Consider the following 116,465-nt stretch of genomic DNA (forward strand, 5'->3'; position numbering starts at 1 on the left):
TTAATAGAGCTATTAACTGAATACCAAAAGCGTACATCCAACAGAACTATTATCTACAACACATTTGAATAAACCAAAGTTAAACTGCACCATAACATGAACTAAAAAATTAAATTAAATTAAATTAGATTAAAGAAAAGAACTGCACAGATCACGGGCAAAGTGCTGGTTAACAGTACTAAAAAAATAATAAAAGAAAAAAATTTTTAAAAAAAGTATGTAGAAAATATTTATATAAACATAAGGTGCTCTCTTTAATACCACAAAGACTGGAACTTGTTAATGTTGATGGTTTTTAAGTAACATCATCAATAACGCCATACACCTCAGCAGCAATAACACCACACAATTATTGACACGTGAGCAGTAGAAATAGTAGCCGCAACCGGAAATGACAAGTAAATCTTCATTGCACAGGAGCAACTGTTGCAACATGCGATGACTGGCAGTCTGCAATATTTGTAATCAACAGCCGAGGCCATACCAATTAATGTCTGTTGTAGTTATTGCTGGCTGTGTGCATTGTTACTTTACTAGGTGCACGACTGCAAGGACGTCTACGAGTAAGTGCATCCGTTGGTTGACCAAACACAACAACCAATCACTCAGCAGTCAAAAGCAACAACTACTGCTACTCACGGCTATTAGAGTTGATCTGAATGTTGTTGCTGTTGCAAGAAGTGATGCTGCACGGACTAGTGCCACATTGGATGTTACATGCACCATATCCTTTTGTGTCTCTTTACATTCTATTTACCATTATAAAAATTAATTTAATTTTTTTAATATATTTTGTTGGTCCTTTGAAAGTGCTTCATCGCAATTATGCTTATTACTGCGTGTATCATTTATATTTGCTGGTGTTGTTGTCGCTTGCAACATTCGTCGTTCACAAAAGAATGTTTAATATTTTTTTTTTAATTTATAAAGAGATTTTTCTACAGAAATATTCAAATATAACAGGACTATCTCTATCAATTCTTATTTTACGCGTCTGCCGCGTTACTTCCTTGAGTATTTTTGTATTTTTTAATGTATATGGTTGTACGTGAGTAAATTAAGCACTAACTACTTGCAAACGTGGACTGCAGGGATTTTCTTCACATATATTCAATTTAATACTTGGAGTGATATCAGTCGAAAAGTGAAAAACAGAGCTCAATATGAAAGAAGGATAGAGGTCCTATGCTTCATTGGGAGTAAAGAATGACGGAAGATAAAGAAAAATATGAGCAATTCATATTCAGTGTGACATTTTTAATGAATGACTTAATTACTCGGATAAATGATGTTGAAGACTGTTATTTTTTAATTTCCCATCCCGCAACAATATTTTTCTTTAAATCCCGTTTGTTTTAAGATTTATTATTTTAAATTGGTTTTTTGTTTTTCTTTTGTTTTTTGCATATATGCAATGATAATCGTTATTCAAAGTTGAGAAGCAACATTTATGGACATATTGCCATCACATCCTCTTTCAATATTCATATATGTGCTTCTTTGACCAAGCTGATTACCAATTCTGTTGCCGATACATTCATGATGTCCTGCCATGACAGCTCATTAATTCAACAACCTCTGGCTGCCTACTGTCAACTACCGACTGCCCACTGTTTTCTGCTTGTAGAATTCGATTGTTGCAATGTCTTCGATGTGATGACCAATTCCGTTATTCCGTTTGGAATTTTGAATTTAATAATTGCTGCTTGCGGTCATGTTTGACAAGTGCTTCTCTTCATCTCCTACAATCGCATACAATGCATTCTCAGTTATCATCAGGCACCAGCATCATCAGCATCATCATCATCATCATCGGCATGCAGTTATGTTACGAGATGAAGTTCTGCGAATGCAGCACGGGCTTTTGCATTTAAGAGAAATTTTAAAAATTTTTCAATATAATTTTTTTAAAAAGAAAAGAAACCAAATATCAATTCACTACTATATATATTTTTAATCGTTTAAACTTGCCAAAATAGTATTTGAATATATAAAGTTGAAATTGACTTGCGAAGATCTCCATATACCATAATTGAATAAAATGTCTAAAAATGGAATAGAATAACATTGTATATAGCGATATTGGGTTCTTGAGTAGAAGAACAAAAAATATCCACTAAAAACAGTTTAAAGTTTAAAAATAAAAAAAAAAATACTTCTGACACTAAACAGAATTAATATAATTTATTAATATTGTGCAGCGACAAAGCGTTGAACTAATGTACTTGTAAAATTATCTTAAATTATTTTAAATTATCTTAAAAATAATAAATTTATTTCCGAACTTAATTTTTACTTACATTCATACTTGCACACACCGCATATATCATAAGGTAAAAGAGAACGATAATATCTTCCAAAAGTAATTAATCTACGAATAGCACAAAGTCGCCAAGGACGCTTGCTTTTCATCTAAAATATAACTGTTCACCTGTTCGTCTGCGTGTCACACTTCCGATTGCATAGTCGGACTATATAGCGGAGTCATACTGGGACAAAAATCAGTTTTAATAGTGATTTCATGGAAACGGTTGCTGTCTTAGATTACCGAGAAGATTGCCAACAATAAATTTAGAAGCTAATACTGGCGATGAGTCTATTTAAACACTAGATTTGTGGCTGTAATTATTGCAGTATATTTTACGCAAACTTATTTAAAATCAATGTGTAACATTTAGTGGCAAGAGGAGCGGGGTATACTACAAAATATTTTTTGTTCATATATTTTTTTTGTAATTCACTTATTTATTTCTAATAAGAGTAAGAAGTTATTTTATTTATAATCACATCTATATGTACATAAATATAGGTATGTAAGAACTAATGTTGTTATAGAAATTATAGTCAAGAGGTTTATTTGATCAAAATATCACTCTTCTGTTATTGCTTTCTCCATAGTTTCTATAATGTTTCTAACGATCCACTATGAATGTTGCAAATGTTAGTACTTAAGACAAATATATTATCTGACTATTACTATCTAAATAATATTATTTATGTTTAGATTATGTTTTCAAAGGTGAGGATCTGTCCTCTTCTGATCCTTTCTGAATTCACCACTAAAATCCACACTCTTTGGATTTAAAAGCTGTGACACAGATTTTGTAGTTTATACTTAACAGAAGATATTGCAGCTGTATTCCTTAAAAGAGATCCTTAAGTAGTAAATAGAAACTGATCTCGGCGTAGTGGAGAAGCGAAAGGAAACATAACAGTAGTGAGAAAAAGCGAAAGAAGAAGAGGAAAATGAAGTTATTGTAATTTACTTCTCGTTATTTATGTCAGCTAAAATTGCAAAATTGTTTCTAAGATATATACTGCACTACTCCTTTACTTCAGCGTCTATAATTTAAATCATATTAGATAAAATAATGTTTGAAGCTGTGTTTTTTCGATATATGTTTATTTTAGAAATTTCTTAATTAGCAAGTATGGGCAATTAATATATATTTCTATATACCTACTCGTATATAAATGTGAGCAGGACATACCATACCTAGTGGTACATCTACATCTATCCTCCTACACTATTTATATTCGGTTACACTATGCACACATGCAAACCACAACAAAAGCGCTTAGCCTTAAGACTCTTCCCTTGTTTGCCGTTATTTCTTCCTTCCGGTTTCGGTGTTTTGTTATACAACAACAAAAACGGAAGGAAACCAAAACAAACTTAACCAAAGCAACAATATCAAAGCGAAAGAAGAAAATTGACGAAGGCTGTTTTTCAATAAAAAACCAAAAAAAAGAAAATATGTATGCAAAAATATGTAATCAAAGATAAAAAATACTAAACGCTGGCATACATTGCCTTGGTTTTTTGCTGTTTTTCCACAATAACTCCTTTTCTTGTTCTTGTCCGTCGGTGCTTTTCCGTCAGGAAAATACGTTCTAACCTTGAAATAAATAAATTTGTATATTAGCTAAACACTTTGTGGATGTAATGACATCAGCTCCTTGTGTTTATGTTGTCCTTTCGTTATTCTCTATTTTTCTCTCTAATATTTCCAAAAAAAAACTATTGATTGCGTGCTTGCAGGAGGTCATAAAGTAGTCCTCCAAATTTTCTTTTTTTTTTCAATGTGGAAATATTTTAAAATACCTTCAAATCCTTGAAAGAGCCAATACTTTTGCGGGTTAATTAAAATTTAAAAAAATATGGATTGTAGCTTCTTTCTGATAAACACCGGTTTTTAATAATCTTTTGAACTCTATAAATATTAAACGTTTTAAATGTTTAATAGGATAATTTTCTTAGTATTTGTACGTGAGTAAATATAAGTAGGATATTAGTAAATCCATACTTTTCTGTGTGTAATAAATCTACACAACTAAAATATAAGTAAGTATAGACTTATACTTACTTCAATGAATGATATTAACTATAAAATTAAATAATATTAAAATATACTCTAATTTAAAATGAATTTTTATTAAATAAAAATATATAAAAAAAGAATAATGGTCTTTTTTATAACTTTAGCCCTAGATTTAAATGATTGTTGAAATTCAAATCAATCGTGTTTGACCTAAAAAACATAGCGTCAATACCCCCGCCATCAATTCTTTATATGTTATGGATTTTGAAACTTCATATTCTTTAGACCAAAGCCATATTGAAACACCTTCATAGTATATTTTTCACTTTTTATCACTTTCTGGGTTCATAATATCAAGGCGATCAAATGAACGCCAATTATCATATTTATTGTTGCTATCAATGTAAGTGAAAAAATTGGGTAAAATTGATACTATCAACTATTTTGTATCTGAGTCGTACTTGTAGAACCAAATTTCATTACTTGCCATAATTTTATTAAGGCTCCTATACTTATTATTTTCAAATTTTTGAAAAAACATTATGCAATACGCATATATACTTTTCACTGAGTCTTAATTATATATAGAGAAACCCATTGTGGTGGTTTCTCCATTTATTCAAGCTGACTGTTTAATATTCGCTATACAACGTTGATATTTACGTCCAGTTAATCATATTCTGGATGAATCTAGAAAATTTATCAATTTTGAACTTCATCAGAAGAAAACTTACATTAACAGTCGAGGATTTTGGATGACTTACGCGAGATTCGTCCACGATAGAAACATATTTCGTCTGTAATTTCCGAAACCACTTCGAAGTGGTCACAAATGATCGTCTACTCTTTTCTTATGCTATTTGCCAGTCATTTCATATTTTCGTAAGCTTAACGTTACACCGAAATCCGTTAACAATAGTAACCCGAACATCTGCTAGGATGGTGATGAAATTTACACCGTCTCTTTGTCATTATGTCGCATTAAGACTACTTACTGTGTGACTTCAAATAAAAGATCGCAATAATAGATCTGTTCCACGAGCTACTCGCAGTAACTTTGAGTGACTCTTTGTATACATAAGAGCTTTCCACCAGCAAATTTCGTGTTAAAGAGAACATCTGAAAGAGATTAACATCCCTGTTGGAATTTTAAAATGCTACATAGACTTTACACGAACATTTTCTTTCAAGTAAAATTTGTCTTGATGTGTGAATCAGCTATTTTGGTTTGAATTTAAATTTTCGAATTGTTTATTTGCGCGGCTTTGTAAGAAATTCGAAAACTTGCATTTAAGTGTTTATATGTATTTAGTTTATTTTTTAATTATTTATTTTATTAATATTAAAACAAAACTTAATTCTAACTTAAAGTACCCTTTGGACAATAATATGTAAATAAATATTTAATTCTAACTTAACATATTCTTAAGACAAAGCTGTGTAAAAAGCGAAATCTGACACCTTATTTGTGTTACGCTACGAACGCCCAGTTAGTCGGTACTTACCGTAAGAACTTAAGCGCACTTAAGCCAAAGTGAAATGCATAACCAACCATACCAGTGTATTTGATGGGAACGAAATAAACAAAGTTCGTCACATTTCACTTTGACCTAAGTTCTAACTGTATGTACTGACTACCATATTTGAGCCTTTAGTTTTTATTTTAAATGTATTTTACTCGAGTTTTACTATGAGTAGCTCGTGGAACAGACATAGTATGTCAAATCAGCTGGCGTTTATTGTTTTTGCGAATTTTTGTAAGTCCCTCCGTATTAGTGCTATTCATATTATTTAGATATCTTAAAAACCAAAGTTATTCCATTGATCAGATAGCAAGAGAAGTTCCAAAGTTAAAAAAGAAATCGGATTCATTGTAAATCCGAAGTCTTCGAATATCCGAAGACTCTGGACAATACTCGAAGAAGTAAAGCGAAAGTACAAAATGCAAACTTTTACTTTTGTTCGAAGGCTCCCGATTTACTAAATATCAAATTTATTATTTAACTCCGAAGACTTTGTTTGCGATCTGATTACTTGGATTCTCCGAATACCGAATATCACATATTTTGCGAAATCATATTTATCTTTACTTTATAATAAATTTCAACATTTAGAATTAATTTCCAAAAGTATTCATGAGTAATCAACAAACATGTCATCTATTAATTAAAGAGATTTATGTGGTGCAACTAAACAGTTTCTAGTTATTTAATTTCCACCAAGCAAATATAAAGATTCCCAACACTATTTGCCCCATCTAATAAATTAATAAACCGCTTAATACAATTTCTATATTTTTTGTGTAAAAGTACAAAAGCATATAACATTAAACCCTATATTTCTGCTGCAACTATTCTTAAAAAGAAATTATTTCTGAGTTCCTTTTACTTTTTCCAGGGTGAACTAATTTTTTTGCCATTCAGTTCCGACGATTGCTCGTTAAGTTGTGCATAAAAACATTTTTTAAAAATTTTAAAGTTCTTGTTTTCTGGTATTTTTACCTTAAAAGGACATGCTCATATCCGCTCTTCCCCCTTTCCCAACTTAACTTCCACCTGCATCTTAGTACAAAAAAGAAGAAAAAAATTTGGTATATAATCATATATTCTTGTCTTTCCCCATCATTTTATGATTTTAATTTTGCTGTTATTTATTTACATTTCACCCCCCTTTCATGGATTCATTTCTTTCGTGTGAGGTTTCGCCAGTCCTGGTGCATGTGACTCCGGCAAACACGAGCATCATCATCTGTCGGAATTACGTTCCTATCCTATTATGCGAACTAAAGTGTCCTTTAATTTTGATCTGTTTTCGTACTTTTTTATGTAAATTCACATTTAAGTGTCTGACGTATTTTGTCCAGATATACTTTATGAGATATAAAACACAGCAAACACAAAAAAATATCACAAATATTTTATCTTTAGTCGAAAGTTTTTAAATAGTTGACAGTAAAATGTTGAATTTTTTCATTTTAAAGAATTCGGAGATCCTTAATGCAGCAGGCGGAAGAGTGCAGTGAAAAAGTGAGCAATTTCAGAAGCTCACAATGATAAATTGTTTAAATTTATTTTGATTTAAAGTTGACTGCATACACCAAAACACCAAAACACAAAAAAAAATTAATAAATTTATTAAATTTATTTTTACTTTATTAAAACTTATCATTTTAAAATAAAAAACATATATATAGATTTATTTTTTTTTTTTGGAAAAGAACTTTTGTGTACTGTAGTGTGATTAATGCCTTGGAAAAGCTTTGCCCACACCTGACTAAGTGATTTTAAAATTAATTTATAATTATTTCATATTACATCATTAAGTGATTCAGATTAAATCACCGCTGAATGCTCCAAATAATGAACTTTAATGCAAAAGTTTACTTTACTTAAAGCTGCTTAGCGAAAAATGATGAAATTAAAGTTGGCAAACCAAAACTTAATCCTTGTCATATTGTGAAACTAAGCTGTGCCCAGCACTCATCCAAAAATAAACAAATGAAAAATAAAATAAATTTCGTTGAAAATAAAGTTGAAACCACAGCAATTTGTTCAAATTAGAGCTTGACCTGTAACTTCAGGGCATGTGACAACTAACCAGCAGGAAAAAACATCCTTGTGAAGAGGGTAATTCATTGGCAAAGGTGTCACTGAAATGTGTCTGTAGCGCAAATAAAACACACAAAAACTTTAGTCGTAATTTAACATTATTTTATGCCATCAGTTTGTTCACATTTAATTTTATTTTTTTAATTTTTTAATTCGCAAAGAAAATATCTTTAACTAAATTGCAGTTTGCAAAAATAATCGTCATGCGTTTAAACACTTAAATAGTAACAACATATATTGCAGCAACTTACATAGTAGCAACATTTATAGTAGCAACATTTATAGTAGCAACATTTATAGTAGCAACATTTATAGTAGCAACATTTATATTAGCAACATATATTGAAGGAACTTATATAGTAGCAACTTATATAGTAGCAACTTATTTAGTATCAACATATATAGTAGCAACTTATATAGTAGCAACATTTATAGTAAATATATATATAGCAACAACTTATGTAGTAGTAACTTATATAGCAGTAACTTATATAGTAGCAACATATATAGTAGCAATATATTTTGCAGCAACTTGTATAGTACCATATATATAATTACAACTTATATAGTAGCAATACAGATCTATGATTACTTAGAAAGTTATCAGGACATACCAACTTATATAGTAACCACATACATAACCACAACTTATATAGTAGCAATACAGATCCATGGTTTACTAGAAACTTTATCAGAACATTTTAAACTAGAACAGATTACTAATTAGTTCCAAAGAACTTGATTATAATTAAATTTATTTACTTTATCGTTGCAATGAAATATCGCTGCAATGTCACTACTATTCTATTCTCAAAACATAATTCCATGACATGTAACTTTGTTCCATATCTGAAACTCAAAAAGAAATTTGAAAAATAATATTTTCTAAGAATACGGATAGATATGATAATGATGAAATCATTTTGCGAGCTCAAGAGCACACCTCAAAATATGTACCAAGAGTGCCCCTCAAACTGCAAGATACGACGATGTCATATGTGCATAATACTCGTAAAAGGCAACTACTATGAAGTGGATCAATCAAGTAAACAGTTAAGGACATATATAGTTATATAGTTTATAGTTATAGTTATAGATAACTATAGGTTAGGTTAGGTTATAAAGTTTGATATAAAAAGTAATAGAATATTTAGATAACAAGTACATATATATGAAGAGTTGGCCTTAGTTATCGCAGTCACTACTTCAACACATAATAGGAAAAAGTTGAATGTACGCATAGTTAGTCATTCGCATAAATTCTGACTCAAAAGCACTTGCTTTTTTACTTAAACCAAAAATTTTTAAATGTTGAAGTGTAAAACAAACCGCATTGGTTGCCCTGTTGGTGTCATTTTCAACGCCATCAAGAGCCACCAAAACTTTTGACCACGTCGTTAAACGGAAGTAACTGAGTGGCTTAATGGTGGCACTTCTGCTTTCATTTGTTAAAAACTTTTACCAACATTTACATGCATTTAAAAATTTTAATTTTAATTTTAATCTTAATTGCCGACACATTTAAATCTCTGCCAGACAATAGGCAAAAATGCAGTTACGAGCCAAATAAACGCAAACAAAACGACGAAAACCTGACATCCGCTCACTAAAATGTCAAACTGCCACTTGAAGTCATTGCTGCAAGAAGTTCTCCTTTTTCATAAATTTCGGATTTTCATTTTATTTATTTTTGAAATATTCCTTTTCTACTACTTTGCACAATAGATAACGACTACTAATAGACACCGAGCGGGAAGGAGGAGAGGGGTACGTAACTTTAAGCTTTAACTTTTGCACTTATTCTGTGAGAGTGCTGTGCGGTGTCATAGAATACGACTCTGCATTGTCCTTAGTGCACAGGCGAAAGACTTACGAAAAAATTTGCGGTTTCATACAGTTTCATTAACTTTTTCCTTCCAAGCCGTCCTCGCCGTCCTCGCCATTCTCGCCATTTTCAAAAATAGTTTGACATTTGACCTATTTTTGTTGCAAAACTAAATTGTTTGTGAACTGAAAACATTTATGAAAATGGGGAAATACCAAATTATCCTAAGTGATGAAAAAAAATTCATAAAAAAAATAAACGAAATCTGAGTAACATAAAAAAAAAATAAATACTTTAAGAAAAGAAAATAGAATCTTCGAAATATAGAAATAAATTTAAATTATATCAATAACACTACTATTATTATTATAATATCGATTTTAGTAGATTAATACTTCACTTTTTATATTCAATAATTAACGGCAGAAATTATGAAGTGAATTTTAAAAATATATGTAGGATTCACATCATTCCATATTCTACTAATTCGTTACTTACATTGCAAGCGCCGTTCCAGCAACAACATCAGCAATATCAACAACATTACTGTCTGCGACAGCAATATACGCTAAAAACAACTTCTTACCAAGCCCTGAAATTATATGCGAAAACTGACACACATACCAACGCCGCGTTATCGCATCTCAGAATGGTTACAGGCTTCTCGGAGAGGTGTGCAGATCTAAGGTCAATTATTGCTTAGTCTGATAAAGTGATAAGCATTAATCCAGTCAAGACGTAAAGAGAGGTTTTGAAGATACCTTGAGTTAATAAAAAGTAAAAGTGCTCAACATAGTCTAGACTTGTTGCCGACATGGACGTAGCCAGTAAGTGGGCCAAGAAGGAATCATATATGAAGAAGTGTACTTGATATAAACTAACGCGCAAACAAGAAAGACTATTGTTCAGAAGTAATAAACATCAACTCATATCTCATTGATAGAACTTCACCGTCGAGATATCACATTTAGGTGGCGTAGAATGTACCAACGCCCTATAAGCTGTGTAGTGAAATTATAAAATGTATTTTATATAAATTATGAAGTAATATTTTAGTCAGACTTTAAGGAAGGGTCCACTATCTCTATGTTCGTTATTGACTATCCTCATGCTTGCAATGTAGTGCTTACAAAATGTACAATGGTCGGTTTTAAGCGCAGACCAGCAAATAGAATTAATAACGGATTGGAAAAATGCAACAATTAAAGTACAACTTGGGAGGAGTCCTATTAATATTCAAAAATATTGTTTATTGCTGATCAGACATTTGAACAAGGTTCACAGGTTATATGACACATGTGATGTCACACATATATCATATAGTACTCTAGTATTCAACCCCCACTAAAGTAGGTATGGAACCGTTCATACGAGTGTTTTTGTTCGTGTTGTTCAATGAAAAAATCCTCAATATTGTGTTGAATGATCCAAAAATCAAATTGCGTGAGATAACAGAGTTAACAACCAAATCATATGAAATTGTATCGAATATTTTACATGAATGGTTGGCTATGAAAAACAGTTCGGCAAGATGTATGCCTCGTTTGCTCAAAATTGATTAAAAACGACACCGACAGCCACTTCGTCATTCAAAACATTGTTAGAAAATGAAGTAAATACAACCGACAAGATTGACAGTTTATATTTAACTAAATTTTGTTTACATTTCATTACTTAAGATTGCTTAAACTAATGCAAAGCATACTAGATTATAACACTTTCTCCGCCCTTAATTTTTGACAAAGTTTAAGTTTTCCTGAAATCGTCGGATTCAAATCGAATTACATCCTTCCGAATACGACCACTTTTTCGAAGTTGAACTACTTCGGTAGAACGTTCTTCACTAGGCATTAATGTTGATTGGCTAGATGAAGGCGGTGTGGCATTGATGAAATTTGGAGCGAATTCAAAAATTGGTTGTGAAGAGAGGTCAGAGCTACTTCTAGTTTTAAGCTGATTAACATGACGTTTGATGTAACCAAAAGATGTGTTCACTCTGTAAACCATTTTACCAAGTTGTTTCACAATAACTCCTTTTATCCATTTTTCCCCTCTTGCGTAGTTTCGAGCGAAGACGGGTTGCTTTAGACTGAATTTCATTTTCCGTTTCGAAGCTTCAAGGTGCTTCCTAGGCGATTCAAACAGTTGACTCAACAAGGTACGAACAGGCCTTCCATGTAAAAGTTCTGCAGGTGATTTACCCTCAGCATTCGGCATTGCACGATATGTTGCAAGATATTTTGATACAGCGAATTTGAGAGACAATCCATCGTCAATGTTTTTCTGAACGGCAGTTTTAAAAGATCTGACGAATCGTTCGGCTAACCCGTTTGAGGCTGGATGAAACGGCGCTGTTGTTATATGTTTGATGCCAAGTTTTGAGCAAAACTGTTTGAATGCTTCAGCTGTAAATTGCGGACCATTGTCACTTACGATGGTTTCTGGTATACCTTCCAGAGAAAATATAGAAGACAATGCTGATACGGTGTCAACCGTTGTTGTTGTAGATAGTTGTACAACGAACGGAAATTGCGAGAAAGCGTCGACACAAATTAGCCACATTGAATTACAAAATGGACCAGCAAAGTCGATATGTACTCTCTCCCAAGGTCGATCAGCTTCAGGCCAGCTTAAGTATTCACGTGCGTGAACAGGATTTGCAATTTTGCACACATCACAATTTTCAGTTAATTGTGCGATGTCTTTGTCAATATTAGTCCACCAGACATGTTGTCGAGCTAACTGTTTCATTCTCGATACTCCCCAATGACCATCATGAAGAAGTTTAAGCACTTTCTGCTTAAGGGAGGCTGGAATGACAACCCGGTTGTACTCCGTCTGGAGGCAAAGTAAATTGTTGTTTAGTATTAAAGCAAAGCGATGATTGAAAAATGATCGAAGATCAGCATCTTGAGGCATTAGCTTTTCAGGCCAACCGTTTGTAACGAGAAAATAAACTCGGCGAAGAATTGGGTCATTTTTGGCATGCTGACGAATTATTTCAGCGTCGATAGGTGTGTTAAGTTCATTGATGTTGAAACAGGATTCTTCATGATCAAAAGTTTTATCTTCACCAACAGGTAAACGAGATAAAGCATCGGCATTTCCATGCTCAGTAGTTTTTACAATACCTGTTAAACTGTTAATTGTTTCAACAGTACCAATGTTGTGACTTTTACGACGGTAATCTTTCTTCTTGTTTTCATCACCTGAATTACGTTTGTTGTTCTTGTTTTGTTTTGACATGCACACTGGCGCAATATGTCCAATTTTGCTACATCTATTGCATACAGCATTTCTAAATTTACAGTTTTCTCTTGCATGAGAGTTTCCACAGCCAGAACATGATTTGAATTTTACTTTATTATTGTTATTGTTGAAAACACCCGGTTTTTTTATAATTGTACTAACTGAATTAACAGGCATTGAATTTTCAATCGTTTGTTCTTTAATTGTTGCCACCGTTTTAGTGGTTGTTTCGTACAATTCTGCAATCTGTAAAACATCAGCAAGTGTCGGCTGGGGCTTTTGGAACGCAGCCGTGCGCACTGCATCGTGCGGTGTACGTATAATAATTTGGTCACGAATCATATCATCCACGAAATTGTGCAAACAATTCTGGGCTGAGCACGAAAAGTTACACTCTCTTGCCAATCCGCGGAGATCTGCTACCCACTCTCTGTATGATTGATGTGGCTTCATTTCCCTTTTGAAAAAATCGTAACGTGCAGCGACCACATGTCGTTTCGACTGGAAATGATCCGTTAGTTTTTTCGTTAAATTTTCGAAAGATTGTTCTTGTACTTTCGTGTTACCGAAAAGATTTTTTAGCAGCTCAAAATTTTCTGTGCCAATCCAAGACAAGAAAAATGATTTTTGTTTTTCACTGCACTGAACTGAATATGCTAAAAAATGTTGGTTAAGTTGTTCTAAGTACGATTCCCAGGTTTGCTGTTCTTTCGAAAATTTGTGAAATACTGGAACAATGTTGTTATTTCTTTCAGATACACCGGCAGTACCTTGTTTTTGGAACATTGAGTCCATCCACTCACGTTGTTGTTTCAGTAAATTTTTTGAGAACTCTTGTTGTTCTTTAAGCAATTGCTTATAAATTTCACTTTCGCCCGGCATGATTGTATGTAAAATTGAACGGTACGAAATAAGCGTGAAAGCGATTGAATAATTGCAGATTTTTATCCTCGTCGCCAACTGAAGTAAATACAACCGACAAGATTGACAGTTTATATTTAACTAAATTTTGTTTACATTTCATTACTTAAGATTGCTTAAACTAATGCAAAGCATACTAGATTATAACAGAAAATGTTTTAGCTGACAAGTATAGTCGAGTAGTAACAATTGATGAAACATGGATACATTACTCCATACCTGAGGAAAAACAATAAGCCAGAGAATGGGTACAGCCCGGCGGTAATGCTTCCAAACGACCACAAACTCAACAATCAGCGGGAAAAATTTTGGCTTCAGTATTGCGGGATTCAAATGAAATATTTTTCATAGACCGTTTGGAAGAAGGAAAAACAATAACATCGAACTACTATTGCATATTATTGGATCGATTGAATGAGGAAATAAAAAAAAAGTTTCTCAGAAAATACTTTTATTTTAGCAAATATTGTGGTGAGTAGGGACCGGGTGGGTAAAATAGCAAGATCGGGTAAGGAAAATGATCATGCGCTATTGTGTAGCATTACACTTTTTGTTTCTGTACTGCGGTATATTTTCACCGCATTACACAAAACTTGGAATATGATTTGAATAAACCAGAAGATTTTATACACAATGTTCCGAGCACCTCTTAGTTTCTTTTCTTTATTTTCTTTGGTATGATGGTAAGATCACATATGTTCAATACATGTGCCAAAAATTCATAAAAAATAAATTTTCTTTAGCAACCCAGCAAGACACAGTTTGATCCATCATCGAAGATATCTCGAAGATATGGAAGCATGCGTGCAGACCGATCGATCCAAATGTGTGACGGAAGACATTTTCGAACAAATTAACCAAATGCCCTCGAAGACAATTTGCGTACGTGTCTCGAAGACTGGATGCGTCCATGTCTTGCATAATGGACGCATTTGATGGAAAATTGTACGCTTTAGCGCGCTACTCATTTAATATTATAACAGGTAATTTATTTTTTAAAATAATTTTTTATATTATATTTAGTTAATAATAAATTTTATTAAAAATTAAAATTATAAATTTAATTATAAAAACAAATAAATTTAAAATATGTGATTGGATCTATAGACAATGAATATAAACTTAAGAACCAATAAGTCTAATATAAATATAATATTTAAGAATTATAATTAAATGTTACTAAAATTAATTTAGTATAACTTAGCATATCCTAAATTAACTAAAACTAACTTATATATGAAAATAATTTATATATTAATTAATTGTATTTCGTATTCATCATTCATTAATTAATTTTCCTTTCCCTTCGCCCAAAAGTTTTGCTTGTGTAGACGATTTCTAGTCAATCTTAACGCATTTTGCAGATCTGTAACCATTTCGTGTAGCTTCTGTAAATTCAAAAGAATTGTAATATTTTAAATACAGCTATATTGAAGAAAAAATTCTGTAAGTACCAAAAATGGCATCTAGCAAAAATGGATACTCCCGCAAGGATAGTTTTTCTTTGGCACCATCGCAGTTATGGAGCAGAATTATTGTTTTGCTAAAGCTGGATTCAATATTTCTTACATTTTTGGACAAGATTTTTTTCATTGATTCTATCTAAATCAAAGTATAATATATAGATTATTATAAATATAATATGTGTATATATACACATATTTAAATTAAAAGAAAATTAGTTGTTGAATACTTACAATTTCCAATTTCCTATCTCCTTGTAATTCCTTATTAATATATATAATTTCCCCACATTATACATGTGGACGCAGTGTAAAAGAATATCTTCGAAGACAACATTTCCAACTGGGATTCTTTGCGATCAAACTTGGCAAACACCAAAATAAAAGGGTGGCAGCACTATCACCCGAATGTAAATGAGTGAGTGAGTGCGAAAATTCGAGGCGCGTTAAATGGTGAACTTTGCGTTGCAATTTTAGTTTGGAAATAAAAGAAAACTATTTTAAAGTGAGAATTCGGTTAAGTCAACATCTAACAAACTATACAAAGTGTTTCCAAAACACTAGAAAAGGTATACCAAATATTAATTTTATATTAAGTATTCCAAAAATAGGTTTAAAGACGAATAGCGCACGGTACACTTACAACTTGATTGATAAGAATCATATATTATTAATAATTTTAATACAAAATCAGTACAATTTAAAGAAATATATAATAAATCTCATTTAAATAGACTTCATCTCCTTGATAAGCCAGGTTTATGATTGTTTGTATATGAATAAGCAATCTAAGAACGCTATTTCATACAATATAAATGGTGAAACATTAAAACAAAAATATATTAGAAGTAATATATAACATAGTTTATGATAAATAGTTACTCAAACATGTGACCGATTGGTTTTTATGTTATGTTGAGTATTCTATTCTAACTTTTTTAATAAGTGCTTACATCTAAAATTTTTGGGACATTCTTTTATCCAAATTGAAGAATCGTTCCCATATGGACCATACACCTATACGCTATATAAAATAAGAATATTTTATATAGTGCTTTATTAAATGACAAATATTTGTCTTTATATATTTGATATATTTGGGAGATGACGTTTTGCATAAAATGGATACAATATAATTTTTTTTAAGTTGAACTAATATATACTTATAATTTATACAACCATACTGCATACATATGTGGTGTATATAGAATCCTTGTCAAGACACTGAGTTATGGCTAATAAGCAACGATCTGAAGAATTGTATATTGACAACAGTTAAAGGGGTATAACTCTCTATGAAAGTAGGTGCTTGTTTTTTAAATCCATCAATTTTTATGCAATTAAATCCTTTATTCAAACTATTTGCATAATTCTACTTCTGCTTAATCGGTTTTTATTTACTTATTTTAATCTTCTCAAGACTTAAGTTGGGAAAACTTCTCCACTAAAAACACTTTAATTATTTTCTTGTAAAATATTTACATTTTTGATAAATTTATGTGATAATTTTCTGTTAATTAAAATAATTAATAAAACGTAAGTGAATTATATTGTTTTTGTTATAATTGCAGTTGAACAAGATGTTGTTATACAAAATCAACTATTTTTTCTACTTCTACATAAAAGGTAATAATGGAATGTGCAATATTCCGACTTCGATTGCTGAGTCAGAGTCCGATAATGTAAATGGCAGTACAGTACCTCAACTTCTTGATATCAGTAAAGAGTTTTATAAAATTGTGAACGATATCATCGTAACAGGTCAGTCTAATGGCAATTGTCAAGATCCAGAAATCGAAACAACTCCTAGTGCCAACATATTTTTAACGGCCACCGAACAGAATATTGCTCTAAATATTTCTAGCAGTTTAATAAACGAACTTGGTCGATCGCTTTCACATAAACTTTATACGGCTGTGCATTTGGATGAACGCCTCAAACTTGAACGCGTTCAAAAATTGGTGTACTGTTTAAATTGTTTGGATGGCGTTGGTAATGTAATGAATGGCTTACGGCAAGTATTGAGACAGTTTGAAGCGTTCACTGAAACAACAACAAGTATTCCGCAGTTATTTGGTTATGCTAGCGAAGATATCAGTGTAGAGCTATTTCATCCATCTAGTAGTGAGAATTATGCTGATGAAGCAGATACATGTAAACATTTCAATACAGTGGAAGAAATCCACAGTCTAAGCGCATGCAGTACTCTTATACGGGCTATGATGTTATCTTTCCAAATTGCATGGAATATTGTTATAAAAATGCCACAATATCAATTCGAACATATCAAGCGGAATTTGTTGGCTTGTATGCAAAATTCAATAAATATTGTTGAAATTTATACTGCCTTGTTCCCAGCATTGATGCAGTTAAACCATGAATATTAAATGTATATATTATCCTTGCTTTGTCTGTTAATCTCGATCCATTTCATTTATAGTCTAGCACATAAAAAAAAAATGTTTGGTAAATAACAATATTTGATTTTTCTATACAATGGTGCTTATCTCAAGTGTTTTCTAGGAACATTAAATATACACATTAGACATTAAACTTGCAAGTAAAATCATAATAATTTCTCAGTCAAAAGTAAACCGTAGCGAAGAACTATCAATTTTTAACAAAGGATCTTTGAGAAACTTATGAGGTATGTACAAAAATGCAGTTCAACTGGATAAGAAACAAATAATTGTAGAACAAAGGAAATGTGAACATAAACATATAATCGATAGATATATATCACAAGCTGAGAACTTTTAATGTTGTATACTAAATATTTCTTGTGACAAGTTTTTGTTCTGTTTTGTCAAATAAAAGTTTTATAATTTTAAAAATCATTTCTGTTTTCGCATGCCGCATCTAATGGCCAATAAAGCCTAGTACAGTTGTTCGTCTGATCCATAGCCCTTAGGGATCACCTTATATTAATGCTGTTGTGCCAACATTAATATGACGTGAGTATCGTTGTTTATATTTTTATATTCTGATATTCTTTTGTGAATAATTTCGCTTCATTGGAATAATATGCATGTTAAATTACGATGGAGGTCACAATATTTAATAATATGGAGTATTTACTTAATATGATTTAAAGCACTTTGTTTCGGAAGCTTTGAATTATTGCTTTAATACAGTTTTCACTACCACAACGCCACAGTTGTATGGCATATGTCCAGATCAGATTTAGGATTTGTTTAAGTAACATGAGTTTGTTTTACATTGACATGGTCGAGTACCAGTCGATCAGATAATACATTTTGTTCAACCTTAAGTCTAGTTTTCCTCGTTTCGCATTCACATTCACCTTTCAAAGAAGCTTCGTATCAAGTTAATGTGGATTATTATAGCTTTATTTAGCAAAGTTTTAGTTCAGCGTACAATTAGATCCGTTTGGATTGCGGCAAAGTTAGGATTAAAGGAAAGTACGTATCCATATAAATACCGCTGATCGTAGAATTTTATCCATTGTTAGAGTTGTTAAGTCAGCATTTAAACCAGTTTTATTGAAATGTTGGTAAAATATAGTTTATTCAGCGCTCCCATATCCATGTCTTTGTGACGTATTTTGAAAGAGATGGAGAGTTCCTTATTAGAGATTAAGACCAATAAAGATTGCCGACCAATAATGTTTTCCACAACTCTTTTCCATGCCTCAGAAATTGTTCCCATGAAAATTGGGAACTGGCATCGGATAATATGGTTTACAGTAAAATGATGAAATCAGACTTCTTTGTGGGTCTATTAAACTTGTCAACATCAAATTTGCATGTACGTAACTTTAAGAATGCAATGACTGTAGTCGCAAGGGTATTTGTGCTACTAATTACTTGTGAAAAAATATATATCTGTATTTCTGTGAAAACGACAAAAAATATTGTTGCAAATCATATTGCCTTATTCTAAATATTGGAACAGACAAACACGACATAAAATTTGAAATATGTATATTTACAAATAAGATTATAATCATCTGACAATCAAAATTAAACCATTGCGGATTCTCAATTTTCAACAAATGATCTTTAACAAATGTAGTTAAAAGCCAAGAAGAAAGCTTTTCTGGATAGAAAGGAAAGGACTGCAGTACACAAAAAGACTGTAGAAAATTGTTTAGCCGATAGTTATATTGAATTATGTATAATTTAAAAACATTTAATGTTAAGTATTGAGTCAAGTGTTATGAAAAGACAAATATTTAGTTTACACATGAAATGCAATTAAAAGTATGGTATGTATATAATACACTACACTAATGGGTTTAAAAATATTTTTGACTTGATTCCGAAATTTAATACAAAATCAGTTTAATTTTGAGTAATTCACAATAACTCGATACTAAGCCAGATTAATGATTACCTTACATTATTTGAAACACTTGCATCATCGACTGTTAGTTACATCGACTATATTTTACAACAATTTATATATAATGTGATTTACGCATTTTTTGCCATACTTGCGAGCCACCGAAAAGGCCTAGTATTGTTTTGCGTACATTTCGGCTAGCCACCGAAAAGGCCTTATATATAAATATATAAATACATATTTATATAAGTATATATATTTTTTATGTATTTAAAACTTTATTTTTAATAATATTACTTTAACAGTATTTATTTACATATATATTTTTAAGCTATAATTTTAAAACTAATTTTTTTTCTACTGCTGTTGTTAATGCAGCAATAGCCATCATTATTTCTTTCATGACATGAATTAAATTCCGTAAATAATTAGTTATGTATAAATAATAATAATAATAAAACATACATCTGGCAGCTTTCCACCACATTCGTATTAAAATTCAATTGTTCACATGTATGCGGAAATTTTTAGCAGCTGTTTTTAAATTCACCACGAAAGAAATGAAACAAAACAGTTTTCTACCACGAATTAGATATTATAAAACTTTTTTAAAAGACTTTTGAGTCAGAATAGCTAAAATCTTACTTTTAACGATCTTTGCCATAATTGCCCTGTTATGATATGCCTTGCTTGATTTTAATTCATATAAAATAATAATTTGTTTTCACAAACTCGATTAACTCAACATATGTATGTGCATCTATGCGCTACGATGATTCGATTATATTAAAGTCAAAAAGCAATATAGCCTTTATTTCTGTAATCACGCCATTAACTAAAAATTTATTCCAAGGGGCTATCAAATAATTTCAGTAATTTAAAAAAAACGTTATCTTATAAGAAATAATATAAAGATTGTCCTTTAATTGATTTCTAAAAAAACTGTTGAATTTCCATTAATTTGTTTCCAAAATGTGCACTTACAATGCTTTTAAAAACTTGTTTAAATTTATGTTCATTAACCTATAAGAGACTATTAGGCCTTTTCTTTTGTAAGCATAACGCAAAAGAACAACCGCTTAATTTAAAAATAACATATGAAACAACAACACTGCTAGCTTATTTAGTCAAATCGCATGATTGCCAAGACTTAAAACTCGTCTGTATATTTTTATATATAAATCTATTAGACATCAAAATAAACATGTTCGGTTTTTCGAGAGTTGCCATCGAAAGTAATGCTTATTTTAAGTTGTTCTTTTCCGACATGATTACCTATTTTAATTTTTTTAATTACTTCTGTTGTTTTTCAACTCAGTATCTAAATAATTATTAATGGAATATGTAACAAAAAATATTGTTCACCCTATTGTGCAAAACTATGAAAAAGAAAAGCATGACACTTTTGTTTCAAAATACAACTCTGAAAAATTGAGAGTATTACGACAGAAATAAAGCAGAAGCATTTATGTAGTACAAAGCAAACGGTCGAGCGAAAAGGTTTGATTTTTCAAGATGTCGCAAAACATCAACGATGAAAATGACGCAAATGAGCAACGTGATATTGAAAACATGGTACCTGAAGGATTGGTTCCAATTCGCATGAACTCTATACAACTTCCTGGAACTTCCCATCTAGAAGACATTCCAAATCAATTTTGGTCACCACTACTTCGCCATATTCAACCTCCGGGTTTTGCACAGAATCCTTTTCCATCATTGTATCGGCCTGTATTCCCCGTTTTAAATTATTTTCCGGCAGGGCATACTACAGCAGTTCCTGGTCCAAGCTCTTTTCCAGCAGTGCGTCCAAGTGTGCCCACGGATTTTGTTAACGTACTTCCTTCTGTGAACTTAAACGATGTACGTGAAAATGAGGCTCCAGAACAGGCACCCGGTAGTCATGGATCTGCTTTAGAAGATGACCATGAAAATGATATGGACTTTGTGTATGTTTTTCAGATAACACATAGAAGATTTAATTATTACTTATAGAGAGTCAAAATATTAACGCAGAACAATAAAGCCACTTTCCAATTTCACGCAAAGCAAAAAGTCAAATTTTTACTATCTTATCGGTTTGGAACCTCAATGTAGAGAATCAGTTCAGTAATAATAAAAACACTGGTTGGAGAACTATTATTCGATAAACAAAACAGAGAGCAAGAACAGATCTTTTTATATTTGTACAAATTAAATAATTTAATGAAACTAGTAACTTCGTGACAGACAATAAGTTAACAAAAACAATCGAATAAGTTCTGTATCAAAAATATTAATGTAAGATTACAAGAATAATAAAAATAACATAATATATATTTGAAATATTTTATTTTGTGTTTGGTAAGTATCGAGTGGTACAGTGGTACTAGCTATTCCGATTTTAATAACCAAGCCATAGAATCTCAAGTTCAATGGTCTTTAGGAATATCTGTTCTGATGTACAATAAATTACCAACAGCTAGAAATGTGGAACGAACCCTTCACAGGAAATCGTCTATTTTTTCCATACATTGGTTTCCGAAAAGCTGATATTTGATTCCAACAACTAACACTACGTATTTGGCTTTGAAACAGATTGCACTAGAATCGTTACATTGATTCTTCCCGCTAAACTGGCAGGTATGTGCTCTGTTTATGGGATTATCGACATCGTCGTCACTGCTTTACGAAGATACTGTTTAATATGTATGTTTTACTTTATTTATGTGACGGTTAAGTGAATTATAATTTGTTTTTACAAGAATTTATATTTGTGAAAATGCTTCACACTCTTAACAATTTCACAGTCAATTTTAAATATATAATTCCCTTCCACAATTACTCATTCTACTGTGTACGAACAAGGAGAAGACTAACTATACTATATAAAAGTGTGAATATGTCAGCTATTTTACGAGATTATCGTGAATCTTAGTTAATTTTTTCTTCAGACTTCAGATTTTCTTCAGAACTGAATATTCAATCCAGTCCTCTGGACGTAAGCAGCGGCTTCCGACTGCCAATGGCTTCATCAATAGTATCGAACGACAACAGTTGAAACAGTAAAGTTGCAGTGCAAATGTCACCTATGTTGCATCAGTATTTAGGTAGGGATGTACATATTGTACCATATATCATTCAGTTAGATATGTGCAAATGTCCTTATTTGAACATTTCCATCTCAAACATACACAATTAAAAGTAAGACACGCTTAAAGGATGAAGCGAAGCGTTCATCGGTGGTTTTTTCGCGGAAGGTTTTAATTAAAAGCGGAGCAGAATTCGAGTGTGTAGAGACAATTTAATTGACCCAAACCCGCGAAAGCAGGATATGTGAAAATGATTGCAAGGATGTTTATATTGTCTGTTTGTTTGTGCAATTTGAAGTAAATCTAAAGTGAAAGTGTGAAGAGCAGTAGCAATTATCGCACTTAAAGATTGATACGAAGGAGGTACCGTACTTTATTAATTTCAAAATAGTTTTTAGGATATTTAATTGTTTTAATACGTTGGTCATATAAATTTCTTTTTAAATATAATTAATATTTTTGTAATTTATACTGTTGCAAAGTTTCTTCTTGCATAAAGTTACATTCCTGGCATATTAAAATTTATAAATAAATTTCTGATTAATTTTTATTTGTAAGAAAGGAAATCCAATTCAGGCAAATAAATTTATCTTAACACTTTATTTTTAAAATATAAACAATATATGGCTTCAGTTTTTTCTAACGTATTTAAGTCAACACCTATTAACACACATTATCCACATACATTATCCGAAAATTATGACACAAGTTATAAAGTTGTAAAAAAAATGAATGACTGTCGGTAAGCATTTGCGTTTTTGAGAATAATAACATAATAACATATATGTACTCTGACAGTACTTGTTCATATCTGATATCCTTCGAAAGGGTTTAATTCTTACACTTTAAAAATAAAGTAATTCTTTAAAAGTAGTAGGTTTCCAGATAAGAACCTTTTGCAAATAGTATTTCATCTTATGTGTGGCTATTTTTAAGTTCTCAGATAAGGTTATTTACTCGAACTCAATTAAATTCTAACTACTTCCAATATTCACTTTCAGATAATAACAGTACTGGATCTAATTTTAAGAAGAAGTACATTCGAGGAACACGTAATATCTTTTGTGACGATGACTCTGCGTAACGAAATCAACACCTTTCCAGGTGTAAAAAATGACATTTACCATTACGACAATTTGACGGACTTGTCGTATATATTATAAATATTTGAGAGTATCTGAAAATATTTTACGGTTGAAGAAACATTCACGAACATGTTTATGTTGTATAAAAAAAATCTTAAATCAACCAACTCGTCCAACATATTTCCTAATGTAATTCCTGGACTAAGAAGTGAAGGAAATTTCATGGGCCAGGTCGTTCTACACGTTTGCTGATATATTTTTTCTACCAAATTATCTGCAAGGATAATTAAAAATTGAAAAAGTATGAGAAATTAAAATCTATAAAAATGATCTGTGGACTTTCTCTACAACAAAGGCAAATGAGGTGTACTAAATTTTTGATTACTAAACAGAGAAACATAAATAATTTTAAGATAATAACAATTATAATATAATAAGACTGTGACAAAAAAAATTTGTTTGATTGATGTGATTTGTTGGTTTATTAATAATAGTATAATAATTCTTTAATTAATAATCACATAAAATTATTTGGAATCTATTAGGTGGTATACAACCATTATACTATTTAAAAATAATCGTTTAATGAATTATTTACGTATGACACCTGAATAGTCTATATTTACTTGCTTAAAACCTACTTTTTACCGATTTTATCATTCATCATACAGATATAGCTTTGAATGAACTTATGGGAAATTGACAAAGAACTTTTTATTTGATAGCAGTTTTCAAAAAGTTAACATGTTTTTTAAATGCCAAATTTGCATTCTGACTGTTTTAAATTGAATAAACATAAATATAATTTTCAAATACAGTAGATTTAAACACAATATCGTAAGAAGTTACCTTAAACGTAATCAATTTTTATAAGGTATATTATTGTGTTACTTGTGACTTGGAGCCTCACGATTGCAGGTGATATTAAATTCGTTCGTTAGTTATCTGTAAGTTACTTTCTTTAGAAATTCGTTAATGTTAATGATCTCAGCTTTTAAAACCAATTCTCTATCATTGTATTAGAAATTGTAGAACTTATTTCTTGATTTAACTCTTAACTCTTGGAAGTATATCACCGTGGAACTATTCAGATCAGTGTTCATACAAGTTTAGCCAAGTACTGTTGGAAGTACTGCTGTGACCTTTAAGAAAATTGCTATCTGCATTGATCAGTGGTTAAGTCCTTATGGTTTGGTAAGTTAAACATCACGATTCTTCGAGATATATGACACAGTCCCTTATAGTAGAAATTTTTATTATAACATATATAAGCTCAAGTCTTGAAAGAAACTAAAATGAATTTTTTTTAATATTATCTCTTGTGCCTGGTCGTTGCAGCTTTAAGTAACCAATAAAAATTTGAACTATATTTTTTTAATTTACTAATACTTAATATCAATTGAAAATTGAAAATTAAAAACTGAAAATCACAATTAATACGTGAATAATATTTGAAATCCTTATTGTTTTAGTTCATCATACAGAGCAGCGTACCTTAAGGATTTATTTGGTGGAAACTTTTATTATCGTGAACTAAAACTTAAGTAATTATAAAAATATATATAAAAAACAGTAGCTTTAATATATTTTTTTAGACAAAATGACCATTCTTGATTTAGAAATTGAAGAATCCGACTTTAATGAAACAGAGCTTTCATTGATAATGGAAGACCTTCGGGAGGCCATCAGAACTCATAACTCTATAGATGACATAATGATCTGTATTCAAAACTGTTGGAATGATAAGGGAATAACGGACTATAATATTGCTTATAACCAAGAATTTATTCACCTATTTCGTGAATTTTATAGTCATTATGCAAGAATTAGATATATGCAGTACAAAATTCAAATAACCAAACCCAAGGGCAAATAGCTCTTGAAAACAATCTTATATAATTATAATTTTAAAAATATGATTAAAATTTCTTAACAATATTTGATATTTTTGATTAATATTTGATTATAAGACATAAATATGTTAAGCATATATCATATATTCCTATATATTAAAAAATATATATATTAAATCAATATACCATATATGGAGAAGTGTGATGTTGATATGGGAGGTTATTTGCACTAAAACTGGCGAAACACAAAAAGATATTATCAAATTGGTTGGTTACGGACTTCAATTATGAAATTTATTTGATGAAATGGCTATGACTTCGCGTTTTATAAAAAGAGTGTTCAAGGCAAGACTAGCATTCGGAAAAAATCATGAAAAATGGGAAGCGACAGTAAACGATAACGTTAATCTGACTCTATTTATTACATCAATTAGGTGCGATGCAAAGAGTTTTAAAAGTTTATTATATTGTTAAAACTAGTATAATTATGGGGACCCAATATCACAAATTATGCAGAAGCCATGCTTAAATACCTATGATTAGATTAGTCGCGAGTTGCGCGAGACCCGAGGGCTGTGGGCCGTGTCTTGGACAGCTCAAATTTAAATGATATTTATTCTTAAAATTCCGATATCAAGAATTTTTTTATTCTCCACAAGTTTCCAGGATATACTGAAAAGGCTTTTTAATTTGTTTTCTGTGGAAAAATAAAAAAAAACTTCCCACAGAATATGGAACCATATTTTGATATGAATGTTCATTGCACTTTATATAAAAAAATTTAAATAATTTGAATATAAAATAATGTATTAAATTTGAATTAACTTTATATCGGAGAAATACCATTTTTTCACTAGTATTACTTCAGAACTCAAAACTATACATTATTGTTAGAACTAAAGTATTGTTTGAACCATAAGATTTTTTTAGTGATCAATTTTATTCTTTATCTAAGTTTTTGATTGAAAATTTCTTTAAAAATTTGCGAATTCTGTTGTCTCACCAAATTGCTTCCATCATTCATTCTAATGGTTTATGGAAAGTGAATCCCCATCGTGTTAAGACTGGTGTTTCTATAGTTTTGAAGTTAAGAACTTCTCAAAAAAATTGTTGTGGACTCCGTTGGTTATTTTCGGTAAGTTCTCTTAACAAATGTTTGTTTTATTGATAATGGAATCTAAGTTTATTTTAATTTTATTGCGTTTAGTTTGAAGGACTTTTAAGCTAAAGTGTTTATTTAGTTAAATAAAATGACGGTCCTTGACCTAGAAATCGAAGAGTGCAATTTGAACCAAATAGAAATAAATCACATTCTGGAATTTCTACGCGATGGCATAAAGGCGCTGAAAACAGTCGATGAAATCGTTAAATATGTTAAAAGTTGTCTGGATCAGATATGGTGTGCTGGGTTTCACATAACATGCCATCCAGATCATTCTGTACTTCTTGTACTTCTTCATTGAATTGAAATCATTAAATTTAAATTCAAATTAATTTATTGTAAATCAAATCAAAAGTTAATTATGACGCTAGGAATACTTCTGAATGGAAGCAGTTTTAAATAAAATCTTGAACTAAGTAATACTTAAAACAGTAAAGCATTTGAAATTGTTAAGAGTATATATGTATTGTACAGGGTTATCCATTTTGTGGTTTCGTGAACAAGTGTGTATATTTAAGGTTGGGAGATTTCGATCAATTAATTGTTTGAATGTTAACAAACCTTCTTATTCAAATCCTGCAAAACTGAATTTCTTTGAGATAGTTTTCAATTACGCCATTGTATTATAACCAGCTCAGATATAGTAGTTTATTGCTCAAACTCCTTGAAAGTAGTAGGTTTTCATTGTCTTATTATCTTATCTGTGATTTTTATTTTTTCAGTTCTCTTATATGTCTCCAAACTGTCCTAACATAAAAATTATTGATCCACATTTCAAGATCAATCACTTACTTAATTTAATAAAGTAAATGTTAAAGTAAGTTAGTATAACATTATTAATTTTAAATTTAGAATGTTTAGATGAAATTGATTCGATATTATCTTTGAGTCATTGTCTTTGATTTAATTGATTCCATGTTATCATGTTATTCTATCTTGATTTCATGTTAAGTGAGTCCATTTTTCCCAATAACGGTTATTTGCCTTAGAATAGTTTATAGATTTTGCATAAACAGAGGACTAAAAATAATGGGAGTAGGAGTTTATCAGTCTACAGTTTAATTTGTTATTAGAACTTCTTTTATAATATGTAGTCATATTTTGTGAATAATATATATATTTACATGTATATTTACTTTTTTACAACACATTTCTAAGCAGTATTTGTAAATATGGAATATAACTTCACTGATATTTGGGTGGATAAACCTTTTAAGAATATATCACATATTTAATGAACAATAGATGTTTCACAGGTATTTAAGCATGGCTTCTGCATAATTTGTGATATTGGGTCCCCATAATTATACTAGTTTTAACAATATAATAAACTTTTAAAACTCTTTGCATCGCACCTAATTGATGTAATAAATAGAGTCAGATTAACGTTATCGTTTACTGTCGCTTCCCATTTTTCATGATTTTTTCCGAATGCTAGTCTTGCCTTGAACACTCTTTTTATAAAACGCGAAGTCATAGCCATTTCATCAAATAAATTTCATAATTGAAGTCCGTAACCAACCAATTTGATAATATCTTTTTGTGTTTCGCCAGTTTTAGTGCAAATAACCTCCCATATCAACATTACACTTCTCCATATATGGTATATTGATTTAATATATATATTTTTTAATATATAGGAATATATGATATATGCTTAACATATTTATGTCTTATAATCAAATATTAATCAAAAATATCAAATATTGTTAAGAAATTTTAATCATATTTTTAAAATTATAATTATATAAGATTGTTTTCAAGAGCTATTTGCCCTTGGGTTTGGTTATTTGAATTTTGTACTGCATATATCTAATTCTTGCATAATGACTATAAAATTCACGAAATAGGTGAATAAATTCTTGGTTATAAGCAATATTATAGTCCGTTATTCCCTTATCATTCCAACAGTTTTGAATACAGATCATTATGTCATCTATAGAGTTATGAGTTCTGATGGCCTCCCGAAGGTCTTCCATTATCAATGAAAGCTCTGTTTCATTAAAGTCGGATTCTTCAATTTCTAAATCAAGAATGGTCATTTTGTCTAAAAAAATATATTAAAGCTACTGTTTTTTATATATATTTTTATAATTACTTAAGTTTTAGTTCACGATAATAAAAGTTTCCACCAAATAAATCCTTAAGGTACGCTGCTCTGTATGATGAACTAAAACAATAAGGATTTCAAATATTATTCACGTATTAATTGTGATTTTCAGTTTTTAATTTTCAATTTTCAATTGATATTAAGTATTAGTAAATTAAAAAAATATAGTTCAAATTTTTATTGGTTACTTAAAGCTGCAACGACCAGGCACAAGAGATAATATTAAAAAAAATTCATTTTAGTTTCTTTCAAGACTTGAGCTTATATATGTTATAATAAAAATTTCTACTATAAGGGACTGTGTCATATATCTCGAAGAATCGTGATGTTTAACTTACCAAACCATAAGGACTTAACCACTGATCAATGCAGATAGCAATTTTCTTAAAGATCACACCAGTACTTCCAACAGTACTTGGCTAAACTTGTATGAACACTGATCTGAATAGTTCCACGGTGATATACTTCCAAGAGTTAAGAGTTAAATCAAGAAATAAGTTCTACAATTTCTAATACAATGATAGAGAATTGGTTTTAAAAGCTGAGATCATTAACATTAACGAATTTCTAAAGAAAGTAACTTACAGATAACTAACGAACGAATTTAATATCACCTGCAATCGTGAGGCTCCAAGTCACAAGTAACACAATAATATACCTTATAAAAATTGATTACGTTTAAGGTAACTTCTTTTCGATATTGTGTTTAAATCTACTGTATTTGAAAATTATATATATGTTTATTCAATTTAAAACAGTCGGAATGCAAATTTGGCATTTAAAAAACATGTTAACTTTTTGAAAACTGCTATCAAATAAAAAGTTCTTTGTCAATTTCCCATAAGTTCATTCAAAGCTATATCTTTTTGTTGAATGATAAATTCAATCAAATCAGAGATTTTTTGTTATAAGAAAAAAAATTATCAGACAAACAGAATTTATTTTTTCACCTTAAAATCACTCAGCCATAATGAAGTGCGCATTCGAGTACAGCGACTAAAGCACAATATGGAGGCATGCGCAGATGCCGAATTGTTGAAGATAGTCGTTAATGTGTTAGTAGTGAGCGTCTAGCACCATATCTGCAATATATGGTTCAACTTTCTTCCAGCATGCCAAATGATTGAAATCTCAGTTCCAACTAACCCGTTTTAAAGAACGGTAATCCGCCGAACTGTGTCAACTGTTCAGGGATTAATCTCGTGCAAGGTCGAGGTAAATATTTGGTTTATCAACAATAATTAAAGCAAAACTTAGACACACTATACTGATTATTAACTTTCTATATACATTTAGTATTAGCAGCAGAAAGTGGTATCTGTAGACTTATCAATCTTCACTCTAAGTAGTCAAAAATTGGTTTAAGAAAGTTAAATTAAATCACATACGTATGTTCTCATTCTTGATCCCGATATCTATCTTCGAGGTATGGAATTATAGATGCAAAATAATAATTTCCCGCTTGTTTCTATGTTTGTGCGCATCTCAGGCTGTGGTTCCACTGCATGCGAATTTTGTCTTGCGTGTTCGTACATATTTTTTCTCGTGCGAACATTGTATGTTGCGGTTATATTGCTTGCGAATTGAGAGTTCTATTTTGAAAACAAAATGCATAGTGAAGTTCCAATGTATTAGTGTTGCTGATATAGTTACGCTTTCTTTATAGTGACAAAGAAGCTATATTTCAAATTTAGAAGGTTTTCGAATAGCAAGGAAAGAAAGGACAAACACAAAAATTTATTTTAATTTTATTGCAATTTCGAGTATTGCCAAGTACTTATCATCAGTGGTCTTAGGAAATAATCGATTTTTAATTAGTTTATAGTCCGTATATAATTTGTTTGGACTGTAAGTACTTTCTTTGTTTTTTGAAAACCCTTTAAATTATTTATTAATTTCAAACAACAGAAGAAAAATATGAGTGCAGGATTTTTATTCAACAAGGCATAATGAAGAGTTTGCCAGATTTTTTCGGCAAATTAGAGAAATGTCAGCAATAGTTTTTTAAATCCGCCAAAATTAAAAGGGCAACATTCCATTATATTGTGAATGGTATTTCATTTAAAATTATTAAGTATTTTAACTTTCGATAGTGCATTAATTTATCCATAGGATATTTACGTACGTACATTTGATTTATTCGTACGAACAGGTAAGGCAAATTTGCAACCAATGTGACCGTAGCCTTATGCTGACGCTAGCAGTTTTCGATACTCAAAAATTTTTCTTGTTATTTTGATAACCAGGATTATGATTATGAAAGTTGGCAGCACTGTCAACCTTACCATACGTCATAAAAGCGAACGAAAAATTTAAAGGTGGTGGGTGAATGCGAACTGCTTTAAATTTTTTAATCAGAAAAAAAATCAGAATACAAAGAATCAATACTCCTTCTAGCAGTAAGTATTAAGGATGCATGTTTCAAATGTATAACAAATATATATGTAATATATTGATTATTATATATTATGAAAAAATGTTTGAAGCTGAGCATGTCAATCAATCTATAATTAAATTTAAATTTGCAAACATTTGCTTTAAAGCTTTTATTTTAGGCTGTATTTGTTTTAATACATCTTCAAACATATCCAATCTACGGACAGTATTAAGTTTCTGTTAAATAAAATATTGATAGTAAAGGTAATGTTAGTAGAAATAATAATGCGTTAAATAAGTGAATACTAAATTTAATTCTACAGATTTACAAAAATGCCTGTTCTTGATTTAGATATTGAAGAATCCACTTTGCCTGACGAGCCACTTTTTTTAATAATAAAATTGCTTCGTCAAGGTATTGCAACACTAAGCAACATGGATAAAATTATCGCCTTTATTTTGAGGGAATTAAAGAATTTGGGGATAACCAGATATTACTTAACATATAATGAGGATGATTCTATCTTGCTTGGTGCACATCAGCTTCAGTACGCAAAAATTAGATATGCGAAGAACATATTTCAAGTAATTAAAATGTATTGATTAATTTTGTTGTGAAATGCTGAGATTCGTGCGAATGATTCGTGCTAAAATATAAACTTCCAATAAAATATAAATCTTTAATATACATGTGTTTGATTAATATGATTTATATGCAAATATATATATTTATGTATGATACGTCTGAATTTGTGTTCGATAACCTTTAAAAGTTATATATAAACAGCGTGTATGCTTGTAATAAATAGTTCTACACATTGACTTCACACACTTCAAAATTCTCTCTCATCTTTAGATAAATAATCCATTGCTGCTAGAGGAAGATACTAGCAAAGAAACTAGAATACCATAATACCATTATAAGTGCCACATTTATATAAAAGAAATTTCCATCTTACTTTATTAGCGGACCTCATTCAAGACTATTCGATAGTAGTTAGGATAGGAGAGTTCTGGGCCAAGAAATATGTAAGAAAAAGTGATTTATGAATTGATTTATTTTGGTGTAAGGAAAAAATCGGAAAATGTTGTTGCTACGTTCGTGTTGTCTGGCCGGCTGGCTGTTGCTAGGGGTGCTGGTGGGGCTGGGTGGGGGACTGGCTAGTGGGGCTGGGTGGAGGACTAGCTGGTGGCTGTATATATACATTTTTTTTAAGATAGTAACATTCGAACAAACTAAAAAGATATCAACAAACAAGTTAAGCCTCGGAAAAATAATTGGCTTAACCGCAATCTTCGAAAGCCGTGCGACGAAATATGCCACGCAAAATTTAAATGGAACCCCAAGCCAACAGGATCAGAGGAACACCATGTAACACCCGGAGAGAACGACCACAATTGGAACCTGCAAATCTTTAAACGAATTGCATTATATTACCAGATATATAAAAAGGTGGAGATTCCATGTAACAAGCCTATAATCCTGATGGAGTACGGCTAATAACAATAGTAAGATTGCCAAAATCTTTTTGTGTTTCGCGAGTTTTAGTACAAGTAGCCTTCCATATCAATACCATATCAATTTTATTTATATGTACATATATTTTTTTTTATACATGAAAGTATGATATATAAAACTCAATACTGCGCTTATCATGCGCCAAAAATACAATTCAATTACTTGAACATTTTTCTTCTTTATGTACATATATTTCTAAGGTAATAAAAATTGTTTTGTATATAGGGAAATTGGGTTTAAATTAACTTAACTGACATAGATGATTTCTTCCTTATATAAATAAAAACAAACAACGAATATATGCGACAATATATATTATATATTAACGAATTAACCAAGTCCCAACAAAACGTTTATCTGCAGAAAAGGTTGTAGTCAAATATAATATATGTTGGCGAATTTCCACCATTGGGCTATTGTGCGTCCAAAACATTCTTTTTATTCCATTAATAATCATACGTTTACACTATCGCAATTAACTTAACATATGTGCTGCAATAACAATTATTTTTTGTAAATAGTAATTATCCAAATAAGCATATAAATCGTAGTGAAGAGGTTTCACCATTTTAAGTGTAAACATAGTATAGGTTATTAGAAAATATTTCATCGATATATGAGAGTAACCATTTTTTTGACAATTACAGTTACTTGGTGTGCTGTCAAACGTCACAGCGAAGAACAAAAAGTAAAAAAAATTTTTCATTAAATAAATTTATTAATTAATAGTGAAAATAAAAGAAAAAATTAAAGAAAAACTGATTTAGTAAGTATTGCGGCATGCATATATTAGATGTACAAGAAATATAAACGATATATTAGATATTATTGTATAATGTTGAGAAGGAGTTTGTTAGACGATTCACAAGTTTCGATATAATTAGATAATGTTGATAGTTCTAATACAAACGCGGAGTAATTAAAAGAACTTTGAATTTAGAAAACTTTTTAATTTTAAAATGATTTTAAATTCGATATTTTTTTTTGTTTAAGTTCATCTTTAAGCACACACATCAAGTCCAAAGAACCTATTTGATATTTGCTTCCTTAACCCTTCATATCAAGGCTGATTGTGGTATTAATAGTAGCACACTAAATACGTAAATACTAATTCATACTTTGCAGATTAAAATGGCTATTTTAGATTTGCAACTCGAAGAATCTACTCTGCATCCAGAAGTACTATTAACAATAAAGGAATATCTTCATGAAGGCATTGTTGGCATGAACACTATGGATAAACTTATCAAATTTTTACAAAATAAATTGAACAATTCAGGATTGTCAAATTATTTTGTCGCCTGTAATGAGAATGATTTCATTTTGACTGAGGCATATCATCTACAATATGCAGTAATCAGATATGGGTTTGACATAATACAAGTGATCAGAACTCATTAAAATATGTATTATACTTGTAGAAACCCAGCAAAATGGAAAAATTTTAATAATAATAAACTTGCTAAGAGGCTGAACTAAATTACTTGAACTCTTTTCTTCTTAATGTACAGATATTTCTAACATAATAAAAGCTTTTTTGTATACAGGGTGATTTAGTTTAAATTACATTAACTCTTACTGGATTGATACAAGAGTTTTGGTTTTTAACAGCTAAAATGTTAAGACTTTTAAACTAACATCTGAAATCAAAAAAAAAAAAAGTATCTATTCATTCGACTAGTCATTGTAATATGTCATTATCAGATTTATCATATGTTCACACTTTTTAGCTGCTTTCACAAAGTATTTGCTTCACACATACGAAAATTTCATTCATTCTTCAAAACTATTCACAATAGTACAAGTTTGTGTCGCACAATACTGTACTACTGTGAATTGTCCAAGTTAACTGTTAAAACTGTTAAAATTCACACACAAATCTTCTTAATTAGAACTTGTTTTGCTACCAAAATCAGGAATAATTTGAAATACGAGCTAAAATTACAAAAAGAGCTGTCGTGTGATTCTAGTATTAAATTTATGTATTTTAAATGTCACGACCACTCGTTTAGAGTGTACGAGATTATTTTTAAGTAATTATATATATTGAGTTTAAGTTTCAGGTTACTCATCTTAATAAAGAATAGATCACGTCTGTCCGGTATAAAGAAAATGGAGCTAGAACTACACTAATCTCTCATAGAAATTAATATGTTTTCTCTTTGGTTCTAAGTTCAACTCACTATATGGCGTACCGATTACTTGTTAAGCTTCGTATGGATCTTAAATAGTTATGGACGGAACTAACCAAAGTACAAGATAATAACTTCTTTTTTTTTTACTTCCACGTATACAAATATTTCTATATATAATTTATATATATAAATACCATACATATGTATAGCTTATGAATAATTAACATAATAATGTCTGAAATAAATTTCAGATTAGTTTTTAATTGTTTAAACCTATTGAAAACTTTCGGAAATATTTTTTTACCAAACAAATGATTTAGTATCAAGGAGTTGTATTAGACAAAAAGTAATGAACAACAACGAAAACGGTAAGACTTGCAATGGCGTAGTTAAACAGATTTTGGAGGAAAAAATTTGTACTGGAATGAAAAGGTTTTTAGAATGATTTGAAGCATATTAGATATCTTCTATTCATTAATGCTTGTATGATAGATGATATAATATTTTATGACAGTGATTCAAGATATACTACACTTAAACCTATTGGGTCATTCATTTACCGTGTAAAATTCAAAAATTTTAGAACCATTTCAGATATAGTCGGAGATGTACTCTTCAAGGTCAATTTGAACTAATTCCAAACTGTTAAAAAGTGAACTGATCCAAAAAAATATTTGGATTAATTAAAGTGTAGAGAAATAAGAAAATTAATAATAAGTTTTATGGTTAATCGCTTCTTCGCACACCCTGCTCCGTGGAGTTATGGTTAGGTAACGGCGGGCGTTAGAACGCCACGGTGTCGTGGTTGAGTTTTTAAATGTTTTAGTCTTAATTGAATCATTTCAATGCCATTACTTAACTTTATAGCTAATGAAATTTATTGTGCACATTGTACGAGTATATGAATAATTTGGTTGTATACTAAATCTTTGTTAGCAACTCAACATATTAAAATTTACAATGGCACATTAAACGCTGAGCAAAATTTTAATTGTTGCCATATTGCCAAGTTATGGCGTTGCCGTTGCTATAGCCGTTGCTGTAGGTTCCATTATTGGTGCTACATAAATGTAGCAGCTGTTGCAGCCATAAACGAGATTGAAACAGAAATTTTTGCTTGAAATGGGTTACGCGCATCGAAGACAGTCTGCCGCAACAAAATTAAAGTGGAAAGGTTGGCGCCGCCTGCAATTGTTGTGGGAGTTGGAGAACCAACAAAAAGAAAGGTGGACTTATGTGAATGGAATGTGCTTTTCAGTATGTACACTATGCAGTTAACTAATAATTGTAATGTTGCTTTAGTGCAAATGTTTCTGGAATTAATGCACACTTTAACGTTGCAGTAGTTGCAACGGCTGCACCAAGTGTAGCGATAAGTCCGGTATGTTCATTTTGTGAGAGACACACTTTTTGTCTAACAGTATTTTCACTTTGAGAAAATACTCTACCAGCAGCATTTTATTTTCCAATTTTGAAAGTATAAGAGGGTCACTATTTATATTTTGAGCCTTGGCACGATGTACAATGACGGTGCTTTAAAAAATGTATATAAGATTGCAACAGGTCATGAATTTTTGATTTTTGGATATGAGCCGGAACGTGAAAAGCAGTAGACTGTATGGGTCGACAACCGTGGGTCATCCGTCTGAATTATACACACTTCTGATTTGGCACCTAAAGACTTCTTTTTATGCCCGAACGTCAAGAATAAATTGCGTGAACAACGATTTTTGTCGGCGGAAGAAGCAGAGAGGAATTATAATCTCGATCAAACAGAAAACCATCCAAATATTAAAAAAAATTCATTTTTATTCATTTGGCACTCGTTTATAAAGATGCATCGATAGGTGATCGATAGAGATCGATTGCTTTTATTGCTTAATTCTAAAAAAGACAAATTTCTATTTTAACGAAATTACTGAGACAGAGAAATTAATGAGACAGAGGTGAGACTAGGATTGGAATTTTGCAAACATTTTTTTGTTTTTTGAAGAAAGCTTCGACGAACAAGACTCTTTTGTTCTGGTTCAATTAAAAAATATATATCGGTTCGGTTCCGGATTCGGTTAAAACCAAAAAATGTTGTGGTTCCGGTCCGAGATAATATTTTTATTTTTTTTGTATTATAATGTGTATTTTTTGTATTATTGTATTTTTTGTATTATAATGTGAAATATTTAACTAGTTTCATTTTAAAGTTGCGTTTTATTTTATTTAAAATAATTAAATATTTTTTTTAAATCACGTACATAACACTCTACATCCTTTAATGTGAGTTACTGGAATATTGCAGTAACTAATATCAAAATTATAATAACTATTAATACTAAAATGAAATCAGGTATATATATATACCGAAGTATGCTTTTAAAAAGTAAAATTTTAAAATGGAATTTAATTTTTATATATTCATTTAAAATTTTTTTTTTTTTAACCATAACTGGAAATTTTCCGTATCTTCAACAAAATTATCTTTTTGGCTCTTCCTTGCAATAATCAAAATTTCCGCCTCAAGTTTTCGTTTCATAATCATCATTTTACCGCAAAATGTCTGAACGTGATATTTGCTTGTATAAATTAAAATTAGCAAAATGCGCTCAACGGTACGATGACATGATCGTAGAGTTGAGAAAGCTGGCCGCTATATCTGGAGAGTTCTCGCCAGATGAGCAAAGACTTTTGACTGTTGCTTATAAATATGAGGTGGACTTAAGACGTACCTCTTGGCGTAATTTGGTTGCACTGGAGGACTCAGAGCCTATAAGAAGCAATTGTGATCGATTTCATGTAATGCGTGAGTACCGCGCGGAGATCGAAAAGGAACTATACCAAATTTGTGAAGATATAATCGAATATTTGGATAGAGCACTTATACCGTGTGATGGTACAACAGAGAGTAAAATTTTTTGCTCACAATTGCGTGCTGACTATAATCGTTATATGGCAGAAGTTGAAGTTGGTACTGGCTCTCAGATTAAGACGGACTGGGCGTTAGCTGCATACAAATGTGCTTATGACATTGCTGTGAGTGAGCTAATACCAACAGATCCGTTACGTCTGGGTGTAGCATTGAATTACTCGGTATTCTTTTATGAGGTTATCAAATCATCCAACGAGTCTTGCCGCATTGCTAAGGATTCATTTAATGCAGCCATTGTTGATATGCACAAGCTTAATAGTGAGAATTATCAAGAAACTACTTCTATAATGCAAACCTTGTGGAACAATTTACAGTTTTGGTCGACATATCCAAACTATGGCTCATATTCATCCAGAGATGTTTATCCAAACTATACACAATATCCAGATCATGAAATTGGTGCTGAGGAAGCATATCATAATTATCCAATAGGACGACAATCAGAAACTTCAAAGAAAAGTAGTAAATCGTCTAAGAGATTGTCTAGAAAGACCCGTCACTACAATGCTCTTGTGCTTGATGAAGAGAAACGTATGAAAGCTTCTGCTGCAAAGTACAGTGATTCATCACTAGATAATAAAGCGCTAGAGCTATCTGACAGCGATGAAGAGTATGACTCGCACGATGAAGATGTAGAAATCAAAGGTTATGATGACCGTAAGACTATAGATCACGTAGAAGAAAGTCTTATAACAAATAAAAGCGAAGACTTATTTGAGGAAGATAATGTACACTCAACTTTCGAAATTAAAAAAATTAATAATGCTAGTGACACTAATTCTACTGGGGATAACTGCTCTGAAGTTAGCACTGACGAGGATGTGTGCACAATACACAAAGTAAAATTAAGTTTTACTTCAAATTCCAATTCTAATTCAAATGCTGACAACATATCTGAGGGGGCCGCCGACGATGAGATATGTACGCTGCAAGAAATAAAAAGTAATTTTAAAACTAATGCGGACTCTATATCTGACATAACTACGGACGATGAGGGATGCACACTGCAAAGCGCACAAAGTAATTTTGATACACTTAATTTAATGTCAGAAACCACTGATTGTCCCATTTTGACAGCATTTAATTCAGCTTACGGCTTAACATCTTATACACCAAGTACACAGAGTTCCAGTGATAATATGGGAATTAAAGAAATCTTCTCCATCGCTTCTTCAGATGCAAAAGATATGACAACTGAGCCAATTATTGTGATAGATTCAGACAGTGATGTTAAGCCAAAGAATATAAATGAGGCGGAGTCCACGGCAGTTGATAACAATACTACTCAAAACGAACCAAATGAAACTAAGCCAGATGACAGTAAACCAAATAAAATTACATCAGATGAAAACGTGATAGGTGAAGTTAGTGCAGAAGAGAGTCTACCAGTAGAAGAGAATAAAGAAAAAGTCACCGTAGATATTGAGCAAAATATAATAACGATGAGTGAACTTCCCACCGGTGAGGCCACCCTATAGATATTAGTTAGTTAAACAAATATCTAAATAGAAAAGGGTTAAACATCAAGATTTTTGCAATTTAAAGTATAAATGTTTTCACAGGCAATAATTCAATATTTGGAGTACAAACAATAAATCCATAGTAATAAACACCCAAAAAAAGATATGTTTAATTTTACTTTTTAGTCAAAGACATCATTGAAGATGGATCTCCCACGCCATGCTTGAAGAACCATTTTAAGGGATGAAGTTCGATGTATTTAATGTCCAAACAGTATATCTTTTAAAAAACGCGACTCTCCCATAGAAGTAATAAGCAAGCAACACAACAAATCTATGAACTTGACTGTGTTTCTTATTTTTAAGGATAACAGCTCACTCAGACTAGTAAAAAAGGGGTCTTAAAAATGTTGACTTCAGTTGAGTCTAAGTGCAATGCAATTTGAAGGGTAGAACTAGTCTTATAAAATGCATATCTAATATCCACTGGATATCAACACCCAGATAGTAATACAGAGCTGGTGCCACTTTATGGTAGTTGAAGAGTTGTCTGATACGAATTTTGTATTTTGTCTTATGCTCGCAAAATAATCTTTGTCTACCTAAGCCTTAACTGTTAACCACCAATATTTACGTTTAATAACCATATTAGCTATTGCACAAGGGGCATGTCATTACCCAGAACAGAGAGCAAAGAGTAGATAACAGAGAGGAGCGTGCCTGTTTTAGGGAGATCGTATGCTTTACAGTGTTGTCGCACTGCAAATAAGATATATAAAAACAAGATGGGGTAAAAACGAAATCCATTACTTTTTCATAATTCATTGCAATCTTAGAGCTATCGACATACCTATCAAATTGGATTATTAAATATAGTTATCACTCTTGAAGTTATTGTTTAAACAAATTTGTATAAAGTTTACTTGTAATTTTGACTTTTTCTTACTTTTTTTTCGGTAACTATGTAGGTCATTTTTACACAGTGTTCTTGCTCTTCTCTATTTTTCTAATTTATTTGATTTGACTGCACATCATCAATTCAGCAACGATTGCATTGACTTTTCACATCGTTGCACTTGATTGAGTGCACAATTTCATTAAAGATGCCCCAAAGTTAAATGCAACATTGCCAACGGTGGCATCTTTTATCACTTTTTCCTTTTACGAGTAACTTTCATTTTGTTCCTTTTTCATTATTATAAAGTCACTGGTAACATGGAAAACTGCCATTCTCTGTAGCATACACAAAGGACTCAGAGAAAAATAAAGTGCAAAGGTTAAAAATATTCAAAGTGTATACTCCATCGTACATCCATAAACAATTTTGCACTTGATATCACGTACAAGGAAAAATAGTGCACACAATGAGTTTCTTGACCTTTAGTAGTTCAACGTAAATTCCACCCTTTTATTGAGGTTGTGTAGTTGAAATGAATTCTGCAATCCTTGATTGGTAGGCCCAAAATTTAAACTTCACATGTCCATATATATAATACATATAAATAATAAATATTAGAGTAACTGAAGTGTGTTTTTCGAGAACAAATATGGTGATCTATTAAGTTGTATGATACATCAATGCCTACGGTTATATGTGTGTATTGCTCTATAACTATTTTATGCTATTTCATATTATTTCGTTTAACTATCAGTGTAAATGTTAAATATGACGACTTCGAAGAATTCTGTTTCTAAACAGCAAAAGTGATTCAACATTTATAAGCATGGCTTTCAATGAGGGCTATCGTTCTTAAGTTTATGTAAAAGAAATAAAAAAAAGAATTATTTTTAGTTAGCAGTTTTGGAGAACAACTATCTGATGCTTAACATAAAACTTATAAATTCGATGGACTCAATCAGGATAGAGTCATATAATCAGAAAGGTTTCAAATCTGTCATAACATCATATCTGGTGTATGGTGTTGTGGTGTTGTGGTGTTGTGGTGTTAGATGGCGTGTGTAATTTTGGTTAGTACATTTAATCAATGTAAAAAGTCGTAAATCGGCGTAAATGTTATTGGAATCAATTCCTCAAAATAGTTGATTGCACTACAAACCTTTGTTAAATTACCCTGCTTGAGAAATGATAACTTCACATCTTTTCACACAGTAAAAAATGTAACATAATCAAATGCATACCATCCCATACCGAAATTTACACTTTTAACTTACCGTCGAGTCAAAAAAAAACAAAATAAATAGCTGTCTAAAATAAATTTTCGGATTAAATATCGCATATTGCATCTGAATTTAATATAAATTTGATAAATTTGATATAAAAATAAAAAGAATTCACTGATTATTGACATACACTTTCCAGAGCTGTACTGTTATAAATATATTACGACAAGTGCAACTTTTCTTTTTGACAGCACATGGAGTACACTTGGAAGTTGTAAGTGATCATAAATATTTTTAAGTTATTCTGTAAAACACACATGTGCAGAGATTCGCACAACCAAACATAAATATTTATATTCGTATTCTTAAAAATGTAGAATCATCTCGTATTCCATAAGGAGAAGCTTATCTCAAGACAATTTGTGTCGTTCAATAGTAGCTCCAACCCGACTGCAATGCTTCATATGGCACAAATGTAAGTAAACATACTGCTTCGGTGTGCGATGCATCTGTTAACGGAAGTGAATGCCTTTCTTTGTATGTAAGTAGGCACTTCGAGATATCTAACATTTTACTTACATCATATAAAAACCAGAATTTTCTTTAAATTTTACTTAAATAAAGAGTTTATTTATATAGTAATCTGGACGCTGGGCGCTAGACCTAGTTATCTAGTTCCTCATTTTTAGTTAAATTTAAAATTAATTTTAGTGTTAACTCACAACTAGAAACTACTAGTATTCGGGATTAGATTTTTAAAAACATTTACACTGTCAATTAGAACTGTCTTCCTAGCTAAGGTTGAAGTCATTGATAAGTCCTAAGATTATAGATTAGCTACCATCAAATCGCTAACAAACGTTCAAGCAATGTCAGGAGTGGTTCCGAAATACTGTATACAGATTCTTAAGTAAAGTGATCTATTGCTACAGACGTATTTTAAAATGTCCATTTGCACAGATTTATTAAATTCGTCTTTAAAAACACTACTACGCGCTATGTTAACGAATTTTTTACAATTTACATACGCCATCTACACTAGTCTACAAGTACATTTATGTGTATATAATACATATATTTTTTGTACCTAACAGATGTGGGAGACATATAAAATTTAGATAATTTTGTATAAAAAAAGTGAAAAAATGATAAAAAATTTGTCATAAAAAAATTGAAATAAAATAAAAATATATATGTATACATATATGCAAACTAAATTGTTTGTGAATATTGTAAGTAAAAAAAAAAAAAATATATTTATGGAAATAAAACATTTGCTTGATGTCGTCAACTGGCAGTGGAGATTTATAACATAATTTTCCAAAAATCAACATACAATTTCACTACAAAGGATTATGTTTGCTGCTGCCAACGCCATCGTCGGTGACGTGGCAGCTGTTGTCTAAGTTAGTTCCTTGCCTAGTGCCCATTGAGATGCCACTGCTGCTAGTATTGCTGCTCTTACTCCTATTTATTTTCACAAAAATCCTTGTTATGGTATGGAAATCGCGAGGAAGATTTATGAACAGTTATCGTTACTTTATTAGGAATAAATTGAGATTCAATTTGGAACAAATATTCCAATTGATTTGAATTATGGTGATCTAAGGACTAAATTTTGTTGTTGACAAGCAATGTTCGTAGAGGTGAAGTTGATGGCATCTGTCCACATTTAAATACCGTTGAACTAATTTTCCAATCATTTGTCATCAAAAACAGTTAAATATATCTCTATGCTGATATAGCAAAAATAAAAGCACTAATAATATTAAAAAATAACAAAAATGGTTAATATTATGAAAGGATAAAGGCTTAGAATTTCACTCAGTAAGAACTCCAATTTTGTTATTATTTCTATTGTAATATTGAGATTTTTCAATCAATTTAACAAACAAATTTAATTTTGATATACTTTCCTTAGTTTAGTGTTGCAAATTATTGTCTCATAAAAATAATTAGTAATACAAAGTAATATAATATTTGTTTTTTTATACCACAACCTAAAATAGTTTAACTGATGTATAGCTTTGTAGGCTATCGATTTTGGTACTTCAAAATAAAACATGACACTGTACATATGACATGGATAAGTTCGTCTCTGAGAGCATATAGTAAGTTAATATTATCGCAATGACATAAAAAAATGTGTGCCAATAGCAGTTATTTTTTATTCAAAGTCCATACAAATATGTGTTAATGAAGTTCGTTAATTGTAGTCCAAGCATAGTAATACTTAAGCGTTCCTGTCCCAGTCAATAAATCCTTAATTCACACTAAAAAAATGAGACTAGAAATAATAACTTTGATAGTAAAAGCATGTTATCCTATAAACCCAGCGTGCGGCGCCGTATTAGTTTACATTAGGTTATAAGAAAGCTTCACTATTAACTCTAAACATTTCTAAAATATAAAAACTAAGAATTACTAGTAGCTCAGTCGTCTCAAACTACAAGTATATAATCTCCGCAGGAACTACCATGTAATAATAAGGCCAGATGCCTATCCGATAAAACAAGTTCTAATGATAGGAAGAACAACCCACAGAGAGCCAAAAAAAAGTCCATTAAAAACTATAAGCGATTGCGAAACATGAAAGAAAAATCGGTCAAAAATCGTGCGGACTAGATATACCATAGAAGGAAACAAAGATTTGTATGCTGTATGCTGTGTTTTTATTAATATTAATATTAAAAAATCAATAGATAGTAAGTTCTTTTGTTCTTTTTACACTATATGAAACATCCTTTCTTGAAAACTTTTTGGCCTCAAACTTATTGGGTTATAGTAAGTGTTCGCTTAGAAAAGATTTTACTATATATGGTTTTGAAGAGAATTATCATATGGTATTCATTGTGGTTTTTGTTAAGTATTGCTCAATTAAAATTGTTTTGATTAACTTATGGAAATAAAATCCTTGTACGGCAGTGTTGTGGGTCTCCATTATTATGGTGAATTGTGCATTAAAAAGCTAATCTAAATGACTCTTTTTTCTGTTATGAGTATATGAGTAGGGTTAACTGATGAGAGATGTCAACGAGGACAGTTGCATCTTATAATATTCTCATGATTATGATATTCCAGCAATTTCATTGCGTTGCCTTTTGTTATATTATACCTATTCTATGTAATTATGTTAGTGTAAAAGATTTGTATGTACACTTGTGCAAAATGTGATTGTAATCATAGTGGAAGAGTACTAAATGAATGCGAAACAATTTATAATCCTATTAAAATAGTATCTTTTTAACTACAAATGCTTAATGCTTTACTCTTCTAGTTCGCTGCGTTTGCAAGCAAGTAACTTCATTTAAAAATTAATTAGAAATAAAACTTGAGTGCGTTCTGCATTAGATACTTCTCAAGTTTTTTGAACAATAGTTTATTACGGTTTCCTTGCATTGTGTGTTGCATGCAAATGCACTTTGTATCTTTGCATTTTGATTAGATTAGTTATTATAATTCTTTGAGAAATCTTATTTTGAATTTTAGTTTATTTTAGAATACAAAATGATATAACAATCGACGATTTAAATTGTTCATCAAGCATACTAAAAATGCATTTATCTGTATTTTTTAATAAAACAATTTCATTGTCTTTTGAGTGCCCTCAACAATCCAATCAAAAGCCAATCCAAACTTGACTTCACATTCATAGAACCGATAAGTTACTTTTTTTGAAATCATTTTATTTACAAACTATCAATATGAAGCAGTCAAATTTTCAATAATATCAATAATATTAATTCATAAGAGTATTTGGGTATAATATGCGTATAGTATATTCAGAATATTTCTGTTATATATCAATGCTAATATTAAAAAAATATTAAAAGAAATATTTATGGTATTTAAGCAAATTAAGTGGTTGATCAAAAATGTGAAATGTTATTAATCTTTTAGTTACACTTACACTTACATTTTCTATACTATACATTCATATATACATATCATACAAAGGTATCAAAAACCGGCAATGTTTATTTTATGCTTTTACCATTGGAAGTATGGCGATTGTTCAGTTTTCGAAGCATAATTCTCACCAAAAATATGGGTTTATTGTTAGTTTATCAAAAAGAAAAAGCGCGGAAAACAAATGAGTAGAGACATCCAATCAGACTATATCTGAAGCTCTCATATATCTCAGTGGTTCTGTAAATATGATCAGTAAATGTAAGATAAAGTTATAGTGTTGCGAAATGTAATAGACTAAATCTCATATGAGTTTCAGATCATTATTGTGTCAGAAAACTGGCAAAATTCCCATTGCTATCCAGGAGTAAGAAACTTAAAGAACTCTTCGAAAGCGTTATAGAGCAATTGGACGTTACATGATCATATACTTCTTTATATATTTTCTGATCATCACCAAAGATCTTTGTTTATTAAAATCAATATTTCCACCAACATGGATTTCCACTAAAGATTTGGGCAAACAGATGGTAGGTGTATATTTCGTGCTTCACAGAGAGCAAAAAAGAACTGAGAATGTTGACGGTTTATCTCAAGAGTCACCAATAACCGTTATTACCGTCTCAACAAGATATAAGTGTGTATAAGAAATAGTTCACGGCAGTTGTACTTGGATATAAACGAGACTTGCATCCACATTTCATGTGAGGGTTCGTGAGTGATCGAAGCAGAAAGAGCATGCTATGTCAGAACCTAGTTTTTCAATGATCAAATATTTTGCGGTTAGGTGTGGTTGCTGCTTTAAAAGGTCTATTACATATACAAAGTGCTCTACTTCGTTAGCCTATTGGCATTCAACTTAAGAACTATTTTAGTAGTTTTAGATTGAAGTGCTTCCAACTGCTTTTGTGGATGAGTCATAGTACAACTTTTATTTATTGCTGCATACAATAAAAATGTTGAAAATTTAATACGAGATTTATAATCCCAAAAATTTCGTTTGCGGAATAAATTCACTGACACAAAAGTATTTTTTAATTTAAAAAATATTGAATCGAGTATTTTGGCATTAACAATGAAACAATGAAAATTGTAAATTATTCGTATTTGCAATCAAATATGCATTCAATGCAATTATTGCAAGCGGATGATTTTAACAGAAGTTTTCGAATTCAATAAACGAAATAATATTCCAAACTCTAACATTTGTGGAGGTTGTATTCATATTCGAACGTTCACGATGCATGATGATTTGATAGAAGATATTTGTGTAAAGTTTTAATAATTTGTTCAGCTACATATGAGAGTATGAGTGTATGAGAGTATGTAACTTGGGCAACGCAACAATTTCCTTTTGTTTGGTAACTAATCAGAAGCAGAGTAGTCGAGCTCAGAGTTTAGCATAAATAAATTAATATTGCAATTTCTATCTGCTTCTGATAACTCATTAAATTAATTTCAATTCTAACTAAAAGCCATAATATTATGCTTTCGGCAGCGTGACTACAACACTTTCGAAAAACAATTCTAATCTCTGTTAATTAAAATTGCATGGTCCATGTGTCGGAGTAGCTGATACCATGCGGTATCTATGGTAACTATTGTATTGGACTTTCCTACGAGAAGTTATTAATTCATTTCTAGAGCATAAAGTTTATTAGTTTATGTACGAGTACCTTATTAAATTTAATTGAAAGCTAGATTGAAAAGTTTTTGATATCTGTATAGAAACCAAATTTTATTTTACTATGAGCTTCCAAGGTTCATTATTAAATACGTGTTTTCTAGTATTGTCACCGCATACTTAAAACAAAATAAATATCATATCTGTAATAAAATAAAATATGTGAAAATTCATGGTAATTACAATAATAATTTTTGTTTTTAGAAACATTAAATAAAGTTTTTAATTAGTATTTATCACATTTGCAACTTATATCATTCACTAACTTATTTCATAGCTACATGTCAGCTACTTATTATAGAAAAGCTTATTATTATTGTAGAAAAATATGCTAAATGCATTATTCTATAATAAATAAAATTTCAGGAAAACCAGGCAGGAAGGATAATGTTCACGTAAAAACTGTTGTAACCAGAACCGTAAACTTGAACAACACCACAATCCACAAATGGCTTAAATAATCGCTCATGAAGCAAAATGAAATCGAGCTACTTTTAAAGCTTTTGGCAATGGGTAACGCACAGTGGATCACATCACATATAATAATTTTGCATGAAAAATGACCTTAGAATAACCAAAAGTCGATCATGTACGATGATGTTGTATGATTGCTGTAATTTTACATCATTCGAATATATACGAATATATACAAATATATATATACGTGTCTACTAGGAACTGGACAACATACACAAAACCAAACGTCAAAAATGTGACGTCAGTATTACTACTTTCCTGTATTTTCTATAACTAGATGAAATACTACAATGATAAATGATCTCAAGGATAACCCAAAAAAGGATCACATACGATAATATTGTATTAATGACAATCTTAAGAATAATCCAAAGGTGAATCACATACGATAATATATGGAAAATGATCTTACAAATAATCCAAACGTGGATCACGTATGAAAATGTTGTACAAAAAATTATCTTAAAAAAGATCGCTTCACACATAATGGTTAATTTTGGACTAATAAGGAAGAAGATGAAATTAATTGTTTATAGAGACTATGGGAATAATATCTATTATAAACTTATGGCCAAACGAATGATTTAAATTTCTACTGTGAACAGGTAATACACTTGAAGAAGTTAATTGAAAAGAAGATGCCATACTTTATCAGAAGAAATCTTATTGTGCTTTATCATCACGCTACAACTCCTCTAGTACTACATAAAATCAAGACATCTTGATTGGGTAGTTTTGAAATATAAACCATAGAGTCGTACATTTGTGTAACCATCAGTCTTTGATTCGTTCCGATCTCATCAACGCTTGGAAATATAAAATTGACCATAAAAGAGAACTAGAGAACTGTATAAAGGCTAGTACCCACATAAGTTTTTTAAACATAAATCCTAAGAAAATACAATAAAGAAAAAATAGTTTTAATCAAAGAAAAGACAAAAATATTCATTGTCCAAAGACAATAAAGAATATTTGTACCAAAAAAGTCTTGGTTCTGGATGCATCTCTTGCTGTTTCTCACTCTACTGAGCAGTCGTGAGGAATCAGTAATCTAACTTGATGTTATTACAATAGCTTATAGTGATTTAACAGCTCGGTGTCAAACAATCTGATAGACTAGTCTTGCAATATATTGCCATATAACTTCTCTCCAAATTGTATCTTCTAGCGGAAGTTATTGAGTGATTTCATTTCTGCAGATAATTAGTGAAGCAACCAATGCTTCTCTACTTTAATCACGTTAGTCACAGATTCATAAGGTAAAAAACAGCTGACAACTTGCAAAGGAGAGTGCGCTTACTTTCTACATAAGACCCGAACCTTCCCTCTAGTCAGACTGCTTCAGTTATAGAAAAAATCTAATATAAACCATTTGCGAAGGCTTATATCTTTTGTAAAGGCTTTAGATAATTCCAAACAACTCATTCGAATCAATAACAAAAATATTAATGTTTTTTAATGTAAATTAATAAGCACTCAGGTTATGCAAAGGTTTTTAAATGGACAAGCTCCTTTTAAGTTCCATATAACACAGATGAGACATTGATCTCTGCAGATTTTCTGAAATGCAAATTAAATCGTTTGTCCATCTTATTTGTCAAGAAACCGGCATAACACAGATTAGATACTGATCCCTGCGGATTTTGTTATATGCAAAGTAAATCGTTTATCCATCTTATTTGTCAAGAAACCGGTATAACACAGATTAGATACTGATCCCTGCGGATTTTGTTATATGCAAAGTAAATCGTTTATCCATCTTATTTGTCAAGAAACTGGCAGAGATGAGACATTAATCTCTGCAGATTTTGTAAGATGCAAACTAAATCGTTTGTCCATCTTCCTTGTCAAGAATCGAACATAGCATCTCCGTAAGATTTTCATTAAACCAAATAAGATTTGTAATTTTGAAGTAAGAGATTTTGTCAGGTTTTTCAATGTCGTTACTTTGACCGTCTTTGCTTAGAAGGATAACATAATAGATTTCATAGATCACAATGTCTTATAGTCCATTCAAAAAATTAAAACAGTAATTATACATGTTTAATTCAAGAGAAAATATGTTAAAAATATTAGATATAACTATAGCACAAAAATTAGCTAACATTACACCGCGTATCTCGATTAAAGCCGTGAATTTTATAATTTTGCTAATAATTTCTTATTTCTTGTCTATGTGTCAGGAAATGCAGCATTAAAAATCAACAAAAACAATTTACTGCAACTGAGCACCACCTTTCATATTTTGAATGTACCATAAATCTGCATATCGTTTAAATACAGAAGTGAAGGCATAAATTATGCATTTTGAATGGGAGGTTTTGCGTCAGTCACACAAACTGCAGACCTTGTACCTTGATGGATCGTAAAGCTCACAAAAAGAAAGCAAAATTTCCAACAAAAGTTTTCAACTTATAGCCAACATAAAGTAATTGATATGCTGAAGGCACCATAATCGCAGTTGGAGTAAACAACGACGGAAAGGAGACAGTTTCCGAATGAGTGCAGTACAGTTAACATGCGGCACGTCAAAAGCAGTTGCAGCCGCAGCCGCAGCTGCACCAACTACCAACCTGAATTGCAGCGTAGAGCAAAAGCCAAGAAAGTTTACAACGTGAAAAGAGTTAAAAACATTTAAATTTTTTTTACTCAAACCTTTTTGAAGGCTGCTTTCTAGGTTTCTACCTGCTGTCTACTTAAGCAGACACACCGCATTTGAACGACTGGCAAGGCATGCCAAAATGTTAAAATGCTGGATGCTAGATGCGAGATGCTGGATGCGGGATGCTGGGTGCTGGAACACACTAAGAAAAATAGAGAAATTTTAGAAATTTGCATTATATGAGTCTCGGCGAGGATTTGGTGCAGCGTAATAAACGCAACTGATTACATAACAAATTCACTTTTACAAGGGAGAAGAAGCTAAGCTACGTGGTGCACGCTTCCAACGGCGCGGCTAAGTGTCTGTTAGTAGTCGATGTAGTCATGTAGAGGAGGTGCATCGTTAATGTTGTAGGCGGACGCAACGCAGACGCGTACGCCAAACGTGCCTATTGATGCTCCATTGTGCATACTAAAAACGCACGAGCACAACTGACATAAAGACTTAGAGCCAAGTTAAGCAGCCTTAATCCTCAAAGCGGTTGACAGTTGCATGCAAGTTTGATAAGGCGGAGCAACTTCGTGCGAAACTGTTTCAGTGCTTAAAGGCATTTACAAACGCACACAAAGAGCTTTTTTTTATTATTAATTCTTAATTTATTTAATAAGTGCACAAGATATGCATGTGTGTGGAAGGGAAAGCGGAAAGGGAAATAAACTTTAAAAAACTACAGTAGATTCATTACAGAACACTTCAAAGTTTAAAGTATTAAGTGGATAATACCATATTTTGTTTGAGGCAATAATCCTTCTGTACTTTTCTAAATCCTAGAGAAATCATAATCGTGAATAACAACTTAATATTTTTAAAACCAAACAGTAGTGAACTACAACAACAAAAGTTTTTTATTTTTTATTTTATTTTAATTAATTGAATTTTTGGCTGACCATACAGCTGTTTCGAGTATTGCCAAATACCCATCATAATATGTATATATGGTATATTAGTTTTATATATATATCAATTACACAAATGTAATTTTATATTTAAGAAATTAGTTCTGCTCTTTTAAAAGTGATTCCATACAAAAATATACTCTAATGACATTATTAGGTACTTCCAATTTATTTGACAGTCAAAGGCACTACTCTCTTAGTTGTACGGAAGACGTAAATAACCTTTGTTTGCGGACTTTATTTTCGTTTTTGATTATTATTAATAGTATTGGTGACCTGTAAAATATTTAATATTTAATTTCACAACACCGGTACCAAAATCATTCCATAAATACATATAAAAAATATAAATGATATTATTGAAAAGGAAATTGGTTGGTGCTAACGGTGATTAAAAAACTCTGCTATCGGATAGTAAATCTGCAATATAGGTTTAATAATAATTTTTATAGGGACACAAACATTAACTGTCCGTGACTGTATCTTACTCAATTCCTGCGGTAAAGGGACTAGAATATTTCTGAAGTAAGACATATCTACCTTAAGAGTGGATAAATCCAGTAGAGCACTACCAGATACAGTTTGGAATATAAATGGTAGTGAGTGCATTTTACCTGCGTAAGTCGATTGGAGATCTAAATTTGCTACCAGGAAAGTCAAAACCCACAGCTTCGGCTATCCTGACTAATTGAAATTAGTGACTGTGTTTAAAATCCAAAGTTGCACGAGCAGAATGGCTGTATTCATAAGTTTCATTGTGCCTTAAGGAGCGGCATAAGTCTTAGATGGGCCTCACCCTGTCCCACACATACACAAAGAGTGAAATATATATACAAATGTATACTTGATATTGATAAAATTCCTTGGTATGCCTATGATGGTGTTTATCGTTGTATTATACTGTATCAAAAGTTAAGTGGTGTTAAACCTAAATAGCATGTAATCACATTAAAAAACTATGGACTCTATATTTTGCCCTTTCTAAAGTCACAAAATGCTTTTCCTTCCATACATATTTTGCATTTAAGGGTTTTTTATAGTTTAAATCTTAACTTATGCTTGTTCAAAAGATACTGACCAGTTATCACTCCAATCATTGATTTTTCTTAAAGCATTTCGAGAAAAAGAGCTGGTGTTTGGCTTTACTGGTATAGTTCAGTATAGCTTTCTGTCTTAGACAAACTTAGCTCTCAAGGTATTAAGCCTACAAGTTTATATCTCCTGCCCCTGATTACTGGAATGAAGTTTCCTCAATGCTCAATGTATAAATAGTAATAACAATAATATAAATACTTTGCTTGAAGTTTATATGTTTATGAATATAGATATTTATTAATATATTTTGTGTGTATAAATACAATTGACAGTATAATAATTTGCAATTGCTGCCAACCTAATTTGCCAAATTTTATTTAAAATGTGAATAAATCTTTTGGGGCGCCAATATATAAAAATAAATAAATTTTTAAGCATTACAAAATGTTTAATTTTGTTAATAAAATGATTTAAGTCCCGCAGCCGTACTATAACAATTTGCCTCGAATCCTTTTTAAATCCGCACAATTGCACTTTCTACAAATAAATCTTAATTTTACGGTCACACCGACGCATATTCGCACTGTGGATGCGGACGGCTCCGTAGTGGAAATATGCATAAATCACAAAGTGTTTACATCTCTGCCAAGCAAATGACTTTAAAATGTGTCACAAATCAACACATAAATACGAATAAATTCTGCACACAAAATGTGCCAATTACTATTACAGAACACCACCAGGAGCAGGCATCGCCACAAATGAAATGAAATGAAACAAACTCGGTGTTGGATCGGTTTGGTTTGGTTTGGTTCGGTTCAGTTTGGTTTGGTTTGGTATTGAATAAGCACAAAAATTGAAATAATAAATTTTGTGCAAATTGTGTGATTTATGAGGCATTTCAAACCAACCGAAAATGTTTACACTTACTCCTGTTTGCTTATAATTAGCGCAGGATTTGCTTGTAACACAAGTCAAACAAAATGCTCAAAAATATCGGGAAGACCATATTCCCATATTGGCAGAAGCAAGTCAATGTTGCCAACATTAATTGAACCAAATGTTTTTCTAGCAAAAAATCAAGAAAATAATATCATTTATAAATGTCACTAGTCAATATAACTTTTAGATTTTAGAATGTGGTATGATTATTGGGCCATATTTCAACAAAAATGAAGAAAATACAATTATCATTGTCCAAAGGTCTACCGAATTCAAACAATATATCATACAGTATGGTATGATGTAGGGCCCACTTTACACTGACACTTGTATTTTCTTTATTTTTAAGGAAAAGTGGCCCGAAAACCATTCAAAATCTATTCCGGTGAGTCGTTAGCTAATAAACAATCAACAAAGTCGGTGCCACATTCTATATTTTTTACGGTAACCATTGTTTAATGGAAGACAGTGACAACATAATATCAAGAAGTTAGTAACCTAGTCAGTTATGGTTCCTCTGATTACCGTTTGGTTGTCATATGTTAGTATTATTTACTTTTTTAATTCTTTGATTATTTAGGAGAATATCTGTTGTTTAAAAGCATTATGAGTGCAGTAATTAATTTATAAGTTACAAGTAGGTTAGGTTAAGTCATGCCGGCGATTCCAATGGATCCACTCAGGTCTATAGGCCCATTGCGCTACCGTTTTATTAAAAATCCAAGACGTGAAACCATTTAGCATAGCTTATGGTGCTATTTAGAGAGAGGTTCTGAAGTTCGCCAAGATCCTCAAAAAAGAAAGCCCCTAAAATGTTAAAGGGGCGCCACGCATGTGCCAGATAGAAGCAAAGCAGATGGGAGTTACTATCATCGTCACCACTACTGCGGCAGATATGGTTGATAGGGAGATTTAGTCTGCTACTGCAAGACTGATATCTCTACGAGGCATCTCGATGAGACAGTTTATTAGTGTGTGGCGAAATTGCATCAGATGCCTGAATATCATTGAGTCTTCCCATCTTTTATTAAAAAGTTCGGCACAGGAAGAACTCAGTGCCAGTTTCCACGATGTTAACGATATGCGTAGATCGTTTAAGTGTTCCAAGTGGTGTTCCCGAAGCACCCCGTCTGGCTAGCTCGTCTGCTTTGTAATCGCTGAAAATATTCCTATGACCGGAAACCGCAGATTAGAAAAATATTGAATGAGGCTTGCCTTAAAGATACATATTTTATAAGTTACGCTGGAGTTGGTGTTTTTACATATGCGCCATGTGAAGACACCGACATTTAATAATCAAAGATTCATACACATATTTAGATATACATATTTTTTCCTGTTGTCTGCGTACTAGTAGTACCAGTAGCCCTTGGCTACTCTGCGCGCTTAGCTTTTCGCAAGTGTGAAAAGTTTACTCAATTATTACTTTTTGTTAAGTAATGCCTTTTTGAGTGCTACTGATACACTCGTATTGAACTTTTGCTACGTTTTTATTTTTAATTTCATGCATTTTGCACATCAATAATGTACTTTCAGCAGAAAGTTGTTAAATTTATTTTATGATTTGCGTAAATTACGTGCGGCAATATTGTCAGTCTTCGTGCTCTCCTCCTGTCCTCCTGTCCCCCTGCCCCATGTCCCCATGTCCTTCTGGCTTTCTGGCCTCTGCAACTTCCTTCGCAACTGCCATAAAACATTTTGGAAGTTGCTACCTTAGCAGTATTTCATTTATCTTTTCTCCTGTTGTAATTTTCTTTTATTATATATAATTTTCCTTCTATAGTTATTTTTATAGAATATTTTGACATTGGCAAACGACAACTTTTCATAATGTGTTACTTCAAAATAAGTTCTCTGTCTCTGGCTCTGTCTCTGTCTGTGTCTCTGTCTCTGTCTGTGTCTCTGAACACTGAAGTGTGTTGCACGTAAATTGACTTTGTTTTTAATACGATTAAAAGCCTCAAGGACTCAAGAACTCAAGGATTTTTTAAAGCATTCAGCATTCAGTATGAAAGTTTGTTCTTAAACTTTACATCAAAATTCGTTATCTAATATAGATAAAGTTTTTTAATATTTCTATTTATTAAAATAATTATAATTTTCTTTCCCTCTTCACAAAACATTTTGAGAAAATTTTCCTGTTGAAGTTAAAGTTTAATTTAAAAAAGGACTATGCCTCACCACCTCTTTTCCAGCCTGTTTGCAAAGTCTTAATATGCAAGAAGAAAGTAATTTGCATAATATCTGCAATAGAGTGAATAAAGGAAATTTCAATTGAAAAAATTATAGACTTTCAATTGCAGATACAAAACATGCCAGAAAAGTTGTTTGCCAAAAAAAGTACTTCAAACGTGTTTTGCATCTATCCAGTCATGCAAATACGGAAGTATCGCTAGTTTCAAAAAAATGGCAGCCAGAGTTTATAAATAACTACAACACAACAATTATTAAAATAAGTAAAAAAAAGATATATAAAAATGATTTTTCAACCAAACCACAACGACGTTTGTCATGACGGGTTAAAGCCAATAATGCAAGACGTGTTTGTCTCTATGTTCACAAAAATAAAAATATATTGTCCAGTCATTGCCTCCATACCACTTCGTTCAAAAAAAAATTAACATAATTTTAATAAGGTCAGATCAAGAAAAATATATACAAAACCGACTAAAAGTAATTCACATGGGCGTTTCTGAAACCTAATGCTCTAAAGCAAACTTTCCCAGCCGGTCTTGTCCATTTAGTAAAACATATTTTATTTAAGTCCTTTACGATATTATTTTTTAGAGAGGTTTTGAAAAGTAGTGAACTACAACAACAAAAGTGGTTTTATATTATTTTAATTAACAAATTTTTTCTCACCAAACAGGTGTTTAGCCAATCATCTGTGATCTTGGAATTATTTCTTTAATTTAATTATTCGTAAATAATTCTTTAAGTTTGTAACAGTGATAATGCATATCCTATTTGAAGGGGTGTGTGGCTTTACAATAATGTTGTTTTTACATGTGTACAGTTTAAATCAAAAATGATAAATTAAAATATATGAGAAGTTTTATTAATAATAACTATACTCGTTTTATATATTATAACTATATAATAACTTTATTAGGTAACAATAGGTGCTTCTTGAATCAGGCCCCTGCGCTGGGTTTAATTAACAACAGAATCATGTGATATTATTCGAACGCATGTTCGCTGCCAAACGGGACATCAACTTGTTTTTCTGAAAAAGTCCCTTCGGTTTTGGTAGTTCTCAACTCCACGAAAGTATGCTCGTTCACTTTTACTTAGACTATAGCAGAAGAAGCACATAAATCAAAACATTGTTTTAATATTATTAACTTATATCATAAATAATTTTTATTCTCGATATAAAAATATTTCAAGAATTTATATATTTTAATTGACACTTTACAAATTATATATATTTAAAGTAAAAAAAAATTTAGCATTCATTAAAATTTCAAATCCGATTAGGTCACTCTAGAAACGTCTAACAAAACTATAGATAAACTTTATTCTGAATTAATCTCGAAACTCTGTTTGTGCCTTAAAATAATTTCCCCATATGAATATTTGGAAGCGGTTATTCATTTTGTAGTTGTAATTTGATAGCACTGTTTGCCATTTAATCATAAGGTTCGTTTAACAGTCACTTAACGCATTGAATTTATGAAAACTTATTATGAAAATGAAGACGATTCCATCGAACTTTGCATCTACAAAAATTCACTTTATGAAAAGACCCATATTATTTTGATAATAACAAAAGAGGTGTTAAATTGTAAATAAAAATGTGGCAGATAACTGGTTTTATTAAGGCAGTGCCATAGGTCACAAGCGACATTTCATATTAACTATCTGCTGATCACTCTCTCTAACTAACATATTATATCACATTTTAACCATATTAATTGGAAATCGAATTCATACGATTTATCTTCAATGGACTTTTTAATAGGGTGGTGACGCAAAAAAAAAGTTGGATACTTACTTCGAAAGAAGATTACAGAAAAACGGTTAGTGATAGTAGGAAAGTATTTTTCAGAATATGCATTAGTTTATATCTGATAAACTGATATAAAGTTCGGATAAAATCTGCAGTTATTCTAAAGAAAATAAAGATCTGCTTAGAAGTTATAGTTAACTTAATATGACTTTATTTTTGAGAAATTTATTAGCAATTCTATTAAGCTATTATATGATGTTCAGTACCGCTAGTAAACTAACCATTTAAGTACAACTGCTTCTTATTTTAGATAACTTTAAAATAAAAAAGTTCTAACAAATGTCTACACAAACACCAGATGCTTTTTTCATATGTAGGAGACATCAAGTTCTATGTTGAGACCATAGTGAAAACGTGTAAAGTTTTAAAATCACTGGATACACTCAATGCCACCTAATTTTGTGGCCAAGAAACTTTTTCATATCTAACAATTTACTTTTGTCTTCTTAATTAAAAATGTTTCCCAATATCCGTAGCACATGTGCGATATTCCCTTTCACTTCGCACACTTCAACTTTAAAATGCTTTGAAGCAATTCGGGCACTGCCTGCCCCAACCCACAAGATGCGCTCTCGTTGGAAATGTAAAAGTGTCCTTTAGCAAAAGTTGACTTGCTTTTCGGTCTGCTGATTCTGGTGGCAAAGGAAAACAAAGTAAGTTTAAAGTCAGCCGACGACGGTAATGTGCACAGCATGATGTTTGGCAATCATTTTGGCACTTGGCTTTAGCTTTGACTATAACTTCTGCTTCTGCTTCAGCTTCTTCTTCGGCTTCTGCTTCAGCTTCTGCTTCAGCTTCTGCTTCAAATTCAGCTTTAATTCCGTGCTTATTGGTTTGTGGTGGGCGCACTTTCGCTATGTTTTGAACTATTTTCGTTTTTGTTTTGGTTTTTCATCCTTCTTTTTATATTTGACTATATTTTTTTAAGCTTTTTATGTCTTTGTTTGGTTTTAGCTTGCTTTTGTTTTAAGGGTGCAATGACAGCAAAAGGTCTTAACAATTCGTTTTAAGTACGTTTGCTTGGTATGTTGGTATGTCTTATTTCAGGACGGAGTCTCATGTAGCTTCACAATGTATTAAAAGGAAATTTATTTGAGAAATGTTTATATTAAAGCCAAAGAAAAAAGCGAAAAGACTGTGGAAGCCACAGCCACGTTTCAATAGCCAAAAAATGTGAAAGACCCAATGGAAAAATATTGAACGAGTTTTGTAACACTGAAGTATTAAGGCGCCAAGCTAACGAAATATATTATTTTGTACAAGACATGTTTTGTTTTAGTTTAGATATTGAATTTAAACAACATACCCTGTATGCATATCAAACGATGTATAAACAGCAATTGCTAATGTTTTCAAAGCCTAAGCATCCATCAATCAAATGGGATAAAAATTCAGCTCTTGGTGAAATGTTCCAACAGCGACAGTAGTTCCAAAGTTTTTAGGCGTTATAACAGTAGCGGATTGATGACAATAGTTATGCTGAAAAAAAAAAATTATGAGATCCAATATAAATTATAATAAATTTAAATTTAAAATTTTTGTATAGACTGTCTTCGGAACTAGTCTCAGTAGTAGTTTTGTAAAACGTGTAAAAATTATTTTAAAAACATTAAAATAAAATTATATTTACACTTCAAATTATCGAAATACATTAGCACATTTTGATATGGATACGATATAACATAAAAGATGACTGTAATTGCTGCAAATTAGTCAAGTTAACCGTGATGGTGTAAAAGTACTTTAACATTAATTGAGCTGGCTTACGAACTGAACAAAGACCTAAAACTGCTAGCCTGGAATACAACAGTAAAAAAAACTACAAATCGCATTTGGAGGAGGATCCCGCTGGACCAATTTTTCTTCCCGAAATACTAAAAGCAAGAAAATATCTTCTTAATCTAGATCGGATTTAAAAACAATAAAGAAGCAATGAGAAACAAGATTAAAGAGAACCACTAATGGTATGAAGGCGAAGGGTCCCGCTGGACCACATTTTCTTCCCGAAATACTAAAAGTTGGAAAATATCTTCTTTATCTAGATCAGGCTTAAAAACAATGAATGGAGTGCTAACTGGTTATTGTATTTCAAACAAGCACAAAGTGAATTTGAAACTTTTAGAAGTCGATAAATGCAAATTATTTATGGAAAATTTTAGAGAATTTTGAGTTCTTTTACATTATTGCACAAGAATTTTTCATAAAGAATTGATCCACGAATCAATTCGACTCAAAAAAGAGAGGTTGCTCTGGATAAAGGTGAAACTCAAAGAAATATCGCATGAGTTCTTGCAATTCCGCTTATGAAAAAGAAAAATTATGCCTTTTCTATATCAGAGTTAAATATTGGCTACCAGCATCAATAGGTTTTTAGGGAAGATTTTTATAATCCCACATTGTTAACCATCCCACAAAAGATTTACTAAAACACATAAACTGGAGCTATCCCTATTATTAGGATTTCTTAAAAGTTTTTGAAATTAAAACGGTAAATACATTATTTCAAGGGGAAAAGTATCAGTTATCAGCTAACGAAGTGAGCATACTGGTCCCATGGAGAACGTATGTTGAATTGTTCGACTCGATATAAATTTTCGCTCAAATCTTTATAAAAACCGCAAGCTCGGAAACAAGATAAATAGCATACATTTGAACTTTTTTTTATAAATGCTATTAACCAGATTAATAACCATTTCATTGTGATAAAATAATTTCAAATTTTTATAATACCCTGGTCAAGGGGCTGCAGCTTGGAAGTGATGTTTGTGGTAAAAATTTCAATTTTACGTAGTTGAGATTAGTGGACCCACTATGCGCTGCACAAAGGTACGTTAATAACATTATATTTCGATATTTAGTATTTATAAGACGTTAAACCCATTGTAATCCACGCCTTCTTATTGTGTCGGTAAAGTATTTGAAACTTGCGAATATTCTTGAAGCAACTTGAGTTTGCAGACAGATTTTTCTTCAGCATTACGAATTATAGGATTTCATTTTTCTGCATTACAAACTATAAGAGATTTAATGTTCATTGAATTTTAAGTGAAATCCGAATTAACGAGGGGACCAAAATGTATAAAAATTTTACGAATTAACGAAGTTTATTTACGGGACCACCAGTTGATTACGACTTATTGAGGTTTGCGATTCACCGGGATACGAATTATGGCGATTCTAATATACTATATATTATATCGTATACAATTTTATATATATTTTATATCAGTTCAGAAATAAATAAATCAATTTGGCTTTGTCTTAGATATTACAATTGTATGAAATAATATGCAAGCATATTTTAAAAGTTTACTTAATATTACATTTTCGTTATATCCAATTAAATACGCTTGTGTACATATATATTTGCACCTACCTATTATTCGGTAATCTATAAAAGTTTTTACAAAGAATTTTATTTTTTTTTTGGTTCTTTTAGGTTTCAAAGTTTTTTTTCATGTTGTGCATAAATTAAGTGTTGAAAATATTTATTTAAAAGAGTGAAAATTATCCAATCAGGAAGAGTATTTGAAAATTTAATAAAAATCAAATAAAATAATGAAAATGCCGAAGGTTCTTTGGAGTTGTGGTGTGCAACTCGTTCGTCGAACAAGTCAGAGCCATAGTTTAAATCGGCCATATTAAAAATTTGAAAATACTCTAGATACTCAGAAATCCAAAAAAAAAACGAAATATGAAGAAGATATATTTCCAACATTTTGCGAATCATTACTATAAAAATACCCCGACGAAGATGAATGCAAAGTACACACATAAGTTTATTATTGACAACCCTGAATATTCTACAATCGCATATTGTCATGCTGACTAAAAAGTTATAGATATTGACCAGGAAAAATTTAGAACGTTGTAGTTTAAACTTAAATTGAATTTTTCCTTCGGACGTCCATACATTTATGTCACTGTTTATTTTCAAATTAAATATAATTAAATTATGTTTGATTAAGATGGTTAATTGGGGTATTAATTAAATTGCATGCAGTCTTGAATTAATTGAATTTAAAATTATTTAAATGAATATTAATTTTTGTTTGGCAATCGTATTAAACCCAAAACTAGCCCACAATTGCATTAAATAATAGATTCCATACGCAAAATTAAGAAAATGCAATGCAACTAGTAAACAGGCAACGCGATTGGGTTAAGTTTGGAGGAACCTAGGGGGATTAAAAGTAAAAACTCAGACTATAAAATCATAATAATAAAATTTCATAAAGCTATGGCATTATTTGAACTAACAATTCTCGACAGAAAAGCAAATGAAAATATTTTATTTTTTTTAACGAATAGACCTTTTTTCTTTCAGAGAACATAATGACTAAGTGTTTTTCATATTTTTATTCGTAAGAGTGATTCCAAGACATATCTTACTTTTAGATATGGCAATGAAAGGGACCTTGCACGTTCAATTTAGAACTGGCCAAAGTTAGGTATAGATATATGTGGATATTATATTACAAATGACAAGTTATTGTTTGAAATGTCTCGTTTAACGGTTATTCCGCTTATGACTCAATGGGTTAGTGAGATGAACTCTAACTAACAAACAGACGTGTTTTGAACTTTCAAAAACTTTGCTGATTTTGTGAATGGTGTTCAACATTTATATATAAGTTTTCTACATCCTACCCCTTGCTTTCTGAATCGTAATTGATTCAATTTCAATTTCTGCCACTCTTGTTATAATTGCTTTCTAGAACGACCAACGACCGGGACCTTCGAATTTGTCCTTTTCCTTACTTTAGCATTACTTCCCTCATATATATTGTCATTATATGCTTATGTTTCCAGCACAGATTCAACCATCTACCACTGTCTAAATTTCACCGCCTTACTCGATTCTGGAAATTTCTTTATTTCATTCTTATATATGCTTGCTGCTCAGGACAGTTTAGATCACAACAAAATAACAACAAACACCTTTTTTTTTGAGCTGCACTTTCACATTTTTGCAGTTTCGTGTGCAGCCAAAGATAAACGTGCTGACTCTTCTCAAATGAAGTTTATTAAATACCAGTGCTTCAAGGAGCTTGAGTCCCTCCAGTAGAGTCGGATTTGAAAAACTCGATGATAAATTTCGAGTTCAAGGAACTCAAATTCCTTACACTTTTGGTTGCTATTTTGAGTGTTTTTCTGTTCAAATACATTTTATCTTCGAATTAGAACATTTTTGAGTAGTTTTCAAGCGAACTAGATTCAAACTAGATCATGCTAGAAGTTACGAACAGCTCGAATAATATTTGCAGTTTCATGAATATTTTAAACTATTTTTATTTTAGCTTAGTAATTAAAATCTGCTAAATACATTTGGCCCGGAAATGTTAACTATTGCGAATTTATAATAAATTTCACACATAATTAGATATTAATATATAAATTCGCTATTAAATAAACACATGCTATATGTTAAGTGCCTTTATGGCTTGTCAAAATATACTCATGGAATATAAATGTTGTGAAAGTATTTCAATATCGAATGAATGCAGCATTAAACGTGGTTGCACAACAATAATAAAAGCAACAACAATAAAAGCTACTCATATAAAAAATTTCATTAAAATTTATATCTAAAACAAAAAGCACAACAAAAGGAAAGTACGTGTAAATTGTAAATTTAATACCTAATAGAAAAGTTTTTAGAGCACTGCGAACAATGCGAGTGGAAAAGTATCTGGTAATTTAGGGAGCAATGTCTTTTATATGAACATAAAAATATTTTATTTCTAAGTAAACATTTCATTAAAAGTAGTAAAATCGATATAAAAATTCATGAGAAGATGCAACAATTACTCTGAATGGCTGGCAGTGTTAAGTGAACACATTCCCTCAGATCCTTTGAAGCCGTTGAAAAGTTTTGTTTAGAATTTGAAATGCACAAGGTTTTTTTTGAAAATAAAATCGATTTAATTTCTTTAAAAATTAATTAAGTTTAAATTGACTGCACATTTTTAATGCATTTAATGTGCTTACAGTCATAATCAGTGGTGTAAAGCGAGCATTAGTCCAATCAATGACAGTTTGAATGCAAAACCCATAATTATCAAACCGCAGACGCATTTAATTATCAGTGAAGAAGAGCGGAATAAATACAAGCACTTAATGTACACCATCAGAAATTATTTGTTTTATAATAATAAATAAAAATAAATATAAAATAAAGTGAGTATTCTTCTTTTTCTTATTTGGCACTACAGTCGAGTATGAACCTTGGCCTCCCTCACGATTTGCCTGCATCTGTCCCTATCTTCTGCTACTCTCCTCCAGTTCAGTATTAAGCTATATAAATAATCCATTTCTGAGACGATGAATATTATAGGAGAAATACTTTTCGATTAGAATTTTAATCGGGCATCTTGCATAATTCTAAATTCTTAATATTAAAATTAAAATTTGGTATAACTTCCTTACAAACTATGAACCAAACACTAAAAAACTTCATTATTGTACCAGTGTCTATCGCCATATCAAGTTTAAGTCAGGGAGAACCACTGCTGAAATGATCACTGACTCAAAATACATTAAAATAAAATGCCGAACGCTCTCTCACTACAATACTTGTAGATATCCTCATATGTTTGTATTAGATAATGTTAGAATTTGTCACATAAACGGAAAATGTGTTTAACAATATATATTTTATATGATTAAATTGTATTAAATGAGATCTCCTGTAAATACAATATCTACATTATAGATATTGTACAAATTTATCTATATTTTTATCTAGGATTACTAGGATGTGAATGGACAATCCAACTCTTGAGACTTTGAAAACAAAGCGAAAACCACCTCAAAACAATTCAGTACTGCAAGATTTCAAGTAGAAAAATTAATCTACTTCAAAGTTTAACCAGAAGTATATTGTCTATGATTATTTTCGAAACCACAAAATGAAAACCCTGTACAACACACATATAAACAATTTCAAACGCTTAACTGTTTTAAGTATTACTTAGTTCAAGATTTTATTTAAAACTGATTTATTTAAAACTGATAATTTAATTATGATTTAACAAACATAATTATGAATGGCTTTTACAATAAATTAAATTACATTTTAAATTAATGATTTCAATTTAATGAATAGTTTTGAATATATGAATATTTGTTTTTATATATCTAATACGCGCGCCTTGATGGTATAATGTACCAAGAAGTACAGAATGATCCGGATGGCATGTTATGTGAAAGCCAGCATACCATATCTGATCCAGACAACTTTTAACATATTTAACGATTTCATCGACTGTTTTCAGCGCCTTTATGCCATCACGGAGAAATTCCAGTATATAATTCATTTCTATTTGGTTCAAATTACATTCTTCGATTTCTAGGTCAAGAACCGTCATTTTGTTTAACTAGATAAACACTTTAGCTTAAAAGTCCTTCAAACTAAACGCAATAAAATTAAAATAAACTTAGATTCCATTATCAATAAAACAAACATTTGTAAAGAGAACTTACCGAAAATAACCAACGAAGTCCACAACAATTTTCTTGAGAAGTCTTTAACTTCAAAACGATGGGACTACTTTTTATGAACTTTTAGAAATAGGAATCAAGAAGTACTTTGGCGCGACGACAGAGTTCGTAAATTTTTAAAAAGCTTAACCAAAAAATCAGACAACTGATAATATTGGTCACTAAATAAATCTTATGGCCCCAAAGTATTGTAGGAGTTTCGAGTTAAGAAATAATCTTTATGAAAAATAAAATATATTTCTTTGACTTGAAGTTAACTCAGATGAAATACAATTTTTTATATTCAAGTTATTTTAATTTTTTGACATAAAGTGCAATGAACATTCAAATTTTTTTTCCTTAAAATATATGATTGGCTTTTCCTCTCCAAATTATTTAAATTTAATTTTTGATGCAGTTTTATACTTGCCTTTTACAAAACTATGAACTTTGTCTATTATGAGGTGAGTAAGTATCGGCAGTAGTTATTCTTGGTAAAAATGCATTTTAGAAGGATCATTATGGCATGGTTTCTCTTTTCATTTTGAAATCTTACTTTCAGCAGAGTTTTAAAACACCAGGCTCCTACACATATCCTTCCATAACAAACAATACAGGAGCAAAGGAATAAAGCATTAATACAGGGAAATCGTTATGAATTTAAATGATAATATCCGGAATCAACACAACAGATCTGTAGTACTCATCAGACGCAGTATACTCTTTAATACTATTTTAAAATTGAGGATTAATTATCTGTTTTTGCTACAAAAGACTGCAGTTGAATATGCTCATACTATTCCCATTTGTCTATTGTATTTAGTAGGAGATGGGCATTACCCTTCAAACCTTTTAAAGGATGAAGCAGAGACAGGTTATCAGGTCATCGAAGAATGTTTCTAAATGTGGAAACTCCATTGATCAAAATAGAAAAGTGAATTTAGAGAGAATAGAGAATGACTAGATGACTAAATCATAAACAAGCAAAAATTTTATATAATTAAGCTTATCTTATCGTATCTTATCATATTTTGTTACAAAAATATAGTTTGTAATTTTTTAAACACCTTATATTAGTAGAAATCCCCTATATTTCTCATAAACTATGTATGTGCAAAGTTAAAGTTTTATAAATTTATTTTTTATGTACATTATTTTGTTTTTTAATTACTGCACATTTCTTAATAGCTTTCACTTTTTGACTTCGGTAAGAATTTTCAAAATTATAAATAAAACAATTATATATAATTAATGACGTGTATCGATAAAGCGCTTTCCAAGCCATTTATTTACAAAACACACAAAAATGGAGAACCTGCTACTAAAACCGTTTTCCAAAAAAGCTTAACCTAACCCCCTTTTACCTCCCAACAACCAAACATTCTAATTTGTTTTGTATAGTATGAAACCGACAGTAAAGCTTCTTAGTAATTTACTCTTTCTTTTGCCTTGTGCGAAAGTCCTTTAGGTATCGCAGATTTCCCACTTTTCGAAGGTAATTTTGTGACTATTTTCATAAAAGTTTTCTTTTCTTTCGCAAGTTTGCATTACAAAACATAAATTTTATTTATTAATAATTTATTGGATTGTATTTAATACAAAGCAACAACTCCAGGAACGGAACACTTGGAAACATTTAAAACATAATAAAATCGATAGGATCCCATAAAAAAACAACAACGCATTAGTAGAGGAAAGTGCTGGGTGCTGGCAGACAGCACCGAGGTTGTGTGCTACAGTACTTCACTTTATTGACATGCAATATAGTGTAGTATTCCTATTGAAATAACTGAAAGTGGAAGTTAATGAAATATATTATCATAGACTGGCACAGACTTTTTTATAAAATTGGGACCAGAGTTTATATTAGTCATGCCTACAGAAGCACAGGAGCGTTTTTTTTTTGATCATTTAATTACCGATGATGTAAATTTCATAAAAAATAATTGTAAAAGGATGGAGATTACGAATCTTCAATTACCAATTACCAATCACCAAACTTCAATTACAGGCACGCCTGCAATATTTTCACAAAACGAATATTAAGGCATGGTTGTGTACTGTTATAGATACATTAATTAACAGAGACTTGTTGTTTAAATAACATATTATCATGCGGAAATCTATGCTTGAAATTGAAGTGATTTTAATAAATTAATATATTCGTTACCCAATAATGAATAATGCGTTATGCTAGATTCAATATCGCAAGTTTTGTTGCGCATTTCTGTCGGGTCTGTCCGGTATTCGTAGACATAACAACTATAAATTCAAGTGACAATTCGATAGAGAACATCAAAATAACAGCGAAATATCACTATGACTATATGACTGTAGTAGAAAACTAAACCACTCAAAGGCATAATCTTATCAAACAGTTCGAACTATACATAATACTCATTCAACAATTACCTATTAATGATTCCATATGCAACCAAAATCTTTTTTATACATTTTTAAATATTGAGATACTGAAGTTTTGAAATTAAAAAAAAATAATAGTATTCATACTGGTTATACTTTGTTATAATTAAGCCTTTAATTATTAGCTTTCAGCTGTGTAACAACTAAAATTTTATTAATTAAAAATTTAACGTTCCAAGTCCACGAACACGGCTGAGTACAGAAATCAACAAGGATCACAAGGATCACATTCCACAAAGAGTACACAACCACCTGTAAAAACGTTGTTAAGGTAGACAACTGAAGGCGAGGTAGACAACTGAAGGTTGCGTAATTTTGGCAAGAAAGATTCAGGGCTTGAACCGTGACTGAATCTAGGTTGCTCAATAGTAACGTGTGTCTATACTATAGTGTCGCGAACTGTATTAACCTAACTTCTCCGAGCTCTGGACGCTTTTACAGTGAATAGCGAAGGGCGTGTTGTCTTCGATCTATAATACAACACGCATAACTTTAATAGTCACATGTATTTGTGTTATATCGTCGGATCAGTTCAGGTATCAGAAGTGATAGGTTCTCTTTAAATAAATTTTCTTTTGAGAACCTTGGCGACGGCTGAGTATATTCGAGCTATAAATGACATTACAACTGTTATACAATAAGTTATTTTAGTACATAAGCTTTTAGGCTACTTATGGTTCTACACTGGTTTTAATTACTAATAAAGTCAGTCATAATGTGAACTTAAAAATAAGAGTGTCATTTCATATGTTCAATTGTGTAAACGTACATTGAACAAAAACAAAAATTAAATATAAATGCATAAAGAAACAATTAATGAAATATAAGTCGTTTTTTCGCAATTTTTAAAAAAAAAATAAAAAAAACCAAAACATTTTTATATCTGTAAATTGTGACTAATTAATAATAATAAATGAATTTAAGTGAATATTAAAAGTTGTAGTTTTTATTTTTTTCTTTGTTTGGTGTATTTCCATATACGAGTACTAATTAATTATTATGCTTATTATAATTATAATCAAAAGCAAAGCCACAAAACAATATTATTATGTCCACATTGCTCCATAACCATGTTCGCCACCAGTAAATATTCTACATCCAACAGAGTCGTAGGAGTAAGTATATACAGTTGGGGCTCCGTGAGAATTTGTCTGCATCAAATAGAAATATAATTTATTATTAATATAATAATACTATAAAGGAAATAATGAAAATTTCTTACCGTAACTGATCCGACAGCACTAATATTAAATCGAGTCATGTCGTGACGTATATCACACAACGTTAACGGCTGTTCTCCACAAGTTATAATACTAAAATCGTTGAGAAAGCCGCACTTCCTAATGGACGAATCATTGGGAAAGTGGTAAACAGTTTGGCAGCACTATTGGTAAGAAAGCACAATGAAAATATATGTAATAAAAATAATAAATTTCGATTTCACTACAGAATAATATAATTATGATTCCATCTATCAATAATACGAAGCCTGACAATCAATTTCAGACAATCAGCGAGAATTTGGTAATAACTTCAGTTAATATATATAATAAAAATATAATATTTATATAATTACAAAAAATTGTGTATCTACAAATGCCTTATAAACAATTTGTAATACAAGTATATCTATAATTCAGAGAACTTACTAGTGGGGCACGTATATCATATAAGCTGAAAGAATAACTTCCGTAACTGACTAAAACGTCCCCTTGGGTTGCAACATAAATTTGGCATCTTAATTCGCGAACCACTGCACTATTCTCGAGTTGGAACAAGAGTTTTTTCTTCAAAGTCTCAACACAAAACAAATACACTTTACCTAATGCACCCATTGTGATATATTGTCCATGTTTCGCATTGTAGCATATACCACCATTCTGCAATTAAATGAATTATGAAAATACAATACAAATATGTACAAATATTTTTATTTACCAACAAAAAATCTTCGGATTTAGATTTAATACGCGTTACGGGAATATATCTATTGCTGACATATTCAAAATTTTCTTCAGAGATATCCCATATATATACAGTAGCACCACAGCTTGCCAGCAGAGTTGTGTCATTTATCCATGACACATAGAAAATGCTCATTAAATAACCCGGAGGGATGCATAACACTAATGGATTTAGCTGAGGTACTTGGTAGATCATTAGTTCGTAATCACATTTTGCTGATACAGCAATCAAAGTTTTACTTGGATTTAACTCCATTATCTCCATTCGATTATAATGCGTATTCCAATAACAAAAGTTTTCTATCTCTTGAGCATATTTTTTGTTCACATCGTACGTGAACAGCTGCAGTCATTTAGGGATTTATTGTAATAACATATTGAAGATAATGGATTACATCAAATAAGTATTAAAATATTAAACTTACCTTATTGTCACTGGTACTAAATATAACTTTATGACGACTAAGCCAGTTGGAAGACACTATGCCATGGACTCCAATCGGAAGACTAATGCGATATTCTTTTAATAATTTGCGTTGCAACAGAATATGCATTATTCCATCACTATTTACCTGGCACTTCTTCAAAACAATAAAGATTTTTTAATAAAATTTAATAAATTTGTATGCGCACAAATATATAATAAAAAATATAAAATGTAGAATAAAAACATTAAATATGTAATATATATATATATATTTTGAGTGTCAATTACCTCAGGTAAACCATTTTCCCTCGTTTCCAAAAAGTGGCATATGGAATTTGAAGTACCTGAATGGCAGTCTGGAATTTCTGCATTTGGTGCTAAACCACGAATACGACGTGACCGACGTTTTAACGCTTGTTTTGAACCAAAAGACCGATAAGACATCATAGTATAAAAACTTGGTATGTGATTATTCATTCTGTGCAAGACAATTTTTCTTTAACTCACTTTAACTTTTTGACAACTATTGTTTTCTTTCTCAAATACGAAATGAAAATTGAAATGGTTACGAAAATTCTACTAGTTTAATATAATAGATTCTTAACCTACTATTTGACAGATGAATACCAAGATTACTTGATTAAACAGTCAATGGATAATATAAAACGCCCTTTTCACGGTCCTGCATATATTGTCTATGTATGTACACTTACGATGATATATTTTCATTAAAAGACAAAAATGTTTTGATAACTTATTATTTTCATATAGCTTTATATATGTGGTACACATAAACATGGATTTTTTTATTTCTATAATACAAAAGAAGCCAATCAATCTTTATTGTTGGGGTTTTTGGTTGTACATTTCGAAAATATGTGTTTACACGTACATACTAATGGCATATGTTTACATATATGTATATGTGTACTTAATAATATAATAATAAATTATATAATTTTAGTTATATACATAAATAATTATCAAGTTCTTTTTTTGATATATAAATTTATGATATGCACATATACATAAATACATATACATAGTTATATATACAGTCAGGGACAAAAGTTTAAATACACATGCAAAATTTCGACTAGCGGACAATTTTCGGCAATTTTATCAGAAAAGAAGTACTGTTATATATCTTGTTTTGTTTAAACTTGGTTAATAGAAGTCTGAATTCGTTATTATTACCGTTTTTTTTATTGTCAGTCTAAGTTATATGAGTCATTATGGGCAAAGAAAAAGGAAGAGAGCCAAGTATTAAAACTTTAAGTTGGCTTTCATTGATGATATAAAGGACCAACAGCAATATAAGAAAATTTTGTAACAACATTTACAGCCCTCGGTGAACAAATCAGGTTTTGGGCATCATTGAATTTTCCAACAGGACAACTATTCTCAGTATACTACCCTTTCAGTGAAATAATGGCTACTTTATTATGATGCACGGTAGCATCAAAGTCTTCCTCCATTACCAGACCTTAATCCTATTGAGCATGCTTAAGCGTTAATAAAACGCAAATCGCAAATGCACCAACAAGTAGCATGGATTCACTGAAAGTAGATCTCAAGAAAGCCTGGTCTTAAGTAACGGTGTCAGAATTAGCCCAAATTAGCCCAAAAATGTCGAAAGCATAGATTTTCTATAAAGGAAATTATCAAAATTTAAAATATTTGCCATATATTTTATATATAAAACATAAATAATCAAAATTTTAGCTGTAAACGAAGATGCTGATTGGAAGTTTTTAATAAAATTTTTATTTTTTCAATTGAATATGAAATAGATTTATAAAATATGTGTATATAAATGACTTAATATATCAATTACGTATTTAATACTTTCGCTACTGGCGTGACATTTCTGGTAACCGTTAGGCTAAAAAGCTAGTTCATTCCTATAGTTATGGTAAGGTATCCTTCTTCAGCAGAACAGAGTTGAGGCTGCTGATAGGATATTTAACGGGTCACCGTGGACTGCGGTGAAAATGGGTAGATTGTCGTCTCTGTCTTGAAGCAGACGAGACTTCCACTCACATTTTCTGTGACTGCCCAGCCTGCCCAGCGAGAACTACTCTCCCCTTCTGAGGTCCTCAACGGCAGACATTCTGACTTTCATTCGGAAGAGGAATGTCTTCTGTTCGGTTAGGACCTGTCACAGTACAAGAGATCAACCGTGGTCGCGGTATTCCACTCCGATGGGAGGTAGTACCCTGTTTATTCATATTCCTATTAAGTAAATTTTATTTAAAAAAAACACAAACCGCCTTAGGTTTTTTGAAGAACTTTCCGACACATAAAAGTTTTCGCACATGCAATAAATATCTTATGTAACTTACTAAGTAAGCAGTGGAAACATTGCAATAAGACTAAGCATTTTGTTCAACTGCGATAAATTTATGATCTCTGAAAATATTTATTGATTCATTTTTTATACTTCTGAAAAAGAAGGAGCTTATTTTAGTTACTTTTTCTTAACCAAAGCTTGTGAGTGTTTATAGTATGCTTCCACTGCATACTTAGTAAGCTTAACTTACTAAGTAAATTTTATTAACCATGCAAAGAGTAAACAGAATTCGACCACACAGGGTTGATAGACTAATCAATTTTGAAGATGAAAAGAGGATATCTGCACGAAAGAGCCGTAACGGACGTAGTGACTAGTCAATATATTTATTAAACTAATAATAATTATTAGTGTTAATATTAGTTGCAATAAAACTTACACAACTTATATAATTTGTGTTCTTTTAGAAATCATTGCACGTTATTTTCTATATGCAACAACTGCTACATTTATATAACATACATTATGCATTAAATTATTTAAATTTTCTGCGTTTTTCATGCAAAATTATTTTCTTCTAACAACACAAAATGTCAGTTGTTTAATGTCAGCTGTTTACAATTAAAATGTGAACAAAGAAAGCTCTACAATTAAAAAAATTTGACACATAAAAGCTCTTTTCCATTTCATAAGTAACTTGTGCTAATGTAGGCGACAAAAAGCTCAATGGTACTAAGTAACTTACTCAGAAAGCAGCAGAAACTTAATATTACATTTTACATATAAAACATGTGACAAATATTTCAAATTCTGGTAGTTTTCCTTGTGGGAATTTTATTTTTAATGATTACATTCGATATTTTTCGTCTTAAATTAGTTAATTTATTTATAATGAGCTCATTTATATGAATGGAGAAAACTGTCTAAATGAGACCAGTGGAAGCGTGATAAAAAATCACTTTACAAATAAATTGAAATAACTACTTCTGTGTTTACATACGATTTTTCATCAATTTTATACAATATTCGAATATATTAAATAAATTGATTGACTTTCGAGAATTACTCTCCATTTTCAAAATGTGTTTCCTTTTATGGAAACCCATATATATAAGGGGTATTCACTCTCTCTTGCAAACTCATTGCAAGGTGCACGAAATGCACAGATTGTACGAGAATGCAAATAACAACAACAAAATACACGCACAAAATTTCGTGCAATTGCGTGCAATCTTCCAATGCTGAAACCTATGTATATTTGCTTGCAACAAACCAGAAATGGCGGAAATCAGCTGTTTTTCATTTGTTGCTTCTCATTTTTAAATTTGAATTGACTGTTAGTAAAATTTCGAGATATGTTAATCTATGGCTATGCTATATACATGCGTTTCGTTCAATAATTTAAATCGATGTGACCATTAATTAAGTTTTCACAAATATAATATTATATACATATACATTTGTGAATTAATTTATCTATTTATCAATTTCAGCGAAACTTACGAAAATTTGTTCACATTTTGAACTATTGAATGAAGTGTTTGGACGCATGTCTAATTTTGTACGGAAACATTGCCATAGCCACCAACTAGTTCTGCGCTAGGCAACGAAGTTTTTTTTATTGAATCGTCTGCAAACAACACATCATCCAGCTCTGCACCGAAAGTCGTGCGTTCTGCTGTGCAAAGCCCCACTACCCCCTCGATAAAAAATATAACAAATAACAATAATAAATTAAGAATTAGTTATATTTTTATTATAACAATTATTTTTATATTATATTATTATTACATATATCTCCAACAACAAATAATGTAGCGACTTTACGAATAGCCGCATTTTCGCCTGATGAACCCAAACGATATAAAACAATAGCAATCCTTAATAGTTTATTAGTGAGATTATTAAGGAAAATACGTTCCAATTTACTCTAAGCATCTGATAAAAACGGCCTTCATCAAATTCTTGAAGAATGGTAGATCTCCATTGAATAGATTTTGGTACGGGTTGGTGATTTCTGTGATGGTTTACTAAAGTAAACAAAAGGTCTTCATTTTATTGCTCCATCACTTCCCAGTAATTTGCATCATCTAACAAATAGAAACTATATAGTAGTGAAAACTACATTAACAACATGTTAATACCTTCAATCAGAATATTAAAAGCACTATTTTCAATAAAAAAATCTATACATTTTTGTATTTCACTTGTTCGCGGCATTGTTATACTTTTATTTTTCTTTGCTCAATTTGATACGGCTGCAAAAACAGCTGATTCATTTTGATGATGCAATTCTGCAACAGAGGTGTTCTCGCAGTCTTGCAGTTTTTGTATAGCATTCTTGCATTTCGTGCTCCTTGCAATGAGTTTACAAGAGAGAGTGAATACCCCTATACTTTTATGGTTTATAGTGAACTTTCAATCGTGTTCTTTTTCTGAACACAGCAACAGAAGAAAACGTCTCTTATATTATTGTGAACGGCTAAATCTAACTCGATTCACGAACACATAAAGCAGCAATCAGTGCGTTTGTAAGCCGATTAATGAAAAAGTGCAAAGTTTTTTAGTTATGATTTTATTACAAGTTATCCAGAATATACTACTGTACTTCATTCAGTATTTAGCAATGAATTACGTTTATAAATTGTTGACAACTATTTACCTGTACATCTTACTGACAACGATTTATGTAGTTCAATTTGAGATAACGAAGGACCTGTTCCAATTTCTATCAAGAATTTTTCTATTCGAATTTCAATTGATGGCGAAGATTTACATAATCCAATTTATAGTCACATTTAACCTCCTCAAGTTGATGATATTGATTTACACCATTAAATTAGTTACAATAACTTACTTGTTTCGTTTGCTGACATCGATTAATCAATAGCAATTAGCAACGTTAGTCTTCCTGCTCCAATGGCTAAAAACAATACTAATTTGCATTCTTGCTTAAATACTTACAACAATGTATCAATTCCAATTGCTAACAATGATTTATCAGTTTTTAATAACGATTTGACCGATTGATATATGCCGAAATTGTCACGAGGTTACAGCTATGGAGATTGCGACGACACACAGCAGTTCCAATATATTCCATAATTCAACGCAATGTCAATTGAAGAAAATAAATTAATTTATTGTTATGTATTAAGCATTGTATTTCACATTAATAAAAAACTTTTAAATACATCACCCAAGTTTATAACATACAACTGATATATACTCTAACTAGCTTTGTATATGAATAAGGACAATTCTGCGAATCCAAAGGCAATTCCTTCTCTTGTTGTTGAAATATATTTTTACGCCAATATTATGCATAACTTATTTATTGATACTTCTTTACATGGGCTTAAGCATTATTGTGTTAACATGAGTAAACAAAAAATCACCTATCCAATAAAGGTCTAAAATACCGGTGCCTCTATCCAGATTTTATTCTCATGGCGGATGTGCTTAAAAATTTCTGATATCACAACGAGCACGCTTTTGAGGGTAAGTGAGCATGTATACCATGAAACGGTATACATATATTTAAAATCTATATAAAATACATAAGTATGTAAATATTTATCGCCGAAGTTCTTTTCTAAGACTCAGGGTAAAAATTTTTGAACTCTAATATATACTATTGAAGAATACCATGTTTCCACTACAGCTAAAACTTCTTATGTTAGTCTAATTAATATTTGGTCGTTTCCATTGGCATGAGCTGATTTATGCATGTGAAAGAGCTTTTATATATCAGAAAGTTCTGCAAAAGTACCAGGAGAGATTTTCTCTGACAACATTTCAATTATTAGCAGATAATGTTCAATTTCGAAATTTAATTAATTCGGCATGGAAAACGCAGAAATGACGAATAATTTAATATATATTATAAAGTTTGTGAAATTGTTCACAATATGAATAAAGCAATAGATGAGTACAGTAAACAACATGCAATGCATCGGAAAATATTAATGATTATAAGAATCAACAAATAGCATTACTTTCCCCTAAATTATTTTTTTAATTATCTATTGCATATTTAATTTATGAGGACAAAAAACATTATTAAATACCAACAAGTTCCTTTTTTTGCCATTAAATTTTTGAACTCTTGTCCATTTAAAATAAACGAGCTTCAGTTAATAGTACTTAACACTTGATTGATATATTTAGTCATTTATATATATATCTATTTTAAATATCTATTATTTATTTAATTAATAAAAACAATAATTTTGTAACACTTACTTTCTCTTTCTTTCTCTCTTTCTTTATTTGTTTACATTTTACATATAAAACATATGATACACTTTTCAAATTTTGGTGATTTCAGGGTGGCATTCGACATTTTTCGCTTTAAATTAGTTTATTTATTTATAATGAGCTCACTTACATAAAATCTATTTGTAAAGAAAATTATTTTCATTAATGTGTATCCTTTATGTGTACGCTTCAATGTGTAAAACTGCCTAAATGAGACATGGTACAACAGAGAAATTTTGGCGACAACACACAACAATCTTTTGAAAGTTGTTTTGAAAGATTTTTATTTTAATTAATTTATTTTATTACAATCTGTTAAGTATGAATAACAATAAGTAAAATATACTACGAGCTTAAATAGAAAAGCGGACTATGACATATCCATATATACTTAAAATAGAAATTTCTGACCTACTTATACATATCTAAGACATCTCTCTAAGTTTTTCTTCTAAGCCTTGTAGAAGTGTTGGAGAGGAACATTTCGGCCAGTATAAGCCAGCAACTTACTATTGCTTGTCATACTTGCAAGCCACCGAGAAAACGCCTAATATGATATATAAAAATAGTAAACACTACAAATTAATTAACTTAAATAAAAGCAATCAAAATGAGCATTAGAAGGGCAAAGGTAAGCATTTTTATCTTGTGTACTTAAATTTACTTTCTTATATATGTTTTTGAACTTATTAACATACCAAATGAAGCACTATGAATGAAGGAGGACTGGAATTTTGGAACATATTTCCAGTGAACATTCACAATAGTCTGATTTTTGAATTTGGCTGCACTAAAACTTAAGATGTTTTTTTTTGTTGTGAGTAAAACCTAACTATGAAGATTTTAAGAGCATTGTCATTGCTTCACATGTTTTCTCTCGTAAGTTTCGAGTATTTTTTTGCTACTCGGAAAGAAAAAATTACAGCAAATAATTATGAATTGTGAATCTTATGACTATTCATCATTTTTGTAATAAAATTAAATACTTTAGTTGGTTGCGGTAGTGATTAACAGATGTTTTTAATTTCCACACGAAAACACTAGCACTAAATAGCTTTTTATCACGAATTACAAATGTCAAACTTTTTCTGAGAGACTTTTGTGGCAGAATAGCGAAAATCTTACAAATCGTCTTTTGTTCTTCTTGTTTGCCAGAATTGCCCTGTAAGTCCTATAAAATCTTTTAATTAAATTATTTTTTATTATGAGGTCAGTATATGGTAGTCAATTGTTAGCCTTGCCTTCCCTGTAAAAAATTCCTCCTCATTGTTTTGCATTTGTAGCAATTTATTATCCTTTTAAATAATAAATATTAAAAAAGTGAGAAAATATTTAAAAAATATGTATATAAGCTCTACCACTACATAGAATTTTACTCCGAAAGCATTTGAATTTTTTTTGTGAACTTCCTAGCAAAATGTACTTGAAAGTGGTAAAATATTAAAATAAAACCATAAAAAATTTTAATCAATGTTTTAATTAATTACCGACAAAAACCGCAGGAAAAAGGTGAATGCAGCAACTGCATTCTTTTCGCATACTTCAAGGAAGCGCTGCTGATGTTGATGTGGCGTTCATCCGTTCATCCGTTCATCCTTGCGCGGTTGAAATGATTTTAAAGGAATTTTTGCACAGCTTTTGTGGCAACTTACAATGCAATTTATTTACTGAAAAATTATCTTACAACAAAATGAAAAATAATACTACTATACATACATTAAATTCTTGCTCTTATACACACAGCGGTCGTTTGTGGTACATCTAAGCAGCTCATTTTCGCATTCTCTGAAGAACACAAAACAGCAATGCAACCACACACTATGAAATTCCATTAGATACAATTTTAACTAAATTTATTTAATTCGTTTTATAATTATAGAGGAATTAGGCTTTTCCACCACTGTAACATCACTGGCGGCTACCAATCAGCAAGTCTGTTCAGATCCGTAGTTGCTTTTTAAACCACCCACCGTGCCGACGAGCGAACTTGCACAACGTATGTATATATGTAGGCATGATATAACATAGGTACATACGTTTTGCACGTACAGATGTATCTTGTTTTAACAACCATTTGACTATGTCTTTGAGAATGATCCATCTGCTATTGCAATTGCTTGTACCCTGCTGCAATAGGACAAGTGACATTGTGCAATTGTTGTTGTTGTTGTTACACTTGTGTGACCTAAATGCATTTATAATGCAACTGTATATGAACTGCCACACATCAAAGTGAGTAAGCTGTGATGGGGTTGAGAGACAATTTTCCTTCGGGTTTATATAGGTTAATTGATTTATAAGCCTTTATCGTGACAAATTAAGTAACAAAAAATTAATATACAAACTTAATCAACTATTTAAGTGTTCTAATCATTCCCTTCGACGCTCATCAAAACAAAATTATCAATTTAAACTCTTTTGTTGTTCCAAAAAAAAATTATGTTAAAAGAATCAAACAGATGATCCCGAGGATGCGTGCTTAAATCTTCTGAATAAAGTTTTAAGGATGTATATTATGACACAAATGTTTACGACTTAAAGACACTGCAGCACATATTTGACGTGCAGTAATTGTTGACAAAGCTTATCTTGCACTATCTCCAAAAAGGCGCTTCACATATGGTAAGTAAAAATATGCATAACAGATGTTTCTGCAAAAAGATTATCACTCTTAATATTTAATCGTTCATTCTTAACTGATTACTTATCTCAATGCTAAGAACAGGAAGCTGATGTATAACCAAATAATTCGTCCGTCACTTCTATATGGATGTGTAGCGTTTAGCAAAGCTTCAAACATTACTTTACGCTAGCTAGAAATTGCACAAAGACAAGCTCTGAGAAGACTTTTAAAGGTACCATGGTACATAAGGACGAATGACATCCTCAGGACTTCAAGATTGATCCCATCAAAAAACACATAAAGGATAGAGCCCAGAAATTATTTGCGAAAACTGACAGGCTTACTAACACCGCGTTATTGAATTTCAGAATGGTAATAGGCTCCTCGGAAAGGTATGCAGATTTAAGATCAATTATTGCTTAGGCTGATGAAGTGATAAACATTAATCCAGTCATGGCGTAAAGAGGGGTTTTGAAGACACCTGGAGTTAATAAAGAGTGAAAGTGCTCAAGTACACTCGCTCAAATAGCTTCAACATAAACTTACCGCCCGCTACACTTCGTTCATGATTCACCTTGTATTATATATACTGGTACCGAACAGTTCAATTTAAAATGTAGAGTTACTACATATTTTATTGATACTATGTTTTTATCTTTCTCTCAACTACCTCCCACTCTTGTAGACATAATATTACAAGCCATTTACCATTAACCATTATAAATATTCAGTCCATTTTTTCATATCTTATTCAGGAAATAGGGAACTTACAGTACACCCACTTCCCTAGAATAAGGAGAATTGTCACAAATAATGGCCTTTTGCTCCAGATTAAGATTCATGCCTCTTCAGATGATATATATATCATATATATCCTTTTTGATTGATATAAGTATGATCTATTTAAGTATTAAGGTGAGGAATTACTCTAATTAGTAAGTTAGTAACTAGTTTTTGTCTTTAGTATATCCTGAAATTAAGGAATCGTCCTATATATTGTGCTATGCAATGAATTTACAATTAGATGAATTTGAATCCAAATAAGCTTTTTATTTGTTTGTTATTTGTGTAAACGTTAAATTAATCATTGTGAAATTTATGGTATTCTCAAATATATCTAATAATTTTGTGTGAGTGAATTTTTTAATTACTTGTAATTTTTATCAAAATTTCAAATTTGGTTGTTGTTATCTTCTCTCAATAATTATTGTGACACTAGCTTCTTTTATGGAGAAAGTCCTAACAAATTGCCATGGTGTTGTTATAAAATTGCCTCAAGATTTTCCGAGTTCCGAGCCTCTTCTTTTTATTTTCAAGTCTTTTTTATGGTTTTAGTGTTGTCAGTTGGTACAAAAATTGGATTAAAGTAAGCGTGGAACGACCAGGCATCTTCTCACCATAAATACCAAATTGAACCCAATCTATACGCGGCAGAAATTGCTAAATAAAACACAAAAAAAAAATATAAAAATAATAACTGTATATAATAAAGTATAACTATATATATAAAAGTATAACAGTGAGAGAGAGAAAATCTTATTACATTCAGTATTTTTGCTGATATTGCGTGCACAAATCCTTGCTGGTTTGGAATAGATGTGTCTTGGAAAATTCCGTTATCTGAAAGTCATATTTACAGTTTTATATTGTATATATATATATATATTATTTATCAATTTCAAACACACTTATTTACAAATAGAAAAATTATTTTATAAACAGTAAAAGTTCTCTTAAGCGGACAACAACCGCACAAGCATTTACTTCCGAGTTATGGAGCTGAACATTCCAAAAAAATGTACTTTGTATGAAAAATGAAAAAATGAGACGAGCAATATTCTACGATTAAGAACACATGACTGTTTATAAGAATGCCCATTCAACAGAGCTTTCACTATAGTTTGGCTTTTTAATGAACGTTTCTTTATTCAACAATCCACAAAAAACTTTGACGCTTTTTTAAAACATGTTCATGCTCCATTAAAACATTTCAACGTTTACTTAAAATTTTCCAAAAACTTTTTGAAACTTTTAATGATAAAATTATAGTGATTTTTAGTTAAATGCAGTTTTCTATATTCATTTCACTAGTTTCAGATTATGATCACTTACTAAATCTCACTCGATCGTATAGTTGCCATAGAGGTAAACGCCGCATACGGTTTCCAGTAATCCAACCAGCAATTTTGAACTCTTTCCACATTTCACAAGAGTTCGAAAAAATGCCGGTAATGCCGTCTTCCAAAGTACCATCTATTTCAGCCTCCAGTGCTCTGATGTCAATAATTAAACGTGGCTTATAAGCATACTGCGCGTATAACAATGTCTTCATACCTGACCTATCAGGATCCTACATAATACATACAATATTAATCCATAAATTAAAATGTTACTATTAATATACACTTTTGTTTACTTACTGATATAAGGAATGATGTTTTGTTGGAGGGTTTATTATCAATATTAGTACAATGTGACATGTTTGCAGTATATGAGCAGAGCGGTATGACGACTGACAAATTGATAGGGAGACGAAGTCCTGCTGAAGCCTGTAGAACGGCTATTACAAGAGCTGCTCCAGCCATAGAGGTGCAATATTTGTCATAACAACAACAATGAAAGTCATCATCACTAAAATAAAATATTATATATTTTTGACTACTCAAATATTGCAGTGTCACAAAATTACGCATTAAAGGTGATGCCTTTTGCATAAAGGACTACAGGTCTTTCTTTCGGATCAGTTCCCCAATAGCTAGCTTCTAAAATAACTGGTGGTTCCTTTGAAATTGGGTTTGTTATTCTTAAAAACGAATTCAATGCCGTAAACTTCATCCAATTTTCGGAACGTGTATTAACAGTAATTCCGTATCTCATTAGAATATCAACAGCACCTTCCAAAAAGTTTAACGCTGTTAATTCCGAGTTAAGAATTTCTGTTAAAAATCTCGACAGTATTTGTGATTCAGCTTTAAACTCTCCGCTCCTCCATTCTTCTTCATCGTTATGATCCAAAAATTGTATTCTTGGTAGTAACGATGTATTCTCCATGTTATCAAGCTTTTCTTGCCACATCGCTAAGGTACTGCCAACAGCGGCTTGTTGTGGGAAATCCATCGAGTCTACGAATATCACATCACATCCATGACGTTGGAGACAACGTGCACCAACTCCTGCTGCAATGCGTACATTTTCCTAGAAAATATAAAAGCATGGCTTTCTAAAATTTTAACTTGAAAAACTTTATCTATTGTTCTTTTTATAGTCACAACATTTCACGATACACATATATATATGCAGATTAGTGTGATCAATTTAAACTTACCAAACCTTCGTCAATCATACCACATTCATCCAAACCTATGTCTTCGGGACCGACTCCAACAATTGCGATATTTTTAAACTCTTGGTGAATATTTTTTAGAATAATCCCCTTTGACAGTTGACCAGTTATTTCACAACTGCAATTTTATGTCTTGAATTTTACTTAGAACAAGGGAAAGCTACATTACTTACCCATTAACAATTTCGGAGAGTCCACCCGAACAGATATCATCAACCTTTTCTCCAATGGGTGTTAATTTTGGGGAATTTGAGTCATCGTCCTCAAAAATACCGATAACAAAACCATGCTACGAAATGTGACCCAATAATTATAATAAGTGCTGTAATAAAACTATTGTACTTACTTTTGATTGATCGTTCGAGTTAAAGCGTATTTGGCGCAAAAAAGTGGACTTTACTAATCCAAAACACCTCTTGAAGCTCATGACGAAATCAATCAATTTAATTTCAACTAAATAATTATTTCCAAATTAAATATATTTAAATTAACATAAATACATTGCAATTTGTGAGAGATGATAAAGTCTGCACATAAATTTTAATAATTGAAAATTTACTGAAAATTATTGTTCATTATTAAAGCAAAAAAAAATATATATGAATAAGGATGAATTTATTTAAAGATTTGACATTATATTTTGATAGATATCTCTCAGATTTAGTTTGACAAAAAATTTTTATTAACACAAATGACAAATGCTTTCGGTATTTTAGAGGCCCATACACTGGATAACCAGTTTGCAGAAGTTTAATGCTTGATGCTTGTAGTGTTCGCTATATATCAGTATAAAAGTATTATATGGCATTTATAATCGTTTTCGGTTGGTAAATCTGGATTAAATCTAGATTTACTCTAGATCTGTCAAATTTTGTTGTCCACTCGAATATTTTTAGAATAATCTAAAATCTAAAAGTCTGTTATTTATACTATCCAAATCGACGCTATACATGAAAACAACAATTATAAATATCCTGAAATAAAATACGATAATCATATAATATTTGTTGTCGGAATCTCTAACTAAATTGATTTTAGAATAAACTCAAAGTTATATCAAAAATTAAATGATGGACAAGACAAGTGCACAGGTCGAAATTTGTCGTCATATAATCATATTGAAAGCGAGTTATAGTATCCTAAGGAAACTGTTGGATAATATTATATGTATATACCTCTATATTTCAAATAAGTTGAAATATTTATTTAAGTCGTATTTGTTATATGATGAAAATACATGATAATATTCACATAATTTATGTTGAGAGTAAATTCCCGAGCTCCTTATTGTCTAGAGTTAGCAATGAAAGTAAATATTTTATTTCCTGTTCAACTGTGATAATTTTATGATCTGTGAAAATATTCATTGATTCATTTAATGTACTTTTATATACTTTTATACTTCTTGGTTGACTTTTTCTGAAGCCAAATTTTGTGTTGTCCTTGAGCGTTTACAGATCAAGCAATATTGTGAGGTACGTAAAGAAAACTTTACAGTTGACACAAAAAAATTGCATACCAAACCCAAGATATCCTTAATTTTTTTTTTTTGAATTTTTATGTACACTTTTTTTTTATTCCAAATAAAGTTTTTAATATGCAACATTTTGTGAGCTCGCATCACATTACATCAACTCAAAATGCATACACCTCCAGTTGGACTAAAGTGTCCCATTGCTCGGGGCAATGTTAAAAGGTTAATGCTATGCATTTATACCGAGTCACCTTTGTGCTTCGCTGCGTTACTTCAATATTCCATTGTGTTTCTACTAGAACTTCACATTTAGTTAATCTATTTTGTCGTATAGAAACTAATATTTATATTTTAATTAATTTATTTTTTTTTTCTTTAACACGTATACTGTCAGAATTTATATTTTTTTGAACCGTCTCTTCTGTTGACGTAGCTCCTGTCGTACTCGTGCAGTGGACAGACTATGGTAGCGCGTATTTAGTCCCAAAATGAAAGGTCGTGTAAAAATTTACATGTTGCAGTCTATGCAGGAAATGGATTTAAATCGCTATGATTTAGACGTGAAGTTTTTGTATTAATGGCGGCAAATTGACAAGATTTATAGCCATTTAGGAAAATAAGCCGTTCTCTTTGGCTATCTTCTTGTCGTTTGAATGTTTGTTCGATAACAATGGATGAAAATTATACATGAACACAATGTTTAAATATATCGGGAATGCCAGAGTCTGTGATTGAAACTTGCAATAAAAAAAAAATTTAATTTATATATAAATAGCGTTATTTACTAAAAAGTTTTTTCAGGAGAGTCCAAAGACTAAATAATTAATATGAAGTTAATTATCAATATCAGTACAGTTCTATGTAAAGGCATAGAAAGTGCTTAATGAATTCTATCACATCTCTATATTTTTATTTTGGAATACGCCACTGTTGAAGCATGGTCGCAATAGCACAATGTCCTGTTAGCATTCTTAAAGTTCACTTGAATCCTAAGTGAATAACATATAGGCGTCAGATGATCCATATTTATTTTCAGAGTAAAATATATTATTATTATAAACGTAATAACTAATATTAACATTATATTTATTATTTATTATTAAGTTGTTATTAAAGCATATATGACTTAATGTTCATTGCAATCGTAATAGCAAAATATTTTTATAATGCATATAGTAGATTAAAGAACGATACTAGAAAATAATGAATTGATAGGTTTGTTTTGTTTATAAATTTTTATGATTTCATTACAGTTTCTGCTTAAGCGTGAGAACATAATGAACACTTGTTTTCGGATAGCTAGTTATTGGAAAAATAAACATAACCACTAAGTATGAACTATCGGCGTCAATCAAATCAAAGAATCTCAATCAAAGAAAATATCTTCTCTCAATACTGACTTAAATTATGCTTAAGTCAGTTTTGTGACTTAAGCTACGACTAAATAATTGAGACTTACAAGTGCAAGCAAGCAGGCAACAAGCATACTATGAGTGCGGTCCCATTAGAAATGGGATATAATGTAACTTGTCGCTACTTGTTGGTCAGCGTTTCAAAATAAGAGTTCTTTATGTTTTCTTCCTTACCAGCAATACTGCTGGACCGAAGTGTTTATTTCTATTAATGGTTTTGAATACAGATCTGATTTAAGAAAGTTCTATTTTCTATTTAATTGTTAAAATAATTAAATAATTTACGTGTATCTTCGTGTAATTGTATGGATTTTAACTCTTGATAACTATACTGTACTATACTATACTGTACTATACTATACTGTACTATACTAGACTGTACTATACTATACTATACTATACTGTACTATACTGTACTATACTGTACTATACTATACTACACTATACTATACTATACTATACTATACTATACTATACTATACTATACTGTACTATACTGTACTATACTATACTGTACTATACTATACTATACTATACTATACTATACTATACTATACTATACTGTACTATACTATGCTGTACTATACTATGCTGTACTATACTATGCTGTACTATACTATGCTGTACTATACTATGCTGTACTATACTATACTATTGATTACTGTACTAACGATTATGCTACACTTCGTAGGCTTTAAATTTTTGTATATATACAGCGCTGGTTTAATACTTCAGCAAGGTTTATAGTGCTGTTATATGTGTGTCTTCCCTAAATACCTGTTATATCTTCTTTAAATTTCTTTTGTGACTTTATTGTGTATGTGTTTTTATATATTCCAGCTATAAGAGATTATCACGAAACATGCCTTTTTCCGTTATTATAATAAAACAATTAGCGTCAATAAAAATTTAAGGAGAAAAGGATAAAAATAATGAAGCCTTTAAAAAACATAAAATATTCAGTGAAAGAAGTTTTTAAAACTATAATTCAAAAGTTTTAAAAATTTTTTTATTCTTATTTTTATTTATTTTATTTTTTTGCTTCATTCTGCTTCTATTATTCCGACTTTAACAATTCTAAATAAAAACAAAACATTTTCCAAAACGTATTCCATAAAAGGTACCACCAGCACGTCTAGGAGAAGTAGTCCGTGTACCGGCTCACCTTCGCTCGGCCTCAACTTTCTTTCGCCAGCATTTCTGTGTTTGGTTAATGGTTTAATACTTTTGCGAACGCATTTACGCGTTGCCATAAAATGAACATTTTAATTGCATTTAAGCCATTTTTCATGAAACTCATCAACATCGTTAAAATGTCAAAATGGCTGAAGTTAAGCATAAGCAAAATGACATACCAAATCAGCTTATGAAAGTGCCATAAAAATTTTGTGAGTAAATTTAATTTATAAATAAACCAAAACAAAAGTCCTGCAACTTTAATGCTTCAACAAATTTCAACTAGTATTTCCGACACAACCCACTTAGGGATTAAAATTTCCATTTCCATTTTCATATTCAAAATTTTTAATAATTAACAGCAATTCACTTCTATTTATAAAACTTTTATTTATTTATAAAAGTAAAGACTACCAAAATTTCGTTTCTAGGTTCACGAAGAAGCAGAGAAGAAGGGAAACAGCGATGGAGAGCACTAAATGTATATTATATATATACATTCTAACCTGAGTGGTTTGTTGTTCGGGGAATAGGGTGGGTCACATTGAATAAGTTTTGTATATTTTTAATTATATATAAACAATTAACTGATGTCCAAACTAATAGGCTATTTCAAAGCAGAAAACAATATAAGTTCTATATAATATTTATTGTTATTATTCCATTATTCCATATGTTATCATTATATCCATATGTTATTGTTATTATTCCATATGTTATCATTAGCTAAAAAAAAATGTTGGTTTATTTAAAATCAGGAATCTGTTCAAAACACGCACTACCCTCGCTTTCGTCGAGTAACCTACTTCAGACATACTGTTAGGGATTAGCATTTCCCCATTACACTTCGTCAGTTCATAATAGTATATTATCTTTTACCTTTCTTTTGGACAACGTAAAGCCACTTGAAATCTTTTAATTAAATTTAAAGGTGTCTTGACTAAACATTTATAGATTATTTCTTATACTTATAAATAAATGCGGGTCCGCTAAACTTCGGTAGGGACGCACTATTACCGAATACCTCATAGTTAGCGATACTGCTGTATATAACTACCATGCACAGAAGTAACAAATCCGTATTAATAACCAGTAATTAACTTAACACACTAAAGTTTAAACTTGGATAGAAACATATAGTTGATCTCAACTGTCAATAAGCAATTGACGTGGTTAATAATAAATACTATCTGTTAAGTTAGTTTGCCACTGGAACAACAAGCAAAATATTTGACTTCAAAGTTAATTATTTTTTTTTTTTTATCATCCTTTAATTAGTTGCTTTTAATATGCTTTTTCGATAACTAAAGCAAAAAAAATTATTGATTTTAATTCATATAAAATAGTAATATATTTACACAAATCCGATTAACTCAACATATGTATGTGCATCTATGTGCTACGATGATTCGAGTATATTTAAGCAATATAGCCTTTATTTTTATAATCACGTTATTAGCTAAAAATTTACTTCATGGGGCTATCAAATAATTTCAGCAATTTAAAAAAAAATGTTATCTTATTAAACAGATAATACAGTTATGAGGATCAATAAAAAATATAAATAAATATTGTTCTTTAATTGATTTTTAAAAAAAACTGTTGAATTTCCATTAATTTGTTTCCAAAATGTGCACTTACAATGCTTTTAAAAACTTGTTTAATTTATGTTTGTTAACCTATAAGAGACTATTAGGCCTTTTCTTTTGTAAGAATATCCCAAAAGAATAACCGCTTATTTTAAAAATAACATATGAAACAACAACACTGCTAGCTTATTTAGTCAAATCGCATGATTGGCAAGACTAAGAACTGGTCTATATATTTTTATATATAAATCTATTAGACATCAAAATAAACATGTCCGGTTTTTCGAGAGTTGTCATCGAAAGTAATGCTTATTTTCTGTTGTTCTTTTCCGACATGATTACAAAAAAAGGCCTATTGTTACTTCTCATTACTTATTTTAATTTTTTTAATTACTTCTGTTGTTTTTCAACTCAGTATCTAAATAATTATTAATGGAATATGTAACAAAAAATATTGTTCACCCTATTGTGCAAAACTATGAAAAGGAAAAGCATGACACTTTTGTTTCAAAATACAACTCTGAAAAATTGAGAGTATTACGACAGAAATAAAGCAGAAGCATTTATGTAGTACAAAGCAAACGGTCGAGCGGAAAGGTTTGATTTTTCAAGATGTCGCAAAATATCAACGATGAAAATGACGCAAATGAGCAACGTGATATTGAAAACAATGTACCAGAAGGATTGGTTCCAATTCGCATGAACTCTATACAACTTCCTGGAACTTCCCATCTAGAAGACATTCCAAATCAATTTTGGTCACCACTACTTCGTCATATTCAACCTCCGGCTTTTGCACAGAATCCTTTTCCATCATTGTATCGGCCTGTATTCCCTGTTTTAAATTATTTTCCGGCAGGGCATGCTACAGCAGTTCCTGGTCCAAGCTCTTTTCCAGCAGTGCGTCCAAGTGTATCTACGGATTTTGTTAACGTACTTCCTTCTGTGAACTTAAACGATGTACGTGAAAATGAGGCTCCAGAACAGGCACCCGGTAGTCATGGATCTGCTTTAGAAGATGACCATGAAAATGATATGGACTTTGTGTATGTTTTTCAGATAACACATAGAAGATTTAATTATTACTTATAGAGAGTCAAAATATTAACGCAGAACAATAAAGCCACTTTCCAATTTCACGCAAAGCAAAAAGTCAAATTTTTACTATCTTATCGGTTTGGAACCTCAATGTAGAGAATCAGTTCAGTAATAATAAAAACACTGGTTGGAGAACTATAATTCGATAAACAAAACAGAGAGCAAGAACAGATTATTTTATATTTGTACAAATTAAATAATTTAATGAAACTAGTGAGTTCGTGACAGACAATAAGTTAACAAAAACAATCGAATAAGTTCTGTACCAAAAATATTAATGTAAGATTACAAGAATAATAAAAATAACATAGTATATATTTGAAATATTTTATTTGGTTTTTGGTAAGTATCGAGTGATGCGGTGGTACTAACTGTTCCGATTTTAATAACTAAACCATAGAATCTTAAGTTGAATGTACTTCAGGAATGTCTGCCGTAATATACTTTTTAAAGCAACGACGTACTTCCCGATAGCAGTTTATTTTTGATTACCCAGTGGGAAATAGAATACACAATAAAAATATTCGCAATTTAGGGTTCCCTTTCCATTCGTGATATTTATCACAGTAGTAAAGACCTCAGTTATACGCTATATAAAGCTAAAAACATAGGTGGGCCGGTAACGCATTTTACGTAGATAATATTGCAAAAGCTGTCTGAAGTCGGAGAACGTTTAATTTCAGAAGAATGTGTAAGTTTCATTTTGTTTTTTAGTAGACATCCAATTTTACAAGAAAAATGAATCCAAATGGATATTTATTGTTATCTGGGTAGATTCAGATTTATTGTAATTTTATTAAAAATATCTCATCAAAAAAATTGATGGCGACAAAATAACTTGAGTTATATGAAATCTTATGATTTTATATATAATATAAAAATGTGGGTTTTATTTGTATAAGTGAAATATCAAGAAACGATAGATACTCGTACCAGTTGGAAATAGGATAACAATATAATCTTTAATTTTTATTAGTATATTTCATAACTATCTTCTGTAGATAAATATTCAAAACATCTGAGAGTATAAGAAGGAATATTCTTATATATTTCACATGACAATATTGCAGATTTTATTCTCAAATATTTTAATTGAAACCTTAGAGTAAATAATTTTTACTCTTTTTCTAATTAAAATAAGTAAGAATCTTACACCAATCTATTTAAGAAAATCAAGTACAAAAAAATTTTTTTTAAAGCACTTGAACATATTTCTTTATACAAAAATGTTCCACAAAGGTTCGTCAGGAGAAAACATTCCATTATTCTTGATTTATAATTTTTAATATTTGATGTTTCCTTTTTGTCGTGTCTAGTACCAAATAATCTTATCTGTATTTTCTTGATTACTATATAATATATGTACGTTGTATGTTATCAGTTCAACATCAACATTAATAGACAATACATTATGTTATTAACTTCATCAACCTTCTTTGGTTCATTTCCTGGCTCATGCAATAAAATCTCAAAACTATATACATATGTTATATATATATATGTATTTATTTATATTTATATATTTAACATTCTACATGATCAACGTTTGGTAATAGTCATTTTTGTTTTTAATTAATTTTCATAAAAATTTATTAATACGCCGGAAATCATAGACAAGGTTTTTGTGAGTTTTAGTGCAAATCTAGATGCAGTTGTTACCTCCTTTCTCTCAAGATATGCCAATGCCTTCACCTCGCAATTCTGGATAATTCCGATAATTATATCAAGGTCGATCATCTGTAAATAACGCAAAATTTTATTTGTAAAATATTACACTTAAGTAACACTTACTTTTGCAAAATCTTGTTTGTCAAACAATTTCTGACGCAACTCTGTAATAAATTCTTTGAAGTTTCTTAAATTACAAATTGCCTCTTCAAATAAGCCGGACTGTATTGGTAATGCATTTATTGCATTGTTTGGCCCATATAGTTCAATGATCGAGCTGAGAATAATTTAATTTCGTAACAATTTTTGTTTCGTAACAAATGCCTCAGAATCACTACTTACCGAGCATTTTGAAATATCTCTTTCATGAAGTCCCGGCAACGTATTGCATCTGCTCCCGATATCGTCGCCATCTTGCAAATGATTAAGATTTGTGTTATCGAAACTAAGCAAGTACACAAAAAAATATTGGTTAGAAATTTTTCATATTGGTAATACCTTCAAACAAATTCAAATAAACACTGTCTTAGGTGGGTTTAGTTATCTATTCACGCTGCTGTCAAACACGCTCAAGATCAATGTTTTGCTGTAACAGTTAAAATTAATTAACTTCCTTAAGATATGTAAAGTGCGCTATTTTAAAGTAATGTAAAGTGATTTAAACATGACTCAATTTACTTAGTTTAAACTTGATGAATACAAAATATTTTTAGAGCACGTAGTATTTCATATAATTATTCTTAAGTACTACGATTTGGTAGCTTAATTATGAATGTATTATTCGATTGATTAATTTTTAGTAGGTTATTAGTTTATTCACCGAATGTTCTTATATTAATTATAGTTTCATTCACTAAGCGAAGGTGCTCCGAGACGAGTGATAAGCGGTGCTTGGTCGTTAGTGACGTATGATTAATTGAAGTAATTTCAGCTGGTATTATTTGTCAATAGCACCACATTGTTTTCAACGCTGTTTATCAAGCTTAATTTACATTTTAAGGTAATTCGATTTTTAATAGAATTATTTCTATACCAGCTAAGTTAACTCTGTATATATGCTGTGTGAAATTTGGAACGATTTTTATGTTTGCATGGAAACACATATTATTTTTGAGAATAATAAAATGTGAATACTTTCTGCTCAAAAAGTACTCGGCTTTTGTAAATGAAACACACAAATTTAAATTTTATTTCAAATTTATTTGATCTTCTTCAAAATATGCTCCTTCTGAAGCGATACACATATATCAACGCTTAACCCAATCTTCCATGCACTTTTCGTAGGCCCGTGAAGGTATGGCTTTTAGTTCCTTCAGCGAATTCTCTTTTACCGATTCAATGGACTCAAAACGCTTACCACGAAGGGGCAATTTGAGTTTCGGGTCAATAAAAAGTCGAACGGATCCAGATCTGGCAAATATGGTGCCTGAGCGATGACAGTGGTGTCGTGTTTGGGGTAAAAATCGCGTACAACAAGAATTTTCCATAGTAAAAATCGCTAAATGCACTTGAGGTGGTCTCACATTAACAGCTGCTGTAAACAAACTAATTGACAGATGGCGCTCAAATTTGTACCAACATAGCAGAAGGTATATGCAAAAAACACTTGTCTAACATAGTTAGTATTCTTCCACTTGCATAAGAGAATAGGTTTCACCTTCTCAAAGACGAAGCCCTGTTCAAAGGGACCCCGTGCTGCAGATGCTTCAAACTTCCATCTTCACGATTGTTCTTCTGAAGTAAAGTCTGAAGCAAAATTAGTGGCTCACCCATGGTATCATAATGAGCTGGTACTTACACTGGAATGAGCTACGATGCACAAGGCTGCCATTTCAATCTCATTACTTAGTACATATAAGTAATACGGGACTCACACGTGAGTTTTGTTTGTAATTTTAGCTGTCAATTGTTGTTCTTGCTTTCAATGCTAAATGAAAATTTTCAACAGCTTTAATTACAAGCAAAACTCTCATGTGAATGCAGTATAATTTATGTGATTAAGTGTAATAATGTGAGTACACACATGAACTCCATTTAATATTATTAAATCCAAATAATAAATAGGCAAGGTATTCTCTAAATACGAAGCCATTCTCTAATGCCACATAAAATTTGACTTTATTAAACACCTCACAACACCTAATAAGAGCATCAACTTACCCATCTACGCTTGATTCTTTATTAATTCTGTTATTTTTCCTTGATTTCGTAAATATATTTGCTTTTGTAGCAATTAAGCATCTCTAACCCATTTTATCTGTGTCATATCTTGTACGGGTATGTGGAAGGTTCTTCTGCAGTAGCTCAATTATACTTTATTTGGGTTATAAAGTGTTTTAATAGATTTCAAAGAGACAGCTTACGCACATAAACTTGCTTTATTGTTGTTGTGTCTGCATTTAAATGTTTTTATAACAAATTAGGCAATTTCCATTGTACTCGTGCTGTTTATCTGTAAGTGTTAATGTATCTCAGACGGTGCGGATACATGGCGGATACATGCGCCATACGCACGTTACGTTACGAGTACCCATCTGCATACGTGTACGCGTGTGTACCATTTTATTATAGACTCATTATCCTTGTTTATTTATTTCTCTTGGCGGCGTATTTGTGTAACCTTAAATTTGTAAACATCCGAGTATAAACCGGTATGGAGTTCTGTACTTCAAACACTTACAAATGCGAAAGTACTTGTTAGTCCTCGAATAATGTAATGTCTACGTACTTCTGAATTTTATGGCATTTTATTTTTTTGTAGCTGAAAATAAGATAAATGTAAGGATTTAATGCCAATAAAAATATAAAAGTGTTCTTCCTGCTTTGTTCTGCTTCTTCTAATGGAACAATTTAATTTTAAATTAAAATAGAGAAATGAAATTTAAAATTTATACTGCAGCCACTCAAATAAAATATAATTTTTTATGTTTATATTTTTTATTTGATTATTTTAATTTATTGTAATTTCTTGAGTGTTAAAAACACAATTTATTTATAATATCTTTATACCAATTATGCAGGTATTTATACATATATATGTTTTTTTGAATTGTTGCGGTTAATGGTGTGAATCTCACATTTTCATTTGAAAAATTTCAATTTAAGAGAACACTTTCATTGGATACTGAAGCCCACTGAAGAGTGGGATGATGGGGCATCTGGTTTGAAGTGGATGGCTTGAACGAAACTCGGCAGAGAGGGTGAAGACAATAAATCTATCTTGCTGAGTCTAGCTCAAAAACTGTTTTCGAACGACTGTTTCAACCGTGCTTTTTTACATTTTATGTATAAATTCAAGAAACCAGAGTAACCCCTTTTAGCGGTGGAAGTTGATTGACAGTACGATACAAATGGTAATGGTAGTCAGTTTTGGAATCTCGAAGATTTCTTTATTCTCACACTAAACTAAAGATGATGTCGTAGGCTACCCGACAACCACTTCGTCATTCAAAACATTGTTTGGAAATGTTTATGCGCAATCTAGCTGATTGTGAGCAAGTAAAGTCGAGTAATGGCAATTGATGGAATATGGATCCATTATATCACACCTGAGGGAAAATAACAAGCCAGAGAATAGTTGGAGCCCAGAGGTATTGCTCCCAAATAACCACGGGATTAACAATCGGCTGGAAAAATTTTGACATCCGTATTACGAGATTCAAGTGGAATAATTTTCATAGACTATTTGGTAAACAGAAAAATAGTAACATCGGACTACTATTGCATATTATTGAATCGAATGAATAACGAAATTGAGGAAAAACGAATAATGCATCCGCTCACACGTCAATGACAACCATGGCAAAATGAAAAGAATTACGCTACGAATTGCTTGCTCACCCACCGTATTCTTCAGATTTGGGTCCCAGTCATATTATTGCAAAAAAAAACAAAACAAAATTAGTATTAACAAATATGCAATCAAATATTATTAATTCATGTTGAAACTATTTGAGCCAGTGCACTTGAGCACTTTTAATCTCTCTTAACTCGAGGTATTTTCAAAACCCCTCTCTACGCCTTGACTGGATTATGGTTTATCACTTCATCAGACTAAGTAGTAATTGATCTCAGATCTGCATACCTACTCGAGGGGCCTGTAAACATTCTGAGATTCGATAACGCGGTGTTGGTAAGTTTTTGCAAATAATTTCAGGGCTCTATCCTTTATGTGTTTTTTGATGGGATCAATCTTGAGGTCCCTCAGGATGTCATTCATCCTAATGTATTTTATTTAATATAATATAATTTGTTGGCAATTTGCTAGTTGTTTTAAGATTTCTGTTAAGATTTCTTCGATGAAGCAGTGTAACGCTACCAATATACGTCTCCATGTAGTTATTTAGTAAAACACAATTTTGTTGCACCAAAACGTATTGATGTACTTTGAAGTCGGAGCCATCTTCTCTTCCCTTTCATATTATCGCTTTATTATCTTCTCATATGTTCATTATAATATACTTAGATAGATTTGGAAGGACTTATATCATTTAAAATCACCATAACACACTTCAGTGCCTAAGACACCCAAACGAGTACTTAAGATTTTCGTGTCCTTGTGTGACTTGTGAGCTGTGTACTTAGCGAGCCTTTTGCAAGTCCATAAATAAGCAAATTCGGTAAAAAAATATTTTAAACGTGTTTTTAATAAAATTTTTCAATAATATTGATAATATTGTCAATACAAAATGTTCTCAATAAGTCATTTTTATGGCTTCTTAATATTAAAAAATTTTATGTGCGTGACTTCACACACATCAAGGCGGCAAAATTACAAGGCGCTGATAATGTTAACGTATCTACTCTTAAAAGCCATTCACACATATGACATGGATAAATGCCCTATATTAAATTATAAAGGAAAATGCTAAATATTTGTTTACATACTACAAAAATAAAATAAGCAAATAAGATTCTTTTCCATGCACACAACGTAAATAATACCTTTCAAATTTCACCTGTTAAAATTATCAGAAGATGTGGAAGCAAGGCAAACCCGGCAGGGCAGGATAAACTTCTCATCCTGGTATCCATGCAAAAAAGTTGGAAGTAAACAAAACTAAAATAAATCTTGGAAATATTAAATGTTAAATGCCTCATATATATGTTTTGTATATACAATCGTGTTAATTTATGTATATTGAAGCGGTTATCTTCGATACAAACATTTTTATGAGTGCATAGGCTTGTGTGTGTGTTTGTATGTAGTCGTCTACAACCAACAAATCAAAATTTGTCATTGATCATAGTCAAGTAAAGTGGAACGGAAGGAATATTATCAGCGCTAAATTGACTGCGTTGCAGCTTCAATGATAAATGAGCTGGCTTCTCAATGGTTTAGAGCGGAATCGCTTCAAGTATGAAGAAGATTTCATATCTTTTGTGTTTAGCAGTCACATACGCTTCGCAAACCACAGAGCCAGAAGAACCAATCAACTACAATGACAAATGAGACCATAGCACGTTTCTTATTAATTTGCCTCTATATTTTCATTTATTTTATTTCATATTATTTATATTTATTTTAGTTTTTATGTAACTGCATACACATCCTATGTAACATATGTGTGATTGCTGAGATTTGCCCATAGCGATTGCACGTGTACTTCAATTGCGTCTATCATTTCGCCTAGGCTAATTTCTATTAATTTAAGCCATGACCTTGCCGAAGCAATAAAATCTTAATTAATCAACAAAATTAATATGACAATTTGTGCACATATCTATATACCATCATGTACATATGTGTAACACGAATTCAAATACATATATATACAATATATATTTATATATATTTGTTATTTAGATATTGGTATTTATTATTTTGCCACAATATTTGTTTTCATGAGATTTGTGATTTGTGTTCGTAGGCCATAACAAGTAGATTTGCTCAGTATTTTAATATGAAGCTTACGAAAACAACACGTTCAACTATGGATATTTCTTACTGAGAAAGGAATATTAAAGAGAATTGATATCTTTTGCGGATATTACGAAGTATTTAGAAACGGAAAATCAAACTGAATCACCTTCTTAAAGCTTTTACGGCTACGGACGTTTTTACTGATATTGTGTAATTACTTAAGACAGGGCTGTCCAAAGCACGGCCTTTGGGCTACATGCGGTCAGCGTCTAATGTTTGTGCGGCCCGCGATATGTTTTTAATCTACTACAATTACAAAAATTTTCTTAGAGAACTGTTGTGACCTGAGTTAGAAATGGCTTAAATACTTTCTTATTTTATTGTCAGTTAGCTGAAAAAATATTGGTAGGTACTACACTTAACAATCTCCAGGAAAATATAGAGCGGTACTCTAACGGATACATAAAGTATGCAATAATGTAGATGAAATCGTCTGTTTTTTTACGAACATTAAAATTTGTGGGTTTCAAATAGGAGTAATATAAACTAGTAAATTTCGGGTCTCTCAATTTTTATACTTCGTTCATTCACTAGCTTTGATTTAATGGTAGTGAATTAAAAAGCTTGAAGAATCATCAGACTGTTAATAAAAACACCAACACTACATTTGTTATTAATGTGATCTACAATTAGCCAACATGCCTCTAGAAGTGATACTCTACTTCCAAGACCCAAAAACGCAAAATCTCATATATCGGGTGTTTTTTTTGGCTGCATGAGAACTTAAAATGATAAAATGACACGACAGAAATAATGTTGGAAGAAAATATTTTCTAATTATAATCTGGTAGAGAATTTCAATGCATTTATTTCTAACTACGAATATGTCCGCCGCTATGAGTTATATGGTACATTCGTAAACATTGACTTCCAATGCTTCAAAAGTGGCTGATTTGACGGCATAAACCAATGACTTAACATAGCTCCATAAACAGCAATCCAGAGGCATTAAATCGCACAAACGGGAAGGCTAGTTATAGTATACAGGACCACTTCTGAAAATAAAGTTGTCACCAAATTACATCACATCAAGCTATTTAAATATAATTCTTCTTTAAATATAATTGCTTTCGTTATCTCTTTTTCACTGGTTTGGAAGAAAACCAAATGGTTTAACAAGGATAGCAGTTAACAAAGGTTAGCAACTCGCCTCTCCCGACCAAATTTTTGTGGGCATCACAATGGGCAATATATGTCACCGAATGGAAGTACTGACAACTATCAGCACGCGCCTTCTGAACCCAACCTAACCTAACCTGGCTTATTGCATACAACTTATATACTTATATGCAACTTACTTATAAATGCTACATTAAGCAATAAAGAGTTTAATGCAACATAAACAGCCGATTTATTTGACTTCAAAATTGCTATAAAATTTTCTTTTGTTTTTTAAATGGAATTCTTTCAATAGAAATTTAATTTAATTTTTGTGGCTTTATGAACGCATACGACACATCAGCCATGTAAGCCATATCAGCCACATTAGCCACATATTTGGTGAGACATCATACATATTTGAATCGAAAATCTTCGGTATTGTAAAGCCATTGCTGCCTTCGGCAATATTAATATGGAATTTTTCGACTTGTCGTTATTTTTTGTGACCACATAAACACGCACGTCCATGTCCTCGCCACGTATCAAAAGAATTCCTTATGCCTATTGTTCTTATAGGTATATATTTCTATTACACCATCAATTTTTTTTTTTTGTATTTTTATTTTGTTTTGGTGTTTTCTTCCTATTTTTTTTTATTTTATTTTATCGTTTTTTTTCATTTTCCTTATGGTTTATTTTTTAATAGTATTAAGCATATTTTAGGTTCATTTTTGAGTGACGCGTTTATGCCAGCCTTTTCAAAAACTACGCCGACTGAGCGTATGAGTAACTATTGATATACATAAAATGGGGTTTAAGGTTTTCGTTGGCTAAGTAAAGTTTCGCATAATATTTTTTTTATGTCTCATAGATGTAAGACGTAGGACGCAAGCAGCAGGATTAGGCTTATGTAATGCATGCCAAAGGACTAATGAAAAAGAAAACAAAAGCACTGAAATGTATGGCAAAGGAGAGAGTAGAGGTTAGTATTTTAATAAAGTAAAACCTTATCAGCAATCATAAATTCAAACAAAAATAAACCAATAAAAGGTGGCAAACTTCATGCCAGCCTACGAGCTGCCTTCTATGTTGAAATAGTTTGTTTAGCTTGGCACATATAGTGCCCTTTAGTTTTCGACATGATTTTTAAATAATCTTTTTGTCTCGCCTTGGCTCCGATAAAAGTGTCCCTTTACGAGTCAACGTGCATATTGCATGGCTTTGTGTGTTGGGTTATTATTTTTGGGCTTAACTTTAATCAAATAAATAAGTTAGTGACCACCACAAATTTCTCAAGCTAAAGACCACAACAATTTCAGTAAATACAACAACAGGCCCGAATACTCGTATATGTGTGCCTGCCATGACAATTCATATTGTAACCCAAATTTCAGAAAGTCAAACATACGTAAATTTGCGGAAAGCATATCAAGCATTCACCAATGAAAGCCTCACCTTGTGCTTTCATTGTTTTGGATTTACGGTGTCATAACATAAATTGTGGACAGATACAGCCTGGCTTTTGGCACCTGAAAAGTGCATTTTGAGGTCATGATGTCATGTTGATATTATTTTAGCCTCCGCATACAAAATTGTATATTTCAGAAACACTTTCTGAGACTACGTGTGTTTATGAATTTATGGTCAAAAGATGCTTTGAAATTTATTAAGGGAACTGCATTAATTTTTAAAACACTAACAATTAATGCTTATGAAATATTATTAAAATCAAAAAAATTTATTATTTCTTCAAAGCACTCTTTTTTGCAATTTCTAAATTCAAGTATGGAAGACATATTACATACTACAACAACAAAAATTCATTTTTATATTATTTTAAGTAATTGACAATACAGCTGCTTCGAGTATTGCCAAATACTGATCATCAGTGGTCTTGGAAATAATTCTTGTAGTTAATTATTCGTAAATAATTTTTTGAGACTGCAAGTACTAGGAATCGAGTTTGTGTCCTGCCAAATTTGAAGCTCAGAGTCAGCGCTCCTTAACCAACTGGAATTTTGTTAATTTACTGTGAAAGTTTTATTAACAAAGTCACTTGTTGTGTTTATATTAAAACGAAATCATAATTGAATTAATTAATTATATTATATTAAATTATATATATTAATTTTTTTAAAAAAAATTTTAATAATAGAATACAATTAATAATAGAATAAAATAAAAAATAAAATACAAATACAACAATATTTTTTTGAGTAACTATTCTAATTCTAATAAATTTTTGTACAAAAATATAATATAAAGTATATTCTAACAAATATTCAGAGATAAGAATAATAACTTATCTAAGCAAGCAATCTGTTGGGTAAGTAAAACTACAACTATTGTTATTATTTGGAAAATTTATTTCAAGTAGATTATGTTTAGATTTTAAATTTGCTGAAGAAAAACTTCATATAACTGCAGAATTAGAATTTTAAGTTAATAATCATTTATTTTAATTTTTATTGTTATTGTCTAACTGAACAGCGACTCAGTTTGGCAATTAGAAACGCGAAGTAAAAATAGCATAGAAAAGTTTTTAAATAAAAATGAATGAGTAAACTTGATTCAAAACATCTTTTTGAAAAACAACTTTTAGTATTTAAAGGAGTTGAAAACATAATAACTAATAATAAAATTGAAAGAAAATAAGACACTTAAGTATTTTTAATTATTATATGCAACAGCCATAGAGAGTGACACTTGATAGTTTCAGGTGTCCGTAGACACCTCCGGTCACACAGACCGGAGCACAATAATGTTCATCAATCAGTGACGAAAAGAAACTAAAAGGGTTCAAACAGATGTCTCTATACAAGAACAGCTTTAAAATAAAGGCAAGCAAGTATAAAATTAACTTTCAACTCGTTGAACTTGTATTTCCAAATAAAGCTGTAGTTTATTAGCTCCTTCCTATTTAAAAAGAATGGTAAGTGCTTTGGTAATTGTCACTCACAAATAAAATGACAAAAAACTTGGAAATTGAGTATTGAAAGTTTGTGCAACTTCTAAGCCTAACACTTACAGTCCAAACAAATTATATACGGACTCTAAACTAATCAAAAAAAAATTCGTATAGTTCCTAAGATTACCGATAAAGAGTAGTTGGCAATACTCGAAATAGCCAAATTTTAATGGAGTCATCAAATTTTAGTTGTTGCTTCTTTATTACTGTTTGAACCCTTCTATTTTAAAATTAGTTTTCTTAATATTCAGAAGGAAAAAGAACGAAAAAAGCCAATGAAAAATTTTTTTTGATTTTGGTTGATTGATGGGCGTTTAGTGCTTTTCACACGAGAAATTTTGGCAGTAAATACAAATCGTCTGGGTAAAAGATTAACGATTCTTAAGATACTTTAATATATCTTTGCCTTAAGTTGTTAAATGCCATTTTTATAGATGTATGTATATGATAATTTCGGTGCACATTTTCGTTTCTTATATACCAATGTCGATACTTATTAGCAATAAATTAAGAAACTTATTTAGAGTAACAATAATCTCATGAGATCGTGCCTTAAATACTATAAAAGCAATCACTAGCTACTTGGGTATCATGCTCTTAAAAAAAAAAAAGAAAAGCACTCTTCATGAAGTAAGTCGAAGTTTTTAGGTTGAGATATTTGCAACCTTCTCACTGAGATTGCCAGTGTTAAGATTCAAAATATCCTGTTCTTTATGACAGCTTCGAAATGGTTGCCCAGTAAGAAACCCTGTGACAGCAGCAGCATAAATAGCTCCCTAGGTCTACCTTTTGATCGATACGGCATGGATTCTTTAGCTTGTCTGCAAGCAATTGTATTATCCCAATCAGTCTGAGCTGCTCTTTCCGGCCACTCATTAATTTTATCTTAATTTATTAATTAATTAATTAATTAATTTTTATTTTTTTTAATTTTATTTTTTTTGAAAAATCTTCATGAAGGACCGCAGAATGGTTGCGACCCAATATATTATGAGTCCGTCCCTTTTCTGGCTAGTTCATCTGCTTTTTCGTTTCCCTCAAATCCGCTGTGACCTGGGATCCATATTAAGTGACCCATTTCTATAATATGTGTATATTATATACTTCTAATTCCTACAATTCTAAAGATAATCAATAAATTGTTCTTATTTTTGAAAAAAGAGTCTCTGTAAACTGTTAAGCTCTTTCATACAATAGTTCCATGGTACATCCGCGTGAATGACATGCTAAGAGACCTTACAAATACATAAGGGACAGCGCTCTAAAGCTATATGCAAAAATCGACAGGCTATCCTACTTAACATAGCACTATCTAATCTCAGAGTAATCACTACCGCACGTGGCGGTACGCAGATCTTAGATCAGTCATTGAATAATCGCGATGATTATGAGGAATACTCAAATTAGTCAGTGAAATGGGTGGGACTCTGTAGAAACTCCCCAGCTATCAACGAGTAAAAATGCCCAGATGCACTAGGTAAGAGTCAAGCTAACGCTATCTGAACCTACCTATCTGTTGTAATAAATTTCATCTACGAGTAAATAGTTTTATTTAAATTTTAGTATCGGAGTGAAGAAATTAATTTACAAGAGCAGCACTTATAGTTAATCTCAATAATGACATTTAAGTTTATTTTCAGCAAATAAAAAAGAAACCAAGCAAATCTTTAAGTATTCGTTTACTGTTTTCAATAAATAAAAATAAAATAAAATGAAATGAAAATGGAAATGAAAATGAACATTAAACTAAAAATAAGAATAAGAGTAAGAGTAAGAATAAAAGTAAGAATAAAAATAAAAATAAAAGTAAAAGTAACGAAAACGCAGTGCACAATGTGCCCGCACAATAAGAATAATGAGCGCATTATTGCTCCTTTACTTTTTGATTACGATGTCACACTGTGGCACACCTGAAAAATGTGCGCGATTTGAATTTTAGCCAATTTCGATACAAAAGCTGCCAAGAATGTATATCAACCCAGAGAGGATGGATGTAGGATGTAGGATTCAGGATGTAAGATGTAAGATGTAGGATGTACGATGTACGATGCACGATGTGGGATGTGGGATGAATGAGCAAGGAGCAAAAAGGAATGAGGAATGAGGAATGAGAGAAAGAAAGGAATCCAAGCGAGTTGGCATAATAAAATACGAAATTCTTTTCAACGTTAATATAAATAAATAAAAATACAACAAAACTCAAATAAAATTGCACAAAACAAAATAAATAAATAAATTTCTAAAGAATACCAAAAAAAAAGAAATAAGCAAAAAAACGGTCCGCAATAAAATACATATAAAATGAAAACAAAATATTGGAACAGCATGGCTTTTCGAATAATTTCCTGCACGATGATTTGACAATCATGAACATAAGGAGCACGAGTCAAAGAAACTGTTACCGGTTAATAGCAACAAGCAATTGATTTGGCATTTCGATACACCAAAAAACAACAAAAACAGTAAAAACAAAAAAAAGAAAAAAAATTAAAAATAAATTGATTTTTTTTCAAAATTTTCTATTAGGAATTTGTTTTGTTTTTCTATTTTCAATTTTAATTTCAGTTTTTATTTATTTTTTTTTATTCGCTATTTTTCTGCGTTTTCACTTGAAACAACAAAGGTTCAAGTCCAGCCAAAAACCAATACTTCAGAGAGCAAAGCTGAATACATTCAAAATTGGTGATGTGTCGTGACAACGCGTAAACACTCAGCTCAGTATTATAAAAGGTGTCTAGTGCTATATTAAGAGACCTTATGAATTGCATATACAATCCCAAAATAGAACTGTATTACTTGAGTATATAAAGATAGTAATTTAAAACCATTTATTTATAAAAGAAAATTTCAACTCTAAAAGTAATTCTTCTGCACAATTATCCTCGCCTAACGATGTGCGGCTCTGATAATTTCGCAAAAATTTCAAAGCACTCATATAGGTAATCAAGGATAAGCTTTAAATGTATGAACGTCCAAACAGATTTTTCGTCGGTTTGACCAATTTCGTAACGATGGCGAGGATCTTGAAGACGATCTCAAAATCTCAAAATCTCAAAAAGCTGAAAAAACTTCCCAAATCGAATATAAAGCATGCAATAAGTATCGGTGATATTCGAAGAACTGCAACGAAGAAAAAGTAGCATACCATATATTACAATTCAAGAAATATGTTAAATATGTTCCGAAAAAATGCATTGCTGACCATCGTCTTTTATCCAACTGGAATTGTTTACAGTGAAGAATACTGAATTCATCTCAAAATGTCGTGCAGTGATCATAGGATATTAACCGAACTTTCGACAACAATTGTAAGACGAAATTCGATCATTATGACTGTCTCGCTCCAATTGGATAATGCACCTTAGTGAGGGTTCTTGATCAAAAATGTCATGATATTTATGGAGCATCGACTTAGTTTCTCAAATTAAAATTCACGATTATAAAAGTTTTAAGTGATATACTATGTTAATAGCAATTCCAGCCGATTGCTTTAAAAAAAAAATATTTTAAAAAAAGTTGTTGAATGTTTTTAGTCCCGTGTTGGATTAAGAAGAGGAGTATTCTAGAAAAATAAACAGAATAGAAATAAAAAACAGTTAATGCTTTGTATTTTTTTTTGTTTTTGTTTATGTAGTATTTGATCTGGAGTCGGAAGTCCATTTTATTGTCAGGTTATTCAGTTTGTATATGTATTATTTTTGGAACTATTTCTATATATTTACATTAAATTTATTAAGTTTGTTTTACTTTGAAATGAATTTCGTTGATATTATTTATAGATAAATCGTTTTAATATCAATATAGTCGCTATGATCACTTATAAAACTCTCTTTTAAATTGTAACCACGTATGATCTGTAACTACAATATATTATAATAAATAAATATTATTAATATTTATTAACAATATTTCATTTGATAATATATATATGAAATATTTCGTAATACCGTTGAAAGCAGATAGCTAGGTAGTGATTGTAAATTAAGTTAGTTAGAGACTTACTTCATAACTTTAATGGTACTACATTATGTATTCAGAAAGATGTGTCATCGCAATATTATTTCCTCAAACTAAAACATATAAATAGAAAACACAATTGGTTTATTTTCAATTTATAAAAATTAATATAAGTGCATGTCTCAAAAAAATTGATTTCTATTAGGTCTGTGAGTTTAGGCCTATGGAAACCTAGCGATGTCCGCTATGCAGACTTTAAAGCAGTTATTTCTGTAAATTAAAAGTGTGTGTGAAGCTCTATTCCTGAAATGGTATACCTAGCAATATATAAGTATTTTTAATGCGCCTTTTTAAATCAGACCTTTAGTGCCTGACTTCTAGCTCCCAAGCACTATACTTTCAGCACAGTTCTCGTAATCAATAAATATAATATAAAACAAAAGTTACTTCTATTATAAAAGAAATGTTTAAAACTTTTTTTAACTAGAAAATAGTTAAAAAATAGTTATAAGTTTTTACTAACGTCCTTAACTTTATCTTAATTACATAATAACAATCTTATCTCAAATTAACCACAAGAAATACAAGATTTACGCTTTTTTGATACAACTCAGAGAAAAAAAAAATATATTAGCATATCGCTCTTGCTAATAGCACTAAGCTTCACTCGCACACTCATCTCTTTCGAAGCTAAATATACTCGAATATTCCGCATCCGAGTTATAGCACATTGATCCGGGCAAAAATTTCATTATATCCCAACGAAATTCCAACGCAGAGGTAATGTTAATGATAAATGTGCACAAAAATGTGCTAACAAACTGACTTAATCTAAAAAAGTGACTGAATAAACTCGCCTTTAATACAGATTTATGGGGAAAGTTTTGAACAGACAAACTGATTCATTCGCATTCATACAAACGCACACACTTCTACAGCAAGTTCCAGTTTAAAAACTCGGAAACGCATATAATACAAACACACGCATACATATAGATGTTATATATAGCGAAAAGGATCTACATAATTTTGTACATAAATGCACATTTTTAGGATTTTGTGCAAAGGCAAATAACAATGAATGACTTCTTGGCTAATGTGCATTAGAGCAGAAGGGATACTGCGGTATGTGCAAGTTTGTGAGTGTCTGCTCTGCGAGTACGCAAAGAAAACTTTTTCAGTTGCTTTACGAGATTCTATTAAGAATACGAAATAAAAAATTTCATAAAAAAATTAAATAAATATATCTATATACAGATATATATATATAAAATAGTTAAAACTAAATAAGCAAAAAAATATGAAGAAATTTTGTAAATATTTAACTTTTATGTTTGCGGTTTCTCTTCCTAAATTCTTGCTTACATACACATTTAATGTCCATTACAGGATCCTTCCTCTAATGTTGAAAACTGAAAAGATTATTCACGCATGGCATAAAGACACAGGGATGCAGCTTGGCTGCTGGGTGAGTGCATCGCTAATTCGCTCTTCAAATAAAAAAAGTTTTAAAAATAAAAAAAAATTAGGAAGTAAAAACATTTTTCTATAATTATAAATCCAAAAGTAATTCGCCACATTAAATACTTTTAATATTTTCAAAATTTGTTTTTATAAACAGAAAATGAATATTTTTTGCTTATTAACTCTCTATGTAAATGTTATAGCTATTTATATTTTGAGCCTTAGCAATACCGATTATTGTCAGATGTCATCTGACATTTCCTTACGAAAGTACTCATTCGTGAAAGTTGTCCAAAATAAGTAGTTGTGCTAGAAAGCATTGATGCTATCCAAAAACTGTTACGAGTAGTACGAGATCGTTATGCGACATACTGTGAGATTGAGGCATTATTAAACTCGAGACATTAGGTCCACCAGCATATATAAAATCTTACACAATTATTTAGCCGTGAGTAGGGTTTGATCTCATTGAATCCCCACATGCCCCATCATTTGACAATGAACAATCTTAAAAAGATGCTTATGTCGATTAGTTGTCACAAATGCTCAAGAAGTACAATGGGCGGTTCAAAATATGTATACGGATATGAGATTCGGTTTGATTCCAACAAAAGTTATTCGCGCTCGAAGCCCTTCGAAAAGTATGATCGCTTGTTTTTACGGGAAAACTGGTCATATGGCAACTATACGAATACCATCACAGAAACGTAAAATGGTGTTCAACCACTTGTTTACCGCAAGTCTTCAGTGAAATACAGAAAACAAACAAGTGCGGTCGGATCATTCTTCATCTCCATCAAGACAATACGAGTGCTCACATATCTTGTCCAACAACCGATTATGAGTATTTGAACATTCAAAAAATAGTGTTGATGGGTCATCCGTCTAATTTACATACAATCCTGATTTGGTATACAATGACTTCTTCTTGTTTCCGAACATCAAGAATACTTGTAAATTGCATGGACAACGATTTTTTTCGGCGGAAGAAGTAAAAGTCGTTTTTGCATTTAAGCACCATGTTTTTTTATTATTAGGCTCAAAATATAAATAGTGACCCTCACATGTGTATCCACTATTATATATTACATTACTTTGGATGAAATGACAATTTTTTTTTTTTTTGGAGAAACAAATTAAAACTAATTTACAACAAAGCATGAAGACCGACAGATTCTGGCCTCACTTCGGTAGTTTCGGGAGAATTCCTACGATAATCTTATTTAGTTTTCTGGATTTGTATAGGCTCTAAGTCAGAAGTTCATTTTGTGTCAGAGTTATTAGATAAATTCAATAATTCAAAAGAAAATCTTATTTTATTATAAATGTAATTAAGTCATGATGCATTAATAATGAATATACATATGTATAAATACAGTTTTTCATTTTATTTCGGGACTTAATTAAGTCATGATACATTAATAATGAATATAGGAATAGGAATGGGAAATAACAGGGTACTAGCTCCCATTTGAGCAGAGCACTGCGACCATGATTGATCTTTTGTGCTACAACAGACCCTAACTGAACAAAAGACATTCCGCCTTTCGAATGAAGATCAAAATGTCGGTTGTTGAGGAATTCCTAATGTCGGAAGGTGAAAGCAATTCCCGACCCAGTGATTTCCTCCTGGCCCAGATCAAAGCTGGGCAGTCACATAGAATGTGGCTGATTGTCTCCTCTGCCTCTAAGCAGAGTCTACAATCTATCTCTTCAGATAGGCCCATTTTGTTGAGATGGTAACGTAGCTCATTTTGTTGAGATGGTAATAATGAATATACATAAATACAAATAAATACAGTTTTTCATTTCATTTCGGGACTTCAACCAATTAAATTCCCCTTCAGGTTACGTTCCTAGTCTTAATCTAACACATTTGATTCCTACATGATATATAATTTTTACATATTCAGAAAGGGGGACGCTTCACTACCAACACAGTGACCTAAGTACTATCCACATAATGTAATCCTTTTCTTGACAAAAAGTTTTACTATTAATAAAATATAAATTATATATTAGTAAATATAAATATAAAATATAAATATAAATATTTTATTTAGATTATGTATAACACAAAAAAATGCTATAAAATTTCATTTTGCGTATTATTATTATTAAATATTATATACATAAAAATATACAAAAAAACTTTTTAAAAAAATAATTTAGTTCAAATGTTTTATTTTATAAATAATTTATTTCGTTTTTGATTTATCAAATTGAATTTAATTCATTCATAACACTATTTGTTATGAAATTGTGTGTATGCACATTATTAATAAATTATTAAATTTATCAGTGATGTACTTAAGGTACTTACTTTGTTTTAATAATTTTTGTATAAAAAAAATTAGATAAAATAAATTTTTTTATTTTCTTTTATTAATTTATTTTGACTAATTAACAATTAATAAATAAATTTCTTTAATTTTGTGTAATGTTATATATTAATATTGTATATTATATTTTTATCTTGTGACTTTCTCATTCAATGTAAAACTTAATTATGTATTTTTTTTAATTATTAAAATTTATTATTCTAACTTTTAAATCTTAAAACTATTCAAAATTAATTAATTAATTAACTCTGAATTACTGATACAATCATAGCTGATTGTTTTTTTGTTCATTGCTTGAAGAGAAAATTTCTGCAAATTACTCGTACGTACTCTTTTGTATAACAGTTAAAAATTGTATCTAACAGTCACAGATACATTCTCAACTGTTGTGTGAGGTAAAAGTATCTGAAAGATAAATGTTTAAATTTTTTGTGGTAAGAATTTCATTTACATTTTATTAACAACAATGAATTTATACACAGATATCTATAACAAGCAACAAATAATTTGAGATATCATTATAAATTTACTAAACTATTTTATATATACAATATATAAACTGTATAACCTAATAAAATTATATTATTTTATTTAAACTATTGCGGTCATTTCGAGTTCATTTGAAATTTTTTATCTTCACCTATTTTATAACGTATGGTAGACCATTTACAAATGTAAGGCGAACATTTGTACATAGTACACTTGTTCAGATATAAAATAACGGTAAATTTATTAAAGGGTGATATATGTTAACATCTAAAGTTAACATAAATTTCAGTTACTCGTGTTTTTTTTAGTTAATTATTAAAGTATTTTTATTTATTTTTAATTGAATATATTTTGGCTGAGCATATAGTTGTTTCGAGTATTGCCAAATAAGCATCATCCATGGCTTTGGGATTGGAACCAATGGATTTATTGCTTGTATTTAATTACTCGTAATTAATTAATATATTTTGAGACTGCAAGTACCAAGGGTTGAACACGTGCTCAGCTAAATTTGAAGTTCAGACTCAGCGAATCATTAACAAAACACTAAGTTCGAACATACAAGTCAAGTGCGGCTATAGGTCACTTGGCTTGGCTAATGAACACTGACTCTGAGTTTCAAATTTGGCCAGGGTACGAGTTTCTTCTCTGGTACTTGCAGTTTCAAAAAATTAATTAAAAATAAATAAATATAAGAAATAATTTCAAAACCACTGATAATGGATATCTGGCAATATTCGAAGCAGCAAAATTATAAAAACGTACTACAGAAGGGATGACGATATTATCAAATTAAACTGCTTCAGCTTCTTCTTCTTCTGGACAAGTTTAAGCATTAATGATTGCTTAGTGTTAAAACCAAAGAACAAATAATCCAGTATCTTATATCAAATAAAAATTAATTTAACACCTTTTAACGTAATACGTAAAGTTTGGTATAATATTAAAGTGTATTAGATTCTACATATAAAACCTATGACTCTATCGCGTCCAATTTCTATGTAAATATGTTGTCAATAAAAAGATTGCATGTATTCTAAATTTAAAAGTAAATTAATATTTTTAGAATTTTATGTGATTTCCAATCTAATCGTGGTTTCCGGCTATATGTTAGCTCACTTTTTGTTAAATAATTCAACGTTTGTGTAAGATTTTTTATTATATTCTATATTTCGACTCTTCTTGAGAGTCATCATCAAGATCTCGATCTAACATAAATTAATATTACTTAAACTTTATCTACATCATCCTATTTATTCTATCGTCTATATAACAAAAAATTTTAAACAAACGTTGAGTTATTTAACAAAAAGTGACCTATAGCCAGATTACTAAAATATATAAAAACCATTTTGAAAAATTATACACAAATGGTATCAATATTAGTTTTCTGAGAGAAGGAAATATTTTTTTTCATAAATCAATAATTAATGATAATAATTGTGTAAAAAGTCTACTGCCTAAATCTTTCAAATAAATATAATTTATAGCTCAAGATTGATTTCATCAAAAAATACATAAAGGATAGAGCCTTGAAATTATTTGCGAAAACTGACAGTCTTACCAACACCGTTATATCGAATCTCAGAATGTTTACAGGTTCCTCGGGGAGGTATGCAGATCTGAGGTGAATTATTACTTAGTCTGATGAAGTGATACACAATAATCCAGTCAAGGCGTGAAAAGGAGTTTTGAAGATACCTCGAGTTAATAAAGAGTAAAAGTGTTCAACTGCACTAGCTCAAATAGCTTCAACATAATAATATAGCTTTTAAAAATTTTTTTACTAAGTCAACTTGATGTTTTTAGATTATTTACGGGTATACAAGTATACTCGTATCAGTTTCAGATTTTCATAATATTATTTGGGAAACAATAAGAATTTATATAAATTACAATAAATCAAATAATGATTTTGTATTAAAAGTAGTGAAGTCAATTCAAGTCTTTCGGTTTTGACTACTAACTTTTATAAATCGTTTCAAAACGGCATTTCACGTCACAGAATATCAATACCGACAGCAGCATGGACACCTAAATACCAGTGTAAACCTCAAAATTAGTTTTCAGTTTAAATGTCGCAACATTACAAAAAACAATAACAATTTCACAACAATTTTATGACTTTAAATCACTGCTAAGTGTCTTGAAGGAATTCGTTTAATTGTTTCTTCATTAAGCAGCATTCAACCTTCAGCGTTCAGGACTCAGGACTCAGCATTCAGGATTCGGTATTGAGCATTCGATACTAGACACTGAACAACAAATGTCTGAAATAGATTATCTTTGCATAACTTTTTCGCAAATAAACTCGTAAATTTTATTGACAAAGAGTTACCGAATTATACGAAGGGAAACTTAAAAGCAAGTTTATCTCGGAATTAATGTGGGTGGGCTGCTGCTATACATTTGTGGGCGGATGCCAGTATCCATATCCGTCTTTTTGTGTTACTGACCAATTTTGAATTGCTGTGTGCACATGTTTACAAAAGTTAAATGAACTTTAAGAATTTTGTAAATTTTTGTAGTAAATTCGTTTTCATCTTAAATTCTATTCCATCCCTTCTCCTGCTCTACACTCTTAAGTTGCATATAAAGTGACCAGTATAATTTGAAACATTAAATTGTTTTTCCTAAAAAAAAAAGAGAGAAACAACTTATTTGTTTGCAAAAGAAGTATTTCTTTAATATATTTTAAAGGATACAAAGAATTTCCACTTATCCTGGATATGCGTTACAGCTTCATAAAATGAACATAAGCTGTGGCGATTCTAAGAAAAGAATCTATAGAAATGCTGTGAAAAATGGGATTTAGGGCTTAAAATAAATAAAAACTACATATATATTCGAATATATATCTAACAAATACTTCAAAAGGATACATTTCTCTTGTTCTCAGATTATTTTGTTCTTATACTCAAAACATCCTACGAGTAAATCCACTTTTTTTCGTTGAAATTCAACATTAATATATTGTCATTATAGGTCAAAGTTTACAATTTTCATAGCAGATTTGTTTATATTTTTTTGTGAATTTTAGCAATTGTTGCAAAACTAAGAAGATGACTTTGTTAAAAATAATTTATAATTAAACGTCGAAATTACTTCAGTATTTCACGTCTATATTGCGAACTTTCCCTTAAAAAGGCTACTACTTTACGTCAGTCTGCGCCGTTTAGTGAAACGTAACATTCAGATGGCGGTAAAATGGTTTTACAACGCTGGAGCCATCTAATTTCACACAGGATAGAGGGCAGCGTTCTATAAGATAAATGATGACTTCTCTTTCTACTAATAGTTAGTATGTTTTTATTTTTTATAATTCTTTAACCTTAACTTAATGCTTTGAAGTTAACCTAGTGCAGTTACAAAAAATTACTTACTTACTTTGTTGGCCACCACCGATGTGAGTCGTCCTTAGCCGCTTCGAATAGCTTGCGCAAGTCAGCCAGATCAGTTGCTTGCAGTCGCCGGTTGGTAGGGTCTTCCAAGCGCAAAATAGTAACAAGTATTGTTTAAAATAGTATTATTTAAAAATTGAAATTCATCATCATTGCTTGACTCAGGGTTAGAAAAAGTAATGACGTCTGGTTTTTCAACAACATTGACAAACTTCATTGGTTCATTGGAATATGATTAAATGCTTTTTAGCAAAACCTTTAAGAAAGTTTAATACATTACAATTATAGTGGTTAAAAGATACTTCCTTCTTATATTTTGATTTGAGATATTTGATAAATGCTCAATGACGAGTTTAGGCAAATTTATTTTGCTTAATTTTTAATAAATATTCTACTGAAAGCTTATTTACAAAAGAATTGTTGATGATGATAATAAATTAAGTTCAAAAGTATAGTTATAAATTCTTGATTTTCTTCAACAAATTGTTTCAAAATTAGATTTCAACTTCAGTTTCGTTCGGTATTCTTCACTCCATATTGATGCAAATTACTGCTTTTTGAATTTTCATAAAATTCACACATGCATAAAAGACTCGTATTGTGGGCAGTTTAATAAATGGATTATTGCTTTATTAAAGTTTCCTTAAATAGAAGTCATCAAATGCAGACATTTTAATTAATTTATGCAAGTTGCATAAAATATTAATGAAAGCTAGTCTTAACATTTTCACATTATCCACAATGTTATAAATCTTTAATTACAGCAGAAAGTTTTCTGAAGCATTTAAGCCAATACATATATTATTTTAATTTAGCACACTAACTACACACACACAGACATCTATATATATAGTTTTTCAATATTAATAAAGAATAAATATTTACAATAGAACAAAATATCCTTGACACAAAAATATGTGCTTTACGAGTATTACGAAAACACTCATACGCACGGCTGTGCAACCGATAGGAATGTGCAAATGGACTATGCAAATAACTTCATTGCAGTTTATTGCAAATATTTCAGTTAATTACTGCATGGCTATTACTTTTATGTGCTTCGCAAAGAAATCTCTTCCCTTATTTAACTGCAATTACTATAAATGCTTTGTAATATTTTAAGGTTGCACTTTTATCATAAAATATTCACACATGCAAATGCATATGCATCGAAAATGGATCTCTATATGCATTCACTATGGATTTGTCTACGTGTGTGTATTTACTATTTATTTTTATGGTATTTACTGAGCACTATTGCATTTGAAACCCTATAGGTCACAAGACGCCAATGCTGGTATTGTGCAATAATATTTTTCTAATATTGTTACTATTTCTATAAAAATTACTTATTTATACCTATTATATTTAAGTACATACTTAATGGGCAAGAGAATAATCCAACATCACCAAGTGGGCCCTGGGTTTAATACATGAAGACAACATGCCTTCGCAACACTGGTTGAAGGAAAGAATCGTGCATTGCGTCTTTTGTCCAGATAATCGTGTAGTCCGCACTCTTATCGATTTGAAAATCCTTTCAAGGGAGGCCAGATGTTAAATCACTTGAAGAAGTCAAATTAATTTATTCTATATTGTACAATTAATATATTGTGTGTTATATAGTTAATATAATATGAAATTTATATATTGTGTAATTAATATATTATATGCTTAAGATATGTTGAATTAGTTAATCTCACTGATCCACTGTATAATATGAAATCGAAAGTCTTTTTATTGCCTTTTGTTTTTACGCTCAAGTTGAGCAATTTTTTTTTATATATTCTGGCTTCAATTGAACTCAATTGATTAATCTGTGAGAGTAATAGAACACTATATATTATCCGCTAACAATTCAAACGTGAACATACAAAAGCTCTCCAAAAACTTTCACAGTACTTTCTCACGGATGAAAGCTCTTTTGCATATATAAATCAACTTATGCCAATGGAAACGATGGAATCTTAATTTGATTAACATAAATAAATAAGCTGCATCGGAAACATGGTGTAAACCTAAAAGATAATTACTTTTGAATGGATATGTGAGTATATCCACAAAATCAAAATGCATATTTACTGGTGAAAAGCACAAGTTTTGACATTTATTATTGAACAGCACTGCTTTGACCATTATGACAATCCATAATAGGGCTATGTTATGTAGAGTGTCTCGGGCACGGCAAATTACGCTCCTTCGGGCTATGCCGAAAATGCATATTATGCAGAGTGTCACATCAGTATTGCCAACTTCGTATTTTTACAATGTTTTTTTACTTTTTGGTTGTGCCTAAATTTAAAAGGAAATTTAGATATGCTCACTTTCAATTTTTCACCAAAAATAACTAGCATGGAAAAACTCATAGAGGCTGTAATAAAATGTCAATTTATTACTATATTATCTTACAATAATTGTTAACAGTAGTTAATAGTAGTTACGCCTTTCTTTAAAACTGGAAAGTGTGATAATTATATTATTAGCGATTTATAAAAAAAGACTCTCATGCCGGAGTTTGAACGGCCATATTGTATTTTTTCTCTGCATAACATGGCCCATAGAAAGACTTGCCACTGTGACCAAAATTTATGGAAAAAACAACAAATTTCGCATTTGTCGCAAACATGGCAGTTTATACAATATTTACTTTTCAATTTTACGATTTTATCAAGAAAAACACCTTTAAGTGTTTATAATTTTGATGATTTTACCTAATATCAAACTACCGAGTTACGCTTAAATAAAGCTTATATGTACACATTTTTTACGTTTACAGCTTAAAGAACAAAAATATCAGAGATACGAGTATTATGCGTATATATGAATTGTATATTTTATGATGAAATGCAAATTTTCAAAAGACACCACAAAATTTGATTCACAATAATAGCACACGCCCAATTGCTGCAATATCTGACAGAAGTTGGTGTTAAAATAGTAATGCAACCTTGAGAAGTTCAATATTTTAAACATATTTAAATCACGTATACCCCACCTATGTTTAACGATTTCTACTCTAATGTAACCTGTAGTACACCAAAACAATGGTATGTATATTTTTCTGTCTAACTCAAAATACCACTAAATAAGAATAGATTACTATCATAAACTATAGTCTATTACCATAAACCACAGAGGAGTACCTATGTTGGAGCAAGATTTATTCTGCTGACAGTTCTGATACCTTAAAAAATATGACAGAAAGTTACGCCGGTTGTAAGTCAAAAAGAGTGTCAAGCTATAGAAATGGTAAAATGTAAAATGCTTGAAGATGACTGGACGTCATTTGATTTACAACTTTTGAGGAAAATCTGTGTAAAAACCGTAATTTAGCATTTTATTTGTGTTACGCTCTCAGTTTGCACTTTACTTGTGTTTTACTTGAGTTTTACTAAGAGTAGCTCGTGGAACAGACCTATTATTTTTAATTCCGGAGATTTCGTTGGAATGCGTTTAATCGAATAAGCGAAAATTATACAATACAAGAGGAAGCTACAATGCAAGCACTCTTAATACACACGAAAGAAAAATTCAAACCAGGAAATTTCCTATATGACCTAGGCAATTTACAACACAGACCCAATACTCAATTTCACCAAGATATAGGATCATCTTCGCATCAAGGGAGAAATAGAATGCCAACCCAACATGGTTACATGATGATTCGCAAAAATATATATACAGTATACAGATGGATCCAAAATGCTTCAAGGTGTTCGACCAGGAATAGTGGGACCCAGAGCACACAAATCAATTACAATAAGCACAGACTCGACAATTTTCCATGCGGAACTCTGTGCTATAATAGAGACTGTGGAGATCTTATCCAAAAAAGGACTTAAAAGATTTAAAATTATCCAATCAATTCTCAAGGCAAGTTCTTCTAGAGTGTAACAATGCACTCAACCAACTGGCCACCCACAACCAGGTCTCTCTGATTTGAGTTCACGGACATGAAGGACACGAAGGTACCGAAAAGGCGGACTTTTATGCAAAAAAGGAGCAGAAGAACCATTCAGTGGCCCAACTCCCTACTTTGACTTCTCTCCCTTTTTTGTTACTCGGTTGTTGATGAACTCTTAAGTATAATATAGACGTATATGTATACTACCAAGTATGCGCTTTGAGGGAAGGTGTAATTTTATCCCATGCATGTCACAGACTGAAATTTGGTATGCATACTTGAATTTACACAGTGCGATTTGGTTTGCATATATGTAGCATTGTCTATGTCATGTTTTACCCGTAATCTTGTTTTGTAAAATGACTGATTTAAAACATCATTAAAAAAAAGCATAATAAAAATATTTTCATATGTTAAAGATAATTATATTTAATAGTTTTTTATTTAGTTAATTATAATTTAATTAATCATAATTGTATGTTTTATATATATTATATACATTTTTATTTACTTTATACTGTACTGCTATTATGTGATTTAAATACTGTAATCTGTGTGATC

General features: G+C 30.8%; 5 protein-coding genes and 3 long non-coding RNA genes across 10 annotated transcripts; 3 read left to right on the forward strand and 5 right to left on the reverse strand.

The window, feature by feature from the left end:
- Window positions 1–11,501: 11,501 nt before the first annotated feature.
- On the reverse strand, window positions 11,502–13,001 carry LOC119687507 (uncharacterized protein K02A2.6-like). The gene has a single exon (XM_038101840.1). The coding sequence runs from the start codon at window positions 12,999–13,001 to the stop codon at window positions 11,502–11,504; it is 1,500 nt and encodes a 499-aa protein (XP_037957768.1).
- An 11,671-nt stretch (window positions 13,002–24,672) lies between these two features.
- Window positions 24,673–25,759, forward strand: LOC119662128. Of its 2 annotated transcripts, XR_005250699.1 has the most exons (4): window positions 24,673–24,796; window positions 24,873–25,043; window positions 25,322–25,393; window positions 25,445–25,759. It is a non-coding gene; the product is annotated as an uncharacterized LOC119662128 (long non-coding RNA). The 2 variants fall into 2 exon arrangements; XR_005250698.1 differs by having other exon boundaries at window positions 24,673–25,043.
- A 2,837-nt stretch (window positions 25,760–28,596) lies between these two features.
- LOC119662300 lies at window positions 28,597–29,664 on the reverse strand. 2 transcript variants are annotated; one of them, XR_005250751.1, is made up of 4 exons: window positions 29,560–29,664; window positions 29,313–29,483; window positions 28,963–29,034; window positions 28,597–28,911 (listed from the first exon to the last, which is right to left on the reverse strand). It is a non-coding gene; the product is annotated as an uncharacterized LOC119662300 (long non-coding RNA). The 2 variants fall into 2 exon arrangements; XR_005250750.1 differs by having other exon boundaries at window positions 29,313–29,664.
- A 3,916-nt stretch (window positions 29,665–33,580) lies between these two features.
- Window positions 33,581–34,332, forward strand: LOC119662674. Its single transcript, XR_005250863.1, has 3 exons — window positions 33,581–33,635; window positions 33,863–33,944; window positions 33,995–34,332. It is a non-coding gene; the product is annotated as an uncharacterized LOC119662674 (long non-coding RNA).
- A 3,097-nt stretch (window positions 34,333–37,429) lies between these two features.
- Window positions 37,430–39,546, forward strand: LOC119661927. Its single transcript, XM_038071443.1, has 2 exons — window positions 37,430–38,944; window positions 39,002–39,546. Exons 1-2 carry the CDS (start codon window positions 37,552–37,554, stop codon window positions 39,400–39,402), a joined length of 1,794 nt encoding a protein of 597 aa, XP_037927371.1. The 5' UTR covers window positions 37,430–37,551; the 3' UTR covers window positions 39,403–39,546.
- Window positions 39,547–68,538: 28,992 nt separating this feature from the next.
- LOC119687509 (DDB1- and CUL4-associated factor 12-like protein 1) lies at window positions 68,539–69,863 on the reverse strand. Its single transcript, XM_038101842.1, has 5 exons — window positions 69,708–69,863; window positions 69,418–69,573; window positions 68,967–69,335; window positions 68,678–68,908; window positions 68,539–68,559 (listed from the first exon to the last, which is right to left on the reverse strand). Exons 1-5 carry the CDS (start codon window positions 69,861–69,863, stop codon window positions 68,539–68,541), a joined length of 933 nt encoding a protein of 310 aa, XP_037957770.1.
- A 9,804-nt stretch (window positions 69,864–79,667) lies between these two features.
- Window positions 79,668–82,460, reverse strand: LOC119689700 (cytosol aminopeptidase-like). The gene is made up of 8 exons (XM_038104589.1): window positions 82,285–82,460; window positions 82,112–82,227; window positions 81,921–82,056; window positions 81,285–81,790; window positions 81,016–81,226; window positions 80,708–80,945; window positions 80,139–80,215; window positions 79,668–80,035 (listed from the first exon to the last, which is right to left on the reverse strand). Exons 1-8 carry the CDS (start codon window positions 82,363–82,365, stop codon window positions 79,919–79,921), a joined length of 1,482 nt encoding a protein of 493 aa, XP_037960517.1. The 5' UTR covers window positions 82,366–82,460; the 3' UTR covers window positions 79,668–79,918.
- Window positions 82,461–90,259: 7,799 nt separating this feature from the next.
- Window positions 90,260–90,778, reverse strand: LOC119687512. Its single transcript, XM_038101846.1, has 3 exons — window positions 90,698–90,778; window positions 90,479–90,632; window positions 90,260–90,424 (listed from the first exon to the last, which is right to left on the reverse strand). Exons 1-3 carry the CDS (start codon window positions 90,766–90,768, stop codon window positions 90,260–90,262), a joined length of 390 nt encoding a protein of 129 aa, XP_037957774.1. The 5' UTR covers window positions 90,769–90,778.
- Between the last annotated feature and the right edge of the window lie 25,687 nt (window positions 90,779–116,465).

Source organism: Teleopsis dalmanni, chromosome X (assembly GCF_002237135.1).
Source record: "Teleopsis dalmanni isolate 2A chromosome X, ASM223713v2, whole genome shotgun sequence".
In the NCBI taxonomy this organism is placed as follows: domain Eukaryota; kingdom Metazoa; phylum Arthropoda; class Insecta; order Diptera; family Diopsidae; genus Teleopsis; species Teleopsis dalmanni.

Bases quoted from the DNA above. Each gene is read 5' to 3' on its own strand.
- LOC119687507 (XM_038101840.1), bottom strand. From the start codon at position 13,001: ATGTCAAAACAAAACAAGAACAACAAACGTAATTCAGGTGATGAAAAC.
- LOC119661927 (XM_038071443.1), top strand. From the start codon at position 37,552: ATGTCTGAACGTGATATTTGCTTGTATAAATTAAAATTAGCAAAATGC. The intron at 38,945-39,001 runs GTAATTTTGATA...CCATTTTGACAG, and splicing joins CACACTGCAAAGCGCACAAA to CATTTAATTCAGCTTACGGC.
- LOC119687509 (XM_038101842.1), bottom strand. From the start codon at position 69,863: ATGTCTTATCGGTCTTTTGGTTCAAAACAAGCGTTAAAACGTCGGTCA. The intron at 69,574-69,707 runs GTAATTGACACT...ATTGTTTTGAAG, and splicing joins GGGAAAATGGTTTACCTGAG to AAGTGCCAGGTAAATAGTGA. The intron at 68,560-68,677 runs GTAAGTTCTCTG...TATTAACTGAAG, and splicing joins ATGATATACGTGCCCCACTA to TTATTACCAAATTCTCGCTG.
- LOC119689700 (XM_038104589.1), bottom strand. From the start codon at position 82,365: ATGAGCTTCAAGAGGTGTTTTGGATTAGTAAAGTCCACTTTTTTGCGC. The intron at 81,791-81,920 runs GTAAGTTTAAAT...TATATTTTCTAG, and splicing joins GTATGATTGACGAAGGTTTG to GAAAATGTACGCATTGCAGC. The intron at 80,946-81,015 runs GTAAGTAAACAA...TGTATTATGTAG, and splicing joins AAACATCATTCCTTATATCA to GATCCTGATAGGTCAGGTAT.
- LOC119687512 (XM_038101846.1), bottom strand. From the start codon at position 90,768: ATGGCGACGATATCGGGAGCAGATGCAATACGTTGCCGGGACTTCATG. The intron at 90,633-90,697 runs GTAAGTAGTGAT...AATTATTCTCAG, and splicing joins GAGATATTTCAAAATGCTCG to CTCGATCATTGAACTATATG. The intron at 90,425-90,478 runs GTAAGTGTTACT...CGTTATTTACAG, and splicing joins ACAAACAAGATTTTGCAAAA to ATGATCGACCTTGATATAAT.